This window comes from Mytilus californianus, unplaced genomic scaffold (assembly GCF_021869535.1).
Source record: "Mytilus californianus isolate M0D057914Y unplaced genomic scaffold, xbMytCali1.0.p SCAF_8, whole genome shotgun sequence".
NCBI classification, from domain to species: domain Eukaryota; kingdom Metazoa; phylum Mollusca; class Bivalvia; order Mytilida; family Mytilidae; genus Mytilus; species Mytilus californianus.
Genome location: NW_026262734.1, coordinates 9,156,991 through 9,278,886, shown reverse-complemented (window position 1 = coordinate 9,278,886; position 121,896 = coordinate 9,156,991). Strand labels below are relative to the sequence as shown.

The following is a 121,896-nucleotide window of genomic DNA, read 5'->3' as shown; positions in this document are numbered from 1 at the left end:
CAGTTTTTGTTATAGATAAATTTCAAAGGGGAATTGGCTACGATTTAGGCCCCAAAAAAATGAAATAAAGTGAAATTTTAAAATAATATTTCGCTATTTGTAGTCAGTTTGGTTCGATTTTGTCAGAATAAGCTCAAACAGATCGCTGATGTATTATAGGCTTGTAAGTCAATACAAAACCTTGTTTGAATCCGTATTCATGCGACTTTCATAATTTGACCCTTAGCTAGAGATGGGTTTTACATGTGCTACTCATGGTCAGTTATAACAGAAAAGAACGTCAAAATTAAGAAGTGAAACAAAGGAGCCACCGGGAAAAACTATTTTGTTCACTGATTCGGCCCACTAAAATTTCATTCTTTTACAAGTATAAAAATAAGGAGATGTGTATGATTGCCATTCAGACAACTAAAGGCAACCGTATGGCCTTCAACAATGAGAAAAACCCATACCATATAGTCGGCTATAAAAAGCAAAATGTGAAACAATTAAAAAAAGAAAACCAATAGCCTTATTGATAACAAAACAATTTACGAAAAACAAAAATAACAGACATGAGCAGACGACAACAACTGAACTACAGGCTTAGGACAGGCACATAAAGAATGTGGCGGGGTTAAACATGTTTGTGAGCGCTCAAACCTCTCCCTAACCTGGGACAGTGGTGTAAAAGCACAACATAAGAACGAAGAAACTATAAAAATCAGTAGCAATTAGCTCAACTCAAAAGATCGGTACGATAATGACTTACATATTTTTGAACCTTGACATGCAACAAAACAGACCTAGAAACATCGTAGTGATACGATTGCACGTGCTTTTCTGTGCATTTATATTTGAATTTATGTTTATATCGGGCCATATGACCATCGACATTCCTCGGGGGTCATCTCGATTTTTGATTAGATGGATATCGGTAAAAGCTATACCTGTAGCATTTATTTCAGAATTGGGATGAAAGAATTAAATGTGTTGACTGTACTTTTAAGAGCCATAATTGTTTTCTCTTTAATTTGAGATTTCCAGAGAAAGTATATATTATTCCTTTGAAGATATTCGCGGTAATGATATGTAAAGCATAGAGGGTCGCCGGCCTTGTATTAGTTGTCTAAAATATCAATTTTTTGTTTAGATCGACGCCATCTCGGCGTTACGCTTATTTCGTCCTTGTGACCAAAGACTAATAGATCAATTGTAACAATCTCAGTTTTGACATTTTTTTCGGTCTTTCTGTCCACACTTATTGAAAATTTTCTTCTGAAAAATTAATTTGGTGACCCCATACAAATTTTTAAATCGTTAAAACGTCAAAGCAAACAATAAAAAAGGTTTTCGAGAAACTTCCGCAATTTAAAACGAATTTCATATTTGTTTATACTTTACACAATAGAAAATAAACTACATGACCCTAGCTTAGCAATTGTTTGTAAACAAACAAAAACGATGAAATAATGAATCAATATCAAACCAAACAAATAGGAAATTTCCAATTATACGCAAAACGTTTTGCATAGATACCTACCTTGAATATAAAATTCCATAACATATATATTTATATATATATATATATATACGTCGCTGATATAACTATACAGGTAAAAATAAAATAACAGCAAATATAATCCCTTTTAACTATTTCTGTCTACAGATTTTTTATATTTAACAGTAAATGTCTGAAATATATGCAAGATTGCAGCTTTGTATAGGGTACAACCATTCCAACGAACATAAGCTGACAATATAGACATATACGGGGTCTTCAACAAGCGAGAAGACGAAACGGTATGACAATCTCAAAATCACCACGGGTCAAGATATCTTGACCAACAATTTCAACAGAAATCGCCAAAGCATCTATAATCTAATGCCTCGCTTCATCGGCGACTATTTATACAAAACGCCGTAGAAAGTGGATAAATCAGTGTTCCTTTATGAAAAGGTAACTAGAACGAGGAGTCATCACTATAATTTGTAAATAATTGTTCAATGTTTCAAGGACAAACATGAAAGTAGCAATAGCGGTATGAAACACAGCAGGATTTCAGTGTATCGTTCTTTTTAAGAAATATTCCAATGTTTTACAATTAGTAGGACATGCTTCTTTTAAACGAATACTAGCAGGCTCAATTGCTATTTTCTTGTCCGAACGAGAAAATCGTACTTTGACAGCCAAACTGTTTTAAGTTACAAAAAACGAAAATGACATTGCTATAAATTGGAGCCCTCTTTAGACAACATTTGTTTGGTGAAATGGTGGATTTCAACTATTAAAAACATCAAAGATACCAGGCTTATAATATTGTCCGCCAGACGCGTTTTTCGTCTACAAACTACTTATAAGTGATGCTCAAATCAAAAAGATTAAAAGGCCAAAATTAAGTACGAAGTTGAAGAGCATTGAGGACCCAAAATTCCAAAGGTTTCGCCATATACTGCTGAGGTAATTATTCCTTGGGTAGAAAATCTTTAGCATTGTAACAAACTGTTTAAATTCCAATCATGTACCCTTGCTAACTAATTTAATTTTATGTCACATCGAGCAGATTTTTAACATAACCTTTCAAAAGGTTAAAAATAGAATTTATTCGTTTTTAAGTAACTTAATAACGTCCAATCACCTAATTATGTATTTCAGAGAGAGGTCATGTTTTATATATCCGCGATCCTGAAAGTAAGGATATAAAAAGTTGGTACAACCAATTTGACCAACAAATCTGTTTAGTGACGGTACGTTTTACCGGTAATGTGTTAAATCTGTTGTCTGTCTCATAATCCTGAAGACTATAGTTTAGTTAAACTATTCCCCCAAAAGACAACAGGATACTAGTAGTTGAAATAATATTTGTCACCGTGCACAGGCCGAACCTCTAGTCCCACCTAGACATATGCAACATTCTCAAACCCTATGTGAAAATGTGGATGTTTAATTCAGTTTTGTTTTCGAGTTCCATATTCCACTTGATGCTTGACTTAATATTAGCACAAGATATGCATGCATAGTGAGAGATGCCGATCCCGTCCACGTTCATGGAACCAAAACGTTTGCCGGAGTTGCTGTTATTTCTACTGTTTCAAATCCAATAATTGTCATAAAATGATTTATGAAGAAATTCGAAATGACTTTTATATAACAGGTTTTTATCTAAAGCAAATGCAGTATTTTGGTATTCTATCATGTTCTTCATCCACTACAAATTGCTGTTTTGAAGCAATTGTGTATATTAAATAAAATTGAACAATATGGTTGTTATTTTCTCTTTTAAATTCACAGACAGGTCAAGGTCACATTAGTTATGAATACAACTAGATTTAGATTAACATAGATTGCCTTTTTGCTGTGTATGACATGCTATTAGCATTCATCAGGAATGCAAGAACCATAAGTTTGGAAAGCCAGAATTATGATTGGTTGAGAACATGACAACCATAAAGTCTGAACCAAAATTGTCAAGGCCATCCTACATTAGCTTTGCCTGAGGGAGTTGCAACCTTGAGTTTTAGTACAATTACATGATTTATGAACTGGAAATTTACATTCAAAATGATTTCTTTAAATCATATTAAGTTTCGAAGCACTGGCTATAAAGCAGTGTTCAAACCAAGTAAAGAAAACAAGATACAGATACCTATACACATTATACATATTATGTAGAAACCTTCACCAGGAATGTTCAAAATCAAAAGTTTAGCACGATTACATAATAAATGAACTTGTAATTTTAAGTCAAATGAATCATTTCAATCATGCCAGTATTGAAGCACATGCTGCTGGGTGGAAAGTACTCAATTGGACTGTTAGCCCACCATCAGTTGAACTGACTCAGTTATAGGAAAAACATTAACATGTTGTTTCTGGGTAACATCCTTTGAATTATACCTACGTTTTACCTATGGATGAATAATAACTCATCGAGAGAAGATGACCCCTTCGAATGTGGAGAATACAAGGTAAAATACCAAGGTACCATCAAAGACTTAAATTTGGGGAAAAGTTTGCTTTTCTATATATTTTGAATGGTAAATACTCTCTAAATATTCTCTATTCTGTAACCCAATCCACACTTTCATGGGGAACATTCTTTTGGAAAATTAAATATCTATAAATTTTGAAATCATTAGTTCAAAGTAAAAACCTTAGTTAGCAGCTGGATATAGACGAAAAATAAAATTCTTATCCTAGAAAACATCTTTTGAAACAAATGTTCAGCTTTTAACAAACTTGGGTGAATAATGCCTCTTTAGTAATGGAAATCCACTATCAATGTTGAGGTCCTGCATTTACTAGGTCACACTTGGTATAAATAAACTGATATTCATCTGATGCAAACTGATTTGGCCTAGAACTTACAATTTTTAACCAAGTCTTATATTTGGCATGATTGCTCATCAACCTCATGCAGAGTCCTAAAAGTTTTGTCCTTGATTTCAGATTTCTAAAATTTGCTTATAACCTTCTTAGGGTAGATAATGCTTTACGTTTCACATATATTTTGAAAGCATAAATATATGCAGAAAAAATATCAGTATCTGTTTTCCATGATTTTGGCATCATCCTTCCATTAAAAATCCACTGATTCACCTCTGATAGGTGTGGAATTCTTATTTCTCTAGTTCTTCGTCAATTTATCCCTTTCTACACCCATTGTATAAAAAAAATTTAATCAACGTGTGGTTTGTTTGATCTCAGTTCTTCATTGGTTAAAATCCGATTATGACATCGAATTTTCTTGCTTTCCTCTGAATTTCCTATTGTGACGGCATGAAAAAAGGCGACCGTGCCTGATGACGTCACATAGAAAGAACACATCTTTTTGCAGATCATTCCAAAAGAAGGAATAAATTTGCCTGCGTATTGTTTGAAAATCATTAGAGAAACAGATTCCACCTCCAAATCTCGTGTAATACGATATTTATCCATTCTCGCGTTCTAAATTTGAAAATTTAACTGTCTCGAGTGGATAAATATCCTATCACACTCGATGCAGTGGTAGAATCTATCTTTATCAAATTATCATCATGATGGTCTTGAATATTACAGTTTTAAACACTATTATCAAGTTGTTATGTGCTGTATAAATCAGTAAGGAAATACATTTCATGTGTAAAATATAAAACAGAACAAATAAGTTGTTTTTTTTATGTTTAATAAAATCTGATACTTCAACATTCAACAATAAACATATAATAATGAATTATATTTGGCAGACTATTTAAGGCATTCAATTGTTCTTACGACATTGTTAAGGAATATGGCAGTTTTATTTTTCACTTATAACCATAAGGTCATTTATGGTTGGAATGCTTGACGTATATTTTGGCCAACTTCTGTGCATAACCATAGAAATTTCAACTTTTAAAGAAAAAAATTGTTCATATTATAACAATGAAATTCATCAAGATATATTTAAATAGCTGATAAAAATATAATCTATAGAATTATTAGCCCAAATTTAAAAAAAATAAAATCTGATTAATGAATATATTTTTCCAACAGTGGTATAAAATCAATTACAGGTAAAATGCTGTAAGTGTAACTTATAAAAGTAAAAAAAATGTACAACTGGAATCACATATAAAATATCACAGACAATGCAATTGAATACACACTAGAAGTCACATGACAGATAAATTACTACAGTGTCAGTCAATCACTCCATTCAGAAACCCTGTCCATTATAATTATGGCAGTATGGAATGAAAAATTCTTATAGCATATATTCCAATGAATATCACTTTAATAAAAAAAAATATATATAACAAAAAATAAATTAACTCTTCATTTTCAAATTTATGTAGAAAATCTACATCTTGTTTCAAGCAGAACAAATAATGTTTCGTATATCAAGACAAAAGAACTGATATCTTAATACAAACATAAATTGAAAATGTATGATTATTTGTTTAAATAAATAAGGAACACCCTTTCTTTGAAGAAATGTTTTTCTTATGCAATATCATAAAATTTGATAAAGTCATGTAAAAGAAGGTACTCTGTGTTTTGCATAACTTCAAACATATTGTATGAATAACTTAATTATCTCCCTTATCTGATTACATTCCAGTGAGGTAACTCATTCTTATACAACTTCTTTATTATATCCATCTGTACACTTTATTTAAGAACACTACTGTTATCATTTTCTCTCATTTTCAGTGTGTGTTCTATGAGAGAGATACACACAAACACCCAGTTATACATGTGTTGTGCAGGTACTGATCCAAACTTTGACACCTCTCCATGGGGAACATCTGAAATAAAAAAAAAAGTTGCAATGGAAAATGCTATTAAGGAATTCTTACCATAATAAACTCCAAGTCACTAAAATGACCAGGCTGTAAGCTTAGTTGACTTAATAAGGGCTGTTCCATAAAACGCATACCTGGGGGCCAGGGAAGGCACTTTGAAATCTCAACAATAGGTGGGGCCAGTACAGTGAAAATGTATGCGAGATTCAAAATTTTCTCTTTAGGTGGTTACTCTATTTTGAAAGTGCTTTTCCTGGGTATCATGTATTCTTAAATGGAACAGCCCTAAACTTAAAAAAAAATGACTTCTGTCATGTTTCGATCTCTTCTGCAAACTTCATGAAAAGCATGTACCTTAAATTCATTGATAAATGTTGGACGATATTTTAGTGTGGGTAGGGAGAAACAAAGAATTAAGATACATTATCATTAATATAACCATAATGTTAGTTTGATATGGATACCAATCTTTCATCCATGAATATTTTACTGTTACAACTTTCCTGTATCTTTGTTTATAAAATGTAAAAAAAAGTGCATCATAAAATGAGATCAAGATGATTTAAACAAGTATCACAGCCCCATAGGCTAACCCACCCAAAGCACATGATAGCATTTCTTGTTTTAATTATTCATAATTCCAAATCTAACAGTATCAGTGATATGATTTGTTTACATAACTGTTCTTTTGTATCATTGTTTATTGATTGTACATCTGTTCTCATTTGTCATCCACTTTCTTATGCCTTGCCTTGTCCCACTTTTTCTGAAACTGTCTAGAATTGTTGCTATCAATAATTATCACTATGTATTCATAGTAACATTTCAATATTTCTCATCTTTTTATAGACAACATATGAAAAAGAGAATTCACCTTTGAGATGAACTTCAATTTTTTCTGGAGGTATAAGTTGATGATCTTCAGCAGCTGTAGGATCATATTGTGCTATCTTTTGTAACAGGTCATTGTTCATGTACTGCAAAAAAAATTTAAAAATATGTGTATGTCATTTTACAAAATCAACATGTAAAACACTATATTCAAAGGCAATCAGACAATAAAAGAAGGCTGACTCACTATAAAAATCCATATTCTTCAAAATAAAATGCTGTAGAACTTTGCAGTTTTTAGCATAAAATTCTGGCCCTAGCTCTGTTTTCAGTTGCAATAAAGTTGAAAAGAATTCATGTAACCCAACATTTAATGCAGTTGCTCCTCTTTATTTTACTATATATTTGGTTAAGTTGAATTCATCAAGTAAGGAAATCTGTGATTTGTTTATATCTTAAAAATTTCCCAAAGCCATTTACTGCACAGTTTCTGTGTAAATGATTATTTAAAACTGACTTACTGTTCTGAGGTTTGTCCAATCATCCAGTTCCCCATTCTGTACTTTTTCAAGGAAGAATATTGCACTAACAGCCTTCACTATTTTGACTACAATCTTTGGCGGGTCATTATAACTTCTCAGTTCAGCGAAGGCTTTAGCATCAATCTTAGAAACATTTTCACGAAGTTCCATCAACATAAGTCTGTCAAACATTATATCCATTCTGTTCTCATCATCCCTTTCAGCTTCTGCAAGATCGAAGAAAAAAAATCTTTGTACAAATTTTATTTTTTATGTACTCTAATAATCCCTATGTCCAAGCTATTTTAAAAGACTTCTCTGCCAATGCTAAACAGTGAATGATGTGAACCCATAAACAGCTGTTTTCAAAAAATCATATGTTTTATAGAGTCCTGTAGATGATATGGGATCATAAAATATTTCTTCCTTAATATACATGTGACCAAACAATTTTGCAATATTTGTAAAGAAACAATTTCACTAAAATTATGTTGATCAGAGATTTCTTACTATGGTGACTATACATTGTATATAAAAGTGCATTAGGTGTACTGTCTGATCAATGGATTCTGTCTTGTGTACATAATTTTATCTTGTTTTATCTAATAAATAATTAAGATGAAATATTTTACAAACTCTCGTACCAAATAAACAAGTTATCAATACCGTAGTTTAAAGGCACTAAACTGGACTCTAAAGTGACATGTGACCTACCTAGCACTATATTTTTATCATCGCCAGCAAATTCTCTTGTAATCTCCTTATGAGCTTGCTGAAGAAGACGTAACATTCTTTGAACTTCTTTGTTTTCATGTGTTGGTAATATCTTAGTCTCTCCAATACTGATGTCTACTACGGCTATAGCTTTGCCATTATCGTCACGAAGAGGGAATGCCAAGTGTCTTTCACCATAAGCATCAGCTGATATACTCTCTGATGTGTCTACTGTCTTGAACAAGTAGTCCCTGAAGTATAAAATAATGTTACAGTTAGAAAATTATAACTTTCATGAAGAGAATGCTGATCATATTGGAATAATAATCCCATGTCTATTTGTTATGAAGTAGAAAAGTTCAATGGAGATCAAAATCAGAATCTGATAATTTTTCTTTTTGATAAAAAAATTTTTAAGGATCTGAAAAAATTTAACAGTGAAAAATCTGTAGGCTGTACTGACATTTTTTGGTGTTTACATCACTTAAAACAATTGTTAAAATTACTTTGAGGTAACATTATTTTTGTTAGATGGTTACTTAAGGGAGAAACTGAAACTGATTTGGGTAGTTCTATTTCAGAAATAATTCATGCAAGCCATAGATTTGTTGTAAATTTTCACATGGCCTGGGCCGAAATATTTGAATTTTAATCTCAGCATAAGCCAGTGATAAAATTAACAAATATAATGACCTAGGCCATGTGAAAATGACACCAAATCTATAACACCAAAAGATAGACATCCTACATATAGACTAACCAAATATCTGACCAATAACAAACCTAAACAGATTATCCTTCCTTTCAAGTCTGGGTGGATTTATTAAGTTCTGAACATTGCCTTTAGCATCCGTGTTCATCATCTTCCTGAGAACATAGTCCTGTTTCTCTTTACCATCTGGTTCCACCATGTAGGTGGATATCTCATGAACATGTGGATTTCTACGATGAATCCACGATACAGCACTTTCTGTGATACGTAAGAGTTTCTTTCTCATGTCAATGTGATGGTATGCTATGCTGAAGGCCTTTGCCACACCCTGCAAGAACAAATTGTATACCTTATCAAAAACTGTAGGCCTAATCTTAATTAACATCAAGCAATATCCTTTATTACTTTATCATCAGTTCGCATTAAAATATAATACCGCCCTCCAGCACTTATTCACAGACTCATTAATAAAAAATGTCTTTTGATTTTATGCCGTTTGATTGCCTTCTTATTGACAAATACCCCATTTCTTTTTCATTCATGAAGAAAAATATAAACATGAGCTAAAAATGATTCTATGTTATAGTGTTATCTTATTGACTGCAGGTAGAAATTTAGATAATGAATTTATAGAAGGCATACATCCAACCTATAATTGCCAAATAAAAACCCAATTCTCATGTTTGTCACAATTTAGTTGATATATTTTACTTTAAAATTGTCCCAAAAATTCTCGCCTTGCTTCTATCCACTGTATTTATTCCTTTTTCTGGGATTACACCCCCTTTCAAACATCCTGGATTCATCCCTATATGCTTATTTAATGGTATAGGGAGGGACAAAATTTCAAATCAGGCACATAGGTTTTAAATAAAAATATTAACAGAAGAAGTAAACATTTTTCAATTGTCTTAACAACCAATAAGAAACTAGATAGTGTTATAATGAACTACATATTTGTCCTGCAATATGGCTTTCTCTTGGATTATTGAAGTGTGTTTTAAACTTAACACAGTGAAAATTTTTATTTACTCATAACTTTGAAGCTTTTGGTTTTAGTCAAACATGAATGTCACGAAAACGGTGTATTCATTTTACATTACCTGGAAGTACTGTATTTCATGAGTGATAAAAATAGTCTTGGAATGTCTGTCGTTTAGTGTGTCTACTCCAATTAATCCAAACACTCTCTTTCTCTTGTCCTTTAATGGTACTACAATAAAGGATCCCTCTCGGTCCTAAGTAATATAAAATATGGTTTGATTGTTAAAATAGAGAAATCTTATAAAAGATTATATGCAAATGTGAGAATAGTATTTTTATAAATAAAAAAAGTCTTTGCTCACTTTCACCCTAAATATACAGTAGAACTAATTGTTAAAATGCACATCTTGTGCATTAAAATTGGTATTGTCAATGTTATTAAAACCATAGCAAATAAAATTATTTTTTAGAGCTGCAAAAAGATTGAATGACTGAATTATTATTGACATGCTCAGCTTACACTAATCAACCATTTTCACAGTAATAAACAAATATTTAAAATGGAAATTACCATTTCACTATATTTTTAAGATCACAAATTTTCGTATAATGATACAATTTTGAAGGAGATATAATTACCTCTGGTAGTCTGTATGGATTCCAGAACTGTACATTACCATGGTTTGCCACTCTGGGTACATGTATTGGTTGGCCTCGTTCAACAGATGCAAAACTGTAAGTAAATTATCTCCCTTTTCAAAAATGTTTTTGGATTCAATGAAGGATTTGTCTCAATATTTTAAATGAAATAAATCTTTGTTTTTTTTATAAAACATTGTTATAATACTAATAAACTACGATGTTTACAAAAATAAAACTGATTGTTCCCAATAATCGTCAGAATGATAAAAACAAAACAATAAGCATCAAACTTGAATTTATACCACAGAGGGAAATACACACCAAACATTCATAAAAAAAGGTTTTGATAGATTCTGCTTAATTTGGATGGGCTTTACATGAATACCATAAATCCATCCCCCTGTCATATCTCAAAGCAATGATTTTATACATTTTTGTTTATGAAAAGGGATGTGGTTAAGTATGGTTAAATTTAATCAAATCTGATTTTAAGGTGGTACCAAACACCTCGACTTATATTAATTTGGCTCGTTTAATTTTCATAAAATTTTGAAAAAATACTTACTTTGACCCTTTGACAAAAATATAAAATTTTCAAAAAACTTGAACCACACACTTTATTGGAAAAATTTCATTGGATATATAGCAGTTTGACAAACACTAATTTTGATCATTGAGAAGCTTAATATTTCCTTAACAATAGAACGTGATTGAAACGTTCAGCTGATTTTTACAGAGTTATCTCCCTGCAGTGTTATGTACCACCTTAAAGGGTTTACAAACGGTATAAAGGCTACAGAATATGATTTTTGTTTACTCAGAAATGAAAGCAATTTTAAGTGCTTAGAAAGTTGCACAAAAATAAGTCTAAAATTGAAAAGTATATAAATCTCTTGAAATGATCTTAAAAAAAATATTGAAGGATCTTTTTTTTTATATCTTACTAATAAACAATCTAGCCATCTTAAGTATAAACATCTTACCTTATTCCTTTCATGTCTTTGTAGAGTATTTTACCGAGAAGGAAGTCGGCATCATCAATAGTTGCAGCCACATATCGGAGACAAACTTCCCCTCGTTCCTGATCAAAACGATTTCGCTCCAACATAGCAATATTAGAACTAATCTTCTTACCATTTCCATGGGCTTCAGAGTCCTGAAAATTTAGAAATAATTTAATCTGACAATAACAGACACCTAGTTCAATACCTCTACATTTAGGAAAGATGGACTCTGTACTATATTTCAAATAAGTAAAAAGAATATGCATCCATAGGACACCAGGTCCCGCTAGCACTATCCCATTTCCATGTTCAGTGAACCATGAAATTTGGGTAAAAGCAACAACGATCAAAATGAAATCAATGATGATGTCATAGAATGGTCACTTTTCTGTGTTTGTGTAAAATACATATCTCTTGAATATCTATAATATTTGAAATATTTCACAGTCAAAACTTTACAGAAATCTTTCAAAACTTTCAGAATTAATATGATTTAGAAGTACTTGATATTAAAGACCAATTGCACTTTAACTTCTCTGTCAACAACAATTGAAACAAGGTAACAGTGATTGCATTAACCTACCTTATATAAAGCCTGGAAGACACTCTTATAAACTGGTTCCATACTGGCCCCACTTGTCTCTGCAGCACTGACAACCTGTTGTAACCATTTCTTTCTTGCCTCTCCTCTAATTCTCTCAGCATAGGTTCTCTGTAAAATTAAAAGTTAGTGTCAAAATACAACTAATTTTTATTCAAAAGTCCATTTCAAATGTATGCTCACATTGTATCAGAATGTATTCATCATCATAATTAGCCTGGGCAACAAGGGTCAAAATATGTTTCTTATTGTCAAGTCATATTTACTCCATTTCCAACAATTTTGCCATGTTTTTTTATTCATTTAAATGTTGAACATGAGAGAAAAAACCAATCTAAGACAAGGATACAAGACTGGATATTCTATGATTCCTCCTGGTCAGAATCAATTCTAACACTGTATATTGAAAACAAAATTCAAACGATCTAATATTATAAATTTTATCTCCCGCACATTTTGATAAGGGTGTATAACTCTTATCTCAACATAACTCTTACCTCCACACTATTGGTTAGGAAATCTATATAATAATCAAATGAATCAGCACCAGAAATTTCCTCTCCAACAGCCTCTTTCTTAAACTTATATAAGGGCACATAACTCTTACCTCCACACTATTGGTTAAGAAATCTATATAATAATCAAATGAATCAGCACCAGAAATTTCATCTGTTACGGCCTGAACAAATGTTCTGAATTCTCTCTTACTGAGTCGGTTGTCCTGTGCATATTTAGTGGTCTTCTTTAACCTTGTTTTAGCTGTAAGGCAAAAGAGAGCTTATTATGAATAATATTTATAATATACTGAGTACAAAATGACAGCCAGTCAGAGAAACAAACGCATTTTTTTAACAAACAAAGGATAGACTAACATATATTCTAGAAAGATTTTTATAAGTATACAATATTATTTCTCCTTTGAATAATATATTTTCCACACTGTTCATTCTGTCATGAATACATATTTTTTTCTGTTAGAAGAGGTGATTCCTAACAATCATTTGTAATTTAACTTTAAGTTTTAATAGCTTCTATTACATAACATTTACATTTAGATATACTGAAGGCAAATTATACCTAATACTTTATACCAATTTTGATATATTACACAATTTACTACCTACTCTGCCACCACTTACAAAAATATAATTGAAAAAAGACCCTTATTTATACACAACGTATAAAAATGTTTTGATGATGTTAAAAATACCTACTTTTTTAAAATCCTTGTACAAACAGTCGAAAAGAAGAAATAACATAACATTTAAATAAAGAGATAGTAGTACAAGTAACATATAAAAGAATAAAAAGAAGAAATCATGTCATTTTTATGTATGATAGAAAATATAGTTCAATGCATAGATTTGTTTTGTAAAGAAATTATTTTAGGTTCTATTCAGTTACTAGCACATATATTGAATTTTATGATAATATTTAAAAAAAATTATATTTATGTGTTTATTTTTATCATAGCGGACAATCACCAAAGCAAATAACCTAAAAGCCTTTTTTCTTCAAACTTTTACAAGTCCTAAAGAATCATTAAGAACTGTGTAAGTACAAAAAGACTTCACAAGTTGTCATGCTAAAAATTCCCCCACTTGTGATTCAAAATAATTCGGTAAAAGTAGGAACAAATCCCCTTAATGGGCCCAAACTTAACAACTCATCACTACCAAGCTGCTGACCAAATATGAAGTCATTCAGTTTGGTCGTACTGGAGAAATGTTTAATGAAAAATTCAAGTTCATTTAACATTGAAATATTCAAAGTACAATCAGAAAGTATGTGTCTTACAGATCCTAAAAGTGCTCATATTTTACAACACATCACTGACACCCTGCTGACAAAAAATGAAGTCGTTCTGTTCAACGGGATTGTGAAAAGTGTGACAGAAATATTTGTTGGACAAATGAATAAACAGGAGAACAATTGGACATACAAGGTGAATGTAATGTGTGGGGGTATAAAAAAATGTGTAAAAAAAAATGGCTAAAATCTATAGATCCTAAACACAACATCTAGGTGAATAATAATAAACCCATTCCTTTCTATTTTCTAAAAACAACATTTTTTTACATCATTCTTACATAAATTTGATTGTTTATTTTCTTTTGTTTCTGGCACTATTGCTAAAATAAACAGATCATGTTGCATGAGGTCAGTGGAAAAACAGATTAAATATTCATTTATTGACAAAAGAAAACAAACTTATATAGAAGACATCTTGTGTACATATAAGTTAGTGTGTGCATGTGTTTTCTTGTTTTATTCTGTAACATATTGTAAAACATCAATTCAATTTTGATATACAAAATTCAAGAATAGAATGTGCATTTTCTTTTATACTTATAAAACAATTACAAATACTCATGAAATAAGTTGCCTCATGGAAACTTTATATCAAATTTTGATAAATATACAAACCCTTATTGATGGCCTCATTTTCCTGTCCATCTTTATATCTAACCATAATGCCTTCCACATCCTCCAGATCCAGGAATCCTGATCCATCATTATCCCATTTCTCAAACAGCTGATCCATCATATGTTTTCTCTGAGATGACAATGCCTCTTTACGAGCCTAAAAATAAAATGTACAGACATATTGACCTCAGATAGGAAGAAATATATTCATATTTTACTTAAAGTTACTATTTGCAGTACTGATTCCTCATATGGATAGGTTTCACTTCCAGAGTCATGGTGGAGTGTATCACAATCATCATACAGGGGTTACTCAAAATTATCATTCAAAAGATGTTTTGAAAGATTGACCAGGCATTAGATAAAATCAGTGCTAAAAAATTGAAAACCAACAAATCCAAACAAAAAATTGTCTAATGCAATATTTTTTTTATCCAATCAAAGTGTAAAAAGAGCCTTCTAAAACACTCCAAAAACTTTGTCCTGCTAACTTTGGTTTGGATTGGGAAATTCACTGAGTGGACTTAGATGAAACGAAATTGTGAAATATTTAATCAAGGATACAGAATGATGACAAAAGGTCCTAAGTGACAACATTTTTTTCTGCAATTTCACAACAGTTTGAATTAACTTTGTACCTTAATAAGTCGGTCCATCTTTTCTTCTTCTGTCTCTTCATATCCTTCTTTGATAAACTTGGCCAACATAACAAAGGCCTCTTGTTTTGGTTTCTCATCTTTACACAGGAATGTTTCTGTTAGCTGTACAAACTGTGATACATTCAGTACATTCTCATCAAATGCTGATGTTCCTGATTGTTGACTACGTGCTGTCATTACTGCAAAATTTAAACATGAAAATACTCATAAAATTATCAAGTAACTATACAAAAAAAACAACATTTGGAAGTTTTTATGCTTTCATTATTGTTTTTACTGAGGAGAATAAATCTACACATGTATTTATAATTAAATCTTAGCAATACTTTCTAAACCAAGAAGGTTAAGTATGTACTGTCAGTAGAACAAGTCATTCAGTAGACTTCAGGATTAACAATTTATCCAAATTGTAAGCCAATACCAAAAGGGGTAACAAAAAACATTAAGTTGATGAAAGACAGACAACATAATGGCATAAAAAAGACAAAATACAAACAACAGTTCACTGAAACAAAAAGAATGAGAAACATGAATCCAACCAAAAACTATGTGGGTGAATTCAGGTTCTATAAAAAGGTAAGCAATTCCTGTTCCACTAGTGGCATCTATCATGTTAGACTTAATGTCATGGTAAAATCTCAAGATATACAAAAGTAGTCATAAACAAGGAAAGGAGGACATGATTGGGTTTTTTTGACAATTTGCATCTGAGTGAACTTTCAACAACCTTAAATAAAAGCAAAATGAGTCAGGTTCAAAAGTTAAAATAAAAAATCAAATTTGACATCAAGAATGTATTAAGAAAATTATTTCATGTATTATTTTTTGCAGAAGTAAGAAGTTATAGGACTAATACATTTCTTTCTGAAGAGTGAATCTTAGTCTAATATTATTGGATTTGCTTTCATGCACCATTGTGTCAAACCACATCTCTCTCCTCCACCAGACACCCCCATACCTTACCCAATACCATAAACAAAAAAATATTTCAGTGTAATCATCCCATGTCAGAGAACATTCAGCAATACTACATTTCAATGCAATTTGATATTAAAGATTAAACAAAAAATAAACTGTTGACACAGAGATATGTCTAGCCTGTCGGCATAAAATTCAGAAAAAGAAAATCTGATGGACAGCAATATTGCTAATTAATTCAAAGTCGCTGGACCAACTAGTAGGTAGGGCCTTCAAATGGTTGACAAACTGAGATTTACAGACAGCAATGTAACTTTATAGAATATATTGTTGTCAATTGTAAGTAGTTCCTATCAAACTAACTAAAGCAGAAAATTAACATTGAAAATTGTTAATTATTTGAAAGTCACTGGACCATGACCTAGGGGACAAGGCCTCAAATTAGTCATCAAACTGATATGTACTGATATCAATGCAACTTCATACAAAATATCATTGATCTATCACAAGTAGTTTCTATCAATCTAACTTAAGCAGAAAACTTAACAGTGAAAATTTCTAATTAATTAAAATTCACTGGACCATGGCCAAGGGGGCAGGGCCTCAAAATAGTCGTCAAACTGATAAGTATTGATAGTAATGCAACTTCATACAAAATATCATTGATCTATCACAAGTAGTTCCTATCAAACTAACTTAAGCAGAAAACTTAACATTTAAAATTGCTAATCAATTCAAAGTCACTGGACCATGGCCTAGGGGATAGGGCCTCAAAATAGTTGTAAAACTAATATGTTCAGATAGTAATGCAACTTCATACAAAATATTATTGATTTACACAAGTAGTTCCTTTCAAACTAACTTAAGCAGTAAACTTTAAAATTGTTGACACAGTCGCCGTCGACGGAAAAGCAATCCCTATGTCTCGCTTTCCACAACTTTCGTTGTACAGGCGAGACAAAAACCCACTTTGATGTAAGAGTATATAATACCTACCAGTTCTCTCCCTATCAAAGGTGGTTCCTTCAGCAAACTTAACACTACTTAATGGATTTGTTGTCTCTGAGTGGATAGATTCTTTAGACTGTTCTCTACTCACACTGATGTCTATACAGAATATAATCAACAAATCGAGTAAATAACATGTATTGGAATCTATATCTAGACGGTATACCTTATAAATGAATCTATATTTTAATCTTATAAGTTTGAAATGCATTGCAATAATATTGTTGCAACTTTATAAAATAACACTCCATTTGTACATACAGCATATTATACATTGATAACTTACAATAAGGATATTATCAACTGAAAATATGACAAAACTTCATGCAAAAATAATTAAATCAAAAAGAAAAAACATGCAGTAAATGAACTCATGCAAATTTTTTTCAGGAAAATTAATCTTGCAGTTCAAGTCTTTTCCTTGGACAATCGTTTTCTTCAATTTGTGTAAAATAGGCATTTTCTGTAAGCAAAAATTAAAAAAAATATTTGGAAAGTGTAATTTCTATCGGGCTTTTTTACTCATTACCTTCAGATGAAGTTTTAACCTCCTCAGTTTTTTCTACATTAGATGCCTCTTTAACATCTGTATTATTGTCTGTTTTTGGTTCCTCCTCCTTCTTTTCTTCTGGAACATTTTCACTTGTTTCACTAGCTTTTGTGTCATCAGACTTAACCTCTTCTGTTTTTGAACTATCTCCTTCAGTTTTCTCTCCCTCTGTCTTTTCCGGTTCTTTCTCTTTGGTGTCTTCAGTTTTAGGTTCTTCTTTAACAGATTCCTGTTCCTGTGTTGGTTTTACTTCAGACTTCTCAGTCTCAGTCTTAGGCTCAGCAGGTGCTTGTTCTTCTCCTTTAACCTCTTCTGTGGGTTTTGATTCTTCACCTTTAACCTCTTCTGTAGGTTTTGATTCTTCACCTTTAACCTCTTCTGTAGGTTTTGATGCTTCCTCTTCTGTAGGTTTTGATTCTTCTGCCTTTGATGATTCAGTGTCGGTAGGTTTAGCCACTTCTGCAGAGGCATCAGATGGTTTAGTTTCTTCCTGTTTTTCTGCTTCTTCTGTTGGTTTAATTTCATCACTCTTACTTTCTTCAGGTTTAAGTGATTCTTCTGTCTTCTGTTTTTCTTGAGGTGGAGGTGTTGTGGGTTTTTGTTCCTCTTGTTTAGGAGGAGTCTGCACTTCTTGTTGTTGAGGAGGTGGAGTTTGTGGTTTTTGTTCAGTTTTAACTGATGATGATAATAAATAACAAAAACAAAATAAACAACATACAAAAAAAGTAAACAGAAATAAAGAAAACATAAACTTCATGCAAACAAAATTTTCAAAAAGAATTAAACTGAAATTTCTTTCAAGATTGTTTCTAAATGAAAAGTTAAATCTACTAAATGTGTGGAATCTTCATATTGCAGTGTTTATAACCAATTCATTTAAATGTGTGTGAACTCTGCTGTACTAAGGAATAATCAATTTTAATATGTTCATAATATTTTCATTACATAGGTGTTTCTTTGGAGCAGGTCAAGTTCAATCCTAAAATATTGTGAAATCTTTTAATTTATTGTTTACTTATTTTGTCAATTGAGCAAAAGTTGTTGGATTTTAAAACATGTTATATGGTAGTTTGTTTCTGTTATGCCCCAGTCACATTGTTTTGCAGTTAAAGGTTCTAAATACTTGTTTTGTACTTTTGGGCAGTTATTAAAGGTAACTAAGCAACAAACTGAACATAGAATCTTAACTTTTAAAGGGAACATCACTCTAGGATATGGTATTGAAAATATCATGAAGAAAACTTCTTTGTAACAATGTTTTCACCAAGAGAATTATAAATGATCACTCGTCAAATATATTAGTCATTAAGTCTCCCAGTCCAATATGACATACCTTCATCTGTTGATTCTGCTACTGTTGTTGTCTCTTTTGAGGGTGCAGGCACCTCTGATTTCTGTTCAGTCTCCTGTTCAGGTTTAATTTCCTCATCATCGTCATAAGTGTCTTCAACTTCATCTACTTCAACCACAGGCCCTGTAAAATAAAAGAAGAAAATATATAAACTGCTTATTCCACTACAACCACAAGCCCTGTAAAATATAAAGTAGGAATAAATAATGTTACACATTGGCAATCAATAAATTCTACATATTGAGCCTAATTCTTCAAGAAGACAAGGGTTGTAACCTATGTTTTATTGTGTGATTTATCACAAACCCTACCATCATACAACATATCTTAAAATCACAAATATGACAATACAATGTAAAACTGTATCAACTCCTCTCTAGACAGACATTTACACCTTACAATCATTCCATACACCAATTATAGTTGACCAATTGCTATAAATATTTGAAAAACAGACCAAAACACAAAAACCTAACATTAACCAATTCAATGAACCATGAAAATGAGGCCAAGGTCAGTTGACACCGGCTAGACAGACATGTACACCTAACAATCATCCCATAAACCAAATATAGTTGACCTATTACTTATAGTACTTGAAAAACAGACCAAAACACAAAAACTTAACATTGACCAATGAACCATTAAAATGAGGTCAAGGTGCTAGGTCAGATGACACCAGCTAGACAGATATGTACACCTTACAATCATTCCATACACCAAATATAGTTGACCTATTGCTCACAGTACTTGAAATACAGACCAAAACACAAAAAAATTATAATGACCAATGAACCATGAAAATGAGGTCAAGGTCAGATGAAACCTGCCAGTCTGACATTTACCCCTTACAATCATTCCATACACCACATATAGTTGACCTGCTGCTTGTAGTATCTGAAAAACGGACCTAATCATGTAACGTTAACCTTGATCACTGATCAATGAATTGATGTCGAGGTCAGGTTAATCCTGTCTGATGGACATGTAGATGTTGCAAGGAACCCATATATCAAATATAGTTACCCTATTACTCATAATAAGTGAGAAATTCACATGACAAAAATTTTTTTTTTCCAGCAGTCACTGAACCATGAAAATGAGGTCAAGGACAATGGGCATATGACAGACAGAAACTTCGTAACATAAGGTATCTGCATACAAGGTATGAAGCATCCAGGTCTTCTACCTTCTGAAATATAAAGCTTTATACAAGTAGTTTACGCCGCCGCCAGATAGTAATACCTATGTCTCGCATACTATATATGACTATCGTCGTAGGCGAGACAAAAATAGGTTATTCCAAAACACAAAATTAAAAGTGTCTGGTAATGGGTTATAGCTTGACTGGTTTCCTTTTTATTTGTTTTTATCTTTGTTAAATGTTTTTAATTAGAAAGGGCCAAACCTAAATTGCCTTTGCTTCTAATAGAGCAGTTTTACAAAGCAATTTTTCTTTTTGAAATCATAATATTTAACTGATTTTCAATATCTTCCGGTGAAAAATGAGACCTTTAAAAAAACAAGTGAAAGGTCTGTATATAACATGATAAATCATGTCATAAAATTATATACAAGATTTTTTTCTCATGAAAACAACTTTCATATTGTAGTAGTGTCATTTTTACGCCTATTAAATAACATTAAAAATATCTTTATAACATTCTTCAAATTAATTTATTATAAACGTTTAACTCTTGAATTTTGATAAAGGAATATTATAATTTGATTCCAAATCTACACTTTACTTTTTATATTGAGTTCATGAATATTCAAAAGGTTCTTAGTTAAAATTACGTATCTGATTGGTCATTGTGATTTCGCGGTCAATTTATATTTTGTATTGACCAGGTAGATTTGAACGGGAACTTGAAAATAACAGTTGCATGATATTGTGTGTCCCGAATTTATATTACCTGTACATTATCATTTTCATTCACTGTGGACACAACATATTACCTGATTGATGTAAGTTAATCTCTTCGTAATATAATTAATATTTAAATTTAGCAAAGTTTCTATTGTATGACTTAATTCGTTCTCCACGTAAAGTTTGGTTATTACATTAGTATGATAGATGTACCCGAGAATATTTTATCTAGCTTCGTGCTACATATATTTTATTATCTACCGTTAATTTGCCACGATAGAATATAGAACAAGATAATTTGCGTAGCTATTTGATTATTGACACAGATAATTGATATTTCATAAATGGCGGCATATTAAACAAAATAATTAAAAGTGTTAATGTTGATATTTATTAGTACACTTATATTATACACTGTAATGATAGAAGAATAACTATGAATGAACTTGAGTTATTTTGTGATATTGTATATTTTAATATTTTACGAGTCCGAATGTTCATGATTACATTTTGGTTTTAGGACTCCATTGATGTAGTTATATACAGAGTATTACTTGTGAACTGTGCCTACTCTTTACTACCAGTAAAACTCACTCCACAAGCGGTATGAGTCAATCTATTCTTAATTATGTAATGTTGTAAACAGAACGTTATGGATTATTTCCCTTTAAATATGCAGTTTTTAAGCATATTTAATATATTGGCTTCATTAGTCTTTATAAAAATAGTATTTACAACTTGATGATTGTTGTAATGTTATTGTATGTAAAAAACAAATAATATAATATGTTCCGATTAGTTTAATGTTATATGTGCAGTTTTAACTTTAGTTTTGTACCATTATATAGTACAATATTTATGATTAAGGGTGTCAATCTTGTGTAGTGTATCACAATGAGAATTAAAAGTACATGTGACATCAATTTACTGAATGTACTTATTCTTGAATTAGTAGTATAGTACACAGTAATATAGAGCATTGTATTTTACTATTACAAAATCTGATAATGTGTAATTTAAGATACTTGTGTTTTATAAAATAGAACTGTTATTTATGATTGTGATATTGTTATTTCAGAGTTTATTTTTCTATTACTGGTATTAAATCATCCGAACCCTATAAACAGAGTTAGTTATTTCTTTATCCAAGATACGACCCTGTTACAATATAATTTCACTAAAACTGAAATTGTTGAATTATGGCTTTAAAAGCAAACATTTCTTACATCTTCTAGGGTTTCTCACATGCATCTTTATGTTATCTTTCACTGTATCCCAGAAATTCTCAAACAAACTCAAAATTCTGTGTCTGTCCAACAATCCAATCTGTAAATATTATATTGATACATGTGAAACTCAAAAAGGAAAGTTAAAATAAGATTTGTTATGGAAAACTTCAGTCAAAATGTTTTTGCACTGACAATCTTCCCCATATATATTTACAAATAGCAATTTTAATGTATGTAATTCTGTTAACTTTTTGTTTTATTACTGTGTAATATGTAGGAGATTTTGCATTGCCGATCTTTTCATTACAGACAGACTAACAAAGGGAGAGAACAACGACAAAAAAAAAAGCATATCTTCATATATATCATTAGGGAAGGACAGTTAAATAAAATTATACTGCCAATATTAAAATATTTTCATCTACCCTAAGTTAAAATATTGACAGAAAAGGTTTCCTTGTCATTGATTAAATCATTAATAAAAGGACATATATGAGACAAGCACCAATAAGAAATAAACTTAACAACCTCACAATATACTTAACCCAGCCACATTTTTTATGTATTTGTTTTTCGTTTATTGTTTTGTCGTAAAACAGGCTGTTGGTTTTCTCATTTGAATTGTTTCTCATTTTGATATTTGTCGGGGCCTTTTATAGCTGACTATACAGTATGGGTTTTTCTCATTGTTCAATGCAGAACCATAACTTTATTTGTTTACTTCCATGTCATTTTGCTCTGGTGAATAGTTGTATCATGGCAATCATAGTACATCTCCTTAATTTTATATACACAGAAGGTACTCAAATCTTCAAAGCCATTTTATACAATAGACAGCACCCCAACAACAAAGAGTATACAAAATGTAAATACAAAAAAATAAAAGAAGAATGTGTGTGAGGACACAAATGCCCCCGCAAGCTCTCCTATTTTGCAAGAACTCTAGAACAGTAAATGACTCACTGCCCAAATTGGAACTCTGTCTGTGTGTTGTGGTTCTTAGCATTGTGTATGAGTTTCATTAAATTTGGATGAGGGAAACTTAATAGAGTGCAGAAAAAAAGAAATAGAAGTTTTCCAAGTTATAAAGGGGCATAACTCTAGAATGATAAGTGACTCACTGCCAAAATTGGAACTCTGTCTGCAAATTTTGGTTCTTAGCATTGTGCATGAGTTTCATAAAATTTGGATGAGTAAAACTTGTTAGAGTGCGGAAACGAAAATGGGATGGATGGACAGACAGACGGACAGTCAAGGGTAACACTTAATGCCCCATTGCCTACAGCAGGGGCCATAAAAAGAAGATTGTGTCTGAGGACAACAAATGCCCCCACTCAAGCTTAGCTATTTTTCAAGTTAAAAAGAGGCATCACTCTAGAACAGTGAATAACTCACTGCCCAAATTCAAACTCCTTCTGTATGTTGTGGTTCTTAGCATTGTGTATGAGTTTCATAAAATTTGGATGAGGGAAACTTAAGTTAGAGTGTGGAAATGAAAATAAATAGCAGTTTTCCAAGTCATAAAGAGGCATAACTCTAGAATGATAAGTGACTCAATGCCCAAATTCCAACTCTGTCTGAATGTTTTGGTTCTTAGCATTGTGTATGAGTTTCATAAAATTTGGATGAGTTAAACTTAAGGTAGAGTGCGGAAACAAAAATGGGATGGACGGACAGAAAGATGAACGGAAAGACAGACAGTCAAGGGTGACGCTTAATGCCACTGTTGCCTACAGTGAGGGCATAAAAAAAAAAAAAAATTTGCTCATATTTTTACTATGTTCTAAAATAGTACTTAAAGTAACCTGTACAAAAATCTAAACCTGAGTTCTCAAAAAGAGGTGGCCACCAAATTTTGCAAAGGACCAACACAATTTTGATATTTTGCAATAGAAATAATAGTGAGGACCAGCAGATTTTCTTCAAGGACCATTAGGGAGAAAAATTTTTGTAGAATTCTGTCTAAACCAAGCAAAACACAGGAAGAAGGTTCCCATTGGGGTTTTAAATTATTCTTTTACAAATAAACAATAACATTGTGAAGGTTAAAGAAGCAGTTAAATATATATCCTTTTAGATTGATTGTTTTGCTGTTTATATGCACTTTCAGCACTATTGGTTTTTTTCATGGCGGTCAGATTTTATTGGTGGAGGAAGCTAGAGTGCCCAGAGAGAACCACTGAACTTCTGCCAGAAACTAGCAATCCTTTAAGAATATAGATTGTTGCAAAATAAAACTTACACCACTATGATCACATGAAATGAATAGATTTGACAGAGCTATTCTCCTGTTTTCTTCTTGTGTAGCTGCTCTATAGGATACAGCACATTTGGCTAAATGCTTCATAAATTCATCAAATAAATCTCTGGTTAAATCTTCAACAAAAGCACTCAGATACTGAAAACAAAGATGAATAAATTCATTTAAAAAACACAAATGTTTGTGTGAAATATAACACTTGCATACAAAAATACAACATCAAATCACGTACAGCAAAGTTTCTCATATTACTCTTTTTTAAATTGTATCGAAAAAATATTTACAAAAACATCCAACTAAAATTATACTTTTTCATACTATTTCAGGCTAAATTACCATACAAGAGTGGACACCATAATATTTTGCCTATGTATCGCATTCTGAGAACTTCGTCCAAGACAGGACAAAATTTGTGATCTTTAAGATTGAATAAAACTTTCCAGAAGATCAGAACTGAAATCTCTCATTTGGAACTGCTTGAAAAGTGTATTCATGCAACTGGTTCTAAAGAATATCTATATTGCATATATTAATCTTTTCACAGATGCAAATATTTTATCAACAACTATATATATATATAAGTTAAATACTTTGGCAAAATCTTTCACAGTGAGACATTTCCCACTTTCGTCAGTTGCCTCCAGACTACGACTTAGTTTAGCAGCATCTCTCAGTTCTTCAGGGAATGTTGCTTCTGCTATTTCAGAAAAGGATCTTAAAGCATTCTGTACCTGTTAAAAATAAACAAAAATACCATGTTATCTGTTGTGATCTTAAAGCATTATGTACCTGTTAAAAATTTAAAAAAAAAGCATGTTTCCTCTGCATATAAATCAAACAAATGATGTACTAGTATTATTGTAACAGAAGAAATGTAGACATCATGTCTATTGTAGTAACACATGACCAAAGTTAAGTACGTTAATGAAAGAGTTTAAAACATTTCAAAATTAGATATTTATTTCCATAAAAATCATTGTTACATTGTTCCAATACCCCTTCAACTTTTTATTAACTTTTTAATTCTGTTATACAGGTATTTTTCCTACATAAGATAACTTTGTAACTACTATGAACTTATAGATGTGAATGTGAACCAAATACTTAATGAATATTATCAAAAAATAATGCAGCTCATTTCTTAACTACCACTGGGCTATATTTGCCCAGAAGCTAGTGCTAAGGTATTGATATGATTTAAATGATATGTATTATTCCAGTTAATGAAACAAATTTTATTTTAAATTTCCAGTTAATGAAATATTTATGATAATTGAGATAAAACTAAGTTTTGAACTTCCTCTAGCAAAGTTGACCTCAGACGATTTTGGTTGTTCTCTTTAGAAACATGCGTTGCTTGCATATAAATCATATCACTTGGGGTTTTAAGATACTAATATAATTAAAATGAATGTGGTATATTAATATCATATTAATATGTAATAGTGCTGAATATGCATATAATATTTGCCATTGAACATTAAGATTATATTAATCATTTAACCTACTATTACTTTCCATTTTAATAATAATTATAATATAAAATACCAAAGAAAGCTCCACTTTTCCTTCTGGAAGAGAATTCCATTCTCTAAACTGATCCATAAAGCAATTTTCTCTTCTTTCTCTCTCTTTCTGTTTAATTTCTTCTAATTTTTCCCTTTCTTCTCTTCTTCTCTTAGCTTCTGCTTTTATTCTGGCTAATCTATAGGTTATTAAATAGAAAAGTAATTAAACAGTTATGCACATGTGTATTGTACGGTTCATGAAATTCTATGAACCTACATGTATGTAATAAAGCCTAGAGGTTCTTTGCGAGACTTGGAAAATATCAGAGAAAAGTATTTTTACAAGCTTCTTGTCATAGGGACAAGAGAAACAAATCATTGGAACATTATGTGTAAGTTAAAAGTTATTTCTTACACCAGTTAAAGTAACTCTTATAATATACTGATACATGCAAGATTTTGCATGACAGGTTGTACATTTTGCTTTGAATTACCTTTCTTTCAAAACTAATAACTAGGATTTGGTTCTTTTCCTTCGTAAATTTTATTACTGCTATATATGGACCTTTATATCAGAAGGTACAATTTTGTAATGAAAGAAGTAATATGATTTGATATTTTAGGAAAACATACAACAAATAATGAACTTTGCAATTTAAATGTCCTTCATCCACACATGTCAAACATGTACAGTCCTTACAAATATTACTAAATTTAAGTCTTTTAAGGATTGCCAGTTTTCCTGTTGAAAGTTGTGGTTCCCAACCGGGTACTCAGGCTTCCTCCAGACCTCCACCAATAAAAACTGGCATCCATGATATACATGTACAGCCAAAAGTGCTGAAAATGGCATTAAACACTAAAAATCAATCAATATATATATATACCTATTGTCTTCTATGTTGAACAGTTGTTTTCTAAGTTCATCAGCAACTTCTCGTAGCCCTCTAACATAGGGAGATGCCTCTGAAAAATTACTGTACTTTGGATTGTTTCTCAGTAAATACTGTGCCAGAAAATTAATTGGATTAAAGTCAGGATCTTCTTCATTTTCTTCTGTCAATCCTTTCTTGTCAGCTTCAGTCAAAAGTTTTTCTACACCTAAAATCAACGTCGGGAGAACTTTGTCAACAAGATATGCTCTGACCTCTAATGTAGCTTCATTGTCATTTAACCACTGTTTAGCTAAGATTTCTGTTGGAATTTTCCTTGCCATTTTTCTAGCATCATCTCTTGAACTTCTTGTGTTGTTTTTCTTCTCATTTCTCATTCCTACTAATTTTTCCATCATGTTTTGCTCATGAAGCCTCTTCCATCTCCTTACAGCACTCCTTACAACTGGTTTCATATAATCAGAGCCAGTTGGTGTGTGTTTCCCACTTCCAGGAGTCATGGACTGTCTACCGGGACTCTGTGGTGTTGTCATGGTTACTCTCTTGGTTGGACTTCCTGTTCGACCAGAGCCTGGCTTTGAAGTCAGAACATCGGCCATGATTGCTCAGCCTGAGAGATCTATAAGAGTGATACATATGAAAACAAAAATAAACAATTAATTTACTCCATGTTTAAAAAATTGCATTGAAAGTTCCTTATCTGATATAATATCAGCATAACAAAAATAATACTCTTGGTTCATCCTCATAGTTAGTAAGATTGGCTATTTCTTTTTCCTTATTGATTGTTCAAAGGATGATTAATGGAGCATGTCTGCCAACTTACACCATTTACACCATTGCAAAATCCTTCTCATGCAAATAACCCTATGCAGAGATTTAAAAGTTTTTTTCAGAAATTTGAGTTGTATTCCTCTGTCTGTATGTCAGAATTACAAAAATGGCAACCAATTTGGACAAATTATCACACTGCCACAGAAGAAAAGCAAGGTTAAATTCAGCAGCTGGTTGACAAACTTAAAAATACAGATATCACATGCCTTTTGCAAAGTCTGCAATAGAGAACACAAAGTTGGCCATGCTGGCCTGAAAAGTTGAAAGTTCATAGTATGCAAGGGCTGTTCAAATTCTTTATCAGAAAACTTCACAGCTCATGATCAGAATTACTGTGTCTGTCAGTAACTTCTTTGTACAACCAGATGATGAGTAACTCAAGACAGACATGCAGTTAATACTTAAGAACTGTTTATAAGACATTTTTATTACTGTGAGTAGGTGTCAAATTGACATACCAAATGCAGAAATGACATAAGGCCCCCAAAAAATATATGTCTGTTTCCTGCCTCCAACCATTATAAAATAGGGTATATCTATATTGTATTTTATTTTTTGCATGTTAACAAAATCCAGAAAAGTTTCATGTTTTTTTAGAGTTTGAACCTGTTTTACACATACAAATCTGGTAATTTGCACATGCTTGTTGATATGTTTATAATTTTCAATGGTTTGACAAGTTTTACACTCAATATGCGTCAATCTTATTGCAAATTTGAGTGAATAATACAGAGTAAATTGGATTCATAGTCAAGGGGTACAAGTCAAATCGGCACCTGGTCAATTTGGCACCTATAGAAAAAGTCCAATCGGCATCTAGTCAAATTGGCACCTATTTAAAGTCATTTCTGCATATGATAATTCACAACTGGCAACTTATATTATATTTACTATTTTCTTTCATTTCTATTTGAAAATAGTTTTTCAGATTTTTATATATATATTTTTTGGCAAAACTTACAATTTCAGAGTTTCATTTCGTACATTGTTAAAAACTTTCTGTTTCAAGTTTTCTCAATATTCAATTAATAATGTTTTAATTGGTTATCACTTTAAAAACTTATGAACTTATGTCTACTTGTATAAAATGAATAATGTTGACACCATTCTTGTAGCCCATGTATACTAGTAATGTGAAGTTGTCATGAAATAGAGGTTCCTTTATGATATAAGTTCCAATAGGAACAGATACATTGTATTATGGCCCCATTGTTTATGACAAAGTTTCCATTGGAACTTCGGTTATGCACAACAAATATATGTTGACACCTTGAGTAAAAATATTAAATATATCATGAAAAACGGAGACTTCAATAGTTTACTTGCAAAACACAATGTTAATTGTGGATGCCGAAATAACTACCTCAGGTGCCGAATTAACCAGGTCCCTATTTGACTAAGTGCCGAATTGACTATAACAGGTGGTACCGTATCGGGTCTGTTCGCGCCCAATACATGTTCGCACCCTACACATTCGCACCCCACACGTTCGCCCCCTGGGTCCGTTCGCATCCTTTTTTTTTATTCAAAAACCTGATGAATTATTAGGTGTTTTTTAGATGTTTATATGTTTTCATAAATAAAAATTCAGGATTTTTTAAATGAAATATTGTTTTAAATTGATTTGATGATTAATTATTATATGTTATTTATGTATGACTAAGGATTTTAGAAGGCGAGTCCAGGGACTCGTCATTTTTGGCCATGGTGAGTCCAACAATAAGAAGAAGATATTTTATTGCAATATGTTTTATTATTTTAGTCTCCATGACCTAATAGAGCAATTAAATGATATTAAATTCAGATACTTTTCAAATTTTTGCTATAAAATGATATGTGTCTTCAGTTTATACAAAATTTTACAATCTTGGTGTATCTTTGGACTCACCAGTTTTGAAAATGGTGAGTCCATACAGATTTTCATGAGTCACTCATGGACTCACCTTAGTGAGAACCCTGAGTTAGAATGTATTTAGCTTGGTATGAGTAAATACAATGAAGATTCAAAATGTTATTGTTGTTGAGTTTAATAGCATTTTGGTATCTTAACATTAAAAAAATATTCAACACAAAAAACCTTTTTAGAAAGTCACCTTATTTTGAAAAAAGATTTAACCAAATGCCGAAGTGACTAGAATTCATAAGAAGGATCTCAACGCTTATTCTTGAATAATTTTTTGGAAAGGCAATAAAATATTTTAGCATTGTGATCAAACATAGGGCAGTTGGGAGGCATTTAAACAAGCATACATTTTTTTTGTGCCTTAAATAGGTGTCAATCTGACAAGATGTCGATTTGACCATGTGCCCATTAGACTTTTTCTATGGTGTTGTATCAACCAATTGGATTGAAGTGTGATAACAAAATACGCGTCTTAGAACTGGCTTACATGTACAGAAGTCAGTGGCAAATGTGTATTGCAAGCAGCATCTTTATATGATAGCAGGTGCTACAAACTGACAAAAAAATCTGTCACCAAACATATTTTCCTCAAAAGATGATAATGAGAAATGTGTTCATGCATTCTTAAAAAAATATATTGAATATGCAACATATGAGAAATATCATACCAAGACTAAAACTTCTTTGAAAAATCAAAATAAGAACATTAAAAACTGTTTTCAAACCACCATCAACGTTGCTAAGAGGAAGTGTGCGTCTGAATCAAACAGACGTTTTATTTTCCATATTTGAAACTTCCGGCAAAACACGCATGTGACGGAAATCGAACCCAAAAGAAGGAAGAGAATGCGAATGTTTTTGTTGTTTTGTTATTGTCTTTCATTTCAAATGTAGCTCTTTTTAATTTTGTGTCTAAATATTCAGTCGGATGAGAGATGGCCTTAGTAACCGTCCAAAGATCTCCAAGTCCAAGCAATACAGAATCAGTAAGTTTTTTGTTGTTGTCAGTTGATTTAAATAATAACCGTCATTTCATACTTCAAAGAGCATCTGAACATCAACAGCTTGAGACAATTTATTTATTCAACCATGACAGTATTCAAAGTTTTCCTACACTTGTATGATTTTCCAAGATCAATGTTTTCCTCTGTGAACTCAGTTCTCGGAATTCTTCTTTCTTATACAATGCCGAACTGCATCTGGTTTTCAGTTATAGAAGCTGTCATGTAAAATTGGCACCACTTTTTGAACAAAAGGTCAAATGCAATAAAAGTTAGGACAGAAGTGGTTTAATGGGAACATTTTCGGTTATTTAGTACAAAAGAGTTCATAACTGTACAAGTTGCTGTTACCCTTGTCACAGCAGAACCAGGTCTGTTCGCCCAAAATCACTTTCGCCCCTATACGCGTTCGCCCAAAATCACATTCGCTCCCATTCTTATTCGCCCAAAATCATGTTCGCTCCCATTCTTGTTCGCCTCCTTTTTGACAAGGTTTTTATGCCCCCCTACCCCCCTAACAATAGAAGAGGGGCATTATGTTTTTCGGTCTGTTTGTCCATTCGTCCATCTGTCCCGCTATAGGTTAAAGCCATCCGTGTACTATGGACACATTCTTGTTAATCATGCTTTAGTTTGGTGTATTGATATAAAATAAAGAAAATACATAATGTTTTTTTATTGTTTTAAAATAAAGAGACATTCTAAAAACGTAAACAGGTTTTCTTTTGTGAATTATTTTGACGAAATGGATAATGAATATTGTCATGATGATCAAAGACTAAGTCATTCGTCTCTAAGACTTGTCAAAGAAAGGCAGAAGATTCCAAATGGCTATCAAACTCGTCACAAGCTGTTAAAAATAATTATCTTTCAATTTTCATTTAAAATCGTCATTGTTTTTACTCCTACCAAACTAACTACTTGTAATTCACTTTACATCAAACACATAACAATAATTCCAAATTAGCTTTTTAAATACCAATTAACATAATCTTAAATAAATCAATAATTAATAATTAATCATCTAATCACAAAAATAAATATCTCATTTATAAAAAATTACTGAATTTCATTTATAAAAATATAAATATTTTGATATATACATCTGAAAAACATCTCATAATTCAACCTGTATTTGAATAAAAATAGGGTGCGAACATCCAAGGGGGCGAATGTGCGGGGTGCGAGTGCATAGGGTGTGAATGTGTTTTGGGAGCAAACAGACCCTATACCGTCAGGTCAGGGCATGTTCATCTTTCGGAAATCCAACAGACAATTGGGTACTTTATTTATATATTGATTTTTCTTCATTTTTTGCACTGAAATTCGCATACAGCATACATTTTTTGACTTATTTTGCCTTCACTCGCCAATGGCCCCTAGAATTTGGTGTGGGCTACTAAAATTTCTGCTTTTCTTGTATAGAACAATTATAATTTGGCTACAAAATTTAAACTGTGGGCTACCATGCCAAAATTTTAACTTCAATCCCTGGCATCCATTTTTTATATCAACAGAATGAGGTCGTGCGATTATCGTGGCTAGGATCGTAGTAGTATCATAGTAAGGTTGTACTAAGGATGGCAAGCGCGTAGTAGCAGCGTACTTTTGTCTTCCTCATCGTAGCTTTAACCTCCCACCAATTGACATCAGATGTTAGCTTTGTAGATAATATAGAATTTATGTACTACAACATCATGTATATTTTCAGGAAGATGTAGATACTGAAGAAGGATCTAATCTGAAATCTCCTAACAGATCCAGAAGGTACAGTTTGTTTTATTTTAATCATACAAAACTGCAGAGATTGTGTATATACATGGCGTCTGCTAAAATTATGACCTGTATGGAGAATTAAATCTGAGTTTCATAATGCAAATACATTGTTAGTTGCTCAAACGCCACAAATTAGTCTTTTAAAAATCTTCCTGAATTACATATCCAAAGGCATAAATGTTTATATTGACTAAAAAGGACCTTAAATTATGACATATAATTATTCACTGGACAGGGCATACTGTAAGTTTGGAAAAACCTTGACAAAAATGACAAAAACAATAGCTTCAATTTACCAAGCCAAATTTGTTCTAGAAATTTTAAAGGATGTTTGTCAGCTTTAATATTTTTTGAAGCAATGTCATCAACATATATACATCAGTGTTCCAGCTAGGATTTGAAAATAGAGGGGCGCGTTTTTAAAAAAGGGCACTTTAGCGCGTTCTCACTGAAAAAAATCAAATACTTAATATTACCACATAATGACATATTTTTAGCAAGCATGTAGCTAAGTTAAATACTCTATACTATCATGACTATTACATGCATTGAAAATTGTGTAGGTTTGGTTGTGAATTTAAATAAGAGTGCCAATGAGACAATTGTCTTTATTTCGATCTTGAGAAATAGATTAATTCAACAAGTAAGTTTGTTAATTCATCTTTGAAAGTTTATTATCAATTTAACAAGCATCTCCGTATATTTCATGTTGAGCGTATCTAATAATATCAATAAGTTTGTCAAAACGAATTTCAATAAGAAAATTGATACAAAAATCGGACTTTCGATAGCTCCGTAATCGGCACAATAATAAATTAATTCAACTTTGAAAGTTTATTATCAATTCAACAAGCATCTCCGTATATTTCATGTTGAGCGTACCTAATAATATCAATACTAAAGTTAGTCAAAACGGATTTCAATTTAAGAAAAATGATATAAAAATCGGACTTTCGAGTGCTCCGTAATCGGCGGAATTTACAATAGAAGAACAATGGCGATATCTGATAGAAACCTTTCTTCTTCTCGATTTTTCATAAAAGTAAAGAATTAAATTATTTTTTTACCTTTGATGGTCATTATTCTTGAAAAAAGATGTTATAGACTGGCAAGTCTTTGATATTTTCTTCTTGTCATTTTCGAGTTGGTCAATTTTTCTTTTTTTCGTCGGCATTTTGCATGTTGACGATTTACAATATACTATTGGAATGATTCTTTTTTAACGAACGTTATTTTATAAATAACAAATACAATAGAAATGGACATCGTTCACATTTATTTTATAAATTCTATTTTGCATCGTCAGGTGTTAAAAAACAATTCATTTAACTTGGATGTTTGGTACTTCCGGGCAAAGGGATTAGACAGGGTCGTAAATTTCACCTGATTAAGTAATTGACTCTAATCAAATAGGTGATTATATACAGGTAACAAGTGTCAACAATTTTGATCTGTTGTCTTAATGAAGTGTGTGTATAAAGAACTCAACAAAATGGCGACGATATGAGGAAAAAAGATCGTTTTTTTAAAACTTTTTTCAAAAGGGCACAGAGGGGCGCAGGGGCGCTTAAAAAAGGCAGAGGGGCGCAAAATTTCGGGGGCGGGGCGCGGCGCCCCTCCATTTCATGCTAGCTGGAACACTGTACATGTACATGTAGCTAGTCCAATTATTTAAAAATTGGGAAAGCCCAACTTGTATGGTGAGTCCACCCCAAGTTATGTAAAGTGCTTGCAAATATTGAGATGAATGACCTCTGTCAGTAACCACATCACCTATCAAACGTTATTTGGTATTGAGTTTCATCACTGTTAGCTTTGTTATGCTGCCAAACATTGTCATTTGGTATTAGGTTTCATCATTACTGGTTACCTGTCATCAGTTACCAGTTGTTGTTGTTATATTTTAATTTGTGGAATTTAAATACCAGTAGCCTCAAAAGTGTATTATCATATGTACATGATACACATTATATTCTTTGAAAAGATTTTTTTGAAAAAAAATAAATTGCTATTTAAAAAAAATTGTTGAAAGGTTCTGTAATTGGGTCAATATCATATTTATATATTTTGCATTGTACCATTGTATAATGACCTGTTGTAACAGTTCATTTCTGATTCTACCAAATAGAGTTTAATTTTCTATAGACAGTCAAAATTGTTTGTGTATGATGTCATTTATGTTGGTCTATCAACATTTCAGAACCTAGGAATTTGGATATAATATAATAAGTAATTGCTCTTATCCCAGTGAATCTGCATGAAATAATTTGCATTTGGCCTATGAAGCAACCAACAATTAATTAATTGTAAAACTGTTTATGTATACTTTCATATTGTATATATGATATGAATCATAATTAAATTTGTGAAAATATATATATGACTGAAAAAAATATGGGGTAAATTATTGATTTAAGTCCATCAATGTCCAAGAAAAATCAACCAAATGAGAAACTAATTCCCCCAACCCTCAAAGGGTGAAAAATTTGTCTTCAGTTCAGTTTAAATTTTGCTCATCAATATTTTAGATATAGATATTTATAATTTTTATTAAGAAGAAAATTTGTCTAGGGTTTATCATTGACAATATGTACATGTAAACATTGAAAACTTGTCATATCAAGTTCTCAGTTAATAAGCCGAATTAAATTTAACTGCATATGTTTGACTCACAAAATAGTAAATCATAGATTTTATCTATTATATGTTAAAACTCATCTACATGTATGTACTATATTTGTGTATTGGCTTATAAATTTTAAAATGAAAGATACTTGAAGGGATTATGTATTTACTATCTATACTATTATCACTGGTAGACTGTATGTTAAAGTTAAGGGAGACAACTTGCTTGTTTTATGATAGGTGTCTTTGATGATTTTAATTTACTTTTATGGAGATATAGTATACTATTGCAGTCTGCACCAAAATCTTTTCCAACTTCTAGTCCAAAGACCAATATTCCAACATTTTCTTATGTGACTAAACAAATTTATGCAAATACATACTAGTCTGGGCCATCGTACTATTAGCGAACGGTGCAGACTGATATTGTAGCTTAAGTATACTATCATAGCTTTATAATGTGACCTACCGAATTAGACTTATCACCTTTTGTACTAACATGAGCAACAAGATGGGTGCCACATATGCAGCTGGATCTGCTTACCCTTCCGGAGCACCTGAGATCACTCCCAGTTTTTGGTGGGTTTCGTGTTACTTACATGTAGTCTTTGGTTTTCTATGTTGTGTTTTGTGTACTGCTGTTTGTCTGTGGGTCTTTTCTTTTTATGCCCTACCTAAGGGCATTATGTTTTTCGGTCTGTGCATCCATTCGTTTGTCTGTTTGTTCGTCCATCCGTCTGTCCTGCTTCAGGTTTAAATTTTTTGATGAAGTTGAAGTCCAATCAACTTGAAACTTAGTACACATGTTCCCTATGATATGATATGATCTCTCTAATTTTAATGCCAAATTAGAGTTTTGACCCCAATTTCATGGTCCACTGAACATAGAAAATGATAGCGCCAGTGGGGCATCCGTGTACTATGGACACATTCTTGTTTAGCCATGGTTAGTTTATTTTTGACTGATGAGTTTGAATGTCCCTTTGGTATCTTTCGCCTCTCTTTTATAAATGTTTCAAAAGTAATATGACATTTGTGTCATGTTAGGCATCTAAGCAGGTTCCAAACTGCTATGTATACATGTATATATTGACGTACAGAATGCAAAACCATATTTAAAAAGAGGTAGAAGACACCACAGGGACAATAAAAATCAAGTTGAATAAAATAGACAATACCATGGCAAAATACAAAAACAACAAAAAGACTAACAACATTTCATGTTTAAATTGTAATTACTCATAATTTACCTATAACACGGAATATGCAAGCTACATGTGATTAAGTTTAATTTTACTTGCATTTGCTTATTTATTTGTCATTTGGCAATGATATATCATGACATACAAATGACTGAATGTAAGTTGATAGAATTTCATTATACCCAAGGACAGTTTGAATTAAAATTTCCTTAGGACATGTCCATTCTGTTTGTATAAATGATTATCATGATTTAGTCATTTTAAAATTTATTTTATTGTTCATTGTGCAGATGTTCATTTGAGGTTAATTTCAAGCAAGAGTGATTCAAATAAACGTGGTATTTTTAATTAGACTATTAGTGTTATATAATTACTTGCTTTGAAGTGCCCATAGTCAACAAAGTGAATTCTCATATGATATAAACTAAAAAATGATTTAGGTAAAATTAAAGGAAAACTTATTAAAACCTGTAAAACCATTATTCTTAATAATTTTGGAAAGTCAGTTTTTAAAATTTTTATCTGAATAGATTTTATTATTTTGATTTTTTTTTTTTTGACAAATCCATGCTGGGAACTTATTACATGAATTGATAAACTTTGTCCATTCCTTTCCATTAATAAAAGAAAAGAAACATTTTAGTGCTATAATCTGCAGATTTCACAGGCAAGTTAAAAAGTAACATAAATACACCTTAATTTGGCACGTGCAAAATATGTGTTTATTATGATAAGATGATTTTGAAGACATCCTAATTAGAACTACATTTGTTTTGGTCCCTTGATTTGCTCTGTTTGGTAGGTTGCTGTCCCCTTTGCTCGTGTATCAAAATATAATTCTGTAGAATTATGTATCTTGTGACCATATTTATTTGTTTATGCTTATGATTGATGTTTACCCTGGGCAACCAGTTTTCCTTATCAGTAAAGCTTACTGTCCTGATTTGATCAAATGTATAAAAAGAAATTGGTGTCAACGAAAAAATTGTGCACAGAGTCCTGTTAACCCTTAGAAACAAGGAAAAAAAAACAATCCATTCTCTCATTTCATTGTGGAAAAAAAAACCCACAAAAGTATGACACAATTTAGAAATAAGTTAAGAAATGTTTTGATCTGTACTTCAAATAAATATTGGGTGTTTTTCTTATATACCTCACTGCATCACAATGAATGAAATAAAATTTCTAGTGTAGTAGTGTTTAAATCCCCAGCTTTAAAACCATGTGTTTACATCATAGAACAGTAATTGAATGCATAATATTACAACCTTTGTATTGATTGTGTTCATACCTTCTGTCACAATATTTGATTAAATTTTTTTATCAGATTTTGTGACTTGTTGCTGAGGGATTAAGGGAAACGGTATATAATGTTCCATTTCAATAGCCTACTTATGAATCTATGAAATAAAATAGTGCTATGGATCTCAGAATTATGTTGTTGTTATAAAACAATGGATTGTTTTGTATTGATGACGGATGTTTAGTCACTGATCTATGTAGTTGTTTGAGAAATAATCTTAAAAAATTTTGTTTCGAAATGACATATATTTTTCTTCATTTACTGACTTAGAGAACAAAGAAACAGTTGGTGTTCTTTAAGGCTTAATTTCCTGTTCCATTGTAGTATATCAAAGGGTTGGTAACCTTTTACCCTTCCAGAGCACCTGATATGAAAATAAAATGTGGTATGATTGCCAATGAGACAGCTTTCCGCCAGAGACCAAATGATGTAAGATGTCAATAATAGGTCATCGTACGGCCTTCAACAATTAACAAAACCATATAGTATATCAAGCTATAAAAGGCCCGGACATGACAAAATGTAAAACAATACAAAATACAAAACTAACGGCTTTTTAATGTACAAAACTATGAACAAAAAACAAATAAAATATACAGCAACATACAACAACCACTGAATTACAGGCTGCTGACTTGGGACAGTCACATACAGAATGTAGCAGGTTAAACCTGTTTGTTGAACCCCAACCCTCCCCTGACCCTGGACATTGATGATATGGAAGTGTTTAACGACCTTGACTGGCTATACAGCATAACATAAGAACAAATTGCAAAATTAAGTTGAAAGGGCTTAACTCCTCAGATATATACAAAGGAGAAAAAACAAAAAGACTAAAGATTCATAGTAACATTCTGAGTTGCTGAAAGAGAATTTAAAGCCAATAACAACTAATAAAACATCCATGTATCCAAAACAAATTATCAATCAGTACACATCCAATGGGCTAAAGACGTGAAATTAGTCTTGAAAAAATCACGATCCTGTACAATGCCAAGTATGAACAGGATGTAGGACTGTATGTGTTTAGTTAATTAATTGTATAACAATACATATTTAGCTAGGTTTTAATTTATTGAAACAATTACCACTGATAAATTAAACAAATTCAAAGAACTGAGTTCACCAACATTTTTCTGCAGAGTCCTGGTTTCTCAGGTGTTAGTTTTCTGTGTCGTGTGTTGTTGACCATTTTGTCTTTTCATCTTTTTTTTTTTTTTTTTACAAAATCAACTTCATTAACTTGTTCTCATTCTGATTATGCATGAAATATTTGCCACAGGACATTAAGCAAACACAAATCAACGATGAAGTGCACAAATATGTAGAAAATTTGTAGTTTAAAAAGAAACCATTAAAAGCTATAGAGATTAAATCCTGCAGATCTTATTTTAGATGTTTACATGCATAAAAGGCATGCATTATTTAATCTTATCTTTAAATGTTTTTTAAAGCTTTTAAAATATTTGAACTAAGTGCAAGATAAAAACAAAATTTAACAAATCTATAAAATTTAATTCAACATGAACGAGTTTCTTATTACAAGTTATTAAAACGATTCTTTATAAAGTTATGGTTGACAGTCCCGTCATTTTTTGGATTTTTTTACCATTATCAATATTTCCATAATGTATATTGAATTAAATGCCTACTAATTGTGAGATTTGTTAAAGTGCCAGGTATCAGTATCTATTGCAATGTATTGGTTGGGATTATGAAAGTAGAATTAGTATTCAGATTCAGTGGATGATGGAAGAATGTAAAGTTTACGTTTTAATTTATTCATAAATGTCAGAATTTTTATTACCTGTATAATAATTTGAAATTGTGAACATTTATTATTGTAAAATTATGTTGTTACAAGTATATACTGGTACGATTTTAAATTGAAGTATAAATTGTTAGTGTAACATGGATATTTGGAGTATATTAGAAAATGGTCTGTGTGACTAGTAATTATTATTTGAAAGAGATATATGATTAACTCATTAAATCTTACAAATAAGACACATTGGAAGAGCGTATTTATTTGTGTGCATTTAAATTTTCAATGTTTCGAAGTGGATTACAGCCTTACGCAGGAATACACTATTCTGTCTCTTGGTCTTGCATGTAAAGGACAAAAATCAATGATGCACCAAACTTTTGGAATATAAATACCAGGAATATTTTGAAGTGTAAAAACAGGAACTATGTTGATCATGAGCGATGGATACAACAACAATGTGAAGTCTGTGTACTTTATTCATTTAGAAAACACTGATAGGTAAGGAAAGTTTAAAGTACATGTATGTTTGGGATAAAAGGGGGTTTCCTGTAAAACATTCTTATTGATTTTGCAGCTAGATATTGATAATGTCCCATTAAAAACAAAACAATTATCTTGTTTGAATAGTTACATGGCAGAATTCACTGCAAAAAGATAATTGTACATTATTAATTTTAGATTTCGAGTTGTTGAATATATGTTTGAGACTAAGGGAAATAAGGAAGAATTAAGTTGAGAATTAAAGAGACATGAACTTATTTCTGACATAGTTTGTTTCGATCAAACTTGATGAATCATCATGTGGGCCAGATCATCAACATATATGTTTGTCCTCTCCCCCTTCCCCCTCCTTTCTCCGTCAGTGTTGATTCTTATCATTTATATTTAATTTATTAATCTGGAATTTTTATAATTTTATGAAGTTGGAGAAAGTGGGGCAATTGATACATATCTGTCTGTGGCCTGGTTGTATTGTTAGGTAGGAAACATTTGAATCCTTAAAAAAATATTGAACTGATTTTGAACCTTTCAAAGCTTCTTTATGTTTGAAAATAAAAGAAAGCTTTTCTAAAATTGAAAAATATAGACCTAATGGAACTTTCTTTACTAGTTTATCAGGATTTGATTAATGGTAATCAGACAGAAAAAACCTGGACATTCAGCATATGTCTATATATTATAAAAATTTATCAGATTTCGTGTTTCAGTATATTTTTTTTTAGGAAGTTTAAAAATATGTTTACATATATATTTTAGTCCTAATGTACAATGATTACAAAGTAGTTGATATAATTACATGAGATATCAATCAGAGAATAGTACATTACCTATGTAACATACCTTTAATTACCTGTAATAATATGACCTAATCGTTGATCTTATATTGTTTTATACCATAACAGAACACTAGATATGATTTATATTTCTTTTATATAACCATCTAAATACATGTATGTCTGTTATCTGAATTTTAACACTGGTATCCCTTAAAAGTGCAGCTGCATGTTTAAACAAAGAAATCCAATTTGTTTCATTATTTATATTAATTGTTTGATTCATATGATATTTGTGTATATATATATATATATTAGATCCATTTTGTTACATCTGGTGATCCTTTTATTTGGCAATCGCCAATGGCAGTCAGCAGGGTTTAAGAACATCCGTTGTTCGACCTGCTAGTCAAATGCGTTTTGTTAAAATATACTTTTTCACTTTTTTGGTCTTTTGGAAAATGTTGTGTGTGCTGTATTTAGACTCCTCTACCAAGAAATTTATTTTGCATGCACACATATAAAAATTGCAGTTTTTATCCAATGCAATCATAGGTTTGAACGTTGTTTTCAATTTAGACTTGTTTATATATATAAACGCCTAAAAAGTGTACAAAACAACACCAATATTAAAAAAAGGAAGCACTAAATGTATTTATCTATAAATATTTCGGATAACAGATATCCTTCATCAGTATGATTAGGATATAAAATGTATTCTATCAATCTATTCTGATTTAACCATAACAATCTTGAAATTTATACAATTAAAACCAAACACAAAAACGCTTGTACAATTCTAAAATTTCAAAAATGATGTAGGTTATATAGGTATTTACAACAGAGACTGCATAGATACGCTTCTAATAAAAATAGTAATGGTTGATATGAACTGGTACATTTCTAAAATTTAAAAGGTGACGACAGTTAAGATGTTACAACAAAGACTGTGTGGAAATACATTCCAAATGAACAGCACTGACTGATCTATGCTGGTATAATATTCCAAATTTGACAACGGTAAAGTAATAATAACAGAGGCTGCATATTTAAACATCCCAAATAAATAGTTTGATAATGAAAAAAAAAATTAATAATTTCGACAAAGGTTAAGTAATTGAACGTGGCTGCGTACTTATACATCCCAAATGAATAGAACCCTGCGATTAAAACTGGTATAATTCAAGAATTTTAGAAAATTGACAAAGGTAAAAGAATAGCAAGAGACTGCATAGTAATATGTAACCCAAATGAAAAGCACTGCGCGAATTAGAACTACACCTATTCATTGATCCCATTTGGTGCCAAAGTTTTTAATTTTCTTATCCAAAATCTTTCCAGAGTCAGTCTATCCTCCCTATGCCAATCAGTGTTGTGGTCTATGATTGTAATGGTCAGTCGATTGAGATCTGCCTTAGTATGGCCAGGGGATCTCAAATGTCGACTGAGAGGAAGGTCTTGCTTGCATTTAAATATATATATGTGCCTAGTAAATGTAGGTGTAGTGACAAATGCAGATTATACCTATACTGTATAATTGGAAATTTTCCTGAGAGGTTTATTTTCACTTATTTAGATAAAAGATAAAATTGCAAAAATATCCTCCTTAATAAATTTTATCATTAAGGCAGATCATAACCAATAACAAGAAAATCGTGAAAATAAAACCTCACAAAAAAGTTTGGCCTGACAATCTTGAAATTTTAATTCTGCATAGAAATAAACCACCTTCTTTCAGTCCATTTTCTATTGGATTTCTGATAAAATTCCAGAGTCCTTAAGTATTAGAAAAGCAGTCAAACATGGTAATGTTTTTATTTTTGTATTTTACTGTTTGAAAGCAATGTTGAGACTTTCTCTCTTTATAACCTATAGAAATTGTTTTGACAAATAAATGATTTATAAACATGCTAAAAGTGTTCTCATGACAAAGATACAATAATATAATAAATCAGTCACTCTTAAAAAGATGATTTTAATGCAATCGGCTTGAAATATAACATCGTAATAACACATAAAGTGAACATCAATTGAATATTAATACATAATTTTATGTATTATTATTCCCATTCCAGCTGATTGAAAGCTGACAACGGAATGTCAATATTTTGGTTGGTAGAGTCACATGTCATTGTCCTTTTCAAAATAAGTAAATTATATAAAAATAAACAGGTATTAAAAACGTACTATAGAAAACAATGTCTGTTATCTTGTGCTTTAGCAGTCCACAGACATCTATTATTCAATACTAAAATTATGATTGAAAGTAATTTTACAAATGTTAATCTTTATGTACAGTCAAAAAGACCAAATATGAAAACATGTATAAACAGAATTCCAACAGAATAGAGAACAAATTTCAGACTGACTAGAAAACAGAGTTCAGACCGAATAGAGAACTAATTTTCATACTGAATAAAGAACAGAATTCAGACAGAATAGAGAACAATTTTCAGACTGAATAGGGAACAGAATTCAGACAAAATAGAGAACAAATTTCAGATGAACTAGGGAACAGGATTCAAACAAAAATAGAGAAAAATTTCAGACTGAATAGAGAACAGAATTCAGACAGAAGAGAGAACAAATTTCAGATGGACAAGGGAACAGGATTCAGACAAAATAGAGAACACATTTCAGACTCAATAGAGAACAGAATTCAGACAAAAATAGAGAACAAATTTCAGATGGACTAGGGAACAGGATTCAGACAAAATTGAGAACAAATTTCAGACTTACTAGATAACAGAGTTTAGACAAAATAGAGAACAAAGTCTGAAAACAGAGTTTAGAAAAAATAGAGAACAAAGTTCAGACTGACTCGAAAACAGAGTTTAGACAAAATAGAAAACAAAGGAGTAGGGGCAATAAGGCCCTTTTTTGGCCCAAATATTACTGCAAATTTAAAAGTTATCATACATATTCTTAAATTTGTCCTAACTAGACTAAGGTACAAGGTTTTCAGGAAATAAAAAACAAATTTCACATTAAACGAGCTACCATGGCAACAAACCATGACGAAATTTGTATATTTTGTAAAATTTCTTGAATTTCCTTGCTTTTCATAAAATTCTAAGTATAATTTAGATTGGCAAAGTATGTGCGCACCCAAGAAACAACTTTATATTTGGTGAGATTATGTCAATAGTTATAATAAAGCTTCTCTTAAATTATTTTGTTGTTTCTTGGCTGCGCACAATGTTTCCGTAATGGAAATAACAATGAAAAATTGCACAAATTCTGTATTTTTCATCGTTTTCATGAAACGGTACATATAATGACGTAATTGTGACGTCATCAGATAAACAATCTTATGTTTTTCATTTGTATTTCTTCACTCTATGCATTCCCAAATATTTTTTGCCAATTTAAAATAGTTGTCAAACATCTTATTTTCTTGGGCCAAAACCGGGCCTTCATGCCCCTACTCCTTTCAGACAGACTAGGAAACAGGATTCAGACTAGTGTTGTACAAAAGATACATTTAGTAACTTATAAACTTATTTTTCTAGTTTTAAATTTTTTTGCATTTGTCAATTTGGGGGCTTTTATAGATTGTTATGCAGTATGGGTTTTGCTCATTGTTGAAGGTTGTACAGTGACCTATAGTTCACTCAGACTTCTATGTCATTGGTCTTTGGTTGAGAGTTGTCTCATTGGCAATCTTACCGCATTGTCTTTTTATGCCCCATTTATTATGCATTATGTTTTTTGGTCTGTGCGTCGGTCTGTTCGTCCGTCCGTCTGTCCATCTGTCCCGTTTTAGGTTAAAGTTTTTGTTCAAGGTAGTTTTTGATGAAGTTGAAGTCCAATCAAATTGAAACTTAGTACAAATGTTCCCTATGATATGATCTTTCTAATTTTAATGGCAAATTAGAGTTTTGACTCCAATTTCATGGTCCACTCAACATAGAAAATGATAGTGCGAGTGGGGCATCCGTGTACTATAGACACATTCTTGTTTTTATTGTCATTCATATGTGTTTTCTTTTTTTGTGAATTGCTTTAAATTATTGCAAATTTGCAATTCAGAAGTGATATGAACTGTATAATATAAGTTACATTCACACAGCTACTGAAATCACTAAACTTTAATTCGCCATATGACAAAAAAAAAAAAAAATTCTGTTATAATATATGTAATGACCTTTAAATTGATTGTCAGACATCTGGAAATCTGAAAGGGGACTCATACTTTAAAAGAGATTTCCTACCAGGACATGTTAGTCAGGTTAACATCAATTTTAATGTGATCAATCAAATATTACTTTTAACATCCATTAAAGGTACTTAAAGTCTAAAACATTTAAATTAGTTGTGTAAATTTTATTAAGGCTGCCCTACTAGATATTGATATTTTTTATATAGAAATGAGCACTCTAACGGAAGTTTTATTGTATACAACTTATTTTCTTAATTTCAACCATTTTAAATTAAAAAAGGTAGATGTGACATACAAGGAAAAGGGGGTAGCAACCCAATGATACAACAAAACCAAACCTCATGAGGTCCTTATAATTTCTTAAGAAAATTTCAAGTGCTGAGGCCATTTGTCAAATTATTAATTGCCTAGAAATCATTAAAATTTATTTTTTAAAGATTTATCAAGGATTTTTTTGTTTGCATCAGTCATTTTAGAATACCTTCTGCAATCCTCTGAATTAGTTAACTTTGTCAGTATAATATTTGAACACTTATAACTTCAGGCAATCAAACTTTTTAGAAATGTTCAGGGATTCCCAAATTTTACTTCAGCCGACTTGGCACCAGTGATGGTGCATGGTTTATTAGGGTAACAGACAGAAGCATTAGATTTGAAAGAAGTACTTTTGTACTGATAGATTACAAAGCAATATATTTCAAAAATAGGTAAAGCAACCTAACAACAAACAGTAACCAACAATGAATTCAAAACATCATTCTATGCATTTTATGTTTGTTTACATTTAAAAACATAAACATTTCGTATTATGTACCTGTACTTATTTTAATTGTAAAAGCTTTTGAAATGTAGCTTATCAATTAATGTATAAGGGATATATTTATTATTATGAAACTTGGCTTATTTATAGGCACTAGTCCAGAAGATAAATGTTTTATTTATATAAAAGCCATGCAGTTCTTTATACTTTTGTTTTAAATTGATAGATTTTCATTAGAATGATATGTTTCAAGGAATTTAACCTGTATGTCATCATGGTCATAGGACATTAAACAATCTTATGTCATACAAGGAAGGGAAGTCATCTCATGAATAAATGGCCATTAAATTGCAGTGAATTCAACTTTCACTTTATAATACATTACTCCTGACAACACTGAGATTACTCCATAGGAGTATGATTATAAGGCATTTTATGGATCCATTGTGAAATTGAACTTCTCAAATCTTCATAAAGTTGTTGATGACTTAAGCCTGTAATTCAGTTGTTGTCGTTTGTTGCTGTATATCATATTTGTATTTTGTTCATAGTTTTTACATAAATCAGGCCGTTAGTTTTCTCTTTTAATTGTTTTACATTTGTCATTAAGGTGCCTTTTATAGCTGACTATGAGGTATTGGTTTTGCTCATTGTTAAAGGCTGTACAGTGACCAGCTATAGTTGTTAACTTATATGTCATTTGGTCTCTGGTGGAGAGTTGTCTCATTGGCAATCATACCACATCTACATCATTTGGTCTCTGATGGAGAGTTGTCTCATGGCAACTATACCACATCTTCTTATTTTTATATTGACATCTTGTAACCTAATTATGAAACTGTTATGATGCTTATTTGATCTATTTACCCATTTTGAGTGATCTATAACACTATTGATGTGTAAAGCCACCTCCCTGATATTTATTGACTAATTATCATTTCTTTTGTTTACTCTACCATTACCTTGTGTAGATACCAACATCAAAATAAAGTTTAAACATCAAAAAGTCATAAAAGTTCACTTTAACATTAAGATTAAATATATTGTTTGTCCTTGAGAGAAGCGCCCAACATTGTTTTATGTAAAGTTATTATGTCAGTCATTCACATTCTTTATTTTAACCACCCCACTTTTATATGTGAAAAAAACATGGTCTTTTCACTACTTGTAACAGATGTTTACATGTTCAGAACAGAAACCAAGGCTTGAATGAATTTAGAGATTTGGAAGGACACCTGACTTTAACAGGACATTAGTCAGATAATATCTAAATAAACAAAAAAAAGTTTACTAGTTTGGACTAATTTTTACCAGACTTGTCAAATAAATCCTTGGAGTCTCTGTAAATTTCATTTCAGTTACTGAAACTTCTCTGTAATAACTTTCCAGTCTCTTCTGCAGTTCATCAAATAGCATACATACTTGCAGCTTGGTAAACAATAGATGTTAAATTGACAAAATTAGAAATTATAGCATCTTAAACTCCTTACAGAAAAGGCTCACTCATTCATTCAGCATAAATAATGAGCCAATTATCTTTAATAGGTAATAAACTTAGGAGAGCACCTAATTAAGTGTTACTTGACTTTTACCATATCAATGTGAAGAAAACACAATAATCTATATTTCTTTATTGAATTTGAGATACTAACAATTGAACTTGAGATACGAACAATTGAACTTGAGATACGAACAATTGAACTTGAGATACGAACAATTGAACCTGAGATACTAACAATTGAACTTGAGATACGAACAATTGAACCTGAGATACGAACAATTGAACCTGAGATACTAACAATTGAACTTGAGATACGAACAATTGAACTTGAGATACGAACAATTGAACTTGAGATACAAACAATTGAACTTGAGATACGAACAATTGAACCTGAGATACGAACAATTGAACCTGAGATACTAACAATTGAACTTGAGATACGAACAATTGAACTTGAGATACGAACAATTGAACTTGAGATACTAACAATTGAACTTGAGATACGAACAATTGAACCTGAGATACTAACAATTGAACTTGAGATACTAACAATTGAACTTGAGATACTAACACAGTCTTCTTAGATATTTGTCTTTGATTCAAATCCACTTTACACATTGACATGCATAACGTATAAATTAGTAGAAGGTAACACAAGCATCATGTGCATCATTTTCATTGAAATATCTGATTTTGCACTATACTTCTTTTAACTTTCTTTAGAAATAGAATTTTAAGCTGTATTGTGGTATTATGGGATGGTAGTAAAAGCTTGATTCATACTGTCATGTTTCTATAAGCTAGTAGATGCTGGTTAGTGGAGGGAAAATGATGCTAAAAAGGTAGCATAGATATGGATGAAAGGTGATATGGGCAAGGGCTAAAAAGTAGCATTGCTGCATAGCTATGAATAAAAGGTGATGTGGGTAAGGGCTAAAATGAAGCAACGCTACAAAGCTATGAATGAAAGGTGATGTGGGCAAGGGCTAAAAAGTAGCAAAGCTGCATAGCTATGAATGAAAAGTGATGTGGGCAAGGGCTAAAATTAAGCAACGCTACATAGCTATGAATGAAAGGTGATGTGGACAAGGGATAAAAAGTAGCATAAATAAGAATGAAAGGTGATAAATTGGGCAAGCAAGTGCATGAAAAATTAATAAACATGCAGTGATAAGATTGAATAGCCTTTTATTGAAGGAGATGAAAATTTTTTGAGCAAGATGCAATTTAAACAAAAAATACGGAGGTTTCAATTTTTCCATATATACTTAACAATTGCTCAAAAAATATATTCTGATTTAGCTATTTCTAGTGACATTCTATTTGAATTTTTCAGATTTTGTTCTAATGGTCTGCCTTAAAACATTATTTTCTGGACCTTCATTAGTGTTTAAATCATTATGAAATTATGTTATTATAGATGATTTTGTGGGATTTCCAATCCAATTAACTTCACAGGGACTAAAAATGACGATTAAAAATCCCTAGATGTCAATGCAGGATATATATACTTATTAAAAAAATTATGCCGTTTATGGTGAAGCTTTAGTAGAGCTAAGATATATAGATAAATAACTTTTATTTTAGGATAACAACTTTTTGGAATACTTCTGATTGATATTTATCATACAGATTACTGTATATCAGGAACTTTTTGCATTTTTTTGGCGGAAGACACTTTACCATGCAATTTACCCTATCTGAACATTCCACTTTCCATTTAAATGCTACATACAAGAAGATAAAATGAGGGAAATGAACACATGGAAGATTTGACAGTCCCATCTGAGGCCCAAACAGCTAACAAATTTGAAAATAATCTGATATACAGTATTTGGTTTCAAATGTGCCAATCAACTGAATACAGTTGATAAATTTATTTGTGCCATTCATTTCAGGAGATCCAAGTCAGCACTAAAAAGATTGAAAAAGCTGTTCCATACAGTTAGATTTATTTCTAAATTGCGACCTTGGTGAGAATTGGCATGGCCTTCTGTGCTGTCTGCTTGCTATCTATTATTATATATATATGTGTAGATGCCATTAGCGCTAACATTTCTAACTATTCTACAGATCTTACTTTACCTCTATAAGGAAAATGTAACTGCTGATGTAATTTAACAACATTTGAAAATATACAGCGATTTTGTTTCTAGTACAAATTTATCAACAGTTATTGTATGAACATTTATATTTTACTTTTGGTACATATTTTTCAACAGGTATCGATGTATCTCCACTGATATGTTAGCCATTATCACGTACACCAAGTTTTTATAACTAAGCATTTTTAGAGCATTGCATAATTGCCTGCATGCTTTAGTATTTAATACTGACATTTTGTGACACAGTTGCATTGTCAACTTTATTTCATTATTATTTGGTATGTTGGGTCTTTGTTAGTTGCAGATAATTTGTACAGTCATTTCAATTAGGCGTTTTAGGAAAGACATGCAGAAGTTTCTATGCACTTTTGCAGATACAAGTATCTATTAGTTTTGATATGGAGGTATAAACAGACAGCCTATCGACAGGTAACCAGTCTATAAAAAGGTCAGACAGCCTCTCGATCAGGTAAAAAGTCTGGTCAAAAGGTTGTCAGTACAAATGATGTTTATGATACTTTTTGTTGGTATCTTATTTGGCAATCTTACCCCATCTCCTTATTTATGCTTATGAGTAGACTAAGGTATAAAATAACTTGAGTTAATGCGTCTTGTACTTCAGGTAGTATTTTTTGTGTGAACAAAAAGGGTAGATTATTAAACGAATTCAATTTTGAAAACTTCTTATCAAAGGATATTGTAGATAATTAAAAAGAATGAGATTTTAAAATTTTCAATTAAAAGTATATGTGCATTTATCAATTCAGCTTTTGCGGGAATTAATGCATACTTGGAAACTAATATTCACTGAGTGTATTATCTTGGAATATTGTATTAGTATTGAGGAAGTTTATATATTTGTCTATAAATTACAATATATGATGGATAGGTCCATTAGCCTATTACAGGAAATTAAATAATATGATGAATGTCTCACTCTCCAGCTGAATTAGATGTGACCCTTTAACCCATACCCATTTTATACAGCATACAAAGTTTATTTTCAAAGATAAATGTGATTTTTCTCTGCTCCTTTCTGTATCTTTTTAGTCAAAATGTTAACTTTATTTGTCATCAACACGCTTCCATACATTTACCATGTTTTATACTTGAAATAAGGCTGAGAGGATCTTTAAAGTTTAATTTAGTTATGTAGAATATTTTGTTTTTAGCATGAGAGCAATTAATGCATAAAATGTATCTTTGGTAAAATTTTTCATGAAGATTTGATTTTTAAAATGTTACACGATTTCATTGTTCCAATCAAATTACTATTTATAAGTATGTTGGTAGAAGCTCTTGAACTTGAAGCATCACAAATCCCCTTAATGTCTAAGACCAATGCATTTTTATCTAATCATTGCAGTTTAGCTGCACATAATTTGGAAAAAAATGCATATATCTAGTCAGTTACACATTAAGCAGCGGCTCAAAACATTTAAGATAAAGTTACGTTGGGCCTCAAGTTTTCCAAAATTCTTTAAAGAATATTGATAAGTCATTTATCTAATCTTCAGACAAAAATATTGATTAAATTACATAATGACTCACCCTTAGTATAGTATATTGTGTACACAGAATTAAAGACTTGTGAAATTTATGATCAGTTTTGTTATTGATATTTATGCATGTCAGTTCTAGTAACTCTTATTCCCACGAAATTGAATGCTTGTCTTGGAATTTGTAATATTATCTGGAACATCTAGCAAAGTTTTGGCATTTAATTAATTTCGGTCACTAAACATGCTAAAGTCCAATCCTAAGTACATATAATCTTGTGTTTCTATGCATCACATGTAAAGACAACATTAAGAGATATACAGAACACTATTTGACTATAATTGCTAAGAAACCATTGATTAGTTTAATCATACTGACAAGATTTAACTAGAGTCATCTGACAGTAAGTGTTAACAATAAAAGCATGCAGAAGCAATTGATGCTTAAGCATACTATTCTGTTTTTCATTTCAATACAGATAAGATATTTATTTCCAATTATGGGCCCCAAAGGGCATAAACATTACAACATCAATAATTTTTCATAATACAATACAAACATTGAGATAAAAAAAAAAAAAAGTTTCACGAGAACTATTTAAGTTCTTAAAGAATACGTAGATAAAGAATCTATAGTATGTTTTTTTTAATACTAATGCATTTTATTGCAAGTGTGGTTGATATAGATAACAAACAAGCAGCCCAAAAAGAAAAAAAGAAAATAGATATCCATATATGTATAGTACACAAAAAGTTGGATCAATTAAACATATAATAATTAGCCAAAAAGAAAGTAGAAATTAAGCATGTCCATGACTCATCCTGTGTCAGCAGCAAATAGGAAAGTATTATGGTTTCCTAGAGGCAGCTGACACCAGGGGGCAATACCTTATGGGCCATAGTTAACATTAATACATGTTAAAACTATATTAAAAGATAAACATGATACTATTTGACTATTATACAAAGGCAAGACTACCCCCTTTCATGTATGTCTATGGTTATTCCGTCAATAAGAGGGGTTCAAAAGAAAGTCTTTCCAAATACAGAAAATTTAAAGCTATCTTAAGTAGGATCTATAACACAATTTAGAAGAATACTGTCCAAGCATGATGAACTTATGAAGATACGCAGCTGTAGAAAGTAGTTTGAAATTTCTTACAAATGATTGTAGGTAGGAACAATAGTAGAAAAGGCATGAAATGTAAGATTAGAGACTACTTGAGTTGTTATAAAGTATATAGTATGCATGTCTTTTGTTTTGTCCCAAATTTTGATCATGTAATCATATCATATGCATGAACTATTTTAAAGTGATAATATGCACCAAACCCTCATTTGAAGGGATGATCCTTACTCCTTAAAACCATTGTGGCAAACAGTGCCCTCCATAATACTAGATTTATAGTAGAGAAACTTTTATTTTTAGTTGAAGATTTCTTATCAAAGATTTAACAACGACAATGTTATTTTTACATGTATCCTTGAAAATCATTATAATTACCAGTGCCCATGTTATTATCAATTTCCTGCTACATGTATTTAATGTCCTTAATGATTCACTCCATGAACTTTTATGAATAGGTTATTTGTTTCAATAGATCAATAGTTTTTTGCCAACAGACTTTCTTTTTTTAAAAAGACAGAAAATAAAAATGTTTGTATTTTCAAAGTTGGACTTGGTCAGGAGAAAAATATATGTTTCATATAAAGCTTTGTGGAATACAGCCAATATTTTTATAATTAATGATTTTTATGGATGAGGTTATTGCAAGCAACATTATTTTAATTTTGTTAAAATTTATTTCCTTATATTACTTATGATAAAGTCCAGCATTGATCAATATTTCATCAAATGCCAGACTGCTAAGGTTTGACATTATTTTTTGTGGAATGTACCTGTAAATGGCCTTGAAATATACAAAACCTTCATGGTCTATGTGATGTTACTTAGCATTTCCATGTAAATTTAACATAAATTACAAGGTTGCCAGAATTAACCTTAACCTTAAGAATGAATACTAAGTGAATTTAAAAAAACCTCACAAGATGCACAAGTACAAGGCTAGAAGGAATTATACATATTGCATCAGTTATATGCTCATAATGCTTACAAAGCTTAAGCTTTACAGGTATGCAGCTTTGGGAACCAGAATACATCCATAATGAACAAGAAACTACAATCTTTTGATTGATTACCCTCTTATCTTCTTAGTTTTTGACTTGCCTGTGACTTTAGTTAGTAAGCAAGACTTGGACATGCTGTTTACAGCCTGTGACTTTAGTTAGTAAGCAAGACTTGGACATGCTGTTTACAGCCTGTGACTTTAGTTAGTAAGCAAGACTTGGACATGCTGTTTACAGCCTGTGACTTTAGTTAGTAAGCAAGACTTGGACATGCTGTTTACAGCCTGTGACTTTAGTTAGTAAGCAAGACTTAGACATGCTGTTTACAGCCTGTGACTTTAGTTAGTAAGCAAGACTTAGACATGCTGTTTACAGCCTGTGACTTTAGTTAGTAAGCAAGACTTAGACATGCTGTTTACAGCATCAACAATTGTTAAAGTTTATGACTATGGTCACACACAAAAAGACACAATAAAGACATATATATCTGAGTTATTTAATTATGAATAATTATACAAATGCTGATTTTAAAACATTTGAACATGAAGAAATTTGTAATGTAGCATAGAAAATGCTATGAACACTTGGAATAAGGGAGAAAAGATATTCAGAAATAGGCTAATTCCTGGGTACATTTTCATTTTACTGTGAAGTGCACTAGGGGATAGCTAAGATCTTTCTCAAGAAATTTGTCATATCACAGAAATGGAGAAGTTATTTTTTTTCCTGCTGAGATATGAAGAGGTTTAGGTCTACGACCTGTACATAGATATTTCTTAAATGGTTTCTAGTAAAATATATATCTAGGGTTTTGTGAAGAACTAACATGCCAATCAGTTTTTATAGAAATGTAAAAACAAATAGAATAACTTGTCAAGATGATTAATAAGGTTTTAAATATAGTAAATTATTTATGTCTGACCCCAAGGCTTGATTGAAACCTTATGCAAATTGTTTTTTTCATGTCTGTACCAATATGCTTTGATAGGCACAAAGGCATGTAGACAATGTTATAAGAATTTTGCATGTCCACCATGAATCTACAATTGAAATCTATTGAAAAACCATTGTTACAAGGGTCGTTGTATATTAGATCATACTATTATTTTAAAACAAAGGAAATCCGGCAGTAAAAGCAATTTTTTTATTTCAGTTGAAATCGATTGTGGAATAAAGAAAGAAGATTACTTGCTATTTGTCCTAATTTTAAGCCAAAGATTTTACTTTTAAATATTTGAAGGTCATTAGATTGATACCACTTAAGTTTTATTTCCGTTTAAAATTTAAATAAATTAGATATTTATATGTAGGAGTGAAATATTTTACAGATATGGTTTTACTTGTGTCATTATATTTATAGTGTTTATTTTTCAATAAAATTCAGATATTTTTGTTTTCTTATTGTGTTAAGAAGTCAAGTTTAAATACTTCAATTCACCTATCTATATCTAAATTATGATTAAAAATTCATAAAAATAAAATATTGCATGACATTTTTAGGTAAAGTTACTAGAATTGAAAGAATGCCGAATCTGTTTGATGATGCAAGGAGTTTGATATAATTGTTGAAATTCAAATTTTCTTTTGTATCCTTGGCATGTAGTTATTGATAAGTAGCTGTCTCATTTATAGTAAACACCACTTCATTTAAGTAATCTTAAAGTCTTAAACATTTAGTAGGTTCAGATGTTTTGACAATGCATGTATTTAAATATATGTTTTACAAATCTAACATGCCTGAAATGTGTGTTGAACACATGCTTTTGTCAAGAGGACATTTTCATATGCATCAAACATTAATTAAGTGACAATGAACTTCAAAGATTTGCACTTTAAATGATACAATTACATCTGCTTACTTGGCATTTTATGTTTGTTAAGTTTTACGGAAATGAGATATTCTTATATTTTGATATAGGAATACATATGTAGTCTTGTTTGACCCTTTTCCATATAATGCAGTGAAGGAATTTCAAGAGTAGGAGATAGAGCAAGCTTTGAAGTGTTACAACTGCAACAAAGATTATATGAATATACATAAGGTGTTTAATATTGAATCACATACCAGCTTCATGTTGTGATAAAAACTAATAGAATTCAAACAAGATGTGTTATTATCAGTTGAATATATGATTTAAATAGTAAATTACAACTTATAATAGAGAAGTATAAATATATATATATATATTCTATTCTTCCTAAATCTTATGTCAAACATATAACTCAGGTGAAGGTTCTTTTATTGTATATCCAATACTTATACTTCATAATGCATGGGAATACTTGTATAATTACATACAAACAGCCTTTAATTCTGTGTCAGCATATTAATAGTGATTTCTTGCAAGAGATTCCCTTATTACATTATAAGGAGAAAATTATGTAGCTTACCATGGTGACTTTTAAGGTTATGACTATTGTGAACCAGTATATGTAAAGAGTCTACCACACTACCCTGTTGCTTATGATTTCTATAATACTGAAGATGGTTAATTATGAATTTTTATGCCCCACCTAGGGGCATTATGTTTTTCGGTCTGTGCGTCTGTTCATTCGTCGGTTCGGCTGTCCGTCTGTCCTGCTGTTAAAGTTTTTGGTCAAGGTAGTTTTTGATGTAGTTGAAGTCCAATCAACTTGAAACTAAGTACACAAGTTCCCTATAATATGATCTTTCTAATTTTGATGCCAAATTAGAGTTTTGACCCCAATTTCATGGTCCACTAAACATAGAAAATGATAGTGGGAGTGGGGCATCCGTGTACTATGGACACATTCTTGTTTTACCTATAGATCAATATAATGATTGATAAAAAAAAAATACAGTAGAATCTGTTCATGAAGGATTCAATGAGAAACTCTGAACAGTGTTGGTGGAATTCATGTATGACAAATGATCAAGGTGTGGTTTATTAAATATTTGTCGGACTGGTCTGAATGTACAGAGATTTAAAGATGTCACAAAACTTAAGTCATGTCTTAAATCAGCATGCAGTTGAATTGATATATACAGAATCAGATAGTGTACTTCTGATGTTGTATGCCTATATATGTTGCTTCAAATTTGTCTTGCCTAATTGAAGACCTAATGTTATGAAATGAATTTTTGTATAGCTCTCTAAAGTTGGAATCTGGTGTCATGGTTATGATTTGGACTTTGGAAGCATTTTTTCTGCTTTTTAACCAGATTTTCGAAGGAAATATCTGTTATTGATTTGTTGATATTGCATTGTGAAGATAGAATTTGTCTGAATAGATGTAATACTAATGGGAAACTAGTTTGTGATGTATGTTATCTTTAAGTGTTTGTTAATTGTTATCATGTTACATTGGCTAACATTACATAGTACTTATGTAAACAGGGAAGTCCTGTATAAATTGATTAAAATGATCACTTTCAGCATTTATCTACAGGGTAAATAAGGTCAAGTACATGGTGGAATAGAATTCAAGTGGTTTTTTTTAAGAAACATTTTAACTATTTTTTTAAAACAAGAGTTATTTCGCTTTGGCAAGGTTAAAATTTTAAAACATTTGAAATTTATTTGATTATTTCTTTTGTTTAAAAATCCTCTGCAATTATTTTTAGCTCACCTGACCTGAAAGGTCAAGTGAGCTTTTCTCATCACTTTGCGTCCGTCGTCCGTCGTCCGTAAACTTTTACAAAAATCTTCTCCTCTGAAACTACAGGGCCAAATTTGACCAAACTTGGCCACAATCATCATTGGGGTATCTAGTTTAAAAAATGTGTCCGATGACCCCGCCAACCAACCAAGATGGTCGCCATGGCTAAAAATAGAACATAGGGGTAAAATGTAGATTTTGGCTTATATCTCTGAAACCAAAGCATTTAGAGCAAATCTGACATGGAGTAAATTTGTTTATCAGGTCAAGATCTATCTGCCCTGAAATTTTCAGATGAATCGGACAACCCGTTGTTGGGTTGCTGCCCCTAAATTGGTAATTTTAAGGAAATTTTGCCGTTTTTGGTTATTATCTTGAATATTATTATAGATAGAGATAAACTGTAAACAGCAATAATGTTCAGCAAAGTATGATCTACAAATAAGTCAACTTGACCAAAATGGTCAGTTGACCCCTTAAGGAGTTATTGCCTTTTATAGTCAATTTTTAACCATTTTTCGTAAATTTTTGTAATCTTTTACAAAAATCTTCTCCTCTGAATCTACTAAGACAAATTTAACCAAAATTTTCCACAATCATCATTAGGGTATCTAGTTTAAAAAATGTGTCCGATGACCCTGCCCGCAAACCAAGATGGCCGACATGGCAAAAAAATAATACATAGGGTAAAATGCAGTTTTTGGCTCATATCTCTGAAACCAAAGCATTTAGAGCAAATCTGATGGTATAAAATTGTTCATTAGGTCAAGATCTATCTGCCTTGAAATTTTCAGACCAATCAGGCAACATGTTGTTGGGTTGCTGCCCCTGAATTGGTAATTTTAAGAAAATTTTGCAGCTTTTGGTTATTATCTTGAATATTATTATAGATAGAGATAAACTGTAAACAGCAATAATGTACAGCAAAGTTAGATCTACAAATAAGTCAACATGACCAAAATTGTCAATTGACCCCTTAAGGAGTTATTGCCCTTTATAGTCAATTTTTTACAATTTTCATAAATTTTGTAAATTTTTGTAAATTTTTACAAAATATTTTCCACTGCAACTACTGGGCCAAGTTCATTATAGATAGAGATAATAGTAAGGAGCAAGAATGTTCAGTAAAGTAAGATCTACAAACACATCACCATCACCAAAACACAATTTTGTCATGAATCCATCTGTGTCCATTGTTTAATATGCACATAGACCAAGGTGAGCGACACAGGCTCTTTAGAGCCTCTAGTTAACTTTAATTATAAAAAAATCATTCTTTTGGCCTTAAGATGACAGCAGTCAGCAAATTTCTGGTTGAACGTGTAGATACGGGACACAATACAGACGCTGATCCAGCCATTTTGAAAAGGGGGGTTCCAACCCCCGGAACACCATGAAACATTCACATTATTAAAAAAAATAAATGAATGAAAAAAAAAAAGGTAGATTCCAACCTCCAGAACACCTCTCCTGGATCCACCAACACAACAGGGATGAAATTGTATTGTGTATCCCATTAAAAAGATTTTTCTACAGGTTGATATTACAGGCTTTGTAGCTGAAAGGGAGGGGAAGTTTTATAGCACACTTTATTGGTGATTATTTACAGTATAGAGTTTTTTATTTGCCTATGCAGTTTTGATTAGTGAAAGCAAATTTACAATTTATAGTTTGAATTTGTATATCCGCACAAGAGGATATTTATCTATAATTTGAAGTTATTTACCCTAACAGAAGTATATTTATTTATAGTTTCAGTGAAAGTTACTTCACAGTTAAAGGCGCTGCTTTGATATTGCCTCAGAATGATGTTGAATCAACTTTTACCAAGAAAATTTGTAAAAGTAGCCATGGTAAGATTTTTATGCCAGAAGAAACTAAGTACATTGCTGTAAAAGTAGTGAATATTTTCATAAAAGTTCCTGATGTAAAATTAGTGTAGAAATGACATGTTACATGACAGATACATATGCTATGAAAGGCAAAAAAACAAAATAACACTATATTTGTCATGTTTATGAAGTTTGAAAGTATATTAAATGTCCATGCAGTCAGCAATCTGTTAACTGTAATATAAGGTAAATGTTAATTTGATACGAAAATGAATCTTGCTTTGTACCAGACTGACATAAAGTCTTGAATCTTAAATAATATTGTGGTAGATCATTTAAAATAGTCAGTACAAAGAGCAACCAGGTCATATTATTCTGACTCCCAAGGCTGTCTGTTTTTACTCCTTCTCATATAAGATTGTGTTAGAGAAACAGCAGTTAAATAGTAATGAATTAGTTTGACTATTGAAAGCTAATTTCCTAAATAAAAAATAACACATTCTATAGAAATCTAAAATTTTGATTATTAATGGTGTTAGTTTCAAATAAAAAAGAATGAATAGTTTTTAGCCTGTAATGATGTGTAGAAGGCAATGGTATATAATGTGTAAGACTCCATAGAATTCTGGCTATATGCAATATTCTGAGCTCTTTTGATTTATAATTGCAGGAGATATCCAAAGCCACTTGGAGTCCATGATTGCATTATTACGAAGACAAGACACAATAGCACTTGTAAGTATCAGATGATAATGAATATTATTTCTTAATCTGACAAATTTATACAAACAGTTAGTGTGATATTTTTCTCTTCACTGTGATCTCATGAAAAAGTTAGACGAGTTGGATATGTCAGAGATTATCTCCCATTTATTTTTTTTTGTTGGAAATCCTAAAAATATATATTGTAGCTGAATGCCTTTAATTTAAAACAAAAAGGTTTTAGTAGTCGTCAGCTGGAAATAATTTGACAGGAAACACATAAAAACTACTAAATAAAAATTTTAACATCAAATTAGAATTGTCAATACCTTGCTTCATCTGACAAGTCATTTGGTAAACTGCCATGAAATGGTTAAGTTGACAGTGAAATAGACAGCCTTTTCAAAGTATTTTTCATTTAGCACTGGAATTTCAAGCATTGCTAATTTATTCTATTCCTCCATGAAACATTTTACTAATTGGTCAATTTGGTTGAGTGATGCAAACTGTAATTAGGTTACTTAAAATTGTCAAAGGTGATAAAACAACTGCAACATTTCCAGCCTAGTTGTAACAAAGTTTTAAAAGGAACAATTGGATTTTTTCAGGCAGTTAAACTAGAAGTAACCATTCCAGAGAGACACAAATACATGGCTGTAGTATCTTGTATGGGTAAACAGGATACAGAAGAGACTGTTATCCTCGGTATCGACTTCTGTGGAAATAATCAGGCCACTATTGGTTTAGTGTTGCCTATCTGGGCAGATACTGAGATAGCATTGGATGGAGATGGGTAAGGCATACTTACACTGATGTGGCTTGTTGGTTACGTTGGTATAGACTTCTGTGGAAATAATCAGGCTGCTTTCCGTTTAGTGTTGCCCATCTGGGCAGATATCGTACTCAAACTCTGAAATCAACCAAACAAAATACAGGAATTGGTGTTTCGAGCATAAATTTTGTACTCCAAGTACTGAGTAAAGTTTATGACCGAGAGCCCAGGTCCTTATATTTAGTTATCTCAATAGGCAGATATGATTACTGGTACAAATATTATATTTGTACAGAACCCATTTTATAAGCGTCTTCTATGGATAACATACATGACATACACTTTGTACTCACTATACATAAGCAGTGATTTTTGTTTGAAAATTTTATTGACTTATTTTCAAAAACTTTCACAAGTATATATTTTTTATTAATAGTAGCTAATATATATTTACAGAGGGTTTAGTGTTACATCTGGAGGCAACAGACATATGTTTAAACCAGTTACAGTACATGTCATGTGGTAGGTACAGAGAGATAATTGTGACGTCTAGAATAGTCATGAAATAATTTTTGTATAAAACCTTCTAATTCATTTCATAAAAATTCAAATTCTACCTTCTTTTGAAAAAATGTATATGCTAAAACCTTTAAAATTCTTTAAAAGAAATACAAATTTGTAATGTAAAACTCTTACTCAGCAAGCATTTTGCATTAATTGCTTATTATTTACAAGGTCATTGAGATCTATCATTTTCCCCCCACTCTCTGAAGCTTAAATTTAATGAAACTTTCTCATAATTTTCATCATATAATGCCATTGTGCAGCCTCCAGTATATATTTTGTCTTTTTATCAACATTTTTTTTTTAAATTCCCTTGGCTAATCATTGTCTTTCAAGGGGTGGGAATGTTATTCTGTGAGCTTTGCTTACAGTACATGTAGTTTGGAATGGATTTATATCATCTTTTCAATTTGTAAATATATTTCAGGTTTACTCTACAAAGTTTGAATAAATTAGTTAAGCTAGCCAGAGAAAACAAGTACATTGCTCAAGGTCTTTCTCATACATGGGTATCCTACTATGAGTCTAGTCTCACATCAGACATTCCTCTGATCAGTGAATGGTAAGTATTGGAGTTGATAAATATCCTAAAGAAAAAAATATGAATTGAACTGAGAATTAAGATTTAATTGAAATAATACCCATATGATATACAAAAATGTGTTAATATATAACTCATCATTTGCAAAGTTCAATGTTACCAACTTTTTACTCAATCAGATAAATTAATTCATATCCAATGTTCATAAAGTGATATAATTTTTTCAGGAATACTACAGAGGATTTATTGTTTTTCAAAGCAGAACCTGTATTACTACCCACTGACGAGTAAGTTACTGTCATGCTCATTAATATGTAGGAAGAATTTACTATTATACCCCAGCTTACTATGTTGGGAGGTATGTTGGTATCATTGTGTTTGTTTCTTTGTCCATGCATCCCTATGTCTTTCATTTCTGTAAGTTCACTTTAACTTGAGCTGAATTTTTATGAAAATTTAACAGAATTTTGATTATCTATTAATAGCAATGTGCATTTCCTATTTACTTTTTAATCCAAAATGGTTTTTGGAATTTCCCATTTAAATATAGAAATTCTTGAAGAATATTTACACTAACTCTAATTATTCCTGCTGGTGTCTTACATGGGGCCTACAATATCTTTTGATTAATAGTACACATTTTAGACTACCGGTACAATTTTGGCTGAATTAACATAAGAAAATTTTCAACACCTTGAAAGGGGTATAGTCTTGTTGTTTTATTACTTTTATAAAGTAAATTTAGTTTAATTGTGTGGAATGTTTTTCAGTGAGGAAGAAGCATTCCTAAAGAGAATCCGAGTAGAACTGAAGAATGTAATGATGAAAGAAGATTTAGATGAAGCTACCTCTAAATATGTATGTATACTGTATATTTGAAATTTTTTGCAAGCATTTATTATTGCAATTGTTGAACCATGGACACAAATGAGAGAATTTTTTTTTCTAAAAATCAGAAAAATAGGCTCGGCAGATCCGTAAACCAACAAATTAAAACACCCTTGCCTAAAATTTATAAAGTGTTAGTTTCATTTTCATGATTTTGGTAGTTTCTTAGATAACATTTCCTGTGAACATATTGTGCCTGTATTACTTCAGACTATCAGAACCATGTGTTTTTTGTTGTTTTTATACCCCCTCAGAAAGGAGGGGTATACTGGTTTGCATCTGTCAGTTCCTTTGTGTGTCCATCCATCCGTGCCATGAAATCTTTATTTCATTTTTCTACCAAAGTAAAAATCATAGGTTTTAGAAATTATGAGCATTCTATTCTGTGGATTGCATTTTAACATCCATCGCTTACCAACTTTGTGTTTACAGAATATTAAATGATTTTTCATTTACTTTCAGTTGAGAACCAAAGTCGAAGAAAGAATGAATATGAAGTTAGATCAATGGAAAGCTTACATTGAACAGGAAATGTTGATGATTATGGGCCAGCTTGATTCACCCACATTAATTAAAGAGTATTTATACTTAGGATCTGAATGGAATGCATCCAACATCGAGGAACTCAGTAAAAATGGGTAGGTTTTAGATTATATATATTATTAAAAGAGACTCGAAATTACACACTTACGTGACTATTGTGATTTAATAATGTTTTACAAGTTTGCATTAAAATATTGTATTTTAGTCGTGGTCTATTGACTTTAAAACAATTGCTTTGATTAAATGTTAAAGTTTGTGTTTAGGTCAGTTTAAAGGGAACCAATTATGATAAGTCAGTGATATTTGGTAGGCAGTTGTATAAGCATTAGCACATTCTGTGGAGATTTTTTGGCCCTACCCTCTGTCATGGTCTATTGACTTTGAAACTGCAGTTTAGATTTAAGTCAGTTTAAGGTGGTACCAAACACCTTGACTAAAATTAATTTGGCTCGTTTAATTTGCATAAAATTTTGACAAAATATTCACCTTGACCCTTTGACAAAAATATAAAAATTTCAAAAAACTTGAACCACACACTTTGTCAGAAAAATTCAAACATCTTGACTAAAATTAATTTGGCTCGTTTAATTTTCATAAAATTTTGACAAAATATTCACCTTGACCCTTTGACAAAAATATAAAAATTTCAAAAAACTTGAACCACACACTTTGTCAGAAAAATTTCATTGGATATATAGCAGTTTTACAAACACTTATTTTGATCATTGAGAAGCTTAATATTTCTTTAACAATAGAAAGTGATTAAAATGTTCAGCTGATTTTTACAGAGTTATCTTTCTGTAGTGTTATGAACTACCTTAATGGGAACCACTTATGATAAGTCAATTATATTAGGTATGCAGTAGTATTAGCATTGATCTTATTTCCTCAGGAATTATTTGCCACCCTGCCTTTGGTCATTGTCCATTGACGGAAATATTTTGCATTTGTTACATGTAAACTATCATGAGTATTACTATTTTAATTTCAACATTTGCATTTTACTGTCAAAATTACATATAGGTGAGACATATCTCTGTGTCAACAGATTGTTTTAATCAAAGATTATTCTTGCACAACTTAATTGTTGATTTTTAGATTACTTTTATTTATTTCAGTGTACATTATATATTGAATATCAGCAGAGAAATAGACAACTTTTATCCTGGTATACTACACTACTACAATATAAAAGAATGGGATTGTGAAGAAACAAATCTACTAAAATACTGGGAAAATACTCATAAATTTATATCCAAAGTTAGGTATGTGTTTATATTCTATTAAAAGCTATAATAGCACCCCAGATGTTGGTGCCTTATAGTAAATACTCTGTCAGTCTATGCATCAACACTTCTATGTCTTGCGATAAGTCAAGACTGTTTCAACCAATTAACCTTAATTTTTGTGCATTTGTTATTGGAATATTTGTTTTGTTTTTTGTTGATGTGAAATTTGGACAAAGATTGTGGTAAAAAACATAGCTTTTGTTAAAAATTTTACAATGTTTGTATAAACATCTTTTTTTGTTAGAATTTCAATAAAAATGGATATTAAAGTTAAACATGTATAATATGCATTCCAAGTTGAGTCCCGTTGTCACAGTTGTGGAGAGATTTTACTTTATGTTAAAAAACAATTATGATTTTTTGGGATACCTGTCGTAAGACCTTGATCTCAGACATTCAACATAAAATTCAATAATAATCAGTTAAGCAGTTGAGACAGTTCAGCATATGCTCTCTTTCATAATATACTATTCAAAGGTTGTACCATACTCTTTGTAAACACCCTATTTTTATTATCAACAGAGAGAAGAAGGGCATAGTATTGGTACATTGTAAGATGGGAATTAGTCGTTCAGCCTCCACAGTAAGTTTAACATGATTATTTACTAATAGAACTTCAAGTCACTCATTCACTGACACATGTTTAATGGCAAATTTATATTTCATGCATATTGAAGTCATAAAACTAATTAAAAATATAAATTAGAATTAATAGATTAGTAAGTTCTACAAAATAAGTTGACTTGGTTGAAAGGTGGGATATATGGTCTGAAACTTCATAATCTTGAGAAGTAATGTCTATTTAAAGCAATTTTCAGATCAATCTGGCAGTCAATTTCTTTTTTACTATATTTTTTTTTCTGATAGAAGGGAATTAAACATGAAAAATGTATTCTCAAAAATAATTTGTTTAATAGTACTTTGCATGACATCATGTTCGACTACTTATTTTTTCGGGTGATCCTTTATAGGTCCACTACACAATATTATTCTATATTTTCCATATTTGTTTTATCCTTATTAGAATTAAAAGAATACATTTATGATATGAAGTGCTTGAATATTGTTTGGGAATGGGATTTTTGTGTATATCTTACATAGTCATTTACGGTTCTTTGACTTCTAACAGGTAATTGCATACTTGATGAAGGAGTATCACATGTCACGGCAGGAAGCATATGACATGGTAAAGGGAATGAGAAGTTGTATCATGCCAAACAATGCTTTCTGGAATCAATTGGAAACTTATGAAGGAATCTTGAATGCAAGGTTAGTTAAGTAAAACATTGTCTAAACTTACAATGGAATTGAAGCTAGTTTTTCATTCATTCTGCCTCTGAAAAAGATCCATGGAGGACCGAAACCTAGACAGGATATGAATAATCACCGGGTGCTGTTAATTATGTGTTTTCGGCATTACTTATACTTTTTATTTGTCATAAATTTATGTCCAATGATAAATATAATTGATATGGCTTCAACCAATGAAAATCTGATGCTTTTAACTCATGTACTATTTTTTTTAAATATTTATACTGAATCTGAGTGACTTAATGTCCCGTACTTGTTTCCGATTTTACCTAGGCAAATATTTTGATTTATGGGGAATTCTGCTTGTTTATTGGTTAAAATATAAATCCAGTGATTGCAAGCTTATTTAAAATAAACTTTCTTCAAATCTGTGCAGAGAATATATAAATATCCTTCTGAACATTTTTAATAGACTTGATCATTTACCTTCTCATACTCTGTCAAAAGATTTTATTTCTTAAATATTATTAATCTTCTTTATTCTTTTTATAGTTTATTTGAACATTTTGAAAAAGAGACAAGAAGCCTGTGTTTTGAAGAATTTTCAACCTATACATAATTAAAAAAAAACAGTTAAAAAATATTGTCAGAAATAAAAACACAAATATATTTTTGAAAAGAAAACAATATTGTAATGTAGTTGATAACAAATTAGTTCCCATTTAAACTCAATTATTATGAAATATTAAAAGATAAATAATAAATCTCCAGTATTCAAAGTATTTTTTTTTTACATAGAAAACACCTTTTGTATTAAAATAATTCAATATTTTCAAATTTCTTGTAAATCATTAATCTTAATCTTTACACAATTTTCAGCAATCAAAGACTTATCTTTAAATTGCGTTCTGAAACAAACATGGATGAAAAAGCCAAAGAAATTGAAAAAGAAGAGGTGAACACTGAGGATTTTTTAGGAGTGTATCAGGAACCCATTGATGAGAGTTACTCGGATGTGTTCCTGAAAGATATCTCAGGTAACTTGTGACACCATGTACTAACTGTCAAAGTTATTTCGAAGAGAAAATCTGTTGGATTTATTTGGCAGGTCAACACACAGTTCAGGGTTAATGATCAGAGGTACATCTACTTCTAGGAGAGAAAAAGAAAAATACTATTTAATACCTATAGTTGACCATTTGTTTTTGAAGCATTCAGTCAAAAAACTGTCACACAAGGAGACCAAATTATGTAAACAATGAAGGGTCATTATTAGGGTTATAAAGTTTTAAATACTCCTTAGATATGAATTTCTATTGTAAGTAAAGAAGTATATGTGTGCTAGTCAGGTGGTTGCTTTTTTTATAGTACATGAAACAGTTACAAGAAATAGAATAACAGGTTCCTACAAATTGTCTACATCCAGATCATTTGAACTCTTAAGGATTGTTGTCTCATTAACACATCTTCTTATTTCCATTCTGTTCAACTTTGAATTACTGTAAATTCAGAAAATAATGTGTGCATTTATTATTGCAATTTTTGAAGAATGGACAAAAATTAATTATTGTGATGTCAGGAAAATCTGCATACAGATATATGTTTAAGATATCAGAATGTCAGTTCTTATTATTGCGATACTACTGTAAATTCAGAAATTATTGCATGCATTTATTATTGCGATTTTGTCATTTTAGACTAAAATGCGATTTTAATTTTTGCGATATTGAGAAAAATCTTGTTAATTTCAAAATGCGAGTTTAAATTATTGCGATTTTAATCCTGTCGCATTTTTCGCAATAATAAAAACATCACAATAATTTCTGAATTTACAGTAACCTAGTTGCATTATTCGCATAAATAAAAACCTCGCAATAATTTCTGAATTTACAGTAACCACTATACTGATTTAGATAACCAGAAATGTGTTAGCTGTGTATGAACAGTCAGAAGCAATTGTGCAAAAAAGAGTTGTACAACTTAAAATTGATTTAGATTAGGTGAAGATGGGCAATACCAGAACAATTATAGTAGTTGTGCAGTTGCCGACACACCTAAATCATACGAAATATATATCATTCAGAATATTACTACCTTAACAAATAAAATAGCTTTGTAGAACATACAAAACAGAACTTACTACCTTATTAAATATCATTTTTACCAAACAGAACCAAGAAGAATAACAAATTTAAAAGCCGGTCCAATATAATCTTTTTGATATTAGTTTGTCATCTATAGTATATGATGATATATATGTATGAAATTCTATGCATTCATTTAATTTCGTGGGTACTAATTTTCATTGATTGAAGAAACATTGTATTTTCGTGGATACTGTAAATTCAGAAATTATCACGAGGTTTTTATTAATGCGAATAATGTGGCTGGGTGAGTATCACAATAATAAGAACTTGCATCTGATATATAATTACATATATTTGTATGCTGATTTTCCTGAAATTGCAATAATTAATCTCGCATTATTGTCCAATTTTTCAAAAATCGCAATAATAAATGAATGCAATAATTTCTGAATTTATAGTATTTGATTTGATGGTTTTGCAAAAGTGTGCATACAAGCCTATAGAAAAGTTATACTTTGATGAACATTTAAATTTGTGGTTCATGTACATGTATACCCACTGAATCCACGTAAATTGGTATCACTAGAATAATAACGAATCCACAGTAGTAATTATCATACAAAGTAGTGAATGAATTTTATATTTACATACAGATAACTGTTCCTATGACTTTGACATTGAGATAGGAAGTAGTTCTAGAAGTGCTGATTCAAATGAAGAGTTTTATCCAGATTTACCCTCTCCACAACCAGATGGCGCTCAAGGTATAAGCACAGACATTCCTGATGATGAGGATAGTGAAGATGATTCAGAATCATCAGAGGAAGAAGAAGAAGAAATTCCAGCCAGTTTTCCACAGAAAAGTTTATCTCCAACATCAAAGTCTTCAAGTAGTAATATTGTACCAGAAATAATTCTTTCTAATTCGCCAGCAGATAGACCAATCCTAGACACTGAAAAAGTCCCAAACGAAACAAGAAAAGATATAGGTGAATCTCATAGTGATATGGATATAGCTGAGATTGAAGGTGACTGTGCCCTTGAAACTGATATATCAAGGGAAACAACTCCTTTGTCAGACTTAGGTATTCATCAGCATTATCGTAAGGAGAATATACCATGGAGTGCTGGAACTGTCAAGAAAACCAAAGAAAATTTAGAGGGCAAGAGTAAGGATGTGTCAGCAAGTTCAAGGTCAGATGACATTAAAAGAAAAATTAAGGATGTTGAAACTAGTCCCGAGTCAAGTCACTTCTCTTTTGACGATCATGTGACAACAAATAATGAAGGTATAACTATTATAGTGACCGATGAATCTGACAAACAGTTCCAGCCTATTGATGATGTTACTCAATCAGAAACAAATGTGGATGAAGTTCAGGCAGAAAAGTTTGCGCAAAAGGATGAAGATCAGGATGTAAAACGACCTGCATCTGTATATGATTTAGAGGAGATATCTCTACCTGCAGGCATTGTACGTAGAACTACACAGGAAATAGAGGATAGAAATAGGTATGTTATAATTGAGTTTAAATCAATAAAATAAATTTCTAATATATATATATCCAGTTTAACTTTCAGTTAACTTTGTTTCATATGATGCAAGAGTGTTTGATAACTCCTTGTAAGAGAAGATACACCATAATTTAAATCTTTTGTGACATAACAAAAATGTGATACCTAATTAATCGAAGGGGTGAGCAGAATGATTAAATATTAAAAATACAATAATAGAACACATTTGGGCTTCTAGGCAGAATGAAAACTATATCAATAATGCAGTATGACTTATGATCATCAATTTGTTATTGTCAATTGTACAAAATAAGATATTTGAAAAAAAATAAATACATTTAGGTGGATAGGCACTGAAATTAGTATAAGAAAGAGAGATCTTTAAGCTTCTTGGAAGAGATTTAAAGCATATTCAGTATAAAAATATAGGTCAAGACTCAAGTTTTAATAAACTATAAAGAATTATATATTTAATAAAAAGTTTTATTTCTTAATACAGAATAAATGACCAATCTCCAGATTCAGAACACAAAGCATTACAGAGGTCATCAAGTTTAAAGACAGAACGTGATACTCCACGTAAAAAACGCAATTTAGAAAGACGAAAAACAATTACTCCAATCTTATCATCATGCTCGTCTTCATCATGTGATGCTAGTCCAACCAAAGATGTCAGTGCATTAAACTTCTCAAAATATGACTCTGTGTTTACAAGTCCAGCTGTGTTGTCAAGACAGCTGGATGATGAAAAGAAAGAGTGTGAAAAAACCTGTGAGAAAGACGATAAGACAGATTTTGTAAACATTAGTGCAAATAAAAATGATGAAAATACTGAGGAGGTTAAATCTATAGAACTGGAGGAAGCAGATTTAGCAGTTTATAAATTTCTAGGTGAAGAAGTGTCTGTAAAAAAGGGAATTGTTAAAAAACAAACTATGGGTATGTTTACAGTTAGGAGTAATGTTTTAACACAACTTTGCTTTAAAACAAGTATTATCATGTAACTCAATTCCTATAAGGTTGTTAGGCACTACAATTAACATACTACAGATTTCTCTTAAATTTTTTAGAAAGAGATTTAATGAATGAGTGTTTATATATATAAATATTATAAAGTTTTTTGAAAATATAGGTGACAGTTCAATATGAAATTTCAAATTCTGTAAAACACATTAAGAGTGAAATCAATCTATGAGTATCCCAAATTCTAAGAAATAAAAATTGATAATTTTTCGGAGGAGATTGTTATCATGGTTACAACGAACATGATGAAGCACTTTCAGAATTAAAATGCGAAATCTGGTTTCTCTCTTATTTCACCAAAAGTTCAGAATTATTTCTAAAATTTGACATATGTTTTGCGTATGTCATCATTTTTGGCTAAATCACAGATGCTTTGAACCATTCTGTCAGAAAATATATGAAAATAAAATAAGATAATTCAAAAGTGAAACCAATGTTTTTCATAAGAAATGATGAAAATTCTTATAAAGTTCCTTGTTCTGTCTTTATGTTTGCAAATAACATTTTGAGGATCCCTTTTAAGGGTTACAATCCAATCTCAGTTATCCAAAATGAAGAAGAGTTGACATTTACAATATAAAAATATGGAGATGTGGTATGATTGCCAATGAGACAATGAACTATCAATTAACTGCTGACTATTGATAACGCTTCATTTTAATAACAAATTCTGCTAGAATATAATCTGTTAAGTCACAAAAATTTTTAATCAACCTGTGTGTATAACCCCCTCAATTAATGAAAACATGAGGTCCCAACAACTTCTTTGAATAAAACCTTTGTAAAGAAACAATTTAATTTGATAATTTACATGTAAGAATGTTCAAGTCAGATTGGCTGACTCGCAGCACTGATGATACTTTGATAAAATGTGTACACAAAAACTGCAATAATCCCTTGAACTTTATATGTAATTTATACATGTGTTATACATAAACTTTGATTTTTTAAATGGTATTAAGAATATAATGATTATCATGATTATTACATAAAAGTGGTTTAAGAAGGGCTGCTATTTAGAACATGTTTGCCAAAAAATAATAAAACTAAATAAGAAGTAAGACCATTATGAATGTGCACTATTCTCTAGGTATACAATTGTATCATGATGACACAAGTAAGTAAAGATGGCATGATACATGTTATATTTTTACAGAAATGCATGAACGACACATATATTTATCATGGAATCACTTTTATGAAAGTTTCAACAAGTTGTGCTCAATATAGTAATTCTTTTGTCACTATGATTACAGACAGTATATGAAATGTTTTAAGAAGTCACATGTTTAATGTTGAATATGTGTTTATCCAATATTAAGAATCCTCACATTTTTCACTATCCCCTATACCAGTGATAGCATGAGGTCAACAGTATTCAGCATGTCAGTGTGTCTGTCCATATATTTTCCATCTAATAGATATAAAGCTTCATCTCACAAGATACCAATCAGACCCTGCTAAAAATATATCTCTTTTCTTTTTTATAATGAAGTTGTGCATCCTATATTTAATTTGTGCATGTTACTTGCCATGAGGTGACACTAATGCAGGAACTGCTTAACCTTCTGGAGCACCTGAGTTCATCCCCTGGAACTTATGGTGGGGTTTTTGTTGCTCAATATTTAGTTAATCTGTATAGTGCTTTGTGGGATGTTGTTGTATAGTTGTCTTTTATTTTTATGCCCCATCTACAATAGTAGTAGGGGCATTATGTTTTCTGGTCTGTGCGTCAGTTCGTTCGTCCGTCCATTCGTCCGTCCATCCGTCTGTCCTGCTTCAGGTTAAAGTTTTTGGTCATGGTAGTTTTTGATGAAGTTGAAGTCCAATCTTGAAACTTAGTACACATGTTCCCTATGATATGATCTTTCTAATTTTAATGCCAAATAAGAGTTTTGACCCCAATTTCAGGGTCCACTGAACATAGAAAATGATAGTGCAAGTGGGTCATCCGTGTACTATGGACACATTCTTGTTAGGCTATGGTGTTGTATGTTTTTCTTCATCTTATTGGTTTTTTATTTCCCCTTTAGTCCAAAGGGCCAGGATGAATGATTGCCATCTCTAGGCTCCCCTCTGTTGTCCATCCTCATCTGTCAGCTTTTACAAAATGTTTCTCCTCTGAAACTACTGGACCAATTAAAATCATCACATTTTTCACTATCCCCTATACCAGTGATAGCATGAGGTCAACAGTATTCAGCATGTCAGTGTGTCTGTCCATATATTTTCCATCTAATAGATATAAAGCTTCATCTCACAAGATACCAATCAGACCCTGCTAAAAATATATCTCTTTTCTTTTTTATAATGAAGTTGTGCATCCTATATTTAATTTGTGCATGTTACTTGCCATGAGGTGACACTAATGCAGGAACTGCTTAACCTTCTGGAGCACCTGAGTTCATCCCCTGGAACTTATGGACACATTCTTGTTAGGCTATGGTGTTGTATGTTTTTCTTCATCTTATTGGTTTTTTATTTCCCCTTTAGTCCAAAGGGCCAGGATGAATGATTGCCATCTCTAGGCTCCCCTCTGTTGTCCATCCTCATCTGTCAGCTTTTACAAAATGTTTCTCCTCTGAAACTACTGGACCAATTAAAATCATACTCATGGCCATAGTCATCCTTGAGGTGTCTTATTTAAAAAAATGTGTTAGTTCATGGAATGTTTCAAAGACTAGTTCAACATGTTCAAACTTCTTTATGATCAAGAGATAGCATTTTAAGAAAAGAAATAATTTTCCCTCATATAATTTACTAATAAATGACTTCAGTTCTCAGCAGTCAACTTTACACTGGCAGCAGCAATTGTAGGTGAGACACAGGGTTCTGCTAAACCCTTTACATTTTTTCTCATTTTTGCCTTTTATCTTGAAAGTTATAAAGAAGAAGACTTGGTCCAGCTAAAATGATAAGCAAGACAAGATTTTGGCCCACAAAGTTCCCAATCAACACAAATATTCTTGTTGCATTGTTTTGATTTTATGCAATAAGACCAGATGAGCCAAACAGGCTTCAAGGAAACTCTAGTTTTAAGTTCTGAAATGTTTGAATTAGTAAGATGCTGGATCCCCTTTATTCAAATATTCTCAAAAATTCTTTTTAAAAGTAGGTATTAACTTTGTATTTAACACACAGTTAGATGGTGAGCATCTCAATTATGTATTGATTGCCAGTAAGTCATTTCAGAGTGAACTTACTAAACACTGCAAAAAAACACCTGACTTTCAACATTTAAATGAAATTGATCATGTAGACTTAGTTTTATACGAACATTTTATGACTTTATCTTGCAAAAATCTCCATGGTTATGCAATGACTTTATTTTGATAGAAAAATTGATGTAACGCCATTGAAACATCATTTGTTTTCAATACTTGTATTTGAAGCTTGAAATTAACAGCAGATTATGCAAATTGGAAGCTAGTAATACTTTTGTTAAGGGGATAAGTAACATTATTAAAATTGTATAATATTTTCTAGGCATTGAATTGATGAATCGTGAAAGATTGTCTTCTGAGAATGAGAAATCTGATGTTGGAAGTCGAAGTAGGAGAACATCTGACAATGAGGGCAGTGGATCACATCCTACCACACCAACAGAAGTTAAAAATTCTGGCAAAGAAGTTATAGAGGTTACCCCTTCATGTACAATTAGTATGGACACGCAAAATAAAGTAGAAAATGTAAGTTCAGAATCTGAGGAAAACAAAAAAAGTTCAGAGTCAGATGGTAGAATAGAAGAGAAAACTCCATTATTTAGTGTAGCAAAAGAAAGCTTTGAAAGGGCTAGTGCTAAAACAAAAGACCATGATGACCCAGTATTTCATACACCAAAAAACAAAAAGAGGCCAGAGCCTCGTTTTGATGCAGCTACCTTAGAACTTATTCGAGAAATAGGGTCTGCAATTTTAAATAGTCCTGCTAAATCTGAAGTTGAGGATTATGAAGAGGAGGAGGCCCAATTAGGGTCTGGTTTAGTTAGGCACTATGTTCGAGGTATTGAAAAGAAAACAAGTGTATCTAAAAAGAAAAAAACGAAAGAGATTATAATAATAGATAAAGAAACACAGGAAAAGAAGCACTCTTGGAGATGGAGTAGTCCACCAGATCAAAATAAGGAATCTCCTAATGAACATTCTAAAAAGCCATTGATTCAGTCAAATAGTAGTCCTGTTTTATCTACAAAGCAGATGATACAGTCAGGAAAACCAGGAAGTGATTTTGATTTATCTCCCTTGAAAGGAAGTCCTCCAAAAAGAGGTGGAGAAATTGGAAAGAGTTCACCCAAAAAATCTGTTGGAATCGATTCAGAATATAGTTCCTCATTAGGGTCTGACAGTAGCGTAGGAGCGAAAGATGGAGAAAATAGCGAAGTTTTTAACTTCAAAAGTTTGGTAGGAAAATATGGAGGATCTTGTCAAGACTGCTTAGATAGTCACCCAAATAGCTCTTCATTGTCAGAAATAAAAGAAGTCAATTCTTGTGAATCTCTGAAAAATGTCGGAACGAACCCAACGCCAAACAAAGAAACTGAAAATGACAGTTCTATAAATACACAATCAGATAGTGAAGAATCTACGAATGAGGATTGTGTCAAGTTACGTCATATTAGAAATCAGTTGAGAAAAACAAGTCATCATACACATCGTCCTAAATCTGTTGAGCTAGTCAGACGGCATTCTTTAGCTCCTGGCATGTTTGGAGTAACGGACACTAGCATGGAAGACAATCAGTCTGCGTTTTCATGGGAAGGTAGAAAAGTTAGAAAACTTCAAGGAAAGAGTCATCCATTGACTAAACTAGAATGGCGGAAAAAGTTTTATAACACTATGTAATGTCTAAAGAATTCAGGTTTCAGAAATTCATATATATGACAGTACACATAAGCATTGAAAGAAGAAAACTAAGTGACAAAATTGCTGCTTCTAGTGAGACAAATTTCTAAGTCTACTTCAGAAATTGTCATGTTCGTTGCTATTTCAACAAAAATTTTAGTTATCGTTTTTATTATAACTTTAAATGATTGAAGAGGGGTCTGAAAGATAGTGTTATCATTTCAATGCTTCATGAACTTATATAAATATACTGTAATGATCACAAACTAAAAGATAAGACATAAAAAAGGTGTGATTATGGTGAAGTATTTTACCAGTTCCCATACACTACTTTAACATCACCAGAGTAGGAAAGTGTACCTACCATTAGCCAGGTCATGTATTAGTGGTTAACTCGATTCAAAGTTGGCATTGTTAACATTCAAGATACAACGATGTGGAAATAGAGATAAAATGTAACAGTGATGAATTATACTATATTGAACCCATTATACTGGTTTTAAATTCTGTTTTACTAGCATGACTAGTAAGATAAAACTTGTGAAATCTGTTATTGTGATACAATCATTCCATTTTAGAAGCTGTACATTTGTTTGTTTGCCAGTTTGAGATTTTATATTGTTATATAAGATGTGTAATGTCATGTATTGTTTCTGGTAGTTAAACTTTAATTTAAAATTAAACTGTACGCCAAACGCCAAACAACTGTCTAATCAAAACTCCTCGACTAGTTTGGACAGGTTTCCGTGTATTTGTCAAAGACAGCTTTAATAGGTCAAAATAGGCAAGCAATAAAAACGGTGTACCTCAGATATGAAATTTATTGCCTAGTATTTCATGGACCATTGTCATAATGTCCACCCCTTATCTCTTAGTTTCCAAATTTGGGTTTGTATTTTGAAATAGTTAATTGTATTAGTAAATTGCAGCCAGAAATTTTACTGACATTGAATCATTACTAAAAATAGATTTTACATCATACAGCTGTGATATAGAGATTGTTTTATTTTAATGTTTATGGCAGAGTTATATTGGTGTAGAGTAAACAATTTGAGATTTAATTTGTTTGCAAGTTAGTTTTTAAGAGTTCACGTTCAGAAGTTTTATGACTTTTCCAATTAGATTTATTTCTATTGTAAGATATTTTTCTCCATATCGTTTTTCAAAATTAAATTTTGTATTTATAAAGTCCTATATATATGTTGAAAATATATTATGATAAAAGTCAGATGGCAGTTATATGTAGCTGGTTCTATCATATACATTTATCACAATTTGTAACAGTTTCAGTTCGGGACATAACAAGTTATGTTGTAATTGAGGCTATTCTAAATATTATCTCTTCAATTTAATTTGTAAATACAAAATGTATCCTTTACTGTTGTACATACATACCTGTCAATTCCTCAAAACCTCCATGGGGATTTTAAGTGCTAGAGGACCTAATTATCTCTTGTATGTCATAAGAGTTTAAATATAATATATTTATGGTTTATAATGAGCATATAAATGTTTAAATGGCATTTTATCTCCTTCAAATTCTCTTTTTTGAGATATTCAGTAGAACAGGATTTCAAGAGTAAAGTCAACACTGCTCATGAATCAGGAAAGTTGTCAGTTCTGGATATTCACTCATACATTTATATACTTGCACAGAAAGTTTCTCTGACTCTCATTTTTGCCATGAATTAAAGAAAAACATGTATCTTTCTGAAATATTAACTTCCTTTTGTGATACTTATTTTTAACTTTAGAATTTTGGAATCAAGCATTAGTCATTGAATCAATAAAACTCCATATACATGTAGATAATTTGAAATAATAACTTGTACTTGTAATACTCTTAATAGGGTATAATCAAATTTAAATTGTACATTTACATGTAGTATAGATCACAGAGGTTCACATTTATAAAAGTCTTAATAAAAGTAACAAAGCACCTTTTGGACAATTGATTAAGAATATTGATATTAAGTTTTTTTTATCAACCAAATATTTTTGAAGCAACTTTGCTAGCCAGTTCAGTAAAGTTAAGTTTATATTCCTAAAATGATGGATAAATTGTAAACAATTTTGTATATTTTGTTTTGGTTTGACATTTTCCTGCCTCTGTTAGTAAATTATTCCTTTGGTTAACACATGTGTGATTTTGGTTGTAAATTTAGTTATAAGTTCATTTTTTTTGTCGAGCCTGCGACTTTTGTCGCAGAAAGCTCGACATAGGGATAGCGATCCGGCGGCGGCGGCGTTAGCTAACTTCTTAAAAGCTTTATATTTTAGAAGATGGAAGACCTGGATGCTTCATACTTTGTATATGGATGCCTCATGTTACGAAGTTTCCGTCAGTCACATGTCCAATGTCCTTGACCTCATTTTCATGGTTCAGTGACTACTTGAAAAAAAAGTTCAGATTTTTTGTAATGTTAAATTCTCTCTTATTATAAGTAATAGGATAACTATATTTGGTATGTGCGTACCTTGCAAGGTCCTCATGCCGTCAGACAGTTTTCACTTGACCTCGACCTCATTTCATGGATCAGTGAACAAGGTTAAGTTTTCGTGGTCAAGTCCATATCTCAGATACTATAAGCAATAGGTCTAGTATATTCAGTGTATGGAAGGACTGTAAGGTGTACATGTCCAACTGGCAGGTGTCATCTGACCTTGACCTCATTTTCATGGTTCAGTGGTTATAGTTAAGTTTTTGTGTTTTGGTCTGTTTTTCTTATACTGTATGCAATAGGTCTACTATATTTGGTGTATGGAATGATTGTAAGGTGTACATGTCTAGCTGGCAGGTGTCATCTGACCTTGACCTCATTTTCATGGTTCAGTGGTCAAAGTTAAGTTTTTGAGTTTTGGTCTTTCTTTCTAATACTGCATGCAATAGGTCAGCTATATTTGGTGTATGGAATGATTGTAAGGTGTACATGTCTAGCTGGCAGGTGTCATCTTACCTTGACCTCATTTTCATGGTTCAGTGGTCAAAGTTAAGTTTTTGAGTTTTGGTCTTTTTTTCTAATACTATATGCAATAGTTCAACTATATATGGTGTATGGAAATATTTTATGATCTATATGTCAGTCACGCAGGTTTTATTTGACCTTGACCTCATTTTCAAGGTTCATTGCTCAGTGTTAAGTTTTTGTGTTTTCGTCTGTTTTTCTTAAACTATAAGCAATAGGTCAACTATATTTGTTGTATGGAAGAATTGTTAGCTGTACATGCCTGCCTAGCATGGTTCATCTGACCTTGACCTCATTTTCATGGTTCATTGGTCAATGTTTACTTTACTTGGTTAATGTTAAGTTTATGTGACAGTTGTAATAAAGCTTTATATTTAGGACTATCAACATAATATCAATGATTAGTAAAGAAGGTGAGACATTTCAGCGTGTGCACTCTTGTTTACAAAAGCAGCTCTTAATTGCTGGACAGTTACAATTGTTATTGCACTATTGCATTTTAGGATTAGACAATTACATTTGCAACTAAACTATTACATTTGTTTACTTGACAATTACATTTGTACACTTGAAAATTACATTTACAACTAGACAATTACATTTGTACACATGACAATTACATTTGTAACTGGACAATTACATTGTACACTAGATAAAAAATCAGCTGGAAGGTGTTATATTCATTAAAAGTTTATAGCAGTCAACAACATCTACAATTTAACAAAATAGTAAATTAATATTTGCCTCCCTAATTCCTTTTACAACTGTTATGATATGTGTAATAGACGATCAGAGAAGTTGAACTTACCTTACACTGTTTTGTATTCAATAGAGTGCTTTTTATACGACCGCAAAAAAATTTTGTGGTCGTATATTGGTATGACGTTGGCGTCGTCTTCGTCGTCGTCGTCCGAAGACACATTAGTTTTCGCACTCTAACTTTAGTTTAAGTGAATGGATCTTTTTGAAATTTCACCATAAGGTTAAATACCACAAAAGGAAGGTTGGGATTGATTTTGGGGGTTATTGTACCAACAGTTAAGGAATTAGGGGCCAAAAAGGGGCCAAAAATAAGCATTTTCTAGTTTCCAGACAATAACTGTGGAACGGTGTATGGATCTCTCTGAAATTATACTACAAGTTTCCATACCACAAAGGGATTGTTAGGATTTGCTTTGGGGGGTTATGGCTCAAACCGTTTAGGAATTAGGGGCAAAAAAGGGGGAAAAACAAGGTTGTCCTGGTTAATGGACAAATTCATTAGTACAAAACATAATTTAAAGCAGTGTAAGGGAGATAAATCAAATTCATCATTGAAATTATCTCCCTTACACTGCTTTTAAATTATGTATAAAGTAATGGTTAATGAACAATAAAGATAATTTAAAACAGTGTAAAGGAGGTAATCCAAATACAACGTTTTGGTTACTTCCCTTACACTGCTTTTAAATTATGTTTAAAGAAATGCATATTTATAAAGGAAGACCAGTAAAAATATCTGCAAATGTTGCATCTTTTTTTTTACAAAAAAATCCATATGAAAGATTTGACACTATATTTTTAATTCTATTATAAAATAGATTAAGTTAGCACTATGGTAAATTTAAATGGGTAATTATGGTTGCCAACTCCTTTGGAAATTTGAATTGAGATTATGACCATATCTTGAGGGAAAGAATTTTTTTGGGGAAAAAAAGGGGGGGGGGGGGGGATAAAAAGAAATTGTGGGGGGTCAATTTTTTCTCATTTCAGATTTCAGAAATTAAAAAGAATTATTCTTCAAATATTATTTTTTTTTCAAATTTCAAATATTGAAAAATTTCAAGAAGTAATCTTTAATTGCACAGTATGGCGCATTAGATTTTAGTAAAATCTTTGATCACATTTATTTATTTGTTATGCCGAATCTAACAGTGTATTTAGATTTTTAATTTTGGGTCCAGTTTTCAAATTGGTCTACATTAAGGTCCAAAGGGTCCAAAATTAAACTTTGTTTGATTTTAGCAAAAATTGAATATATGAGGTTCTTTGATATGCTGAATCTAAACATGTATTTAGATTTTTATACGACCGCAAAAAAAATTTTGTGGTCGTATATTGGTATGACGTTGGCGTCGTCGTCGTCCGTCGTCGTCGTCGTCCTGCGTCGTCGTCCGAAGACGCATTAGTTTTCGCACTCTAACTTTAGTTTAAGTGAATGGATCTCTATGAAATTTTACCATAAGGTTCAATACCACAAAAGGAAGGTGGGGATTGATTTTGGGGGTTATGGTACCAACAGTTAAGGAATTAGGGGCCAAAAAGGGGCCAAAAATAAGCATTTTCTAGTTTCCAGACAATAACTGTGGAACGGTGTATGGATCTCTCTGAAATTATACTAAAAGTTTCCATACCACAAAGGGATGGTTAGGATTTGCTTTGGGGGGTTATGGCTCAAACCGTTTAAGAATTAGGGGCAAAAAAGGGGGAAAAACAAGGTTGTCCTGGTTAATGGACAAATACTTTAGTACAAAACATAATTTAAAGCAGTGTAAGGGAGATAAATCAAATACATCATTGAAATTATCTCCCTTACACTGCTTTTAAATTATGTATAAAGTAATGGTTAATGAACAATTAAGATAATTTAAAACAGTGTAAGGGAGGTAATCCAAATACAACGTTTTGGTTACTTCCCTTACACTGCTTTTAAATTATGTTTAAAGAAATGCATATTTATAAAGGAAGACCAGTAAAAATATCTGCAAATGTTGAATCTTTTTTTTTTACAACAAAATCCATATGAAAGATTTGACACTATATTTTAAATTTTTTTATAAAATAGATTAAGTTAGCACTATGGTAAATTTCAATGGGTGATTATGGTTGCAAACTCCATTGGAAATTTGAATTTAGATTATGACCATATCTTGAGGTAAAGAATTTTTTGGGGGAAAAAAGGGGGGGGGGGGAGGGGTTAAAGAAATTGTGGGGGGTCAATTTTTTCTCATTTCAGATTTCAGAAATTAAAAAGAATTATTCTTCAAATATTTTTTTTTTTTTCAAATTTCAAATATTAAAAAATTTCAAGAAGTAATCTTTAATTGGACAGTATGGCGCATTAGATTTGTAAAATCTTTGACCACATTTATTAATTTGTTATGCCGAATCTAACTGTGTATTTAGATTTTTAATTTTGGGTCCAGTTTTCAAATTGGTCTACATTAAGGTCCAAAGGGTCCAAAATTAAACTTTGTTTGATTTTAACAAAAATTGAATATATGGGGTTCTTTGATATGCTGAATCTAAACATGTATTTAGATTTTTGATTTTTGGCCCAGTTTTCAAGTTGGTCCAAATTGGGGTCCAAAATTAAACTTTTTTTGTTTGATTTCAGCAAAAATTGAATATATGGGGTTCTTTGATATTCTGAATCTAACCATGTATTTAGATTTTCTATTTGTGGACCCCGCTATCAAATTGGTTCATATTGAGGTCAAAAGGGTCCAAAATTAAACTTTGTTAGATTTCAACAAAAATTGAATATATGGGGTTCTTTGATATGCTGAATCTAACCATGTATTTAGATTTTTGATTTTTGGGCCCCGTTATCAACTTTGTCCACATTGTGGTCAAAAGGGTCCAAAATTAAACTTAGTTTGATTTTAACAAAAATTGAATTCTTGGGGTTCTTTGATATGCTGAATCTAAACATGTGTTTAGATTTTTGATAATGGGCCCAGTTTTCAAGTTGGTCCAAGTTGGGGTCCAAAATTAAACTTTGTTTGATTTCAACAAAAATTGAATATATGGGGTTCTTTGATATGCTGAATCTAAACATGTATTTAGATTTTAGATTTTGGCCCAGTTTTCAAGTTGGTCCAAATTGGGGTCCAAAATTAAACTTTGTTTGATTTCAACAAAAATTGAATATATGGGGTTCTTTGATATGCTGAATCTTACCATGTATTTAGATTTATTTTTGTGGGCCCGCTATCAAATTGGTTCATATTGAGGTCAAAAGGGTCCAAAATTAAACTTTGTTTGATTTCATCAAAAATTGAATTCTTGGGGTTCTTTGATATGCCAAATCTAACCGTGTTTTTAGATTTTTAATTTTGGGTCCCATTTTTAAATTGTCTACATTAAGGTCCGAAAGTTCCAAAATTAAACTGAGTTTGATTTTAACAAAAATTGAATTTTTGGGGTACTTTGATATGCTGAATCTAAACATGTGTTTAGATTTTTGATTATGGGACCAGTTTTCAAGTTTGTCCAAGTTGGGATCCAAAATTAAACTTTGTTTGATTTCAACAAAAATTGAATATATGGGGTTCTTTGATATGCTGAATCTAACCATGTATTTTGATTTTGGACATTGGACCATAATAGGTAAATTAAAAAAATTCAAGTTCTTAGACCACATTCTTTCTGTGTCAGAAACCTATGCTGTGTCAAATATTTAATCACAATCCAAATTCAGAGCTGTATCAAGCTTGAATGTTGTGTCCATACTTGCCCCAACTGTTCAGGGTTCGACCTCTGCGGTCGTATCAAGCTGCGCCCAGCGAAGCATTTTATATTTCTTTGTGCTAGTACTACTGGTCATTTAAGTAACAAATGTTCAAACCTTTAAAAAATAAACTAGATAAAGAGGTAACAGCACATATTGGTTAATAATTAAAACAAAAAACTTTTTGGCTGTAAAAATATTATATCTGTTAACAATCTAATTCTTTGTAATTCCTTTCAAATGTTGTTTTGGTATCTTTTAAAATCTTTCAATCCATTGCAAAAATGAACAAAATACTTATATAAGTGTGATTTTTGCGACCTGCAATAAACTTTAAATGGCACTGTTTAATTTTCATGTTTCATGTATGTAGCATCCAAAATACTTCATATTTTTCTGAATTTTTGCAGAAATGCAATCACAACCAAAGAAGTAAAAGAAATTGTATAAAATATTCCCTTGTTTACCATTAATACCTACTGTACTGTATCTTCAGGTGCTGTAAGTGTGTGTGTTAGCATGACCATCTTTTGTGGTGCTTTACCAATTGTGCAATTAGATATTTATCATCAGATGTAAACATTTGTTATAGTCAATAAACATTGCTATTTTTATTACAGAAAACATCTTGTTATTATTAGAACTGTCAGATAAAAACCTACAACCACCAGAAACAAGTTTTACTAGTTTAATTTGCTTTGTTTGAAAAATACACAAATATCATCAAATTTTAACTAATAGCTGTCAATGCATATTGTTGCAGATATTGTTTATCCTTTAAATTTTCCTTTCGCAACAGGAAACATTTGATGTCATTGACCAAGAGGGATTGCTTTAAAAATCAAATAGGTGAACTTAAGCAAAAATAAGGTCAACAGTAGTTCAATAATTTGTATCTCGACTCAATGAAGTTGAAGAGATGAGACTAAGGCTTACTGTTTCCAATGGTGGTATCGAAGGCAGAGAAAACAATGTATAAGTTTGTGATTAAAAGGAACCACTAGTGGTAGGACAATTATATTTTGTATGCAGTTGTCTGAGTATTGGCAATTTTCATTTACATTGCGATCATTTGGCCTCCCCCCTCAGTCCTGGTCTATTACTAACTCTCTGATCTGTACTTTGTGTCTTTTTTGTTGTTAGGGATGTATAAATACTCTGCCATTTCCGGTCTGTGTTTTTGTAAAATGTTTTTCTGCCTTGTATCGATCTGATGAGTTGAGCCCTTTTCAACTGATTTTTAGCTCACCTGGCCCGAAGGTGTGTAAAAAATGTGTCTGATGACCCTGCCTGCTAACCAAGATGGCCAACATGGATAAAAATAGAACATAGGGGTAAAATGCAAGTTTTGTCTATTATCTTGAAAACCACTATAAATAGAGAAAATCTGACAAGGTCAAAAATGTTTGGAATGATGATATTTCCAAACTGTCAGAAGACTTTTTATAGGAGTTATTGCCCTTAAATGAAAAATTTTACCAACTTTTTAAAATTTTTGCTCATTATCTTGAAAATTATAATAGATAGTAACTTTATATAGCAAAAAAGATCTGCAAGAGAAGTTCTACATATAAGTCAACATGGTTGAAATCATCTGATGACCCCTTATTAGAGTTATTGCCCATTAATGATGATTTTTACTATTTTTTGTGTTTTTGCCCAATATCTGAAAAAGTATAATAGATAGATAGAAACTTTATTAGGCAAAAATGATCAGCAAGACAAGATCTACAAATAAGTCGGAATAGTTGAAATCATCTGACGACCCCTTATTGGAGTGATTGCCCATTTATGATGGTTCTGACCAATTTTTGGCGTTTTTCCTATTTATGAAAAACTGTCATAGATATATAGAAATTTAAATAAGCAAAAATGATCAGGAAGGCAAGATCTACAAATAAGTCAACATGGTGACAGGTGAGCCCTTATTGGAGTTGTTCTCTCTAATAATGATTTTTGTCATTTTTGTCTCGCCTTGACGGAGTCGAAAAGCGAGACATGGGTATGCTGTTTCCGGCATTTTTGGCGTCAACAATGTATTAGTTTGTGATTAGTTCTAGTTTATAGTGAACCATTAATGGTAGGTCAATGATATCTGGTATGTAGTTGTATTAACATCGGCACATCTCATTACCATGGAGATTATATGGCCCAACCCCCTCAGTCATGGTCTATTGACTTTGAAACTTTGCTGAGTTTACATGTATTAGTTTGTGATAAGGTCAGTTTATGTGGAACCACTAGTGGTAGGTCAATGATATTTGGTATGCAGTTGGATAAGCATTGGCATATGTCATTTCCATGGAGATTATTTGGCCCCGCCCCCTCAGTCATGGTCTATTGACTTTGAAACTTTTGGTTAGTTTTCATGTATTAGTTTGTGATTAGTTCTAGTTTATGGTGAACCACTAGTGGTAGGACAATGATATTTGGTATGCAGTTGTATAAGCATTGACACATCTCAATATTATGGAGATTATTCGGCCCCGCCCCCTCAGTCATGGTCTATTGACTTTGAAACTTTGCTTAGTTTACATGTATTAGTTTGTGATGAACCACTAATGTTAAGTCAATGATATCTGGTATGCAAATGTATTCGCATTTGCAAGTTTCTTTTCCATGGAGATTATATAGCCCCACCCCCTCATTATGGTTCATTGACTTTGAAACTTTTCCATAGTTTACAAGTTAATGTTTGTGTTTAGGTTTGTTTACAGGGACCGACTTATGAGATTTCAGTGGTATTTGGTATACAGTTGTATTAGTATTGGCACATCTCATTTCCATGGAGATTGTTTAGCCCTGTACCTTCAGTCATGGTTCATTGACTTTGAATATTTGCATAACTTACATATTAAATTATTGCTATTTTAATTTCAACATTTGCATTATCAAAATAACAAATAGGCAAGACATATCTCTGTGTTAACAGTTTATTTTGTGTTGTTGTAGAATTGAATTCATGACAAAAAACTTTCTTTGTTGATCTAGTCTGCTGATCATTTTTGCTTAGGGTTCTTTGATGTGCTGCATCTAACCATGTATTTAGATTTTGGATATTGGACCATAATAGGTAAATGTCCAATTTCAAATTTTTAAGTTCTTTAACCACATTCATTCTGTATCAGAAACCTATGCTGTGTCAAATATTTAATCACAATCCAAAGTCAGAGCTGTATCAAGCTTGAATGTTGTATCCATATATATACTTGCCCCAACTGTTCAGGTTTTGACCTCTGCGTATCAAGCTGAGCCCTGCAGAGCATTTTATTATACGACCGCAAAAAAATTTTGTGGTCGTATATTGGTATGACGTTGGCGTCGTCGTCCGAAGACACATTGGTTTTCGCACTCTAACTTTAGTTTAAGTGAATGGATCTTTTTGAAATTTTACCATAAGGTTAAATACCACAAAAGGAAGGTTGGGATTGATTTTGGGGGTTATGGTACCAACAGTTAAGGAATTAGGGGCCAAAAAGGGGCCAAAAATAAGCATTTTCTAGTTTCCAGACAATAACTGTGGAACGGTGTATGGATCTCTCTGAAATTATACTACAAGTTTCCATACCACAAAGGGATGGTTAGGATTTGCTTTGGGGGGTTATGGCTCAAACCGTTTAGGAATTAGGGGCAAAAAAGGGGGAAAAACAAGGTTGTCCTGGTTAATGGACAAATACTTTAGTACAAAACATAATTTAAAGCAGTGTAAGGGAGATAAATCAAATACATCATTGAAATTATCTCCCTTACACTGCTTTTAAATTATGTATAAAGTAATGGTTAATGAACAATAAAGATAATTTAAAACAGTGTAAGGGAGGTAATCCAAATACAACGTTTTGGTAACTTCCCTTACACTGCTTTTAAATTATGTTTAATTTTTAATTCTATTATAAAATAGATTAAGTCAGCACTATGGTAAATTTAAATGGGTAATTATGGTTGCCAACTCCATTGGAAATTTGAATTGAGATTATGACCATATCTTGAGGGAAAGAATTTTTTTGGGGGGAATAGGGGGGGGGGGGGGGGGGGGATAAAAAGAAATTGTGGGGGGTCAATTTTTTCTCATTTCAGATTTCAGAAATTAAAAAGAATTATTCTTCAAATATTATTTTTTTTTCAAATTTCAAATATTGAAAAATTTCAAGAAGTAATCTTTAATTGCACAGTATGGCACATTAGATTTGTAAAATCTTTGATCACATTAATTTATTTATTATGCCGAATCTAACAGTGTATTTAGATTTTTAATTTTGGGTCCAGTTTTCAAAATAGTCTACATTAAGGTCCAAAGGGTCCAAAATTAAACTTTGTTTGATTTTAGCAAAAATTGAATATATGAGGTTCTTCGATATGCTGAATCTAAACATGTATTTAGATTTTTGATTTTTTTGGCCCAGTTTTCAAGTTGGTCCAAATTGGGGTCCAAAATTAAACTTTGTTTGATTTCAACAAAAATTGAATATATGGGGTTCTTTGATATGCTGAATCTAACCATGTATTTAGATTTTTTATTTGTGGACCCCGTTATCAAATTGGTTCATATTGAGGTCAAAAGGGTCCAAAATTAAACTTTGTTTGATTTCATCTAAAATTGAATTATTGGGGCTCTTTGATATTCCAAATCTAACCATGTATTTAGATTTTTAATTTTGGGTCCTGTTTTTTAAAATGGTCTACATTAAGGTCCAAAGGGTCCAAAATTAAACTTAGTTTGATTTTAACAAAAATTGAATTCTTGGGGTTCTTTGATATGCTGAATCTAAACATGTGTTTAGATTTTTGATTATGGGCCCAGTTTTCAAGTTGGTCCAAGATAGGGTCCAGTATTTTAACTTTGTTTGATTTCAACAAAAATTGAATATATGGGGTTCTTTGATATGCTGAATCTAAACATGTATTTAGATTTTTGATTATGGGCCCAGTTTTCAAGTTGGTCCAAATTGGGGTCCAAAATTAAACTTTGTTTGATTTCAACAAAAATTGAATATATGAGGTTCTTTGATATGCTGAATCTAACCATGTTTTTAGATTTTTTATTTGTAGGCCCCGCTATCAAATTGGTTCATATTGAGGTCAAAAGGGTCCAAAATTAAACTTTGTTTGATTTCATCAAAAATTGAATTATTGGGGTTCTTTGATATGCCAAATCTAACCGTGTATTTAGATTTTTAATTTGGGTCCCGTTTTTTAAATTGGTCTTCATTGAGGTCCAAAGGGTCCAAAATTAAATTTAGTTTGATTTTTAACAAAAATTGAATTCTTGGGGTTCTTTGATATGCTGAATCTAAACATGTGTTTAGATTTTTGATTATGGGCCCAGTTTTCAAGTTGGTCCAAGTTGGGGTCCAAAATTAAACTTTTTTTGATTTCAACAGAAATTGAATATATGGGGTTCTTTGATATGCTGAATCTAACCATGAATTTAGATTTTTTATTTGCGGGCCCCTCTATCAAATTGGTTCATATTGAGGTCAAAAGGGTCCAAAATTAAACTTTGTTTGATTTCATCAAAAATTGAATTATTGGGGTTCTTTGATATGCCAAATCTAACCGTGTATTTAGATTTTTTATTTTAAGTCCCGTTTTTTAAATTGGTCTACATTAAGGTCCAAAGGGTCCAAAATTAAACTTAGTTTGATTTTAGCAAAAATTGAATTCTTGGGGTTCTTTGATATGCTGAATCTAAACATGTGTTTAGATTTTTGATTATGGGCCCAGTTTTCAAGTTTGTCCAAGTTGGGGTCCAAAATTAAACTTTGTTTGATTTTAACAAAAATTGAATATATGGGGTTCTTTGATATGCTGAATCTAACCATGTATTTTGATTTTGGACATTGGACCATAATAGGTAAATTAAAAAAATTCAAGTTCTTAGACCACATTCTTTCTGTGTCAGAAACCTATGCTGTGTCAAATATTTAATAACAATCCAAATTCAGAGCTGTATCAAGCTTGAATGTTGTGTCCATACTTGCCCCAACTGTTCAGGGTTCGACCTCTGCGGTCGTATCAAGCTGCGCCCCAGCGAAGCATTTTATTCTCATTGTTGGAGGCAGTAGGGTTGCCTATAATTGCTTACATTCACTTCATATGAACTTTGGTATATAGTTGCAATCATACCACATCCCCTTAATTCTATATTAATGAAAATCTGCTTAGCTCATAAATATTTTGGTTTGAAGATTAATACAAATATTTCTAATATGTTAAAGGTCTAAAACAAGACCATATTTCTTCATCAGACATTGGCAATTGTAGTACATCTTTTTTTATGCCACTGCCGTAGCTGAGGGGGCATTAAGTTTTACCCTTGTCCGTCTGTACATCCCTCTGTCCATACGTAAGTCCCAAAGTTGGTTTCCGTTCTCTAACTTTAGTTTGCCTCAACCAAATGTTATGAAACTTATACACAATGCTTATTACCACAAAACACAGATCAAGTTTGAATTTTGGTGGCATCACTTTAACTGTTCAAGAGTTATGTCCCTTTACAAATGGAAAAATTGCTGAATTTTTCGTTTCCGTTCTCTAACTTAAGTTAGCCTCAACCAAATGTTATGAATCTTATACACAATACTTATTACCACAAAACTCAAATCAAGTACAAATTTGGGTAGTGTCACCTTTACCGTTCTTCAGTTATGTCCCTTCATAACTTTATATGATATGCAATTGGGGGCATCATCTGTGTCCCATGGACACATTCCCCATTTATTTTGTATTCATCAGGTAAAGTTGTGATCAATGTTTGAAAATCCTGGGTTAGTTTATAACAGAGGTACATCAACTAAGCAAACAAACTTGGGAACGGGAGAAGGTATTTTGTTGAATTTCATTATTTACAAAACATTTCAGTAATTTGGTAAATCTGAAAACAAGAGCCCCAGATAACAGTTACAAATGAATCTAAAAACAATAAGAACAAAAAGAAAAAACAACAGAAAACTAGAAATCAAACCAAAAAAAAATTACAAGTGCTTTATATATAAAAATTAGAAGATGTGGTATGATTGCCAATGAGACAAATCTCCACCGGGGATCAAATGACAGACATTTACAACTTTAACTGATTTCAAAAGTTTCATCAGAACCTTAAAAATTGACAATCATGAAAACAGGTACTTTCAAATTAATTACAAGAGCATCTAAATGAGGTCAAGGTCAGTTCAGTCCTGTACACTATAGTATACAATCATCAAATAGAATTGGCATATTACTAATGTTAGCGGAGAAAGGACTAGACCATGAAAAATTAGCACCTACCAATGAACCATGAAAATGAGGTCAAGATCAGACCAACATGTAAACCTTACAATCTTTACATACACCAAATATATTTAAGCTATTGTTTATAAAAAATGAGATAAGGTTGACCACGAAAACTCAACTTTGATGACTGCTCCATGAAATGATGTTAAGGTGAGGAACACCTGTCTGACAGACATGTAGAGCTTGCAAGGATCCCAGTTACTACATATGGTTATCCTTTACTCATAATAGTCATAATGTTCTGCTTTAATGGCTGCAAAGTCAACAATTCTTTTATGTTTGTGATTAGGTCAGTTTATGGGGAACACAAATGGTAAGAGAATAATATTTGGTATGCAGTTGAATCAGCATTAGAACATCTCATATATATGGAGATAATTTGGCTCATCCCCCTAAATCATGGTCTATTGCCTTTGAAACTTCTGCAGTTTAAATGTTAAAGTTTATGATAAGGTTGTTGTTTTGTAAATAAATCAGGCAGTTAGTTTTCTCGTTAGAATTGTTTTACATTAGTCATTTCTGGGCCTTTTATAGCTGACTATGCAGTATGGGTTTTGCTCATTGTTGAAGGCTATATGGTGACCTATAGTTGTTAACTTCTATGTCATTTGGTCTCTGGTGGAGAGTTGTCTTATTGACAATAATACCTCATCTTCTTATTTTTATATCGGTTTAAAATGAACCATGAAAATGAGGTAAAGGACAAAGGAAATAGGGCAGAGAGAAACTTTGGAACATAAATCATCTCTATAAATAAAAGTATAAAGAATCCAGGTCTTCTACTGTTTGAAATATAAAGATTTACACAAATAGTTTACACCATAGCAACTTACACTAGAATAGCATTCCTACGTCTTGCAGCCGGGACTATAAAACCATCTTAAATGATGAGGTGTTCCCAGACCCAGAAATCCTATACATGAAATATGGAACTTTAATGGGATAAATGCTGTGTTGTCCACAACTACAACAACAATTTATTAATCCTAATACCTTTTTACTGAGTTCCAAAATTAACTTCATAGGGTTGCTGTAAAATTCAGCAGCATATCTCTTGCATTACCCAAAAAATGGGACATCAGTCCATTGTTGAAGACTCTATGATGACCTCAAGATGCCTTTTGTTTAACGAGATCAGCTAGAAACTATAGGTAAATGTACAGCCTTCAACAATGAGCAAAACCCATTCATCGCAGAAAGCTATAAATGCCCCTACATGACACATGTAAAACATTTCAAACTAGAAAACTAATAACCTGTTTTATGTAAATTACAAGCAAAAAAAATATGATATACAGCGACAAATGACAACCACTGAATTACAGGCTCCTGATAGGACAGGTACATACAGTATGTGTTTGTGAGCACTCAATCCGCCATTCAACCTGGTACAGTAGTGTTACAGCACAACATAAGAACAAACTGTAAAAATCAGTTTTAGAGGGCTTAACTCATCAGATTGGCATAAAGCAAAAAAAGAACAAATTCACAAAGTATTGCTTTAAGAGTATTCACCTTTACTGAAAGCTTATTCAAAGCCAATTACAACCAACTAAATATATAAATCACATTTTCCTAAATTACAATATTTATCAATCAGAACACATCCAACAGATTTAGTATAAGACATACAAATGCATTTGGTGATCATTAGTATCCTTTCTAACAAAAAATACAATGAATATACATTTTTCTAATTGATACCTGTATAAAACTCTTGTGTGATTGATATAAAGCATGGTAACGTTATTCTGAAGGTTAGTGTTTGTTTGAATGTCGGGCACATAACACAAACGTATAAAACAATAAACAATAGGATTTATTTCAAAAGAAATACATACAAATCATCTGTAGTTTTTTGCTAAATTGTAAAGACATAAAAAAAAAACACAGCAGTTTTGTTAAACAGAGCAGCAAGACTAGAAAATAGACGCAAATCCTATCAAAGTTTAATGTCTTCTTTTCAAATATATTTATGTTTAGCAAAATAAAATTGTTATTCAAGTGTATTGTACAATAGCATAAGGACACAGAAATGTATCATGTTAATCATATTTAACTTTGTATCAGTGAAAGGTTTGCCTTATTTCAACATTGGTTTCCATTCCAATACAGTTTTAAGGGGAGTCAATACAACTTCAAGGGAGATAACTGTTAACCCAATGTTAAAATTTTTATATTTCCCCATCCGATGGAATAACTAGTGGTTTGAAAACAATAGAAAAGCAACTCTTCTTGCAATCCAAGTAAAAAAGTTCATAATTTGTTTACTTTCATAGGTAAACATACTTAGCAGAACTATAATTTTTTTAGTTATATTTCTAACATATTAGTCCAACTTTAATGACTTTCAAATGTATCATGAAAAATTCACTAGAAGTATGCTGCACAAATAAATGCTTTGCTGTAAAAAAAAATCAGAAATATTGCATGAATGAAAACTGAAAAATAAAACATGGAGCACTATATCATAAAAATATTTTTCCTTTTTTTTAAGATAAATATGATAGCATACATTTAGTTTTTTATAAATTCAAAATGAATTAAAGCCCTTTCAAAGTACTATAAAAATGAAAAGACATGAACCATACCAAAAATCAATTCATATATATAAAATAACTGTTGTTCAACTTTCAGAAAAAGAAATTTACAGTAAAGGACTTTGACTTTCACTCTATGAAAGTTCTAAATACACACACAGCCTTTAGAACTTTGAATATACTGCTTAAAAGGGGCATTAGCTACAAGATATATAAAAAAACAAGAAATGATTGTAACAGGATGCTATTACGAAGTCTCCAAACGAAGAACCCATAATTCGTCATTCCTATGGTCGCCTGACATTGAGCAAAGTCCAGTACAAATTATTTTGGTCTAGTAAAGTGATATGCATTAGTGACGCCTAGGGACTGACCCTGCATGTCTTTCAAATCTATATGAAATGACGAACAGGAATATATATGGTTTAGGGGTGAGGATCTCGACCATTTACAAGATATTAGAACATTTGGGTGGGGGAACCCCTGGGGACTGACCCTATATATCATTCAAATCTGACGATCAGGAATATATATGGTTTAGGGGTGGGGATCTCGACCATTTGCAAGATATAAGAACATCTGGAGTGGGGAGAACCCCTGGGGACTGACCATATATATTATTCAAATCTTTGGAACATGACAAACAGGAATATATATGGTTTATGATCTCAACCATTTAAAAGATATTGTAACATTCGGGAAGGGGGAAACCCCAGGGGACCTTTCCTATATATCATTCAAATCTTCATGACATGACAAATAGGAATATATATGGTTTAGGGTGGGGATCTCGACCATTAACAAGATATTTGGAACATATTCAAATGATAGAGGGTGGGGATGACCCCTTGGGTCTTACCATGTTTATCATTTATATCATCTTGGCATGACAAACCAGCATATATATGGGTTAGGGGTGGGGATCCTGACAACTTACAAGATATTAGAACTTTTTCAAATGGCATGGGGTCAGGACGACCCCTGGGGACTAACCCTGTTAATCATTCAAATCATCTTGGCATGACAAACCAGCATAGATATGGTTTAGGGGTGGGGATCCTGACCACTTACAAGATATTATAACTTTCTCAAATGGCAGGGGGTTGGGACAACCCCTGGGGACTGACCCTGTTTATCATTCAAATCATCTTGGCATGACAAACCAGAATATATATGGTTTAGGAGTGGAGATCTTGACCATGTACAAGATATTAGAACTTTCTCAAATGGCAGGGGGTGGGTTGACCCCTGGGGACTAACCCTGTATTTCATTTGATGTGCTTTATCATGACAAACCAAAATATATATGGTTTAGGGGTGGGGATCTTGACCACTTCCAAGATATTAAAACTTTCTCTAATGGCAGGGGGTGGGGGTAACCCCTTGGGACTAACCTTTTATTTCATTTAATGTGCTTAATCATTTAGAACATTTTCAATAATAAAGATTGTGTCTATCACTAACTGTTTTCAAGTTATAATCATTTGAAAATTAAAAAAAAATAAAATCCCATAGGGTTCTATAGTAAACCCCTCCTTCCTTTTTGTCCCTCAAAGTACCCCTTTATAAACCCCATTGCACAAACAAAACCCTGATTGCACCACTAGACATGTTAGTCTAACATATTGTGAAACTCTTAAGTTAATGTGATCAGCGGTTTTGGAGAACAGATGCAGACAAGTTCCATGGAAGAAGAAGAAGAAGAACTGAGCAAAACCAATAAGTCTTCCCAAACTTCGTTTGGGAGACTTAATAAAATATGATATTTTTTTTTGTCAATCATTAATGAAAGTGAAATAGTGATATAATAATTCGCTTTTAGCAGCCAGTTTGGTTCAGTTTTGTAAAAATAAACTGTTATCACAGAGATATGTCTCACCTTTTTGTAATTTTGATAATGCAAATGTTGAAATTAAAATAGCAATACTTTAACATGTAAGTTATGCAAATATTCAGCAAATATTCAAAGTCGATGAACCAAGACTGAAGGTGCACGGCTAAACAATCTCCATGGAAATGAGATCATATGTGCCAATGCTAATACAACTGCATACCAAATACCATTGACTTATTACAAGTAGTTTTCTTTAAACAAACTTAAACACAAACATTAACTTGTAAACTATGTAAAAGTTTCAAAGTCAATAGACCATGACTGAGGGGGCAGGGCCAAATAATCTCCATGGAAATGAGATGTGCCAATGCTAATACAACTGCATACCAAATAAAATTGACCTTCCACTTGTGGTTCACCATAAACTAGAACTTATCACAAACTAATACATTGTTGATGCCGCCGCCACCGACAACACCAGAAACAGCATACCTATGTCTCGCTTTTTGACTCCGTCAAGGCGAGACAATAAGCAAAGTGATATCGCTACTGAATTATTCACTTGCAAGTGAAGATTTTGACCTCATTAAATCTGTATTCATGTGAACTTCAATTGAACGCATAACTAGGTATGTTCAGCTATTAAAAAGAAAAGAATGTCAACATTGGAAATGAAACAAGGGTAAACCATTTGGTTGACTGATTCTATCTACAAAAAATCATTCTTATACAGGTAAAAAAGACTATGTTTATGATTATATCGGGCTATATGATCATCGGAAGTCTTCGAAGGTCACCTCAATGGTTAATTAGATGGCATCTAAACTAAAATACACACGAAATGCTGATACATAATACCTAGTCCGTGCATCGTAAATTGTTTATTTTAAACTTTTTATTATTTGGATATACGTTTTAGTATGTTATTAATCAAATATGAGAATTTGAGTCAAATCGGTGAACATGAATTTGACAGCAATGCCCATTTAAGATGTGAAGCTGCTCATTTATACATTTATCTTCGTTAACCAACTGTTTTAAAAACTAATTTGATTTGCTTACATATCACAGAAATATATTGAATAAATAATCTGAAATGTTAACTTAAAACATCCTAACAATTGAAAATAAAAATCCTAAAGTCATTTTCGTATACAAAATGCTTCTGTTAAAAACAAAGTTTCATAATTTACTAATTTGAATTTTGATTTATCAATGAAATTTTTTAGTTTTGTATCACACAAGATATTTAATTCATTTTCTCGATAATGTGACTGAGAGAAATCATCAGGACCACAACCACATCCTCCTTCCTGTTCTGTTCTATACCCAGGATGCACCATGAACTCACAGAAAGTGTCTCCATGGTTACCACCATTCAACATGTCTGCCAATTTCTGTATGATGGAATCCACAGATGTTTCAAATGAGTCCAGACCAATAAATCTATCTGCATACCTACAAAAATGTATTATAATTGACAAAACAATTGATTTAGGGCTATGCAGAACTTAATTAACACAACATATACCAAATATGCAAATAATTAATATACTTATTGGCGTGTGAAATACAAATTAAAACCAATTAGGTATGCTTTAATATGATGCCGTACAAATCATAACAGACAACAAAAAATCACTATGAGACTGAAGAACAAGATAACCTACTACATCTCTTACACATCATAATTGTTTTAATCTTATTATCTTTGGTTTAAAATAAGTATTTATGTGCTGAAATGTCATTTAACTCGTCTTAGTTTCAGTTTGAAGGTATTCAGTAATATAAAGATGATTTCAAGTCAATTCAACACCTCTCATGGAGGAAACTCCTATAAAACAGGGAAATTGGCTGTAAAAATGAAATATGTATCATGTATAAGTCAACGTTCCTTTAAAAAAACAAAAACACAGAAAAGTCTAGCCATGCAGATTTTGTTTAAAAGTATAGATCTCTTCACACTTGCATTTGAATGGTTGTGATTCATGTGTAGTTCTGTGTAAGCCTGGGCAAGCATTTGAATGGTTGTGATTCATGTGTAGTTCTGTGTAAGCCTGGGCAAGCATTTGAATGGTTGTGATTTATGTGTAGTGCTGTGTTAGCATGGACAAGCATTTGAATGGTTGTGATTTATGTGTAGTTTTGTGTTAGTCTGGACAAGCATTTGAATGGTTGTGGTTCATGTGTAGTTTTGTGTAAGCCTGGACAAAGCAACTATTATTCATGAATTCACTGTAAGAAGAAATGTTTTATATTCCTTTTTTTGGATCAATATTAATTTTTTGTTACCTAATACCAGATCTGTCAAAGACTTGTTTGGCAGAGTGTGAATCATTGATAACTGTCTGTAGGAAGTCTTTGTTTGGTAGATCTGTCTCACTGATATCCTCTATCGGTAACCTAGTTACATAGATACCATTCCTTGTTAACACATCACAAAATACTTCACTAATTCCTAAAATCAAATTATGAACAAAAGATTTGACAAACTTGTTTTTAATAAAATGTTGACAAACATATATGTCTCGACTGTATAACTCAAATAGTATAATGCGAAGACTGAAATTTAAATGGCAAAATGAGTTTGTGTTTTCTGAAACTGAGGCTGTATCGACCCCTTTAGAGTAATTATAAACAATTTATCACCTATTCCTCATCATAACTATGATATGTAAGTATATGATTTGACCTAATTACAAACTTTTACATGTACACTATCAAAAAGTTCTCAAACTCAATAACTGAAGGGCAGGGACAAATAATTTATATGAAATTCAGATGTTCCAATGCTTATATATAGATATAAGAAGATGTGGTATGAGTGCCAATGAGACAACTCTAAATCCAAGTCACACAATTTGTAAAAGTAAACAATTATAGGTCAAAGTACGGCCTTCAACACGGAGCCTTGGCTCACACCGAACAGTAAGCTATAAAGGGCCCCAAAGATGAATGGTGTAAAACCATTCAAACAGGAAAACCAACGGTCTAATCTATAAAAAAATAAACTGCTTCGCTGAGCGCAGCTGGATACGCCCGCAGAGGTCCAACCCTGAACAGTTGGGGCAAAAATGGACACAATATTCAAGCTTGATACTGGTCTGAATTTGGATTGTTATTAAATATTTGACATATTACAGGTTTCTGAATAAATGTAGTCAAAGAAATTGAAATTGGTTATATGAATTGAATTTATATTCAATTAAAGATTTCTTGCTGTTGTGCAAAACACTGTGCTGTCATGCAATACTTAGTAAATCTGTTGTCAGACTATAAACAAATAAAGTTCAATTAATTCTCAATATCATATTAGAAATTTATGAAAATCAAAAGGGAGCTTACATCAATAGATATAAACAATTCACCAAAGTTTCATGAGAATTGCTGACAGTATTTTTGAGTTATTGTCCGAAAACTGGAAAATCCCCCTTTTTTAATGAATAAAACCCCATAACTCAGAAATGTAAAATGTAAAATTTATAAAACTCTAAAGGGAGCTTACACCAATAGATATAAACAATTCACCAAAGTTTCATAAGAACTGCTGAAAGCATTTTTGAGTTTTTGGTCCGAAAACTGGAAAATCCCCCCTTTTTTTTAATAAAACCCTGTAACTCAGAAACGTAAAATCTAAAATTTATAAAAATCAAAAGGGAGCTCATGTCAATAGATATAAACAATTCACCACAATTTCTTGCAAGTTGGTGAAAGCATTCTTGAGTTATTGTCTGAAAACTGGAAAATCCCCCTTTTTTTATTGAATAAAACCTCATAACTCGGAAATGTAAAATCTAAAATTTATAAAAAACGAAATGGATCTCACGTCAATAGATATAAAAAATTCACCAAAGTTTTATGCAAATAGGTTAAAGCGTTTTTGAGTTAATGTCTGACATGTTGACAACGGACGGACAGACGGACGGACAGACAACGGTATACCATAATACGTCCCGTAAACGGGCGTATAAAAACAATAGTGTAACATCACAACATAGAAAGATAACTGCATATGCAATATCATTGACTTATGTTTACCTAGTGAGGAAAAAGTCCTTTAGCCTCCATTGGGTTAATGTAAATAGTATAAGTACCTGATAACAAATGGACATGTTGGTGGCCATCTACATGGAAAGGTTTGACACCCATTAAAAGTTCAAACTTGTCTATCTGGGCCTGCATCTCTTCATCAACCTAAAAAGAAGTTCATATCTATGACAAATTCAGGTGTGGATCAAATGTTTAATTTTAAGATAGCATCCAATTAAAATATTCCCTTTTTTCAAGTAGGTTATATTTCTACAAAAGTTAATGACAAACTACAATATAAAAATAAGAAGATGTGGTATAACTGCCAATGAGACAACTCTCCACCAGAGACCAAATGACGTAGAAGTTAACAACTATAGGTCACTGTAAAGGCCTTCAACAATGAACAAAACCCATACCGCATAGTCAGCTATCAAAGGCCCCAAAATGAAATGTAAAACAATTCAAACGAGAAAACTAATGGCCTGATTTATGTAAAAAACAATGAACGAAATACAAATATACAAATATATATGTATATTGAAAATTATTTGTAGTGTGCATGCCTTATATCGATTTGCTCTGAAAATAAAATAAAGCATTTCATTTCATGCTTGCCTGTATTTTATTGTGAAAATTAAGTATGATCATGATTATGATGGATTGGTGTTAAATGTCCACTGGCACATATTACATGCATACAAGGATGAGACCATGTTGACTGGATATGAATCCTGCTTTGCATTAGATAGACAAAACAAGCTGGATTATTCTTCTAAGCGTAGGGTATAATAAGCATCACACTTGATTACTTAACAAACATGCTAAAATACAATCTGTAAAATATACCCAATTGAAATGTACGATATATAAAAAAATTTAAAGGATTATAATTTCTGTCCATTTTATTCTTTGATCAAACCTTTAAACCTAAGTGTCAATAACAATTACAAAAAAGATTGGGGCAAACTGTGTTAAAATCCTTCCCAGATTTAGATTTATTTTTTATTCATTTTAGATAGTTTGGAAAAAGAAGTCACCTTTTCTAGCCATCATAAACTTTATAAACAGCCAATGGTAGTTATATTCTAAAAGTAAAATGGAAAGCCAATAACAATTACCCCTCGTAAAAAACAACCGACTAAGAGAAAAATCATCAAAATCATTATAACCTGGTGTTGGTTTTTTTCAAGGAAATGCTGAAGCATTTTTTTCATCAATATAACATTTTCTTGCTTTTTTAAATGTTTTATTTCCATGTATGTTTCTTTACAAAAACAGTGGTAATAAGTATATAGTTCAATACAAAGTTCACTACTAAAAATATATATTGAAATAAAAGCACATGGAAAAAGCCTATTAAAATTGAATAATTGATAAATGGAGAAAGCCAAAAAAAAATCAAAAAAATCAAAAATTAAAAATATTGTTCAACTAGGGTAAATTTTTCAAATCAAGGCATATATAGCATGGACAATAGGGGTCAAGGTTAAACAAGACATTAACATCTGCAGATAAATCTTATAATCATGGTAAACCATACTCAAAATAATAAATTCCAAACAAAACAAATTAGCACTTACTAATTCTGTTTAATTTCTGCAGTATCTAAAATAATCGAAGGCAAATACTAAAAAAAACTCAAATAAAATCTAAAGCCAATACATTTGGTTGAATTGAACCTTAAAACATAACTTCAGGTTACTAACTAGCTATAAAAGAAGTATTCTTCTTAAGCAACTACTTTGTTTAAATAAAATAATTCTTAATAAACATGGTATACAATACAGGAAATATTTTCCCTCTATGTTTTACATGCTTAGTCTGAAACCACAAATTGAAACAAAAGGCTATTAATATGACAGAACGTTGTGTTTTGCATTTAATATCGGTGTTATTGTTAAAGCAATTAAAAGTCATAACTCTTGAACAGTATAAGTTGAAATGCCAATGAAAGTGCTTATGAGAACTGAATGGTAAAGATTGCATTCTTCAATGGGCACTAATCATGCATAAAGCATCGAAGCTACCATTATGGACAAAGGAAGATAACTCCAATTTAAATATTACTTTAACAATAACAGCATTGATATTTTTGGAACAGATACTAGATTCATGCACCATGCACAATTTATCTAATTTTCTTGACAAGAATGGTTATACACATACAGATCAGTTTGTGACTATCTGAGTATACATTTCATTGATAAATGCCATCATACAAAGGATGTGTAGAACGTTGTTCTCAAAAGTAGTGAAGGTTTGGAAAATTGATAACTATCAAGTCCGCCGCATCAGGGTTTTAATTGCACGAATTCAATCTTTATTAAAAAAATCAAACTTGACCTCCCTTTTTTCATCAGATAAAATATCAAAATTTGAAAAGAATTGAATGAATAGTTCTGAAGTTATCACACAGAAAAAAACATAAGGCTGAATTCTACAACCAATCAAGGACCATGACTCCTGAATGGAATGATTGAAAATCTTTCAAAAATGAAATTGACCCTAACGTTTCCTACATGAAACAAAATCATGATAGCAAATGATTGGTTGAATGGTTTCAAATTGATGTATGGAAATGGTTTGGAGCCTCCTGCATAGTGGTTCACAACATGTATACATGGCTAGTTTTGGGGTTCATAACATTTATACATGGCTAGTTATGATGTTCAAACATGTATACATGGCTAGTTATGAGGTTCACAACATGTATACATGGCTAGTTATGCTGTTTTGGGGTTCACAACATGTATACATGGCTAGTTTTGCTGTTTTGGGGTTCACAACATATACATGACTAGTTATGGGGTTCATAACATGTATACATGACTAGTTATGAGGTTCACAACATGTATACATGGCTAGTTTTGCTGTTTTGGGGTTCACAACATACACATGACTAGTTATGGGGTTCACAACATGTATACATGGCTAGTTTTGCTGTTTTGAGGTTCACAACATACACATGACTAGTTATCATGTTCACAACATGTATACATGCCTAGTTTTGCTGTTTTGGGGTTTACAACATATACATGACTAGTTATTGGGGTTCACAACATGTATACATGGCTAGTGATAAGGTTCACAATATGTATACATAGATAGTTTTGTGGTTCTTAATATGCATGGCTAGTATGTTACACATTGAAATACCACTGATGATTTTATCTACAAGATTAATCCTATTCCTAATGTTCTGCTACACGAGTTTACAACCTGTTTGTAATCAATGTTTCCTAGTTTGTGTTGTTCTCTGATTCCAAGCTTCCCCAACATACATCCATCTTCTCCTAGTAGTGAGGTAGCTTGTGTAAGAGGTATCCCTTCTGATAAGTTCAAATGTAATCCTAGCAATAAAAAAATAATATTTGTTTGATTTTGTTCAATTTAAAACTTAGAATTAAATGACAATTTAATGACCATTAATGTAGCCACAATTGTTTAAAACATCTTTGATGTAAGGGTACATTCAAACCGTGTTATTTCAATATTTTTTAGTTTTAATTTTTGCCTTTGTTAAAATCAATAGCTCTAATATTTGATCTACAAAAAAAGTACTTTCTTAATATCTGGTTCTGTCAAATTGAATCATCATAAAGTGACAACTATACAAACCCATATTGTTTTGAGAGAATGTGGTCTGAAATAATGAAACAAGATATACCTCACTTGGTCCCCATAAAGTTGCCTCTTGATCAGTGATTCTTACCTGCAGGGATACCATATTTTTGGACTAGATCAACTGCATGCTGAACTGCTTCACCATTAATTAATATAGATGTACTAGTGACAATGCCTTCAGTAAAACATCTTACAATTCCTTCATTTCTAGGTACACTGTAACCAAGGTCATCACCATTGACAACCAAATATTTCATCTAATTTAACAGAAAATATGTTTTGCTCTGGTTTCTATGCTTAACTGCTTTATATCTGAAAGTAAAAATAATCATTTTTACATGTAGGTGTATCTATATGTTTCAAAACAATGACAATGAAGTCCATGAGACCATTTATGGTAAGTTAAAATTTATTCCATCTAAGACTGACTGATTGTTCTACTTATACTAAATTTATAATCTGTGCTATTTTAACTGGACTATTTCAGAAATTTAACCTGCAACCAAAACAATTATGTTGCCCAAATGAATGTGAAAAGATCCTGTAGAAAATAAGAACACAAGTTTTTGGAAAATATACTACTAGGTTGAGATAAAATGAGTTTTCTCTTATGCTCTATGGAAGCAGTAAAAGAATTCCCTATGTTCAAGGTGTATTTCCCCCTTATTGTTTAAGTCACAGAATGGAAATAATTTCTAATGGTATACTACTGCAATGATTAACAATCTATTTCTTTTACAGTTCAACATGTACCCTTTTTATATTGTACCATTTGCTTTTGTATCTCATACTTTCTATGGATACCACAGCTTTTTTCTAGTCTCTCTATAGTACAAAATTTTTTCCCATGTGATGTGGAGCTCTATCGCTAGCAGCAGATACCACAGTAACTCCTATGTTAGAAATCATCCCATGACATGATTGGTTTAATAACTAATAGCTAAGTCATTTGTCTCCCTGTATAAATAGGTTGTAATCATAAATATATATAACAATCCCTCCAAATTTATAAATCATTTGTACCTTTAAATTGTCCATTTTCACTTTATTTTTCAAAGGTCAAGTTTTCCAACAATGGTCAACATGATTATGCTTGGTGATTGTCTGTTGATTGTAGTTTTTATTATCATATTTTAAAAGTCCTCTGACAGGCAATAAATTATAAAAAAAAAAGTTAAAAAGCTTCCAAATTTTACATGTAATGTACCGATTAATTAGTGTTCTCCCAACAAATGTCATATTTAAACATCTTGGTAAACAGAAAATTTGAGAAACTTTCAGATAGCATACCTTTCAAGCAATATAACTTCACATTACCGTGATGACAAAAGGCATGGCAAAAGGCCTAGGAAGAACACCTATACTCTAACATATGTCATGTATGTAGGCATTATTTGATGAGTGTCAAAATAAAGCTGATGTCTATCTTAAATGTAAACTCTTTGGAATAAACACATTTCAGTCAAATAAAAATTTGATTGGTGGATTTAGAATTTGACCTATTGTATAGACACCTGTCTATTGCTGGTTGATTTGTTGACCCTTTAGATGTTATTTGACTTTTTCAATCATTACGTTGCTCTTTCATTGAAGTATATCCAACATATCCATTCATTTATATATATGAAAATTGGAGTTTTATACAGTAAAAGATGTCCCTGGATTTTTCATATTAAATGCCCTATTGATTAATTGATTGTTGCTTGATAAATGTCCATTGGCAAATAGTTTCTATCCATATTAATAATAAACAAATAAACAATCAATAAAATAGGTAAATTTTGCAACATAGATCAACTTAGATGAAGGTAGAAACTTGCACTGCTACTGGAATATATTAAAGAGTATATTCCTCTGGTATATTGGAATACATCCACATTCTTTAGTCTCTGATGGATAATTATCTCATTGGTAGTCATACCACATCCCCTTCGTTTTTATAGCACAATTGAAGATACATTGGACTACCTGGAAACATAATTCTAACTCCAAGCCAACCAGTATTTGCTTCTAAATGCCAAGTGCTAGCAGAAAAGCAGGAAATACCAATTTTAAATCTCTGGTTTGACCCTGTCAAAATTAACATACAGGATCCTATACAGGAGCTAGAGATAAACAAGGTGGTTATATAAAATAGAAAAAATGTTGGATCTAGGACTTTGCAGAGAAAGAATCTAAGTATAAATACTACTTTCAAATAAACTGCTGCACAAGATAATTATGAAAATAGTTTATCTAGATAAACAGACTATTACAAATTTTTATAATTGGCAATAACTTGTTCTAAAGTTACAAAACTATCTACAAAATCTTCATCTACAAGTCCATGTTTATTATATTGATGTACGTATCCCCTTGAAGAAAACATATTCCAAGCTTTTCCCACTGTGTAATCCATTTGTATGATCGGTGATTTACTATTGGACAATAAACAAGCCGATTTCTCATACTGATTAAACACTCTTGGTTGTGTTCCTTTTAATAAAGCGCCCCCTGGTGGAACCCAAGGAGCATATAACATTGAATCTTCAAAGGCAGTGGTGTCAGCTGTGTTTACATCTTTTCCACGCAGCATTAGAAAATTAGCAAGTGACTGGTTGTGTTTGGCTCCACCTCTTGGTGTTTCATCACCGACCTTGACCTGCCAATCAATTCCTACAAAATACATGCAAAAAATATCACATGTAAATTGATGATTTAATCCATTGTAGTGCAAAGTTAAAACTACAGCTTTTTGAATATTTCATAGAGGTTTCATTTGCAAAGACATAAATATAGATGGTAACCTCTGCCACTACATGCAAGACCCTTATGGGTAGACAAGGTCGTCACACAACCCACGCAGTTGTAGCCTACCACTATGTACAGATTATTCAATCTTATCACCTTTATTATAACAATTTGAGACTCAATATTGCCATTTCCTTAACTTAAAAACTTTAAAATGTGATTGTCCCAAATCAAGAACATTGTTAGTAGTTATGACATATCTCAATATATTTTGTTAACTGGACAGTGTTCCAGCTAGGATTTGAAAATAGAGGGGCGCGTTTTTAAAAAAGGGCACTTTAGCGCGTTCTCACTGAAAAAAATCAAATACTTAATATTACCACATAATGACATATTTTTAGCAAGCATGTAGCTAAGTTAAATACTCTATACTATTATATACAAGTTTAAAAATCATTTATTTAGAACATATAAGTTAAAATCAAACTGAGAGCACTAATAGTCATTACTATATTCATTTCTCTTTCAGAACTACAGATTTTTTCAAAGAAGAGTTCAAATGCAAATAAATATTAAACAACATTGACAAGTCTTCTGTTTTTCTTTTTGAAGAAGGTTGTCACACATTGATCAAGAATTTTTTCAAATTTAGTTTCATCACAGTTTAATTTTACAGTTAATATTTTTGTTAATGTCTGTGTTTTCAAGTTTGCCCTGTGACTTGTCTTTATCAATTTGACCTGAGAGAATATTCTCTCCACCTCTGCTGTACTGAATGGTTGTATTATTGCAACACTGAATAGTTTTGCAACAAGAGGGTACATAGATAATAGGTTTTTATCCTTATGACAAGGTGAATGAAATAGCTCTAGCAGACTAGGTAAGGAACGATCTGTAAGTTCTGCTGATGACACAAGAGCTATAAAGTTCTGCCATTGAACAAATTTTGCAAAGCATGACATCAACTAATGTTCCATCCTCACTAAAGTCTTTGTAAAAATATAACCAGGAATACTGTTTCAACCAATTATTATTTATACCAACTTTGTGTTTCCCACTAGGATTTCTTGTTCGTGTGGAGGAAGGAAGTGTAGGGTTAGGATTTTCTTGAGCTGCTTTATTTGCTTGTATTTGTGGTTGTATAGGAGTTTTGGCTGTCTCAATTACAATTTCAGGGGTCTCATTTCCATCATTACTGAAAGAAGATAGGGAGAGTGGGGTAAACTTTACATTGAAAATTGTGTAGGTGTGGTTGTGAATTTAAATAAGAATGCCAATTAGACAATTGTCTTTATTTCGATCTTGAGAAATAGATTAATTCAACAAATAAGTTTTTTAATTCAACAAGCATCTCCATATATTTCATGTTGAGCGTATCTAATAATATCAATAAGTTTGTCAAAACGGATTTCAAAAAGAAAATTGATACAAAAATCGGACTTTCGAGAGCTCCGTAATCGGCACAATAATAAATTATTTCAACTTTGAAAGTTTATTATCAATTCAACAAGCATCTCCGTATATTTCATGTTGAGCGTATCTAATAATATCAATATTAAAGTTAGTCAAAACGGATTTCAATTTAAGAAAAATGATATAAAAATCGGACTTTCGAGTGCTCCGTAATCGGCGGAATTTACAATAGAAGAACAATTGCGATATCTGATAGAAACCTTTCTTCTTCATGATTTTTCATAAAAGTAAAGAATTGAATTATTTTTTTACCTTTGATGGTCATTATTCTTGAAAAAAGATGTAATAGACTGGCAAGTCTTTGATATTTTCTTCTTGTCATTTTCGAGTTGTTCAATTTTTCTTTTTTTCGTCGGCATTTTGCGTGTTGACGATTTACAATATACTATTGGAATGATTCTTTTTTAATTAACGTTATTTTATAAATAACAAATACAATAGAAATGAACATCGTTCACATTTATTTTATAAATTCTATTTTGCATCGTCAGGTGTTAAAAAATCAATTCATTTAACTTGTATGTTTGGTGCTTCAGGGCAAAGGGATTAGACAGGGTCGTAAATTTCACCTGATTAAGTAATTGACTCTAATCAAATAGGTGATTATATACAGGTAACAAGTGTCAACAATTTTAATCTGTTGTCTTAATGAAGTGTGTGTATAAAGAACTCAACAAAATGGCGACGATATGAGGAAAAAAGATCTTTTTTAAACTTTTTTCAAAAGGGCACAGAGGGGCGCAGCAGAAGGGCAGAAGGGCAGAGGGGCGCTTAAAAAAGGCAGAGGGGCGCAAAATTTCGGGGGCGGGGTGCGGCGCCCCTCCATTTCATGCTAGCTGGAACACTGCTGGAGAATTTAGTGTTGTTGTGTTCTGTGCTTAATTTTTCTAAATTTGTTTAAACTCAGGACGATTAAGACCTTGACATAAATGTATATCATCCTGTCTATTGTTGAAGACTGTATGTTAACAAATCCATATCTTTTGACTATTTCTGTCATTTGGGTTGCTGTCTCGAACTTTTTTTTGTATATTTATACAAGTTTTCAAGATGGAAGGCAAAAACACTAAAATTTGTCAAAAATCTCAATTAATGAAAATAAATCCTTTGAGCAGTTGATACATTGCACTAGTCATGTAAACTCATTTTGATTTTTTTGTAGATCACATATTGATGTATATTTGCAAACCTAGGACTTCAAAAAAAGGGTGGGCCCGCTTTCAAGGCAATGTTTGGAGATGGATTTGTAAAAAGTCTATGCATTTTTAACCATATATGTAACTACATAAGGGGGTGCCTGGGCCTTTGGGTCCCCCCCTTAAATCTGCATTGGTCATCTTTTAATCTATGCCTACCTTCTTCCATTGCAGCATCAGCTATCAACATCTGTCTGAGATGTTTCAGTAAGCCATGCCATTGGAATGAACTGAACTGTATAGATCATGTATTGATGTATATACTAGTAGACCTACCTTCCTCCATGGCAGCATCAGCTATCAACATCTGCCTGAGATGTTTCAGTAAGCCATGCCATTGGAATGAACTGAACTGTATAGATGATGTATTGATGTATATACTAATAGACCTACCTTCCTCCATGGCAGCATCAGCTATCAACATCTGTCTGAGATGTTTCAGTAAGCCATGCCATTGGAATGAACTGAACTGTATAGATGATTCTGGCATCTGAGGAATGTTCTTCATTGTTAACAATTTGTAATCTGATATAGGAACCATGTGCTCCATTATCTCACCTGAAAGGTAAATGAGATGCCATTTAGATAGCAGGGGAAAGATCAATTACAGATGTAATATAAATGGAAAGTGAAAGAACATTCAGTGAACAATCTCATACACAAAATGTACCACACAACATAAGGAAAAGAGCTTATAGTGACTTGCTGGTATAGTTTATTAGAAGTTAAAGCACTATTAAAACAATAAATATTAAGTGATAAATTTTGACAATCCCCCTTGGGAAATTGTGGTTCCTCATGTAAGATTTATAAATTGTCTAACTCATCTGAAGAGATGAAGGTTCTATTCCCAGACAGAAGTAATATGGGATATTCGTGATATTTGAACATGTTTGAACAAGTCCCTCTCTATCTTTATCTAATAATTATACTCCTCCATGATATTGATGAAAGGAACCATTCATTCAGATCTGAAGAGGATCTGAGAAAAAATTATGAGGCTATCCCAGCGACAAGATAAAAATGCTGATATGTTTACAAGTCGCCTTTTGAAAAGATGTTCCCTATTTTAGATTTTCTGATTATTGAATGCATCTCATGAGTTAAAATCTTCATTTAAAGGAGTAGGGCCATTAAGGCCTGGTTTTGGCCTAAGAAAATAAAATGTTTGACAACTATTTCAAATTGGCACATAATGTTTGGAAATGCATAGAGTGAAGAAATATAAATGAAAAACATAAGATTGCTTTTCTGATGACATCTCAATTACGTCATAATTTGTACCGTTTTCATGAAAATGATGAAAAATACAGAATGTGTGCAATTTTCCATTGTTATTTCCATTACGGAAACATCGTGCACAGCCAAGAAACAACAAAATAATTTAAGAGAAGCTTTATTATAACTATTTACATAATCTAACCAAATATAAAGTTGTTTCCTGGGTGTGCACATACTTTCCCAATCTAAAATATACTTAGAATTTGATGAAAAACAAGGAAATTCCAAGAAATTTTACAAAATATACAAATTTCGTCATGGTTTGTTGCCATGGTAGCTCGTTTAATGTGAAATTTTTTTTTTAAATTTTCTGAAAACCTTGTACCTTAGTCTAGTTAGGACAAATTTAAGAATATGTATAACTTTTAATTTTGCAGTATAATTTGGGCCAAATAAGGGCCTTATTGCACCTATAAAAATGAAGGTGTTAGTGATGCAACAACAATGTGATGATGGACAGACTGGCAGTGGCGTAGAGAAATGAATTAAGGAAATATTGTCAAAATTTATTAAGACTAGGAATCATAATCCATTAAGTCAATATTTATACATGTACTGTTCCATATAACAAATGTATAAACTCCTGTATAATAAAAAAATGTCAATATTTTTTTAAGATTTGTGTATTTTCATCAATTAAGTTCTCAATTCTTACCACAAAATTCCCTTATTACCAAATGCTTACCTGCAACATGTGCAGTGAGTAACATGACGGATGTCATAAGGAGCGCAGGAACTGCTTAACATTCTAGAGCACCTGAGTTCATCCCCCATTTTTTGGTGGAGTAACTGTTGCTCAACCTTAATTTTCTGTGAAGTGTTTTGTGGACTGTCTTTTCAGCATTGTTGCCATGGTGTCTGTTTTTATTAGACTTATGGTTTTTGATTATCCCTATAATGCCCTATGCTATCTTCTCTTTTTCAATACATCCTGTCTGTATAAACCTTTAAAAACTGCTTATTTTGTGGTACATGTAGGTCTCTTACAACTAAATACAGCTCAAATATAACATATTACCTATTGAATTAGAACATGTAAATCCTGGGTATTTATGTAATGTTCCTGGTGACAAAATACTCAAAAGTTTATGACAAATGACCTTGTTAATGTCCTTGAATGAAATCTTCTTGATATTCAACAACTGAGAACATATCTTATGTAAATGGTCATTCTGCATTACAATAACAGCATCCACAGTTCTGTATAGATGGGATAAAGTCAATATAGCATTGTAATTCTGCACGATTACCTCCCCTGTATTATATGGCCACACAACTTGATTAAGAATGAATGCATGAGGAAACTCATCACGAAGACATTCTGTGATATAAGCACCAACACCTGACCCAGTGCCTCCTGCCAGACTCATTAAAGACAAAAATCCACCGAGATTATCACATTTTTCTGCTTCTTTCTGGACCATTTCAATGACTTGGTCTTTAGCTTTTGGTCCATGAATACAGAAACCATGTGCCCAGTTGTTCCCTGATCCACGCTGTTGACTCAATTGCTGTTTATCAGGATACTGCCATTTTCCGGATTTTTTGGCGTCCATACATGTCTGGGCAATAACCTGTGAAATTCAACTGATATATTAATATTCAAATATTCTGACTAAAAATAAAGGTGGTGCTGCATGCAAGATGAGAAGTTACCTGTAGAGTTAGAGCACTTAAGATCACAATCTGTTAAACTGACTATTTATTTCTTTAAAGTTAAAATACTATCTATTGGTAAGTTTAATATGACAGGCCTTTTTCCAAGTGTGGAGATACAAATGTGGACATACACCCCTTTTCACAAAACAACAGGCAATTACTAGATATATGAAATTGGAGACTGAGAATCAAACTCCATCCAAGCAAATTTGTTTAGTGTGTGTTCAAATACATCAGTGTTAAGATACTCATCCGTCTAGATCATCTGCATGTCATTATTCATGTTCATATATCAAATATAAACAAGAATTTAATGCAGAAGTACAACATAAATGTTTTTGTTAGAATAGTGAGTTCTATTATTAAAATGGTGCCAGTAAGTTGCACAAACCAAATAATTGTTTTTTGTTTTTTTTATTTTAAATTTTATATTGGGCAAATGATGATTAATAGAAACTGCATTGATGAATAAATGAATGAAAGAATGAATGAATGAAACTGCATTAATAAATGGAAGGAAGGAAGGTACATGTATAAATGGTTGTTTTTATTTCATGTCACTAAGTACAATGTAAGTTTGTAGAAGGAGACAGGATGACATGTAATAACTAACCTAGATTAATCGATTTCTAAATTAATAAATTTTCATATCTTAAAAATTTCATTTTTTAAAATTGATTGTTTCATGCAAAGTTTACAGCTGAAATTCAATACTTAAAGAACCAATGATTTTATTCCTGTAAACTGGAATCCAAAAAATAATAGTACTTTCAAAGTACTGTAAATTTAGAAATTATTGCGATGTTTTTATTATTGCGAAAAATGCGACAGGGTTATAATCGCAATAATTTAAACTCGCATTTTGAAATTTTTTATATGAATTAAACAGGATTTTTCTCAATATCGCAAAAATTAAAATCGCATTTTAGTCTAAAACGACAAAATCGCAATAATAAATGCACGCAATAATTTCTGAATTTACAGTATACCAAAGCCTGCACAGTCAGTGGGAAAAAAATACCAACCTTAGGCTCCATATCAACCATTACAGCTCGAGCTCTAGGTAGCTGATTCTCTGATCGGCCATCTTGATAGAAAAACGTTGATAGAACATCATTAAAGTATTCCTCATTTCTGTTTGGTGGAACCTAAAATAAAAAAATAATTATTTCATATAAGTGTACTTCATGAGAAAATATTTATGGCTGAATTAATGAATAAAAGATTTGTGTGTATATCACTTATTATTTTTCTCTGATTGTGTATTTGTTTCATTGTATATAATTATGTATACAACTACATGAACAAATGAAAATGTAAAAAAATATTCCTGATTTCTTTGTTATAAGGTTAAAGGTGCTTGTTTTCTGAGTACCAATGGTAGTATTATATTAACTACATTTACCCAAATTACTTTTGTTCACTGCAAGCATTTGAATCCTGATTTAGCCACCTGAAGTCAAACTCTTGTATGAAAACGCCTTTTCTTTGATTTTTTAATGTTTTTTAAAGACACTTTTTCACTATTGATGAATTTGATGATTGTACAATGTATATGGATTTCACTTCATATCCTGAATTTAGTATGTAAATAGTCAATTTCTGTGTCATTTGGTCTCTTGTGGAGACTTGTTTCATTGGCAATCATACCACATCTTCTTATTTTCATATTTATAACTCTACCAAGTTTGCTGATAAATGCAAAATATGAGAAAAACTTTTTTCAATAAACAAATATATACGAGAAAATATCTGATGTCAGGTAGCAAGCATGTAGTAGAGACCTAAAGATTCCTTTCTTAAAAAAGAATATTATTTCAAAACATATTTTTCTTCACTAAACAAAGATAACGTGATGATTTGTTCAAGGTAAGATGAGTACATGAGTTCCATGGTTCTTGAATCAAATTCATTAGCGTGGTCCTGTGTGGACCCATTACTTTGAATCTGGCGAATCTAACATACATCAAAATTCACTGGAGTTCTCATTACCTGATTACAAAGACAAATTTTGTGATTTGCCTGGAAAAAAATTTCCAAGCGAGTGTCATAGAATCCTGGACATCTTTATCATAAAGACTCTTATAGGCAAAATAGTTACATAAGTATATAAACTGCACACTGTATGATTGACATACCAAAGTGTTTATAGGTTTCATATGAACATCATCCATAAGAGACTGGAACATCTGACCCCCGATCTGGTTCCCACATTGTCCCAGCTGTAGTGTTATAATAGACATCCTTCTGCTCCTAGCAATAAATCAAGAATCATCCAAGGTCTTTTTCTCATTTCACAATACTGTTTTCTACATCACATTCATGTAAGTCTTACTGCTGAAATAATCTTGATCTTACAATGTATATTATCATTTTCATCTGGAAAAAAGGAAAAATTCAACAACTCTATGCAGTCTCATTGTGGAGTTTATAAAAATGGAATGAATATATGCCGATGTATACATGTATCTCATGTATGTAAAAAGAGTTAATAAACTGTTATCACAGAGATATGTCTCGCTTTTTGGTTATTTTGATAATGCAAATGTTGAAATTAAAATAGCAACACTTTTACATGTAAGTTTTGAAAATATTCAAAGTCAATGAATCATGACTGAAGATACATGGCCAAACAATCTCCATGGAAATGAGATGTGCCAGTGCTAATACAACTGCATACCAAATACCATCGACTTATCATAAGTAGTTCCATTTAAACAAACCTAAACACAAACTAATACATGTAAACTAAGCAAAATTTCAAATTCAATAAACCATAACTGAGGGGGTGGGGTGAAATAATCTCCATTGTAATGAGATGTACCAATGCTAATACAACTGCATACCAAATATCATTGACCTACCACTAGTGGTTCCCCATAAACACACCTAATCACAAACTAATACATAAATAACTAAGCAAAAGTTTCAAAGTCAATAGACCATGACTGAGGGGGCAGGGCCAAATAATCGCCATGGAAATGAGATATGCCAATGCTTATACAACTGCATACCAATTATCATTAACTTACCACTAACGGTTCCCCTTAAACTGACCTAATCACAAACTAATACATGAAAACTAAGCAAAAATTTCAAAGTCAATAGACCATAACTGAGGGAGCGGGGCCAAATAATCTCCATGGTAATGAGATGTGCCAATACTAATACAACTGCATACCAAATATCTTTAACTTACTCCGTCAAGCAAGACAAAAATGACAAAGAAAAATAATTATCTTACATCAAACATGTCAAAATAATTTTTTTTATTAGCAGACATAATATTTCAGGGAAAAGTTCTTGTTTTCATTAACAATTATAGCTTACTTACTTTACATTATTAAAGTTTCCTTCATCATGCTCATGTGAAATAATCTAGAGCAGATAACATATATCATGTATATACTATAATATAGACAAATCTTGGTAAACTTCTACATCCCGTCACACTTACTAGCACAAGGTTTGCGTCCTGGTTGATTTTTATGTATCAGTACTAGTCATACATGAAACAGTACCATCCATGTGTATAAAACATTGTACAAAATGTATGTCTTATCATCTCTGCATCAATAGTTTATATGCTTTCAGGAGACAAAGTGTCTAAAATCTCGAAAACTTGACATATACGAACAAATATCCTTTCAAGTGAAAACAGAAATTTGATTATAGGACTGGAAAAAAAAAATTGAACTGTGCATAATGATATCTTTACAAGCTAAATAAGCACCCAATTAAAAGGGACATAAGTCACCAACAAATGTAGAAATAAATAGGCTAACTATTTTATAATAAACAAATATATGTGTTATTATCACAATAATTATGTATTTTTTAATGATGACAGTTTTTTCAACTATGTTGATCATTTGTACATCCTATAACATATATATCATATATAAATCTTCATAAGAAAACTGTTCACATTTGTCCAATTTGTGTGTTCGTCATGTTCTGATAGAGGAGACATGGCAAGATTGCTAATGAGACAAGTATCCAATGGAAATCCAAATGAAGCTAATATAAGCAAGGATAGGTCACCGTACAGCCATGAGCCTTCAACAATGAAAATGTATACATGTATGTCTAGAGTTGCTGGACCAATCCTTTTTCTTGAATCAACATCAATCAGGCTAGTCCAAATAATTATGACGTCTTGGAAGGCTATTTTAATTATTTACTTTGATGCTACTGAGGGATAAAAAAAAATTGAAATCGAAAAATACCCTCAGCAGACGGCATGATTATATATCTGGACTACATAATTTTATCAGGCAAGTATTTATACACATAAGCAGGGTAATTTGCATCTACCCAGCCCACAGCTCTAAAATACCCATTTAAATTGGCCCCAGACCTGAATCAGCTGGGGACCATAAGCAATTCCATAAACTCTAGCCAATTTCCTATGGAATTCTCAAAAAGTGTAAAAAAACATATTGTTGAAATGCCAACCAGAAGAGAAGAACTTTAGTGATTAATAGATGTTTATGGAAAACACATAAACTGCCTTTGGTGTGAATCTTTGAATAACTTTTTTTATCAATGAATTAATTCAAATGAGCTAGAACCATTTAAACCTTGTGTAAAGCTTGAAAAACAGTCTTGTTGTACACTCTTTAGTCGAGTCAATAGTCAATCAAGTGTTTGAACGGAAGGGCTCTTTTAATGGGAAGCGTCGATGCGACGTCGATTTTTCCAACATGGCGGCCTCCGTGCGATCAAAGATTTCTCCTTTGAAAAACCTGACTTTCCAGTCTTTTAATCACTACAAGGTATATATAGTGTGATTGCAAAATAGAAATAAGGTAACAAGTTCTTGGGTTCGATACAACTCCTTCAGTCGGACTTTTTCATTATCATGTTCGTCTTTATAAGAAAAAGACAAATTTAGCCATGTTTACACCACAATTTTTCTCTAACACTTAAACAGAATGGGGACAATCACCCAAAATAGATTACAATATACTGTTTGGCATAATAGGACACATGTGTCGAAGTCCTTATAACATGTGTGTGATCTGTTTAAGAGGACGAAGTCCGTATATAAATCATTGTAAATAACTATCAAATACTGCTTTTTGCAAAATTAAAACTACAGGATTTTGAATATCTTATTTCATGTATTTCTAAAGCCACCATTTATTTATAGGCAGTGTCTGCACGACCCCGCATGCGGGGACGAGTAGCCAAATTGGCATTTTTTAATTTTTGGAAAATTTTAGTTAGATTCTGTTGGCCTGTAAATATGATTTTTACAGGCCCGAGAGCAATTTTACAAGCCTGGGCTGCTGGGCCTGTGGTTCAGCGTGAAGACTGATATTTAAAATGCTCGGTGAGCCTCGCGTTTTAAATTTGAAAATTTAACTGTCTTGAGTGGATAAATACCGTATCACACTCGATGCAGTGGTAGAATCTATATATCCATTCAGAACTCCGGATTCATATTTTACTCCTTCTACTGTTGCACCTGAAATATGATAAAATATTTCAGGTGTTGATATATAGGTTAAAATGAACAATGTTATTTGAATTAATTATGTGTTATATAAATATATGTATAGATAATCTATTTTATTTATATATTTTTTTAAAGAACTTAAAACTGTTTTTATTTTGTTTTGTTTTTCTCACTTGTTTGTAATGCTTTTTAATTTGATTATCATTTAATTATTTTTTATGATAGATTCCATTATATCAAAAATTATAGTTAATATTTAAAGGAAAAATATTTAAAAACTAACCAGGGACATTTCTCATCTTTATGAGTAATCAATTTATACTCTAATTGCGCTAATTTCTGTGTTTTTTTCACATTTTATTCCCGATCTGATGACATTTAATAATAAAACCGGATGCAGGTACGCGTAGCCTACAAAGACTAATTTGGCTACTCGTCCCTGCATGCGCGGTCGAACAGATTCTGTCTTATTTATATGTTTTACAAATTATTACATTATATAAAACAACCAGTAACCTCTGAGATACCATACACAATTGATATAACTACTAGGGCTGAACAATCATTAAGTATTTAACAAAAATTTTTGCAACAAAGAATTCCCATTGAAATATTGTTTCTGGTGAAAAAGTAACTGAATTACAGTAATGTTTTGACAGAATATAAGTTCCCCCATAATGTTTGTTCCAAAGAACTTTTATCACAAAACAAAAGTTCCTTGGGAACTTTCCTTATATAATATTTTATCCAATGCTATAAGAAAATTCCCTTCACAAAGGATAAAATATTACATAATGAAAGTTCCCAATGGAACTTTTGTTATATGCTAAAATTTCTTTGGAGTAAATATTATGGACAATGTTTTGACGTTTTCCACCAGTATGAAACTTTGAATTGGAACTTTTGTTATGTGATCAAAGTTACCTATAACAGATATACTGATTTCTATCATGGTAGCAACATAAATATAAGTAACAACAAATGAGGCAAAAGCATTTTTAAACATATACATTGCATATACAAAACATTGTTTATATACAGGAATATTGGTTATGTTATAAAAGTTCCAGGAATATTGGTTATATTATAAATGTTCCAGGAATAGTTATCATGGTTATTGGTTATTAGATAATTAAAGTTCAAGGAATATTTATTATATGATCAAATTTCTAGGAATACATGTATATACTACAATATCCAAAATTATTTCTAGCTACAATTCATTAATTACAGTAATTAAGATGCAATCAGGTGTAATAAAAATCACATGACACTCTTTCTTTAAAGTATCAAATATTATGAAACCATATGATGTTTTAGTTCCAGGAAAATATGAAGGTGGAAATAATATTATGTAATGTTTGTTCCCAAGAACTTTTATTATCCGCATAGTTTTGTTCCAGGGGGAACAAGTATTATGCGGAACAAATATATGTTCACAAATGGTCAGATGTTGGTCCCATTGTTAGGAATTTTATATATGTCATCATTTTTAATGCAAACAAAGAAACACTATCTCCAGGTAGTGTTTTTTATGCCCCACCTACAATAGTAAAGGGGCATTATTTTTTTTCGGTCTGTGTGTCCGTTCGTTCGTCTGTCCGTCCGTCTGTCCCGCTTCAGGTTGAAGTTTTTGGTCAAGGTAATTTTTTATGAAGTTAAAGTCCAATCAACTTGAAACTTAGTACACATGTTCCCTATGATATGATTTTTTCTAATCTAAATGCCAAATTAGAGTTTTTACCCCATTTCACGGTCCACTGAACATAGTAAATGATAGTGCAAGTGGGGCATCCGTGTACTATGGACACATTCTTGTTTTCTCGTTATATGCATAAAGTATAATTTAGTTTAAAACATAACGATTAATTTGAAGCTAAAAACAACAAATATAAGTCGGCTTATTATTGATCTTTGTACAAATACAAAACTCTTGAGTTGAATTTCCCCAGAGAACTCATTTTTGTCGAGCCTTCGACTTTTGTCGAAAAAGCGAGACATAGCGATCCTACATTCCGTCGCCATCGTCGGCGGTGTCCACAAATATTCACTCTGTGGTTAAAGTTTTTGAATTTTAATAACTTTCTTAAACTATCCTGGATTTCTACCAAACTTGGACAGAAGTTTGTTTATGATCATAAGATAATATTCAAAAGTAAATTTTGTAAAAAAAAATTCCATTTTTTCCGTATTTTACTTATAAATGTACTTAGTTTTTCTGCCAAGAAACATAACATTCACTCTGTGGTTAAAGTTTTTGAAATTTTGATAACTTTCTTAAACTATCCTGGATTTCTACCAAACTTGGAAAGAAGCTTATTTATGATCAAAAGATAGTATCCAGAAGTAAATTTTGTAAAAAAGTAAAAAAAAAATCCATTTTTTCCATATTTTACTTATAAATGGACTAAGTTTTTCTTCCAGTTAACATTACATACAGTCTGCACTTTTAAGTTTTTAAAACATTTATTAGATTCTTAAACTATCCTGGATTTTTACCAAACTTGGACAGAAGCTACTTACAATCAAAAGATAGTATAGAGAGGAATATTTTTATTAATTTTTTTCCTCATTTTTGTTGAGCCTGCGATTAACAGCAAAAGTAGGCGAGACATTGGGTTCCGCCGAACCCTTACGAATTTTTTTACATACTCAAACAGGATACATGTACATTCAAATGTCTGTCCTCAATTAAGTCAATCAAACTTAACATTAGTATTTTAGGTTTTGTGCAGAAACCACTAATTTGGTTTAAATTTAAAAGACTATACAAGATTATTGTATCAAGTAATAATAGAAGTATAAAATTCATTACTGATGAGAAATACATAGAAAAAAACCTTTATTTATACTGTATGAGATATTTATTTATATCATTTGCAGATATTTGTCAGAACAGGATTTTTCGACAGATTTCGTGGTAAAGACTCATTTGAAGAGGAGCTAAAGAGAGAACAAAAAGAGGATAGAATAACATTTAAAGAAAGATTCCAGGGACTGAAGAAAAGATCGTAAGGAATATGATGAAGCTGTCAGTGAGATAGTAACACAACAGCACAAATTATATAAGACATAGCAGTGGGCAACCTATAGTCTTCAACAGTAGACATGGCAGTGGGCAACATATAATCTTCAACAGTAGACATGGCATATAGTCTTAAACAGTAGACATGGCAGTGGGCAACATATAGTCTTCAACAGTAGACATGGCAGTGGGCAACATATAGTCTTAAACAGTAGACATGGCAGTGGGCAACATATAGTCTTAAACAGTAGACATGGCAGTGGGCAACATATAGTCTTCAACAGTAGACATGGCAGTGGGCAACATATAGTCTTAAACAGTAGACATGGCAGTGGGCAACATATAGTTTTCAACAGTAGACATTGCAGTGGGCAACATATAGTCTTCAACAGTAGACATTGCAGTGGGCAACATATAGTCTTAAACAGTAGACATAGCAGTGGGCAACATATAGTCTTCAACAGTAGACAGTTATGAATAAAGGGAGATGTGGGGTATACATAAATGAGACAAGCCAAAAATAACCAAACACATCTATATATATAGCTAGAGGGCAACATAATCTTCCACAATAAGCATGTGTCTATACAAAATATCAAGCCCTTAATCTTCCTGAGAATATAAACTAGGCAAAAATCTTCTCCAGTGAAACCGCTGGGCCAAATCTGGACCAATCATGACCAATCATGGCCAATCATGGCCACAATCATAGGGTATACAATATGTCAAGCTATAAATTGTCCAAAGTCTTAAAAAAAGTTGTGAATAAATGACAGCAACGCCAAATTCAAGGGAGACAGATTTATACAAGTTCTTCTTGTTTCTGAATCCCAGTATTTCTATTGTATAGTTGTATTTTGTGCACTTTTGAAAATAAAATATTGTTTAAACTAAATTCTCAAAATAAGTAGAAACATTAAGATACAAATGTATGATAAAGAGAGCTACTGACTTTAGGACAGGAACATGAATTTTACTGTATATATATTTTAAGTTTCTAACCTTGTGACATTTTATGTTAGTGGTATCCAGACAGTGAGAGGTTATAAACCAGTAGAAGATGTAGAACAGAAGATACAAACTATAACTAATGATCTCTATGGTAACAGTGATAACTGGTTATCTACTCAACTAGAAGATAGAACTCAGAAATTCAAGGTAAGATATACATTTGGCTCAGGGTCACCTAAGTGTCATGTGAGATATCACCACCATTTTATTTTGTATATTTAAACTTTGTCCTAGTATTAATTCTGGAAACACAAGGCTGAACTTAACCAAAAATGAATGGAATTAAAATAAAATTTTCCCTACAAAAACTTTATACAAGTGTACCGGTATTTTGTTTTCATGATAGAAAGAGACCATTTTGCTATGTGAGCTTTGCCGTTACTTTGAGTCCTTCATCCATAAGCTTTTCTTTAAAAATCTGCTCCTCTGAAATTGCTGAATGGATTGAAACCAAAGTTTGTCAACTTCATTTATAAGATGTCAACTAAAAGTATAAATTTTGTGAATATTGGCCCTGGTACATACATTTTTTTGCTGTTCACTATAGGAGTTAAAACGATCAGCATGACAATTTCTATCTACTCCGTTATTTTTGACAACCCATTTGGAGTTATTGCCCCTGAAATGGTAATTTTTACTGTTTTCATAGTTTTGGGTGTTATCTAATAAAGTTTAGGAGGTAGGTTAAACATGTAAATTACAAAAATGATCAGCAACACAAAAAGTTACTATAGTATGTGTATATTAAAGTCCTAATTAGTAAACTGGTGATTTTTTTCACCAGGTGTGCCTCTTGGTTAAACACTTTAAATGAATGGTCATTTTGAAAATGTCTTCAGAAATGTCCATTCAGTGCTTATTGTCTGTTTACTTTACCGGAATTGCTGAATTGAGTAGAACAAGCATATGTACAATACAAATAAAACACTAGATTTGATAACTGAAAATCATTTATCTATGTCTTGTAAATAAAACTGTAATAGTAGGTTGAGAAATTTTACAAAATTAAGATCACATGTTTTAAATGCTTTTCTTTATTTTTCATCCAGTTTCTTACAAAATGCCAAACAGAATTTGACCACATGGTAACAAATATGGATTTGAATTCAATGAACACTGTTGAAGATGTAGTGAACTACTTTAAAACTGAAGTGAAGGACTCTTGTGCCTATGAAGATATTTTAAAATTGGATTTACCTAAGAATTTACACATGAACATGGAATATTCAAACATGTTATTGCACTCTGATCTTGAAGATCCAAATGACGAATACCAGTACTACAAAAAGGATGAGAAAAATATTAAATATCGTCGAAAATATAAGGCTCAAATTGACAAAGAGTTAGAAGTGTTACAACATTGATATTCTGTTTTAATAAATTTAATTGTGTATACATGAAAATCAGCAACTTTTCTTTATTCCTACTTGGTTATTTAGCATTTATATGATGTGCTGTGTTACTTCTTAGAATATCATTAAACATCCATCTATTCAAAACTGTAGGGCAAATATCACTCCAACTACGTTGTGTGTCTGCATTCTCTATTTTACATTTAAGATGTGGAATATATCATATACAATAATATATAAAAATAAGAAAGTGTGGTATTATTGCCAAATAATTTAATTTTGGATATAACACGTCTTCTGATTGGCTGAAAGTGTTTTGTCTATCAGCTCATAAACATAATGTTGTCATGTGACCGCAACGTCTCATTAAGGAATGACTGTAATATTTTTTCTGTCTTTTCCAAATAACATAAAAAATGTGGTGCACACTTTTAAATAACCCGCTACGTGGGTTATTCAGTGTGCACCAATTTTTTATGTTATTTCTTCATAGACAGAAAAAATATTACAGTCATTCCTTAATGAGACAACTCTCCACCAGAGAAAAAATTATGTAGAAGGTTAGGAACTACAAGTCACTGTACAGTCTTCAACAATGAGCAAACCCCATACCACATAGCAAGCTATGAAATATGTACTTTGATAAGAAAAGCAGTTTAATGACACAAACATACAATAGGCATCTGTAGTGGTGAATGGAATTGGTCAGATTTTCAGATTTCTAATCACTGAATATATAGACATACATAGATTGATTGATAGGCACTTTTTTCTCTCAGGTATCCTATTTAACAGTTCTGATTTATGACCCTACAATTGTTTAAAAATGAAATTCCTGATCATATGGGTCATTGTCTTTAATAGCAATTCTCTGTAACCATCAACCAAGTTGCGGCACACATAGTCTCAGATTTTTTTGAAATTTTGTTTATTAATAGCTATTCACAAACATATTAGAAATATATTGACAAAAAATTTGATGATGTCCCCTTGGATTTTGGCTCAAAATTGTCTTTTTTGAGGTAAAAAAAAATACCATTTCCAGGCAGCTATCATGCACACATTTCAATTTTGATGAATATTGTAACATTTGTTCATTAAAATATAACCTTTAATTAGATAGATAAAAGATAAAAAATAATTCTAATGAAAAGGGGAGAAGGTGGCAACACTGATTAAAATAAGGGAGTTTTCATTGTAATCAAGAAAGCAAATTATAGGCATTTTGCATGAACTAATTACAAATTTTTGCATCCACACCCATTTACATTGAACATAAACTAACACTGTTGCCTAGTAATAATTTATAACTTAAGGTTTGGGATTCAGGTTGCTAGGGTGGTTGCTAAGATAACCTAAAAGTGAAATTTTTGTTATTTTAAAAATAATTTTGACCTTGTTATCTATGACAGATAAAGGATGAAAATCAATTGAAAAATGTTGCGCATTCAATTACCTTAAGTTTGTTCCAAAAATAAAAGGTTATTGATGAGCTTGAGTCTTTTTCATTAGATTTTGTCAGAAATGGTTACAAATATATCTTTACCTTGAATAGAAAAAATGTTTAGAACAATTTTTTTTTTTTGACAACAAGGATAAATGCCAGAGGTCAAGGTAATGAACAGATATATCATGTTATGGAGGGGTATTTGAGAAAAATACCAGTCGAGGGACTGTTAAATTTCCCGAGCCGCTAGGCAAGGGA

The 121,896-nt window shown here is 31.6% G+C and overlaps 5 protein-coding genes across 14 annotated transcripts; 2 read left to right on the top strand and 3 right to left on the bottom strand.

Moving 5' to 3' along the window:
* Positions 1–5,127: 5,127 nt before the first annotated feature.
* On the bottom strand, positions 5,128–30,434 carry LOC127710563 (EF-hand calcium-binding domain-containing protein 5-like). Of its 5 annotated transcripts, none has more exons than XM_052216498.1 (23): positions 30,334–30,434; positions 26,923–27,547; positions 26,076–26,232; positions 25,118–25,258; positions 24,510–24,665; positions 22,265–22,364; positions 19,151–19,291; positions 18,158–18,492; positions 17,797–18,124; positions 17,256–17,366; positions 15,321–15,520; positions 14,683–14,839; positions 14,346–14,387; positions 12,863–13,014; positions 12,238–12,366; positions 11,634–11,806; positions 10,648–10,741; positions 10,128–10,262; positions 9,096–9,352; positions 8,313–8,563; positions 7,599–7,825; positions 7,121–7,223; positions 5,128–6,249 (listed from the first exon to the last, which is right to left on the bottom strand). In XM_052216498.1, the coding sequence occupies exons 2-23, from the start codon at positions 27,525–27,527 to the stop codon at positions 6,113–6,115; spliced, it is 4,131 nt and encodes a 1,376-aa protein (XP_052072458.1). In that variant the 5' UTR covers positions 27,528–27,547; positions 30,334–30,434; the 3' UTR covers positions 5,128–6,112. The 5 variants fall into 5 exon arrangements, with proteins under 5 accessions (XP_052072458.1, XP_052072461.1, XP_052072456.1 ...); XM_052216501.1 differs by having other exon boundaries at positions 18,191–18,492; XM_052216496.1 differs by having other exon boundaries at positions 17,797–18,492.
* A 33-nt stretch (positions 30,435–30,467) lies between these two features.
* LOC127710562 (protein phosphatase Slingshot homolog 2-like) lies at positions 30,468–76,418 on the top strand. 5 transcript variants are annotated; one of them, XM_052216491.1, is made up of 19 exons: positions 30,468–30,651; positions 32,378–32,433; positions 48,936–49,010; positions 58,142–58,242; positions 58,892–58,956; positions 59,532–59,716; positions 60,152–60,217; positions 60,687–60,821; positions 61,028–61,087; positions 61,571–61,658; positions 62,151–62,326; positions 63,350–63,496; positions 64,043–64,103; positions 64,650–64,789; positions 65,651–65,808; positions 67,512–68,370; positions 68,873–69,312; positions 70,487–70,513; positions 72,883–76,418. In XM_052216491.1, the coding sequence occupies exons 1-19, from the start codon at positions 30,601–30,603 to the stop codon at positions 74,235–74,237; spliced, it is 4,245 nt and encodes a 1,414-aa protein (XP_052072451.1). In that variant the 5' UTR covers positions 30,468–30,600; the 3' UTR covers positions 74,238–76,418. The 5 variants fall into 5 exon arrangements, with proteins under 5 accessions (XP_052072451.1, XP_052072454.1, XP_052072452.1 ...); XM_052216494.1 differs by lacking the exon at positions 48,936–49,010; XM_052216492.1 differs by lacking the exon at positions 70,487–70,513.
* A 14,350-nt stretch (positions 76,419–90,768) lies between these two features.
* Positions 90,769–99,120, bottom strand: LOC127710577 (carbohydrate deacetylase-like). Of its 2 annotated transcripts, XM_052216528.1 has the most exons (4): positions 98,957–99,120; positions 97,439–97,538; positions 95,637–95,802; positions 90,769–94,802 (listed from the first exon to the last, which is right to left on the bottom strand). In XM_052216528.1, the coding sequence occupies exons 2-4, from the start codon at positions 97,524–97,526 to the stop codon at positions 94,487–94,489; spliced, it is 570 nt and encodes a 189-aa protein (XP_052072488.1). In that variant the 5' UTR covers positions 97,527–97,538; positions 98,957–99,120; the 3' UTR covers positions 90,769–94,486. The 2 variants fall into 2 exon arrangements, with proteins under 2 accessions (XP_052072488.1, XP_052072487.1); XM_052216527.1 differs by lacking the exon at positions 98,957–99,120 and having other exon boundaries at positions 97,439–98,097.
* A 4,098-nt stretch (positions 99,121–103,218) lies between these two features.
* LOC127710567 (tubulin delta chain-like) lies at positions 103,219–113,969 on the bottom strand. Its single transcript, XM_052216516.1, has 6 exons — positions 113,923–113,969; positions 111,478–111,718; positions 110,365–110,487; positions 108,699–109,254; positions 106,793–106,957; positions 103,219–103,655 (listed from the first exon to the last, which is right to left on the bottom strand). Exons 2-6 carry the CDS (start codon positions 111,580–111,582, stop codon positions 103,252–103,254), a joined length of 1,353 nt encoding a protein of 450 aa, XP_052072476.1. The 5' UTR covers positions 111,583–111,718; positions 113,923–113,969; the 3' UTR covers positions 103,219–103,251.
* Positions 113,970–114,027: 58 nt separating this feature from the next.
* On the top strand, positions 114,028–120,242 carry LOC127710575 (uncharacterized). Its single transcript, XM_052216524.1, has 4 exons — positions 114,028–114,117; positions 117,687–117,814; positions 118,851–118,986; positions 119,889–120,242. The coding sequence occupies exons 1-4, from the start codon at positions 114,046–114,048 to the stop codon at positions 120,201–120,203; spliced, it is 651 nt and encodes a 216-aa protein (XP_052072484.1). The 5' UTR covers positions 114,028–114,045; the 3' UTR covers positions 120,204–120,242.
* The last annotated feature ends 1,654 nt before the right edge of the window (positions 120,243–121,896 follow it).

Bases quoted from the DNA above. Each gene is read 5' to 3' on its own strand.
- LOC127710563 (XM_052216496.1), bottom strand. From the start codon at position 27,527: ATGGCCGATGTTCTGACTTCAAAGCCAGGCTCTGGTCGAACAGGAAGT. The intron at 19,292-22,264 runs GTAAGAAATGTT...TTTATTTTACAG, and splicing joins TGTGAGAAACCCTAGAAGAT to GGCCTGTGGTTGAAGTAGAT. The intron at 17,367-17,796 runs GTAATGAGTAAA...TATTCTGTATAG, and splicing joins GGTTAAAACTTCATCTGAAG to ACATCAGTGTGAGTAGAGAA.
- LOC127710562 (XM_052216491.1), top strand. From the start codon at position 30,601: ATGGCCTTAGTAACCGTCCAAAGATCTCCAAGTCCAAGCAATACAGAA. The intron at 30,652-32,377 runs GTAAGTTTTTTG...GTATATTTTCAG, and splicing joins GTCCAAGCAATACAGAATCA to GAAGATGTAGATACTGAAGA. The intron at 65,809-67,511 runs GTAACTTGTGAC...ATTTACATACAG, and splicing joins GTTCCTGAAAGATATCTCAG to ATAACTGTTCCTATGACTTT.
- LOC127710577 (XM_052216528.1), bottom strand. From the start codon at position 97,526: ATGCAGGCCCAGATAGACAAGTTTGAACTTTTAATGGGTGTCAAACCT. The intron at 95,803-97,438 runs GTACTTATACTA...ATTTGATTTTAG, and splicing joins ACATGTCCATTTGTTATCAG to GAATTAGTGAAGTATTTTGT. The intron at 94,803-95,636 runs GTAACAAAAAAT...ACATTTTTGTAG, and splicing joins TTTGACAGATCTGGTATTAG to GTATGCAGATAGATTTATTG.
- LOC127710567 (XM_052216516.1), bottom strand. From the start codon at position 111,582: ATGTCTATTATAACACTACAGCTGGGACAATGTGGGAACCAGATCGGG. The intron at 109,255-110,364 runs GTTGGTATTTTT...TGAATTTCACAG, and splicing joins TGGTTGATATGGAGCCTAAG to GTTATTGCCCAGACATGTAT. The intron at 103,656-106,792 runs GTAGGTCTATTA...TGTATTTTGTAG, and splicing joins TGATGCTGCCATGGAGGAAG to GAATTGATTGGCAGGTCAAG.
- LOC127710575 (XM_052216524.1), top strand. From the start codon at position 114,046: ATGGCGGCCTCCGTGCGATCAAAGATTTCTCCTTTGAAAAACCTGACT. The intron at 117,815-118,850 runs GTAAGGAATATG...ATTTTATGTTAG, and splicing joins CAGGGACTGAAGAAAAGATC to TGGTATCCAGACAGTGAGAG. The intron at 118,987-119,888 runs GTAAGATATACA...TTTTTCATCCAG, and splicing joins ATAGAACTCAGAAATTCAAG to TTTCTTACAAAATGCCAAAC.